The sequence below is a fragment of the Phoxinus phoxinus genome (assembly GCF_949152265.1).
Source record: "Phoxinus phoxinus genome assembly, chromosome: 2".
In the NCBI taxonomy this organism is placed as follows: domain Eukaryota; kingdom Metazoa; phylum Chordata; class Actinopteri; order Cypriniformes; family Leuciscidae; genus Phoxinus; species Phoxinus phoxinus.
The window spans coordinates 17,650,438-17,794,616 of NC_136877.1; the positions used below are offsets into that span (position 1 = coordinate 17,650,438).

At 40.0% G+C, this 144,179-nt stretch overlaps 1 protein-coding gene and 1 long non-coding RNA gene across 12 annotated transcripts; one reads left to right on the forward strand and one right to left on the reverse strand.

Moving 5' to 3' along the window:
* Positions 1-3,004: 3,004 nt before the first annotated feature.
* On the reverse strand, positions 3,005-117,804 carry LOC306994530 (nuclear factor 1 B-type-like). 11 transcript variants are annotated; one of them, XM_079605087.1, is made up of 12 exons: positions 117,628-117,804; positions 90,600-91,131; positions 43,527-43,580; positions 42,256-42,324; positions 37,757-37,877; positions 37,251-37,363; positions 33,378-33,509; positions 26,068-26,252; positions 22,143-22,281; positions 21,497-21,579; positions 14,948-15,027; positions 3,005-7,977 (listed from the first exon to the last, which is right to left on the reverse strand). In XM_079605087.1, the coding sequence occupies exons 1-12, from the start codon at positions 117,721-117,723 to the stop codon at positions 7,848-7,850; spliced, it is 1,734 nt and encodes a 577-aa protein (XP_079461213.1). In that variant the 5' UTR covers positions 117,724-117,804; the 3' UTR covers positions 3,005-7,847. The 11 variants fall into 11 exon arrangements, with proteins under 11 accessions (XP_079461213.1, XP_079461210.1, XP_079461216.1 ...); XM_079605084.1 differs by having other exon boundaries at positions 33,378-33,512; positions 117,628-117,783; XM_079605090.1 differs by lacking the exon at positions 117,628-117,804 and adding an exon at positions 96,586-96,939 and having other exon boundaries at positions 33,378-33,512.
* LOC306994532 lies at positions 108,924-111,600 on the forward strand. Its single transcript, XR_013796696.1, has 3 exons — positions 108,924-109,062; positions 109,968-110,020; positions 111,466-111,600. It is a non-coding gene; the product is annotated as an uncharacterized lncRNA (long non-coding RNA).
* Positions 117,805-144,179: the final 26,375 nt, after the last annotated feature.

Below are 144,179 nucleotides of genomic sequence, written 5' to 3' on the forward strand. Positions count from 1 at the left end.
CTACAAGTCACTTGCTGTGCTACACCTCAAGCAGACACGCACCATACAGAAATCCCCTTCCCAACAAAGCATCCCTGCTTGATCCAAGGCTGTGTGAGAATGATGCTGTGGGAGTGGGTGAGATCTATTGAACAGCCAGTCACGGCTCAATATGAAGTTTGTTTGTTGCCTCCCTTGTCTGTGGCATATGCAAATCAGTCGAGTGGGAGGGGTGTGTGTGTGTGTATGTGTGTTTAGCGGGGTCAGTCTGTGGGAAAGTGAAGGAGCTAATCCTGAGTGTTTCACAGGGGAGGAGAGGACCATTCAGTCGCCCGCCCCTCCCGTGAGCCCACCCCACCACTACAACTCATTGCATGCCACTTCTCAAGACAAGGACGTTGTGTTTTCTCTTTGTATCAAAGTCCCCTCTCACCCCACCCCCGTATACACACAAACACTTTAATGCTGAACACCTGTTTCTGTACACACACATCCCGCTGATGCAGAGACATGATAAAATCCCACGCTCCCATCTACCGGGGATCACAAAAAGACCTTAAGCATACAAACTGGATAATCACAGAATATGATATCAAATGTTATCAATCTATACTGTCAATCTTTTTATGCATTTTTCAAAGTCTAAAATAGATAAATTATTCAGAACCTTAATTAGAACATTTGCAAGTAAATCTGGCACCCATAAGTTATCCCACACTTGCAATCAAGTGTTACAAAATCAAGTCGTACTTCTAAAATGATTTCATAACTGCCTTCAAGTGTGAATGAGAAGATCCTGCTTCTGAGTTATAGCATCACACATTCAAGTCATTACATTTCGTTGTCCCCCCGACTGAGCCTGGTTTCTCCCAAGGTTTTTTGTTTCTTTCTCCATTCTGTCACCTGATGAAGTTTCAGTTCCTTGCCCTTTGACTTGCTGAGTTGGGGACACTTAATATTCAACGATATTATTGACTTGACTGCATTGACACCATTGTATGATCAAAAAAATAGTTTTCTAATGTTTTTGAATAAATCTCTTATGTTCACCAGGGCTTATTTATTTGATAAAAAAATACATTAGCAGGAATATTCATTAAAAAGCTTTGAATGGCAAAATCCGTAGTGTAGGATAGTTTTACCAATACACTATTTCAGAAATGCAGAGCCCACTTGAAGGCCTTCCAATCCCCACTTGCGTCTCCCAGGCCGTCCCATACCTTTAGTGTTTCTCGATGGTGTTCAACTTCACCCAGCCTTCTGCTGCCCCTTTCTCTGAAAACAAAGCCAATCACCCAGAATCCTGCTGTTCCTCTGCCCCACCAAACATTATCGGTCTTCAACGTCATCAAATCACCAACAGCAGTCATTGATAGAAAAAAAAAAGCCTTGGAAAATATGTGGGACACTCCAAGAGCCAAAACCCTATACAGACTTCAGCCGCACTATTGAAGCCAGATGTTTACTTAACTGGCCAATTTTGATAAATGGCGTAATGATAACCATTATGCATTGGGGTAATTTTATATCTGCACAGCACCACATTGTTTTTGTTTCGCAGCCAAACAAACTGTTTGTGCCCACGGCCAGGTGCTGGTTTCGACCTAATTGATAAGCAGACAGCAGGACTGTGGTTTTCATGTTCTTCCAATATGGCATCCACAAAGACCTAATCTGCCTTATTCTCCGCCCTTAGTGAACTATAGCATTAGAGATGCTTTGCTATGACACTGAGTGTAGTCAGTGCTCATGGCTTATCAAGTGGACACAATGGTGGGTTTTTGCTGTTGTTGTGTAATCACCAGTCCACACAGACGTTTGAGCTAAGATATCCATAAAACTCTAGAAAAAGCATTTTTCCACATATACTGTATAGTCTTTGCCCAACACACCAATATTTACCTCCGGTATAACTGATGTTTCGTCAATGTAACATTTTTCCTATTACATTTTCATTGTGATTACATTTCCAACTTGAAGCAATATGCAATTTTATTCACCTACAAACAATACAAAGTTGTCATAGCTGGTCATTGATATATTACTTGTGCAAGAAAAACATACTGAAGATCAGCAATGAAAAAGCAATGAGTCCAAACAACAGTTGCTTTGTAGCATAGCTCATTTTATTGTTTAAACAGTTTTGCATAGGAAATATATCCACTTCCAGTAATTGACTGCAGTAAAAACAGCTGCTAGCAGTATAGGCTGGATATAACAGTAACAATCACAAAAAAGTCAAGCGTTATTTACACTCATTTGTAATCTTGTGGCATTTTTAGCCCCTGCACCAAATTCAACCAACTCGAAGGCAAGGCAATGCCTACTGTTTATAGCTGTGAAAATGAAAAAAAGTCAAAATCAACAGGAAATAAAACAAGGCCTTCACTATACAGCTTCTTTAACTGTGAGTAAAAACACAAAAACTTGATAAAGTGATTCTATAATGTACATTCAGAACATACAGTAATATTTGCATACAACTGCTGTTTCCACAATCACTACTAAAAACTGTTACGACTTTATAACATTTGTTGGTGTTAGTGTTGTTGTTGTCATGTTATAAACCCACTTAACACAATACCACTGAATTTGTAACGGGCATAAAAGTGCCACAAGACCCCCTCCCCCCTTAAAAAAAAGCAAAAGAACAAATAAATCAACTTTGCTGTGGAGCTGGCAATTTTTTTTTTCACCTGACATTTTTTGTCATCTATTGTAGTACTAAGTGTAGCCTAGAGAAACACACTGCCCAACTATTACTTGATCTCTGTGAAATAGAGACTGGGGTATCCCATTTGACTAAATTATCCAAAATTGAAGAAAGCACAAAAACACAAAACACATAACCAGGACAAAAAAAAAACAGAAACGTTTGGGGGATAAAAAACATGGGAAGAGGCATCCCATAGATATTATTTTGATTGAAGATTTTTTTGTATTCCCTAAAGAAAATTCCTTGTTTTTATAGTTACAAGGGAAAGTCCACTGAGACTTCGAGCTGAAACAGGCACTGCTTGAAATATTTTCCTTTTTTTTTTTTGGTAAACGTCTCATAATATGCTGGTTTTTATGTTCCTATTTATGTCAATGATCACTCATGCTGTTGTAAATGCCATAGAAATGGAAATATGAGAGTAGATGTCCTGCCGTTTCCCTGCACTAACACACAGAAGAGCTGAAAATAGACATTGCATGAGTTCCACTGGTCCTCCTTGCATAAGTTATAAACATGTGGCTTCTCTAGGGCCATGGACCATGGCTTTCACAACTTGACCAGGCCATCATCTTACTGCTTTCAATATCTGAATTCTGCAACAAAAACTATTTTCTAAAAGATCAGCCCTTTGAAAAAAGAAACTACTCTATATAGCTACTTCTACCCAGAAATAAGGTTTAATCTGATCGTTGTATAAGCCTCGTGACATTGTATGCTGTGGTGAGGGGAAGTGCTCCGAGCTCCCATGACAACATTCGGTCCGACTAGATACGAACACTATCTAATTGTAGCTCCGAGGCTAATCAGAGCATCATCGCTAGCTAGACGTAATCCAAACAACAAACAAATGTGCCAAAGAAAGGGGTAGTGGGAACTGCAGAAAGTGCAAATGCTCAGCTGTTTTCCTCTGTGATGGCAACATGAAAAAGACATCTGTGGGTGCACACAAAGGCTTCTGGGAGTACCGAGCCTGCCCTGAAAACTATGCAGCATTCATCCCTGCCCATGGCGGACACATGTAAACACTGCAGAATGGAGGTGCCTACGTGCAGCAGAAAAATCTCAGACTTTCAGATGGCAAATTCTGTACGTGGTGGGTCAGCCTCTATTGACGGGGGGGAAATAATGCATGCTTTATTTTTCACAAGACAGCAGAACAATCTGTGATGTCGTGTAGCGACATTACCCTGGTAGTTGTTGTTGGGAGACTCAAATCGGGTGCCTTGCTTCTAAAGTGACTAGGAGTTCCCAAACGGTTCAAAAGAACAAATAATGATCCTATTTAGCACAAATTTCAACATTATTTCTTGTCTCGTTTTCAATATCACATAATCACATCACACACACTCTATGGCCACACTAACAAACCAACACTTCAAACATTTATGAAATGTCTCAAGGATCCAAGTTAATCAACACGAAATACAACAAAAGACCTTCATCATTTTGTTTAAAACATTTACAGTCCCATACGGGTATTCACTCCACTTTATAAGTACAGGAAAATAAAAATAAAGAATTACATATTCAACCTCTTTCTTATGTATCGGACAGCTGTTGAGTCATAACACAAATCTGAACTCAAGACAGGTTTGAATTTTTTGTTAGTTTTTTTGTTTCACTAAAAAATATGGACATCACTAAAATTCACGAATACACGTCAAAAAGTTTTTCTTTTTACAAACGGGGAGAAGAAATACATTTACAGTGTACACACTTTTGTCAACAAGGCAGGCATTTCAATAGAAGACCCTCATGTACTCTCCTCTCGTAGTGTCAGAGTCATCTTGAAACACACACTCTGACGTATTCATCTACACACACACACACACGCACGCGCACACACACACAGTTCACATAGCTGCCAGAGCAGATTTTAACCCATAATGACTACTACCGAAAACTATTGCTATTACGATGGCCATCGAGATGACCCCTACCTACGTCCTCCTTCACGGTTTCGAACACAAGAATGACTCTATGACCCTGACACTCCCACCACTTCAGGAGGAAATGCACAATGCACTTCAGTGGCATCGCAACGGCCAGAAGGCTGCAAAGCACTTTTTTTTTTTGTAAATCAAAAACAACAAAAAGACGGAACAGTGCACATTGAACGGGGTGACTCTAGCTTAATTATATATACTGTATATATATACATCTTGGATGAAGGAGGAGAGATTCAGCTTGACTTGAGGTCTCAGAAAAAGACTGAATAGTGATTAGTGTAAGAGCTACAATTCTTAAACATGGCAATGTGAGGGGGATTTTAATTGTTATTATTAATTGCTGGTAATGCCCTGTGAAGCAAAACGCCTGAGTTTTTGTTGTTCTGTATTTAATTGAAAGACACTATGGGTGGATGATTGCCTATATGCTGTAGGTGCAAACCCGTCCCCCCCCCCCCCCCCCCCCCCCCCCCCCCCCCCCCCCCTTGATCCTCAAGGCCATAAGAGCATTAAATTATTCCCTTTCACCGAAGTCTATAACAACTCGAACATAATTATAAAAACTTGAGATAACTATAAAAAACGATTCTCCCCATGGGGGTTTTTGTTTTACAGACTACAATCTCAATAAGGCTGTAAATTTGAGCACTTCAAAAGGGAAGAATAATAAACACTGATATTTACTGATTGTGACAGATTTAACACGCAGCAACTTGCGTGACCGTGATTGTAGCGCATTTTATAACAAGTCACTTGTTTGTAAAAATTTAAGGCATCTACTTGGGAATTGCATATAGCTATGTTTTTTACTGGACAGGGGGAACGGGGTGGTAAAGATATTTGATAAAAGGATGCCAGCATTTAATACTTTGCCTTAGTGTGCGTAATTCACCTGTGATTGTCACTCCCAAGTCAAGCTGTCTCCTCTATGAAAGTCATCTTCTCAAAAAGTCAAACTAGCACCCCAGGTGGGAAGTTTAGAAGGAGTTTTTTTTAGTCACAGTAGACAAATCAGTGACTTTGCAGCCGTATTAGACCAAATGGTGCCTTCTTTGCAGACATGCTTCAAAGTGTGTAAAAAAAAGTCCTCCCTTTATAGAGAATATACGAAACAAACGTCTCTTGCACACACTTCTCTGCCTTTACTCAAGGGAAATAAGACCTTGGCGCACACTGCATTAGAAAGCAGTTCCCACTTTGGTCAAATACGAAAAAAGAAAAGAAAAAAAAAAGAGGAAAATAACAACAACAATGTCAACAACAACAGCAACAACAACAACATCAACAAAATAAATGTTTACACTATTTGTATTTCTGTACTAGCTTCTAATAATCCACAGAGCTAAAAGCACTACCTACATAGGCAAAACTTGGTATTGCATAATTCGTATAAGTCTGGACCCGCCCTCCCCAATAATGACTGGAAGATGGAGAAAAAACAAACAAATAAACAAGTGATTAAAACAGAATAAAAAAAAAAAATGACAACCACCAAAAATACGGGGAAAAAAATGCTGGTTGATTATAAACTTTAGAACGGCAACTATACACAGCCTTGATACGCACTGTAAATGTGAGATAAAGTAGTAATGAAGCTAAAAATCAACAATGTCACAATTTCATCCAGAGTACAAAATATTTCTTATCATAAAAATGTTACTTTTTCCCAAAAACGATAATAAATGCAGCAAAAACAAGTGTAGTGATGTTTTTCTCTAAGTCGAAGGCAAGGCACGTAACGTGGACTATATATTTTCGTGCAAATTAAGATTATTGGAAAGATTGATTATATAAATATGTTCTGATTGGAGAGGCAATGGGCATTGTGAATGCCGGGAGCAATCGACGATTTCTGGGACTGCGTCTGTTTGGGAACTACCAAAGTGGGTTTGAAATAAGCACCTTGAGACCTCGCCTCAACCTGCAGGTTAGTTGTTGAAATGAGTACAGCTTTTCACACATACACAATTTGTTTACATTAAATTACTCTGCGTTCTCTTGTTTTCTCATGATATCAAAGTGTAAACAGTAGCTTTACAAGCTAACAGCCGACTAAACATGCATACTAGATCGGTGAGTAATATGTCAAAATAGAGCCATTAACACACGCTGTGTGTCGGAGTCTTTTTTCACCTAAGTTTAACTTTAAGTTTTAATTTTAATAATAAAATAAAAAACTACCGCATGTTTGGGTACGGCTCAAAATAAGTGCTGTCTTGTTCGTGTTCAGTTCTGTTCGCTGTAAACGTTCACCTGTTAATCCCACTCTTCTCTTCCACCATTAGTTTTCCCTAGTTTCCCAAATTAAGGATTTTTATTTCATTTTTCTTTTTTATGTTTTAAAGATCACCTAAAAACATTTACTCCCCATTCCTTTAGAGTCTTAGGGCAGACAGACTATGATAGCTTCCTTCAGTAAAATCATTTAAATTGCACTTGCCTCTTATGAGATATTGTCTTATTTTTCTCAAAATCCTTTTCAAAGGAATATATATAAAAAAAAATGAAAATGAAAAAGGGGTTGTATTTCCTTACCTAGTAATATAGGTTTTTTCTTTCATTGAAGAAAAAAAAAGATTTTCAGAGTTCTCAACTCTGGAGAGTAAATTCCAACCTTTACCTTTAAAGGAAATTAGTACAGGACTGACAAGATTACGGATTCAAAAGATTTCCCACCGTAGGTACATTAAATGTTGAGGGTAATATGAAAATAGAAACATTCAGTTCATTGAAAATTGTTCCTATGTTTGTTACGAATATGATAAACCTCTGTTTGATGAAAGTTTGTTCGAATTGCAGCCCGCTTTACAAACCATCCAGCCAGCCAGCCCTTGTGTGGCCAGCCCCCTCTAAATCGTTTCGTAAACCAAGACTAGCAATCGTGACATAAGAACAAGAGAAACACTAACAAGAGAGACTAGCATGTCATGCATATACAGTAAGGCATCTAAAGTTTGTATGGTAAAGATCACAGTATCTCAGTTCAGGGGCCTCCTTACACAATGACTGACTGGTGTGGAGAGGCTCATGTCAGAAGAGAACACTTTGACGGAGAGGCTCATGTCAGAAGAGAACACTTTGACCCGACTCACTCTACTGCTCTAAGCCAATGTCCTTGAGAGGGTGGGACAAAGGTCCGTGTCGATTGTATAAGTGCTGTTAGCTGGTTTGTCCGAGGACCTGTCTCTCCGGGGTCCAGTTCAATTGCTTGATTCTGCCTGGAGGAGGGGCTCACCAATGATGTTTATGCTGTAATTCTGGACATTTGTTGGCAGAATCGGAGTCCCGTTCGACACTTGGAATGGAATTAAGCTCGCCCAGGTACCAGGACTGCAGAAACACAGGGGAAAGATAGATTGTGGGAGATATTATAATCACGTGACATACACAAAAATAAATAATTGATAACACTTCATATTAAGGTATACTTAATGCATTAGATATAACGAAAGAGTCCTGAACAATACTTTTATAGCATTTATTATTCTTGGTTCATGTTAAATTCTACATTTATGAATACAATTTTGAACAATTATCAAGTTGTATAAATGGTTCCTAAAGTATCCACAATATCAAGATTACATCATCAAAAGAAGTGCATATATGTGTTTATATATATATATATATATATATATATATATTAAATTTTAAAATAGTGTATTGATGCATTTAATTTTTAATTAGAGTTAGAACATCTTCAAATTCTTTAAATCTAAATCAGTTAATGAAAGAGACATATCAGGTCTAGACTTTCTCCCACCCTCTTTTGAAAACTACTCCTTTCCTTTCCATTAAATACACACACAGAGAGACACACACACAGAGACACACACACAGAGACACACACACAGAGACACACACACACACACACACACACACACACACACACACACACACACACACACACACACACACACACACACACACACACACACACACACACACACACACACACACACAGAGACACAGACACACACACACACACACACACAATAATGGGTTCGGCATAGTGTCAGGGAACAGGATATCCCAGAGAAACAAAGCACCCTTAGTGCACATGCACGGGGGAAGTTTCCCCAAGAGCACGCATCCATCTCAGCCCCCTGCAGCTGACACCCACTTTTGGATCAATGGGGTTAAGTCAGCGGGACCGTCTACAGACCTTTCCTATCTGCATTCAGCACATGTTAACGGCACTACAACACGAGACTGTTAATTGCGAGCTGTGGTGCGAATCTCAGATGCAAAAGCACCAGGGTGCACAAACAGCATGTTGTTCCCTGGGGGGAGGACAGGGGGGCTGAATGGTGCGTACATGTGTCGAATAATTAGGCAGGCCAGAAACCAGAGCCCTGGTATGCCCCCTCCTCTTCTCCCGCCTCCGTCTGAAATACCTGTCTCACCCAATCGCCGAACACAATCTTTCTGCTCACAGATTACAGGCCGTACTCCTGCTCTGTCAACAGTGCCCGGCGCACACAGCCGCCTCTTTGTTTTTACCCCCTCTCATTTCTTTTTTTGGCCCCGAAAAAGAAAGGGGACATGCTCGAGGAGGGGTGGAGGGTGGTGGGCTGATTGAAGGAGAAGGAAAGAGACTGTTGTGTGCAAAGACATTTCCATGGGTTCACTGCTTTGGATGCAGGTGCAAAGCTTTAGTGGGCTTTTCTTCTGGAGTTTGTTGTTTGTTTTCCGAGGGGGAGGACAAGGGCTAAAGCCAGTGGCTGGTGAAGGACAGGGACCCAGCGGATGTGGAACAGTGACTTTATTCTTCCTGAGGTAGCCCGGGGTGATACGGCTGCTGTCGCCCTGAATGCAGCTAATGATTCAGTCTGAGTTTTATACAAATCACCCATAGCCAAAGCCTGAAATCTTGTTTAAACAAAAAAAAAAGTAGTTTTTTAAGATTCCAGTGCCCACTTGGTCAAACTTTAAGGAGAAAGAGTCAGAAAGAGAGTCCCAAAGTTGTGTGAATAGAAACTAAATCAAATGTGCACTAAACTCTCTTTAAAAAGTGTTTAATATATCACATGAAGAACTAGCTGGGCTCTGTCTCTCCTCCCTCCTGCTGCCCCTTTCATCTCCTTCTCTCTGCCGTTCTAGCCAGCTAGAAATCATCTAACAGGAAATGAGAGATTAAGTGTTTCAGAGATGTGGACTGGAGACTTTGGAGCTCACATCAGACTCAATTCACTGTTTGGAGGATTTATGACTTGACTTGATAAATATTAAAGTACTTGAGACTTGATTTTGACTTTGTTGCAATTACCTGTGAGTTGAGCTGATGACAAGAGAGCTGTCATTTCCCTATGAAAATCCAATGGCATTACAACTGCACTGAATTTATTTTATTTTATTTTTTCAGTTCTACTGGACTGAAAAAGCAAGCAGTAGATATTAATAGTGATATCATCTACAAATATAGACTGGAGTAATGGCTGCTGAAAATCATTTACATTTTAAAATATATTCAAAGGGTTAGATTACATTTGTACCAATTGTCACAGTATTACTGGATTTAATTTATTTTTGATCAAATAAATGCAGCCATGGTGAGACCTCATTTAAAAAAAAATCAAAAAAATATTTAATTTGCTCACATTAGATAACTGCTTTATTTAACATGAAAAATGCTTCAACATATTTATTCATCTTTGTTAATAATTGTTAAATTTGTCTAAGTAACCCTACTAAAAAGACAAATACTTTCATTGCCATGCTTTTCACCTACTTTTTTTTTTTTTTGGATCAACCAGTATGGTCTTTCTTTAAAAGATCAAGAGCACAGAAATCTTGCTGGTTACATTAGTTATGAAGTTCGTTAAGAATCTAGCTAAGATGCTATGTTGGAGACCAGGATCCAAAACAACATAATGTATGCTGGTCTCTTAAACAGGGAAATTGAGCACAAAGGAACTGCTTTGCAGTTCTTCTCTTGCTTTCTGCTTCTTTCCCTGAACACGTACATTGGTCAGCTCCAATAAAGGATTACTAATGGGACAGCAAAAACAGACTACCACCCATCAAGCTCGTAAATTGTCTCATGTTCTGCTGCCCTAAACTTTGCCTTTGCAGAGCATCATTAAACAGTGTCTGATTGATTGCCGTGGGTACTACCTCTTGTTTCCCAAGTTCAAGGTTCAGTGTGGCGTTTTCTACGGCCTGGTTTCCACAGTTACCAGACAAGTGCAGATGTGACGGCCCCCCTTCACAGGGGAGATTGGTGTTATGTGGGATAAAAGGGAGATGAACAAACAACTCTGCTCCCTTATCAAATGCTTGCTTCTTCATGAGACACTTACAGGTCTTTCGTTCGAAACGTCCACCCTCTTGCAGGAGCAAGCACGGGCCTGCTTCATTTTGGAATCAGACACTAAATTAAATTATCTAATGCCATCTTAATGAATTGCTGACCCATTTCCTACAGGATGGTAACAAACAAGCCTGGCTTCATTTCGATTTGTGGTTGAGCAGTGGACTGGTATGCATCACACTGCGGCACTGCAGCTTTGCAAGTGCATGCAAGCAACAAATCACATTTCCATAAGTCAGTGACCTGAAGTCAACTCTTCAGCTGCATCAGCCTTCATCTGCAGCACATTGCCTTGCTTTCAAATCACGTTCTGTCAGGCTGCAAGCTTATTTTTTGCAGTTGACAGAATCATGGTAATTAGTAAACTTTTAATGAATATTTTAAATGTAACACCTGGGCTTGGTTTTTAAATGCTCAATAATGTTCAAGCCTGTGCCCCTATTTTGTGTCGATTATAAAATCTCTGTAAGTAATTGTTGGAGAAACAGTAAAGGATGAGCCACTGCTAGAGAACCTATTTCCCCTCATACTCCGTGTGTTCTATTACGAGGCCAGAAAAGGGACTGAAATGAAAGCAGAGGCCTGTAGCACTTATGCCTACAGAAGGAAGTGAGAGTGTGTTCAGTGCGACTCCACTTTTCCACACAAATACTGCAGTGAGGAAGTGCTGAGCAAGGCCTTTCCCACTGCAGGGAGCTGGAAAGACTAAATAAGTGGATGAGAGAGAGGATATAGCTCAAGGACATTTAGCTCACACTTAGCCCACCTTACACAGGGATTCGGTCAAACATGCCAGCAGTGACTGCTCTAATAATACATACAAGTAGAAGCACAGCTTTCCCTTAAAATGTCATATGACATTTATGTACATTTAAACAATTTGTACATAACATATACTATATAATTTAACTATAACGACAAAGCAAAAAACATATGTGATAACTTTTAATATAAATATTCAGACTTTGCTTGACATTTGAAATTTAGCTTAGATGCATTATAATTTTAAATCATCTTTGAGATGTTTCTAAACATTGACTTGAGTAAATATGTGGCAAATCTAATTGGACATGATTTAGAATCATGCAAGTTCTAAAAGCTGAAAATGCATATCAGAGCAAAAGACAAGCCTTGAGGTAAAATTAACTGCCTGCAGAGCTCAGAAACAGATCTGAGGAAGGCTACAAAAAGGGTCCCAAGAGCACAGTGGCGTCCAATGGAAGACGCTTGGAACAACCAGGACTCTTCTTAGAACTGGCCTCCTGGCCAAACTGAGCCATCGGGGAGAAGTGGTTTGGTGAGAGAGGTGACCAAGAACCTTAAGGTCACTCTGGTTGAGGTCCAGAGATAATGTGTGGACACTGGCAAAGCGTGCAGATCGACAAACAGCACTGCAACACTGAGCTTTATGGCCAGAAGCCTCTCCTGCACTGCATGAAATATGAAAGTCTGCTTAAAATGAGCAAAAAAAGCTCCTAAAGGACTCTCAGACTGTGAGAAACAAGATTTTCTGTCCTAATGAACTGAATGGTCTGGAAAAAAACAGGCACCACCTGTACAATACCATCCCAATAGCATGGTGGTGGTAGCATCATGCTGTGTGGGTGTTTTTCCATCGACATGGACTTGGGAATTGGTCAGGGTAGAGAGCACTCAGGACATCAGAGTGGGCCAAAAAGTTCACTTAGAGAGGCTTAGGGTGGACTCTGTGAATGTCCTGAGTGGGACAAGAGTCGGACCTGAAAATGGCTGTCCACTGACAGTCCCCAGCCAACCTGACAATGCTTGGGAGAATCTGAATATTTATGTGATGTGATGTTTATTTTAATTTGCATAACGTGGCAAATTATCATAAATCTGTGAGAGAGAGAGAGAGAGAGAGAGAGAGAGAGAGAGAGAGAGAGAGAGAGATGAGAGAGAGAGAGAGGAGAGAGAGAGAGATGAGAGAGAGAGAGAGAGAGAGAGAGAGAGAGAGAGAGAGAGAGAGAGAGAGAGAGAGAGAGAGAGAGAGAGAGAGAGAGAGAGAGAGAGAGAGAGAGAGAGAGAGAGAGAGAGAGAGAGAGAGAGAGAGAGAGAGAGAGAGAGGAGAGAGGAGCAAGCATGTTAGCTTTGCTTGATGCATAGTAGCATTACCAAAAAGCATCTGGAGAGAAGATACAAGAATTGTAAATCTTGATTTCACTGTCATATATTTATGAAAATATTTTTTTCAGAGAACAGTGCAAAGTTTCAATGCAGAAGGGAGGGTGAGGGGCTTAAACAGAGCAAACAGTCTTGACTGCCTCAGCTCTAAAACCTTAGCAAGCTTAGCAATGACCTTTGTGAATATGCAGCTCTCAGTGAGCCTCAGACAGATTCTGCTGCACTAATGCTGGAGTTCTTCTCTTTCCCAGCAGTTATCATCTTTCTAACTTCCTTTCGTTCAGGGAGATAAGGATGTTAACCATTAATTGCTCTGATTTTCTTTATAACAGAATAATCATCAGAGGTCATTTTGTGCCGATACTCCTATAGTCTCATTCCAGAGGTCTAACTGACCATGAATATCAAGGGAGGCTGACCAAGTGTGACTTCTCATGTATACTGAAAAAAAGTCTTAGAACAACATTCATGGGGCAATCATAAACATTGTTGTCTCCAAGATGGGCAGAAGCTCGTATGACTATTTTGATCTGGTAACGATAGATCAGGATGATTGTCTAAAATCATTCAACATCCGTTAGTTAATCTTTTTTTCTAAAAAATGTTTAGCAGCATTGATTTTAAGTGAATTAATCAAGAGATTCAACTTCTTGGAGATGGTTCTAGAGGGCTGTGCTAACATTAAAAATAATTGCTGGATGCCCGTATATCAAAACCTCTAAGAAGTTGCATCTCTAATTTCATCCAAATGTAGCACATACAACCAACAAATCCACCACTTTCAATGTTAAAGGGATAGTTCACCCAAAAATGAAAATTAGCCCATGATTTACTCACCCTCAAGTCATCCTAGGTGTATATGACATTCTTCTTTCAGACAAATACAATCAAGAGTTATATCAAAAAATGTCCTGGCTCTTCCAAAGCTGGTTGAGCAGTAATGGCAATGAATGGCTGTTTCTGTTTTGAAGTCCATAAAAGTGCATCTATCCATCATAAAAGTGCTCCACGCGGCTCCAGGGGGTTAATAAAGCCCTTCTGAAGCGAAGCGATGAGTTTGTGTAAGAAAAGTATTCATATTTAACACGTTACAAAGAAAAATTCTAGCTTGCGGCCAAACAAGGTCTACTTACGTCTAATGCGCAACTTGTGACGTCGGAAGTTGTGCAGTGCGTCATGGCGTAGCGTAAATATCAGCAGTACGTCACATTACTTGCATAAGTTACGCTTAGACTTAAGTCGAATCCGTATGTTCGTTTGGCCAGAAGCTAGTTATTTTACTTTATAAAGTTTTAAATGTAGATATTTTTCTTACACAATGCATCGCTTCTAGGATGACTTGAGGGTGAGTAAATCATAGGCTACTTTAAATTTTTGGGTGAACTATCCCTTTAAATTCTCTCAAGCTAATGCACTGTGATGTGTGAAGCTTCTATGAATTTGGCCGCAGATTGCTCATCCAGATGTGCTCAGTGCTTGCGACAGCCTGAAAAAGGTTTGTGAAGTTCCACTTATTACACTTTGAGAAACCAAAGTTTATTGAACATCAAAGCAGATGGACCTAAAACATTTGGAAATATAGTTAGAAGTCAAAATGCAAATTAGAACATATTAAATTTTCAATCTTTATCTTTCATGACATATTTACCCATTACATGAATGAGTGATGCATTCATGGCCTTAAACACGAATACATGAACAAAATTCATCACAAATACACTTTTGCGATGAGTGCAAAAACACAGAAAAGGGGGGCTTGATCTGGACTGGGTTGGACTATTGCAGATATAGGTTGTACATAGTAATATTTAGTGGAGAGGTGGGTTAAAAATAAAAGGAAACGTTTACCTTTGCCAAGAAATCCCCAAAGCCTCCTCTGAGCCATATGACCTGATGTTTTGATTCACGGGCCAGTCACAAATCCTCAGCTGTCAATCAAACACCTCTCAGTCAGACAACTGGGCTAGCACAACGGCACTAACACACATTTAGCATGCAACAAGACCTGGAGCAAGACCTAAGCTTATCTCAACACATATTCTAACATTTATCTGATGTTAATCTTACATTACTAGAATAAGAAAACACCATCACTAATGGTCATATTAGATCTTAAATCTTCTGTTCTAGGCCTAACATTCTAATTTAAATTACAATTCCATTGAAAGAAAGTTGCCATCAAAAATGTACACAAACAAAAGGCAATTGTCACATGTGGCATGCAATACCATTAGGGTTCTAATAACCGTCCTGAAAGCAAAAGAAGAGGTTAGTATACAAAAATGGGAGCTGGGTTACATGGAGGTTATTCATCTATCCCAGAATGCACTCGAATGGGAGGAAGCACATGCATTCCAAGTAGTGCATGCAGTTACGGTGACTTCACTGCTGTTAGATATTGTAAAAGCAGCCTGTTTTCACTGAAGCATAACATGAAACATGCTATGTGAGAGACTAATCTTAGTCAGTAGATTCAAATTGTTCTTGGTCACAATTGACAAAGCACCAGTTTTTGAAAAGGTCAGTGTAAATGAGAGAGAAAAATAAACAACTGGTCACATTTACACACAAACATGCAACAAATTGTATGCATGAAAGTGTGAGAAGCCATCAACAAACAACAGCATTAGAGTAAATCATGACACTTTTGCTAATGAACGCCACTGCCCTGTCAGACACACACGTGCTATATGAGCCTTCATCAGGTATATTCGCTCTCTGAATATTCAATGGTACTCTGTCAATAGTTCCTGCTATATTTGGAAAGGACCAGTAGACTCTCAAATCAAATCCATTTCCATCGCAATAAATCTAGGAGGGTGAATAATTGATTTTCTATATTTACTTCAAAGATGCTTTAGTGCTCACCCCGGAGACTTTTGGGTGGCTGAAACACACATTTCCCAGAGTGAAAGCCACATAAATTAGGTGAGAAGTGCTAACACTGAACAGGAACTTCACCAGGAGCATGGGATTGTCACGGGTGCTGTGGATAAATATCAAATGATATGTACTACATATTCAGCAGGGAAAACATTGTAACTACATGTTATGTGTAAATAAATTTGTATCTAATTAAACTTTAATTCATATTATACACTGCTGCTCAAAAGTTTGGGGTCAGTAAGATTTTTTTTTAAGGTTTATGAAAATGTCTTTAAGCATTCATTTGATCAAAAATACAGTAAAAAGTAATATTGTGACATTTTCAGCAGCCGGTTTTCAGTGTCACATTATCCTTCAAAAAACATTCTAATTGACTGATTTGGTGTTCAAGTAACATTTCTTATTATTGTCGATGTTGAAAATAGTCGTGCTGTTTAATAGTTTTTATTCTACATTTTTGTGGAGAATTTTTTTTTGGATTGGGGGGGGGGGGGGTGTAGATGTCTCTGTCACTTTTGATCATTTAAATTTAATGCATCTTTGCCGAATAAAAGTTGACATTGAAAAAAAAAATATATATAAATAATCTGACACTTTTGAGGCAATAATAAAAAAGTGCCATTAAGCTGAACATGCTCAGAAGAGTGACTAATAGAGAAATATGTGAGGTATTTTCACATTCCCATGTGCGGATATCCACCTCCGTCAGTACTGCCAACACTACTTGAACAAACTCCAGCAGTGTGTGTGTGTGTGTGTGTGAGTGTGTGTGTGTGTGTGTGTGTGTGTGTGTGTGTGTGTGTGTGTGTGTGTGTGTTTTCGAGTGACCTGAAGCCAGAAAACAATGGCACTGGGGCAAAGTCTGAGGTCAGCTATTAGACTGTTTTGGTAGTGCACATTCATTCATCCTGTTTTGGTCGACCCCACACATTGAAAAAACACACACTCATACAATATGCTGATGAGGAGTTGCACTGCGTGTATCTGTAGTGTTTTAGATCTCTGGAATTAAGAGAGGATATTTCAGGTCTTCAGATTTGTTTAATTAAACATAGACCAAAAACACGAACCACACAATACACTAGAAAAATAAATAAATAAATAGTATTGTACTTGTTAAAAAGGTTTCTTAAAAATGTCAGCACTGAGGGTCTCTAGCTCCAAAAATAAAAAAGGAAGAAGGAAAAAAACAAATGAATAAAAGAAAAATAAATAGATTAAAGAAAAGAAAAAAAATCTCCCAAATATACTTTGAATTTTAATCAAAGCACAAGTGTTATTTTAGTGGAGTACCGTTATTAACTAAACGGTCTTATCTACAATGAAACAACTATAGTGCCACAATGAGGTATAAAATGCCACAGTATGTTGGCTTGAAAAACATAATAGCGAGACACAAGCTCTAGGCTTGAGGTCGGCAGTTATCTGATCACGGGTGCCATCTGTCACTGGTACCAGCGGATCACAGAGTTACGCTACAGCAGCGCTAGCACCTTCACAGCTGTGAGTGGTGGTTGCTTTAACATGTTTGCATTAGATAAAGCCAAAGATTGTGATCACTGGTCGAGAGAGAGAACGGAGGGAGAACAGAAATGCTGAAAGAGAAAGGGAAGAACCCCTGGGGAAAGCGGCTAATGAAATCTTCTCATCACTGGTGTTTTCACAAACAAATTACACAGGGGTATCAGTCTAGAGCAGGTGCTGTTGGATTGTGTGCACGAATGCTCATCTGTCATTCTCCCCTGTGTGTTTGTGTTTCGAGTAAGTTGTGAATGAGCTTGATTTAACAAACAGGGCCATTGTGATCATACTTTAAAGCAGGTGGGGAAATCTCTGGCCCTCAAGATCCACTTGGATGGATGGATCTCGAGGGCAAGAATTTCTCACCCCTGCTATAAGGAAATCCGTCAATAACTGGTCATCTGTTTTCTGTCTGATGCATCATATATGCTAAATATATACATATTTAGGTCTACAAATGTAATACTAACAAACTGTTAGACAAAACATTAAACTGCTACATGTATACTTTTATTATAGTATATTCATGGTTGCTAGGTTGGGAGAAAATGCATTTCAGACAATTGAACCATTTACGATACCTCTAATGCTCGACAAGGCTGCGTTTTTTTGGGTCAAAAATAGTCAAAGCATTACTATTGTAATATATATTACAATAGTAATGTTTTGACTATATATATATATATATATATATATATATATATATATATATATATATATATATATATATATATATATATAAATGTAATTTGATGGCATAAATATTTACTGCAACGTTGCTGAATAAAAATAGTAATTCCTGTAAAAAATATTTTTTACTGACCCCAATAGTGTGTACACAAAACTTTTGACAAAAAAAGTTTACAGTAATAATAGTATTTAAAGATTGACTTTAAGTGAGCATCAGACCACGTCAAACGTAATCTAAATGTACTGTAAAGACACTTAAATGAGCATGAATAATAAAATAATAAAAGCCAATGACTGATAAAGTACGGATATGGATTGTGAATATCTAACCCTTATGTTGATCGGTCAGTTGGTCACAGTTAACGTCCGAAGCAGATATTCTCAAAATGGCAAAATAATAGTCTATAACTAACTCAGAGTAATTATTGTGTTCATTTAATTTGGTATCCTCAATTTGTGCTATGCATTTATCAGCATTATTCTGGCTATCGACAGGCCTGCTTTCTAGATAACAGAAAGTCAGCCTTTGAAACACCAATGCAGATGACCACTAAAGCTTTCTTTTACTGTTCCAATAAACACACGTCCACGGCTCTATGCGACACTGTCCGTACCCCAGATGAATTGTCTCTATGGCTTATCACAGGAAACTGTCCATTACTCTAATGACTGCCATCCCAAAGCTGCCACTTCAGAGTCTAAGCACCATATCATACAATGTATGCGTGCTGCGACAACAGACTACAAGCATATTATCTGAAGGACCTGGGGCCACAAATCACAAGCAGCTACGTCTCAACATCTTACATAGGGGTTATAAGCATACAGATGGTTCTTGTAAATGGAATAAGCTCAAACAGTTGCTATGGGACCAATAGGAGGAGTGATTATGTATGTATGGACACACCCGCTTGATTTACTGACTCCAGTAAACGGAGGCTAAAGACACAGCATGAATGCTTATGTAATGGAGTCATTATAGCGAGGGTGTGTTTGAGCCTATACAGAGACCCTCTCGATGCTAGGAGGCATTAAGGAACAGAGAGAGAAAGAAAGCGTCCCGCTGAGCGTCTGGAGCTTTCTCAGTTTCCAGACGGCCTGGCTGAGCTGAAGGCAGCACCCTGCCCCACAGCATGCTGGGAAAGGAGCGCTACGGGTCTGTAAGGTGACGCCACGGCGACGGCTGTAATCCATACGCCCCACGCGTCACACCGCATGCCCTGACAAAAGCTCAGCAGGGGAGCACAGGTGTCAATACATCTCATAATATCCTATGATAAATCACTCAGAATAAAGGCTGGTGTGTACGGAAGACATTATTTACCCAGAGAAAGCGCCAGCTCAATGGCCGCAGGTTAATTCGGGTCAGGACTGGCTATACAATTCTCACTTCTGAAGACAAACAAAAGCCCCGGCTCATATAAACATGATAGATGGTTGATATATCATCCTGTCTACATCTGATCCCTCTCCCTGTTAAGTGAACTACAGCTAAAACAAAAGGCATTAAGCCGTATGAGACACTACAGCAGCTGCGGTGCCTACATGCGATACCTGCTAAAAGATATTATAATCGCTCATTCATCCAGCTCACACACTGAATCGCTGTTATCAATATCGGTCCTTTCATTATATCCAGTTACACAATCTATCCGTTCGTTCAACTTCTGCATCTTAGTAAAATAATTCTCCATGAAGAAATCCGCCCCATGTTTTTAAAATAAGTCCTGCAGCGCTGTTCCTGTTGGTGAGCTGTACATTTCTTGGCCCCGTCCAAGTATGCAAAACCAGAGAGTAATAAAAGCGAGGCTTGCCATTACTGTAACTCGGGAGCAGGGCAAGAGAAAACCACTAATTATGATGTCGCCGCGTGCAGATGAATTCAATTAGAGGGTGGAAAATACTGGCCTCAGACCAGCCCTTTCATGCTGCAGAGGGCCATCGCACACACGCACTCGACTATTACTCTTTATACAATACTGAGTGTTTTGCCAAAAATGATCATTTCACTAAATATATTCTAAGCCGAGCCTGACATAAACCAATATCGCTCACGTTAAGTACTGCATTTAGTCATATATCATTTTGTCCATCTGAAGACAATGCTAGCTTTTGTTGCACAGTAGTTTTAACACTAAGACAAGATAGATTTTATGTTGGAATTGGTCTCAAGGGATGTGATAGCAATAATAAAAAAAAAAGTCCAACAAACATCCCCTGCTGTGTATAATTTTATAAATTACTTTTTAACATGAACAAACCAAATGGTAGAAAAACGTATTTAAATTGGACAGTCTGAAACTACTTGATTTCAAAAAGTATAAGCATTATGTACTTATGTCTGTCTAAATTCTACAGTGGCCCCAACAAGTATTTTGACACTTAAAGCACACTTAAAATGTAGGACTATCACTGTGTTAAGTAATAAAACATCAAACTTAGAGGCTTATATTTTAAAGAAAGATGTTTGGAAAAAAGAGAATGTTTAAACAGCAGAATGTTTAAACCGTTTAAAAAAGTGAATTGTGTTTGAACACTTGCTGGTTGTCAAATGTTAATCGGATGTCCATAGCTAATGTGAGGATATACACCTGGGGTCACTCTGCTAGGACACCTATGTGTAATCACGCTGAAACAATTTGGTTAACTTTAAAAATATGAAAAAAGTCAAGTGAGTTCTGAAAAAATGTCTAGCGTCATTTGTTGGTTTGATATTGTGCAAAGATATTTATACACAATATGGCTTAGCTGTCCACCTAACTTTTGGGGGCCACTGTATTTATTTGCAGGGTACTTAACAGAAAATACCTTGGTTTAGTCTTAGCTTATTTATAAAAATGTGGACTCTATGTATGAATTTATGGAAACCAACGGATTATTCATAAAAGTGACATTCACCCGCACTTGCAAAAACCATAAACCTCTAAACGTGACCGTGGTTATAGAGCAAGTGGAAAGATGTGCTCAATAATTGTGAGTAACCGAGGAAAGCTTGCCAGGAATGTCAATGGCATTAAACGCTTTACAAATATAATATCCTACACAGTGTCTTAGAATACGTCACTTGTGCCCAATAGGTGCATTCAATTAACAAATGCTGACACAAAACAAATATCAAGAGTTCCCTCCTCATTTTGTCTCAACAGCCCTGTATCTTCACGGGACCACAACAGTCCCTACATTTCATGACCAGATTATTTGATGTGCTACCTGACAGCTCTGATACCTGTTGGGAATATAGAACAGCTGGATGGGGATTTGAGAGAGAACAGAAAAAAAAGAGGCTGGGTCATATCTCACCTGTTGCTGGTGAAGAAAGGCTGGGTCTCTGGAGCTCAGTCCCACAAAACGGTTGGCAGTGGGGGTGCCTGGAGCCGAATAACCTAAATATACATTACATATATATTAATACAGCTGGTGTAATACACTATACTGTTCTAAAGTTTGGGCTCAGTAGAGGTTTTTTACTATTAATTAATTAATTAATACTGTTATTCATCAAGGACACACGTTTAGTTGATCAAAAGTGACAGTAAAGACATTTATGATGTTAAAGATTTCTATTTCAAAAGAATGCACAAATGAACAAAAAGTCTATTTTTGAACTTTCTATTTATCAAAGAATTCTGAGAAAAAAGATTTCACCGTTTCCACAAAAATTTCAACTGTTTTCAACTGTGATAATAATAACAAATGTTTCTTAAGGACCATATCAGCATATTAGAATGATTTCTGAAAGATCATTTGACACGGAAGACTGGCGTAAAGGCTGCTGACCCCCAAAAAAATAAAAAATAAAATATATATATATATATTACAATAGAAGACAGATTTTTGTAATAAAATTGTAATATAATTTCACAATATTACTGATTTTACTGTATTTTTTGGACCAAATTAGATGCAGCCTTGTGACAGTGGTAGTGTAGAGATGGGAGTAACTCACCCTCTGAGGATGTGGTGATTGGCTTGGTGTCAGCCATCGAGAGAGAAACTGGTCTGACCGTGCCGTGGTGGGGCGAGGGGGCCAGTACTGGCGTGAAGTGACCGGGCACTTTCCCCAGTACCTGACCACTGCTGTTCGGCTGTGGCATTCAGAGAAAAAAAGTAGTCTGTTAGCATATCAGGCCACATTGTTACATGTTTTTTTTTTTATGAAGCTACAGTAATGATCATGGTCATTTATTTTTGTTGTCTCTGATTATGGGCAGATTAACACATCTTTTGACGTTCTCCCATCTTCTTCTGGCATTGGCGCTAGACAGCTGAGTGTGCACTTTTCATGGCTTAGTTGATACAAAAACCAGAAAAAGAGGGGGTTGAGGGAACACAGGATTCAGACGCAGACACAGAGCGAGCGTCTACCTCCTTCTACTCTGTACTGCAGGAGACAGACTTGACTGAATTCACATAGCGGGGCCCTAAGTTCAAAACTCAAACAGGCCTTTATGAAAGAGAATGGTGTCCATGGGGTTCCCCAATGTGAATAGAATGTTTAATTAGGGTGTAATATAATCTGCGTTAAAGCAAGCATAAAAACATCCTGGCTCCCATCCACCCGATTATATGCCCCATGTTATTTGCAGAGCGATCTCCCCTCACCAAGCTCCAGACCCCGGCAACGGCAAATATTTACGACCTTTATCGTTCCCTGCGGTTTCTCCCAAGTAACAGTTCCAGCGTGCTATGCCTCGTCCAGTCTATGAGCCCTTTGTTTACTGTTTGAGCGGCGGGGATATAAAACTCTGTCATATTGAGACCTCGCTTCAATCACACTGAAAAAGAAGAAATCCCTCAGACAATCAGCGCTGTGTTTCCCAACGTATCAAATCACAGCAGATATTTCTTACACTTTTTTAAAACAAAACTGATTTTCCCCAATCAGGTTAAAAAATGAGAGAGACTGTGTTAATGGTTATAACACAAGCAAATTAGATACTTTTACTGAATTTTAATTTGACCCATTTTAACTTTACCTCTTTTTTTGTTGTTGTTATTGACTTTCCACACTTCCGCATAGTTTAAGCAACACAAGAGAGGTATCAAATATCTTCAAGCAAAAGGGAACTGTAAGTGTTAACCAACCGCAATATAATCCAAAATAAACAGAGTTGAAATTTCCCCTTAAAGGGGTGGTTGATTATGATTTCACTTTTCTAACTTTAGTTAGTGTGTAATGTTGCTGTTTGATCATAAACAACATCTGCAAAGTTACAACGCTCAAAGTTCAAAGCAAAGGAAGATATCTGCTTTTAAAGAAATCCTTTTTTTAAGGACTACAACAAACGGCTGGTAGGGACTACATGACATTCCTCCCGGGTTAGTGACATCACCAACCCTATAATTTAAATAAACCCCGCCCCCTGAACACGATTTATATTGTCATGACAGAATATGCTAATCAATGACTAGAAGATAACTACACATAAGCTACATAAATTCACCAACTAACCATTCAGAAACACCCTGCTGCTTCTACATGTTGTCACTTCTTCTTGAGTCTCTCCAGCTTTGTCTGACTCCGGTTTGAACATAAAAGGCTAAAAGTTTTTTAACTTTTCAAAAAAAGGAAAGGACACAAGCTGTTGAAGCTCCGCCCCCTGTGCCGGGAGCAGCAGCTCATTTGCATTTAAAGGGTCAGACACAAAAACGGTGCGTTTTTGCTCACCCTCAAAAAGTGACAATTTTAACATGCTATATAAAAATATCTGTGGGGTATTTTGAGCTAAAACTCGACATACACACTCTGGGGACATTAAAGATTTATTTTACATCTTGTGAAAAGGGCATTATACCACCCCTTTAACAAAATGTTTAGAGAGCCTTGGCCTTTTTATTTTATTTTGTGGTACTAATTAAGATGAGTGGGACAGTCTGAGCTGCTTGGCAGAGATGCAGAAAGTTCTTTAAAATTCTATTCAACAAGAGCCCCATCCATCACCTGCTAAGGAGGAGGAGTCGAAACATCCAAGTCCTTCAATTAACAGGAATGAGGTAAAGCTTGTGTTTTACATGTTTTATATATATAACAATGAAGACATAATGGCCTATATTCAATTATATGATATAACAATAAATACAATAAATATTATTATAATTATAATAATATTAAAATTATTATTATTATAATATTTTCTCTTAATTCATACTTTAGGGAATCTCAAGTAGTTTTCATGGAGTTGGAGACACATTGGGCCCTATTTTGACGATCTGAAACGCAAGTGTCAAAGTGCAAAGCGCAAGTAACTTTGTGGGTGGATCCCGGCGCTGTTGCTATTTTCCCGGCGGATAAACGACTCTTGCGCCCGACGCAAATCTAAAAGGGGTTGGTCTGAAGTAGCTTCATTATTCATAGGTGTGGTTTGGGCGTAACGTGAAATAAACCAATCAGAGCGTCCTCTCACATTCCCTTTAAGAGCAGACGCGCTTGTTCCACGGCGGATTGCTATTATAACGGCAGATTTGCCTGCGCACGCAGGAGCGATTCACAGCCGAGGAAACCGACGTTCTCGTCAGGGCCGTAAAACACAGAGAAGTGACATTGGGGATGATGGGAGAAACCCACCCAAATTAGGTTAAACAGGCGTATAATTTGGGTAGTAAATGTGTAGCCTAATCTAGATTTTTTTTTTTTTTTTATCTAGATAGATCTTTTTCACATCTTCACGGACACAACAATGATTTCCCTCGTGTGTTAATATTTTTCCTTGTAATAATGTATGATTTGCAAAAATGAAAACTGCTGCATCTGTTTATATTAGAGAATCAAAGTGGATGCGGGTTAACATTATGGCAAGCACGCGCCCTTAAAATACTACATCACTAACGCGCAACGCGCCACTGTCTTTAGACTGTTTTTTCCCTGGTCAGTTGCGCAATTGCTTTCTAAAACTGGAAAATAGCACCATTGAAGTTTTGCGCCGGAACACGCCTCCTCTTTGCGCTGAACCGCCCCCGCGAGCGCAAGTTCATTTCCTAATTTACCGACGTGCGTCTGTGGAGGGAAAAGTCCGCTGTGCGCGGGTGCAGAATAGGAATGATACATGCGTCGGTGTTCAAAGTCAATTGCGCTGGGTGCAAGATAGGGCCCATTGAGTGCATGTGTGTTAGTGCTAATGTGCAGTGGCTGCCATGGTTAGAGTGTTTATTGACTTGCTTTTGTTGTTGCGTTTTTTCCTCTCTCTCTTTTCATTCCCCTTCGCTTCATTTACGCCGCTGCTGGTAAACAGTCGCCACAGCGATGGAGAGGCCGTCGTTTGGCTTCACGCTCGGCTCTGAGCTGATATAGACAAGGCGCCGACAGAGAAAACCACTAATGATTTTGTGTTCGTTAGCTAAACTGGGTCAATTACCGTGCTGAAACAATGTGGCCTGTTAATCAAACTTGAGTCCGATGCACTGGGAACAACCAAAGACACCAAGACAGACAGGCAGCGAGAGGTAGAGGCAGAAAAAGAAGAAAACTGCGCTAAAGCACCTTTGTGTTTACAGCATGTGCTCTTACAATGAGGGTCTCATTAGTTTTAGGGGGTAGAACGCCTTTAGCTCACGGTATGGTTAACATATGTGACAACATGATGATTGTGATTGGAGGATTTACGGTACATGTGATGCATGTTATTTCAAGTATTTTATAAATGTGAATCTGTTCTTGCGCGTCTCAGGAAAGGGAATATTTCAACTGAGACGTTAAACCAACACCCTATTTTAACAGCTGGCATCTATTATGTATTGTGGACAATGCACACACAGTCATGAGATTTAAAGGCTCTGTTCTAGTACAGATAAACTGTACTAATTATGTATGATTGCATTAGGGTCTGGGTTAATGCGCGTGTACGTTAGTCTTTGTGCGTGTACTCCATACATACCTGGCTGCTCTGTGGGCTGGACGGGTCGTAAGACTGCATGTAGTTCTTGAGGGAGTCGGGTGGGTTGAGGTGCGGCGGGTAGCGGATGGCGCCATGAGAGATGTAGGGCGACGGGGCTGGGGGATGGATGGCAGGGGCGGAAAACTGCAGCGGAGAATGCGGAGGTGGACTCCTAGTGGAAATTACTGCACAGACAGAGAAAACAACTACTTTACTAATAGATTTTAATTTGAAAACATGTAATCTCAATGAAAGATTTTCTCATGGGTCATTATCAAGAAGCCATTCTACACATTTACATAAAACCTACATGAACATAGCATTTTAAACATTTTTAAGTGTTCATGTCGGAAATTAATATATTTAAGGGCTGAAAGAGCATGAATATCACCCATAAAGTCATGTCTACCAGTGAGGAATTTGGAATTTTGTTTAAGCCCTGACTTTCCCGGAGTCGTGTCATTTGGTATTTGTAATAATAATGTTTGTAATGTTGATGAAGAACATCAATAAATCTCTGTGGCAATTACAGTGGTACTGATGATAATCGTGATCATCACTCCAACATAGTAGGTGGTGATATCGCACCGTAACACTGGTTCCCTTTCGTAGTCACTTCGAGTTACGTCGAAATGACGACGAATGGGGTTCGCTTAGAAGCCTATCCTCTTCGAATATTAATAAAACGAGCCAATGGCAAGCAAATGCCATGGGTCTGCTGAATTTGCATAGCGTAACTCCGCCCCACAGTGTGGGTATATAAGGAAGTGAGCCGGCAACATGCAGATATGTTTTCGCTTTCGGAGCCAAGTTTATCCTTCACTCCACAAGCCATCCTGAGTATCATCTCTATTCCTCTTCGAGACGAGCTTCCCTCCAGGTGTTGGTGTGACAGCGAGTTCCAGCGAGTGCACATTCCCTGCGATCTGAGCAGTGATCTGCCAGTGTGTGTGTGTTCTCTCCCTGGTCGCTTCAGCATCTGCGGGGATTTCTCCTTCTCTCTAAAAGAGCAAAGCGCGTGGCACGTCTTTTTAAAGATGCATCGCCCGTGCCCTTCTGGTTGTGGTCACTGGCTGTCTGATTTAGATGGGCACAATCGCTGTTTTGCGTGTTTGGGCTTAGAGCACGCCAAAGCAGCGCTTGTGGATGACTCATGTTTTCATTGCGGAAACATGACCATCGCGACACTACGGTCGAGACTCAGTGATCTCGAAAGAGTGAGAGTCCCCTCATCCACACCCCGATCTACCCCCTCTAGTAATAGAGCTGGTACTTCGGCTGGTGGCCAGGGTGACCTGAGGGTGACGGTGTGGCAACAACAACCGACGATTCGTCCTCGGGCCACATCCCCCTCTCAAGTGCCGCAACCCGCGAGCCGACCAGATGATGCGCTCGATCAGTCCCGGCCAACGGTCGGCGGCGGACCGAGTGCGCCGTCTGGCGCTCCTAATGACGATGCTATGTCGATCACAGCATCACAAGGTGGGCAGGAGTCCTCGGGAGATGAGGGATCGGCTGTGCTGCCGCCTCCGGGCGCGTCAGCATTGCCCGATCCTGATCCCGAGCTGACGGCCATGCTTTCCCGGGCAGCCGCGAGCATCGGGTTAGAGTGCAATCCGCCACCCTGCCCCGAGCGCTCGCGTCTGGACGATTGGTTTTTGGGCGCGGCCGCCGATTCACGTCGGCGTCCAACCCCAATGCCTTTCTTCCCGGATGTGCATGAGGAGGTCTCGAGGTCCTGGAAGGCACCCTTGTCTTCCCGTGATCGCTCGGCGACCTCCTCCGCCTTTCCTCCTCTCGATCAGGCGGCTGTTTACGGGTACACTGGGGTGCCTATGGTTGAACGCTCTGTTGCGATGCAACTGTGTCCACAGAGTGCTTCTTCCCGTGGTGATCCTAAGCACCCCTCCAAGGCCTGTAGGTTTTCGTCGACCCTGGTGGCGAAGACCTATAGAGCTGCGGGGCAGGCAGCCGCCTCATTGCATGCCATGGCCACTCTGCAGGTCTACCAGGCCCAGATGCTCAGGGACATGCACGAGGGGAGGACTGACCCAGGGCTCTTCAATGAGCTGCGTGCCGCCACTGACCTCGCTCTCCGGGCGACGAAAGTGACCGCACGCTCCCTGGGCCAGGTGATGTCCACTAGTGTGGTCCAGGAGAGACACCTCTGGCTCAACCTGGCCGATATGAGGGACGCTGAGCGGACTCGTCTGCTTGACGCCCCCATATCCCAGGCTGGCCTCTTCGGCGGAGCGGTTGAAGATTTTGCCCAACAGTTTTCAACCGCCCAGAAGCAGACTGAGGCTATTCGTCATATTCTGCCCCGACGGCCCGCTGCTGCCTCCACCCAGCCGTCGGTTCAGACGCCTCAGCCTGCTCGCCGCCGAGGGCGCCCTCCCGCGGCTCCCGCCCCTCCCGCACGGCCCCAGCAGCAGCCTTCACCCGGGCCGCGTCGTGGAGGACGCCGCAGGCAGGCGCCCCAGCCCTCTCCAGCCCCGCGCCCCGCTAAACGCCAGGCCAAGCGGCGCTCCTGAGACGGGCTGCTCAGAGATGGCCATCAGTTCTTCTCAGGAGATGGTAGCAGGACCACTCCTTCCCCCGGTGGAGGGCCGGGGGAGAATCCTTTGTTCTCCACTCCCCGCTGCTCACCCACGGGTGGGCAGCACCCTAATGTGGTTAAAGAAAGAACTGATATCCCCATCTCTGAGCCCCCAGAAGGGAATGACAGTGCGCGCCGCCCACGGGCCCCGCCGCTCTCATCCCCTTCTGTCGCCAGACCCCTGCCAGAGCACGCCCCCGTGGAACGCTGGTCCTTCCCTGGCTCCCTCTGGCAGGACGCGGCTAATGACCGTGCCCCCACACCGGGCCGCTATGCCACCCACGTCCGGGCCGGTCATTCCGCTTCGCTGCACCCCCGCGGGGACGTCTGTCGTCCGCATGACCCCGCTAGCACAGTCCTTGGGAGCCTGGTTAGAGCTTCCCAACCTGTCCCGCTGGCTCGCGCGGACCATCAGGCTCGGCTATGCGATTCAGTTCGCGCGGTCTCCTCCCCGCTTCAGGGGAGTCCGCTTCACTATGGTCGGTGGCAATGCCCCTGTCATGAGAGCGGAGGTCGCCACCCTGCTGGCGAAGGGTGCGATCGAGACTGTCCCTCCAGCCGCAATGAGGTCCGGCTTCTACAGCCCCTACTTCATTGTCCCCAAGAAAACCGGTGGGTTACGACCAATCCTGGATCTGCGCGTCTTGAACCGTTCCCTTCACAGGCTTCCGTTCAAGATGCTCACGGCCAAGCGCATTTTCGAATGTGTGCAGCCACAGGATTGGTTTGCAGCGATCGACCTGAAGGACGCCTACTTTCATGTCTCCATTCTTCCTCGACACAGGCCGTTTCTACGGTTTGCTTTCGAGGGGCAGGCATACCAGTACGCGGTCCTCCCATTCGGGCTGGCCCTGTCTCCTCGCGTCTTCACGAAGGTCGTCGAGGCAGCCCTTGTGCCGCTACGGCAACACGGGGTTCGCATCCTGAATTATCTCGACGACTGGCTAATCCTAGCTCACTCTCGGGACCAGGTTTGCGAACACAGGGACCTAGTGCTCCGGCACCTAGTCCGTCTGGGCCTTCGGGTCAACTGGGAGAAGAGCAAACTTTGCCCCGTGCAGAGGATCTCTTTTCTCGGTATGGAAATCGACTCGGTCGCCATGTGCGCGCAGCTTACGAGCGAGCGCGCGCAGTCACTGCTGACTTGCCTGAGACAAATCCAGAGCAAGAGTGCGGTTCCACTGAAACTTTTTCAGAGGCTCCTGGGGCATATGGCATCTGCAGCCGCGGTAACGCCGCTCGGATTGCTTCATATGAGACCGCTTCAGCACTGGCTTCACGATCGAGTCCCGAGGTGGGCATGGCACCAGGGCAAGCTCCGAGTTCCAGTTACTCCGACCTGCCGTCAGACCTTCTCCCCGTGGACGAACCTCAGCTTTCTACGGGCCGGAGTGCCCTTAGAACGAGTTTCCAGGCATGTTGTTGTGTCAACGGATGCCTCCTCCACGGGCTGGGGTGCCATGTGCAATGGACATGCTGCCGCGGGCTCCTGGACAGGACCCCACCGCCTATGGCATGTCAATTGCCTCGAGTTGCTGGCAGTACGTCTCGCTCTGCACCGCTTCCGGGCGCTGCTCAAGAACCAGCACGTACTAGTCCGATCAGACAATACCGCGACAGTAGCGTACATCAACCGACAAGGTGGTCTACGCTCCCGCCGTATGTCGCAACTCGCCCGCCACCTCCTCTTATGGAGTCAGAAGCATCTGAGGTCGCTTCGAGCCATTTATATTCCGGGAGACCTGAACTGTGCAGCCTACGAGCTCTCACGGCTTCAGCCTCTTCCTGGAGAATGGAGACTCCATCCCCAGGCGGTCCAGCTGATTTGGGATCAGTTCGGGGACGCACAGGTAGACCTGTTTGCCTCCCACGACTCGTCCCACTGCGCCCAGTTTTACTCCCTGACCGAGGGCACGCTCGGCACGGACGCTCTGGCGCACAGCTGGCCCCGGGGCCTCCGCAAGTATGCGTTTCCCCCAGTGAGCCTTCTTGCACAGACCCTGTGCAAGATCAGGGAGGACGAGGAGCAGGTCATATTGGTTGCGCCGCACTGGCCCACCCGAACCTGGTTCTCCGAACTTGTACTCCTCGCGACAGCACCTCCCTGGCCAATTCCTCTGAGGAAGGACCTCCTTTCTCAGGGACGGGGCACCCTTTGGCACCCTCGTCCCGATCTCTGGAACCTCCACGTGTGGCTCCTGGACGGGACGAGGCAGGTTTGAGTACCCTACCACCAGCGGTGGTGGCTACCATCACTTCCGCTAGAGCGTCGTCCACTAGACATGCCTACGCGTTGAAGTGGAACCTCTTCGTCTCTTGGTGCTCTTCTCACTCAGAAGACCCCAGATCATGCCCGATCAGTGTCGTGCTTTCCTTCCTGCAGGATGGGTTGGAGCGAAGGCTGTCTCCCTCCACCCTGAAAGTATATGTTGCCGCTATCGCCGCACATCACGACGCAGTTGATGGTAAGTCCGTGGGAAAGCACGACCTGGTCATCAGGTTCCTGAGAGGAGCGAGGAGACTACAGCCTCCTCGCCCTCCTCTCGTTCCCTCTTGGGACCTCTCAGTGGTACTAACTGCCCTGCAGAGTGCTCCCTTTGAGCCTCTGCAATCAGTGGAGCTTAAGTTCCTGTCAATTAAGACAGCGCTCCTGGTTGCTCTGGCCTCCATCAAGAGGGTAGGGGACCTGCACGCATTTTCTGTAGACGAAGCGTGCCTGGAATTCGGGCCGGCCTTTTCTCACGTGATCCTGAGACCCCGGCCTGGATATGTGCCCAAGGTTCCCACCACTCCCTTCCGGGACCAGGTGGTGAACCTGCAAGCGCTGCCCCTGGAGGAGGCAGACCCAGCCTTGGCATTGCTCTGTCCAGTACGCGCCCTCCGTGCTTACGTAGACAGAACGCAATGTTTCAGGACCTCAGACCAGCTCTTTGTCTGTTATGGTGGGAAGCTGAAGGGAAGGGCTCTCTCCAAGCAAAGGTTGTCTCACTGGATAGTGGACGCCATTGCTTTGGCTTACCAGCAGCAAGGTCGACCGTGCCCCCTTGGTGTGACGGCCCACTCCACCCGGAGTGTGGCCTCCTCTTGGGCTCTAGCGCATGGCGCCTCGCTAACAGACATCTGCAGAGCTGCAGGCTGGGCGACACCCAACACATTCGCCAGATTCTACAATCTCCGAGTGGAGCCAGTGTCCTCCCGAGTACTCGCTTCAACCAGCCGGTGCTAGGACCCGCTCAGGTGTCTTCGCTTGCTCGCCATTCCACTCCACGGACTGGATACGTGCGATATTCTCCTCAGGTGAGCCTGATAAGCCCTGAGTTCCTCCAGCGCTGTTGACGTCAACGCCAGAGTTATGCCTCCGGCAGCTTTCGCGTTGGCTAGGTGCCACCATGTGCATGGTTCCCCCGCTGGGCGACCCCCACGTGTGTATTTCCACTGTAAGCCTCCTTCGAGCATGTGTCTTTCCCTTGGCAAGCCAGTCTGCCACCCCTGGGGTTGAAATACTCCACCCTACGGGCTGGACACCCCAGTGTTCTCCGTATGCTCCCCCCTCCGGGTCATATGTGTTTTCTTAAGTCCCCCCCCCCTTCGGGCGGGCACTGATTGCATATTCCACTGTGATATGCTTCCCAGTGTACCTTGGTATTCCTGTGTTAAGTAGGAGTCCTTCGTCCGTGCTAGTCTCACGACAGGGAGCTCAGACTTACGCAGGGCACTGGAAGACAGCCGAGGTGGCGTGATTGGACTGGGAACCCCATTCGTCGTCATTTCGACGTAACTCGAAGTGACTACGAAAGGGAACGTCTCGGTTACGGATGTAACCCTCGTTCCCTGAGTAGGGAACGGAGACGTTACGTCTTCCTGCCACTTCCGCTGTACCGCTGGAACAGCCTGAGTTCAGCTTGGCTCCTTCAGCGAAGAAACATATCTGCATGTTGCCGGCTCACTTCCTTATATACCCACACTGTGGGGCGGAGTTACGCTATGCAAATTCAGCAGACCCATGGCATTTGCTTGCCATTGGCTCGTTTTATTAATATTCGAAGAGGATAGGCTTCTAAGCGAACCCCATTCGTCGTCATTTCGACGTAACGTCTCCGTTCCCTACTCAGGGAACGAGGGTTACATCCGTAACCGAGACGTTGTTGTAATACAATTAAAAAAAGAAGATGAAGCAGTGCGTAGCTACTACTGCCGCACAAAATCATATGGAGGAGATGACAGATGTACATACAGACAGCGATACACTCGTGCCTGAAAAAATTTAGCTCGCAAGTGTGGGAGTTTTGTGGATTCCTTAAACACGGGCTGTTAGACAGCCCAGTCTGAAGGAAGTGCATATCATCAGTTAGTTAATTGTAAATATGGTCTCTGTCTCTGCCTTGTATTTTGAGTGTGATTATTTTCTTTTCTTTTTTGACCTAGTAGCAGTACAAAAATAATAAAAACATCAATTACTATACACACCTAATGCACATGCTTGTATTCTACTAGGCCTACAATTATTTTGGGAGGAAATGAAACAGAAAGAAATTGCCCATTTAAGTTTAAGATCAAAATAAAAAAATACAACAATCGAACTCATACAGTAAGTAGAACATTTTGAGGAGTGCTTTAAGACAGCATTATCGTTCAACATGTTCAGTGTTTGTTAGAAGGTTTGCTTGAATAAGGGAAGGATTGTGAGAAGTATTTTTTAGAAAAGTAGTACCACTATGGCCAACGGTGGTCAGTCCTGGGTGGTGGTGCTGGGAGAAGGTACTGAGTCGAGGTGAAGAGTCCTGTGGAGATGTGGGGCTGAATAATGTCTTTTCTGGCTTCTTCATGCTGGGAGAGGACATGTCTGCTGAAGAAAAAAAAAATAGACAGGGGATGTCAGATATAAACTTGCACCAAGATCTTTCTCAAAGTATTAATGTAAGAAATCAAAATCTGGGATGAACAGAACTTAAGCATAAAAAAAAAAAATCAACTTAAAGAAAAAAAAAAAAGTCTTAATTGACTAGGCGACTAAATCTTCGCCAAAATTACGGAACTGAGCATCCCAAAAAATTGTCACCAAACATAAGAACACATTCTTTTGACATTTTCATGTTTTGTAATGCTGTTTTCATTCCACGTCCCCTCTCTTTAATGCAATGCAGTGTATCATCTATCTTGTTTGATTGTTTAAGAAAAAGATTAACTTCATATCTACTTCCAAGAGACAAAAAAAAAAGTCTCTTCATCAGCAGACATGGAGGAGACAGTGCTTGGCCTGCATGTCTATGGCGCTCCTCCCTGACAATCATAGATGAGGTGAGAAAACAGAAAAGAAAGGGAGGCAGACGCAATGAATAATGAAATAAGGAAAAGTGAGGGAGGTGGAAGAAAAGAGAACCGCTAGCTAATGACATATCTGCAAACACTTCTCATGATGTGTGTTCTGTCTTGAGATTGTGTGTTTAGATATGCACAGATGCTTTAGATGAAGGAGTCAATCACGACTACGTCTCTGTATATTTAACTTCATAAATGCTGCACCTCTCTCTCTCTCTCTGGCAGGAAAAAGGTAAATGATCTTGACTCAAATAGCACAAAGGCATTGGAATGTAGGGGGATTCCATGTGTCCGTGTGTCCTATTTAGGGTCCCAGATTGCCACTACTGACAATTGAGAAAATGTTGCTGCCAAAGATTTCCTAACCATACAAAGTTATTTCGCAGTATTTATTTATCTATTTAATTGCATTTTAAAATATTTAAATGATTTTATATATAAAAAAAATAAAAAAAATATATATAATGAACTATATAAATGGGTATTGTAATAGTTTTCTAGACAGAATCTACAGATAAACCTTGCAGTAACAGCACTTTAACAGAGCCAAGCTTTATACAGTTTGGTTTGAAACGTGAATAATTTTTCTTCAAAATATTTTTTACTGCATTTTCCTGTTTCAACATGTCCGAATTTAGCATATGGCTTTCGAATAATATTTTGTCATCACACCTGTTGCAACAGAACATTTTAAAAAAGGAAGAAAAAAAGCTGTTAGAAGGCAGGGTTGTGCTCCCTCAGGAATATCCATATGTGTTTGAGGAAAGAGGGAAGGAAGGAAGAATAGAATGAAGGTGGGTGGGATATAGAGAGAAAGAAGGTGACAGGAGGAGAATTTGCGCAGTTTTTTTTTTTTTTTTTTTTTTTAAGTGCATGTTTTGTTTGTATGCGTGACCAGGGAATGACTACACACATCTGAAGAACACAGATTGGGAAAACTGATATATTCATTTTTTTTTCAAGCATACCAGAGAAAAAGGAATATACAATGACATTGTCTTTTCACAAAGTTGATTTGATATGAAATTAGAAAGGTGTGTGTGTGTGTGTGTGTGTGTGTGTGTGTGTGTGTGTGTGTGTGTGTGTGTGTGTGTGTGTGTGTGTGTGTGTGTGTGTGCACATAGGCTTTGGCTGAGACAGTTTCCTTTTGTGAAGGCCTCATATGGCTTTAATATTCATGCTTCGCTCCTTCTGATATGGCTTTTACAAAACAAACCACTTTCTCATGAGCTCTATTCTACCCCATCCCCTTCTTCACTCCTCCCTCCATCTTTCACAACAGCTCATCAGCAGAAAGGGGGGGGGGAAGTAATAATAAATTAAATCGACCAGAAAATCATCCAAATTAAGATAATTTTTGGTCACCATTTTAGCAGAGTAAATCCTTAAATAGACACAGACTTGAGGCTATAATTTTGTATCACATTATTTGTTTCCAAAATAATCAAACTAATTCACCTATTAAATTGACAGTCCTAACACAGGTAACAAAAACAAGTGCAAGACAAGAAAATAAGACATAACATTTCAATGTAGTAGTGTAATGTGTCCTGCTGTCTGGGAAATTAGTATGGAAGTTGAATTAACTACAATTAAATACTTTTTTGTTGTTGTTGAAATAGCTGAGTGTTGTATTTTTTAGTTCTCAAATTCTCCCTCTTCCTCTTACATTGGCCACCTGTTGGTCGTCAAGGGACAAGTTCAAACAGACGCTGTCACACCTGCCCGTTTCTCTGTCTGTCTCTAACACGCACGCACTGTACAAAAACAATCTCTCTTGACTAGATGCTAAAATCTAAATTTTTCACAGGGAAAGTTTTTTTTTATCTATTAAAACTAAAATCTTTTAGCTAAGATCTAAACTGAATGTTACAGAACTGGGTGACATTCATGTGAGCGAATGAGTAACAAGGGTAACTAATGGTGCAAACTCATTGTTAGAACAGGAGATCTCTCCTTTCATTGCTTGCCACACCCCCCTCCCCCTTCCATCCCATCTGGGTATGGTGTCTGAACTCAAAGGTCACAACCCTGCTCTGACCTTTGACACACCCATTTTAGAGATCAGGTCAAGTTCAATAGTTGGCACACGCCAGACAAATCCCCCTTTCTGAAGGAAGAAACATGCCTAATCAAATATCAATGCAGACAGGAAACCAGGCTAGTCTGATCTACATCTGACAGATTTGTTTTAACACACACAATAGTTTTTTTTTTTTTTTTGTTAAAATTAAGAAAATTATTTTGGGGATTTTGTCAAAACAAAAGTTTGTAAAATGTGTTTAAAGTAGGCTACTATGGGATTTCTTTGATGTTGTTAATAGTGCAGAAATGAATCATTACGGTAATCATTTTATATCGACAATATTATATATTCCATATCATTTAGGCTTAAATTGGGTTAAAACCAGTCCTTTAAATGTAGCCATTAAACTACAAAAGAATGAAACATTTTGCACACACAAAACTCTTTCTTTATAGTTATGTTAAACTGCAGCACACTAGAAAGTAGCGCAAAGCAAATCCTTCACCAAAACCTACAATTTCTGGACACATCAGGCTCAGTTAATGCAAAAAGTTGAGATTACATTCTATTTATTCATTGTGTGCCTGTACAATAAAATACAGGCCCTAATTTGCAATTGCGTTAGGCTTCCATACATAAAAAGAGCAAAATAAATAAATAAATAAACTCCAGTGAGCAGTCCCACTCACTGTAAGTGAAATTTTATACCACTGAAATGTTCAATGGTCATAATTTCAGAAACTCATTATTGTTGCAGAAGTGTTAGAAGGACAGCCGAGGTTATGAGAATGCCACAGGCTGATGCTGACTGATGCGTTTTGTTCAGTTTTGCATGAAGACTGGAGTTCACAAAGTGCTGCAAGAATGAAGACCAGTTTATCAACATCACACTTTACTGAGAACTGAAGAAAGGGGAAAATCACACAGAAAAGATTTTCACACAGAAGAGAGAGAGAGAGAGAGAGAGAGAGAGAGAGAGAGAGAGGAGAGAGAGAGAGAGAGAGAGAGAGAGAGAGAGAGAGAGAGAGAGAGAGAGAGAGAGAGAGAGAGAGAGAGAGAGAGAGAGAGAGAGAGAGAGAGAGAGAGAGAGAGAGAGAGAGAGAGAGAGAGAGAGAGAGAGAGAGAGAGAGAGAGAGAGAGATGAATAGCTCTTAGTAGTGCTTAAATGGAGGAAATGAGCTTAATGCTCACATGATAATGAAATGAGAGCAAGTCTTGGCTATGAACAGTCTCTCTCACCTTGGTCTCTCTCATGCCAGGGTCTGCTGGCCGGTGAACTGGGGGATGGGTAGAAGTCTGGCCCTGTGGGACTAGTCTCCATACTGTCCTCTTGGATCGTCTTAGGCCGCTTACTGCAGAGGACAGAAGAACGTGCATTAATCTGACTTCTGACTACACCAATCTGTGCTGTATCATTGAAAATCATTTTTTTTTTTAAATTGAATAAAGGGCATAAGGGATATTTTAATTAACTTTGACCCAAACTAACTCTAATGTTACATATTGTGGGGTAAAATGTGACTAATACATTTAAACATAGACAAAACAACTGTTTTAATTTAGCTTTAGTTTTTTTCTTCAAATATGGGTTCATTTTTTATAAAACAATTCTATTAAAAAAAAATTTTTTTGTTGTGTTTGTTTAGCTGATCTTTTGCGAAGCTGATCTTACACTGAAGACAACAAACAGGTTTAATAATTTATGTGTTTGTATGCATGGGTGGTGTTTGAACATGCATGCTAACCTGCCAGGAGGAGATGAGAGGGACCGGTGTAAACTCACTCCTGAGTTCAGGTCTTGATAATATGGCTGACTTGGCATGTCAGCCATAGGGAAGTTCACTCCTGAACCCTGTGTGATGGGAGCTGGTGAGATGTGAAAGAGAGAGAAAAGACAGTGGTTAGGGATAGGTAGAAATGTCGAGTAACTAGCATCATTTAGGCATAAAGAGTCAATCAACTAAATCACTTTTAACACACTCTTCCTGGCTCTCAGTTAGAAGCTGTTATTCAGGGCAGAATTTGCATGAAGGCAAACCCAAACATGTAGCTGTAACTCAATCTAAGAGCGAACAGCCGTAGGGGCTGTAACAGTATGAAGTGTGTCAGAGATATCATATCTACAGAGAAACCACAAGAGCCAGAGCACCGTTCAGCGGTCTAACCTCTGTCACTAGCCTCTTTGTTTACATACAATAGCATGACAAAGCTATAGTTTGGTCTTTCATGAACAGATAGCTCTATACCCACTATTCCTAAAAAATACATACCTTTCATAATATGCTGGTGATTTATAAGCTGGCTAATGTAAACTGTAGCACTTAAACACATCTTTCATTGGCAGAATCTGTGTTTATTAAGGTAGTGGTTTTGGTTTCAAGGGAGCACATGTGCTGATAAAATATGTATATCATGTTATAAGCTATAAATTGTTCGGAATACAAATATTTGCCAAATGCAAAAAGTTATTTAAAAATGTAAATGTTACATGTTATATTACATTACATTATTAATTATATTATGTACGTTTAGAAATGCTGTGTACTTGTGATATTATTTTCTATCATTAATCATAGTGTGTGTGTACTGGTTTGACCTATATTACTTAAGGATAAATTAGGATGAATATCCTCATAATGTAGTGTGTATTCAATGTAGGTCTCTACCCTTACATTATGAGGATATTTTTATTAAAAATGTAAAAAAAAATCTGTAAGGATTATGTTTAGGGGTGGTTATGGGGATAGAAAATACCATTAGCTCACCATAAAAACCACTAGTCCTGTATACAGTTCTGATAAGGATTGGTGTACAAACAATGGGGTGTTGTGTAACATATGTATATAAAACAAAAAACACATGGCTAAAAAGTATTCTTACTAAATTAATATGCAAGGCTTGTGTTATAGTGTTAACATTTTTATTTGTATTTTTTTTTAAATCACTCTTTTGCAATAGTTTAAGGAGATTTAGCAGAGTGTGTGTTTTCATGTATGACATGATATGACCTGAGGGTCTGAGGTGAAGGAAACACACGCAAAATTACTGTCAGTCTCTGCTGGCACTGAGCCCAAGACCTGCTGCCGCCACATGAATGCAGGTGAGCAGGTATGACATTTGTTCTGGTACTTAATATGAGCACCCACAACAATATAAACAGTATTCACTATAACCTCATCTGAACTGCATTACAGAACAACACAATGCCTATTCAATTATACATTTAAAACCTTAAGTGTGCAATAAACTGTCAGTTTGTTCAGGAAGTTGACAGACCGCCCATTGTTCTGCTGTTTTTTTGGTACATGCCGTTTCCTGCAGGTAAGTCATATATGGCTGTAGTGCTTTTAATGTTTGAATGCCTTTCCAAAGATCATAGGATCATAGAGGCCACAATGATGGCAGTGTGTGTGTGTGTGTGTGTGTGTGTGTGTGTGTGTGTGTGTGTGTGTGTGTGTGTGTGTGTGTGTGTGTGTGTGTGTGTGTGTGTGTGTGTGTGTGTGTGTGTGTGTGTGTGTGTGTGTGTGTGTGTGTGTGTGTGTGTGTGTTGGGGGGGGGGAACGACGACGACAGATCGCAAGCGTTGTGTTACATTTAGGTGTGACATGGATCAGTTACAGCGTCACCAAGTGCATCATAGACCCTTAGGGTGAATATGAGCGTCTTTGTGTGTGAGTGTGTGTGTGTGTGTGTTTAGGCCCTGATAAACCCTTTGGCAATTAGTACAAATCTTGCCCGAGGGCAAAATTGTCCTCAGCTATCAAAGAGAGATTATTTTTTGGAACATCTGTCATCATCTCTGATGAGAACAGGCATGTCTACACATAAACTGCTGTATGGCTTGTGCACCAAAACTTGTGAACAGACACACAAGACCCACTAGACTGGATTTTCCACAGATGTTCTGGGCAAGTCCCTCCCTTGCTAAATCAGGAATGCCTCAGCATAAAGCACGCTGGTTGTGTTGCTCTGTCTGTTTACTCAGCTATACTTGTGGGTTGAAGCTGTCGCAAGAAGTTAGAAAAAATTCCCTTAGGAGACAACCTCCCTAAATTAATCTGTAGATTATATATAAAATTATATAAATATAATCATAACATTCATATAAACATTCAGTTTTTTTCCCTCTAAATTAATAGTTAGTACTATATTTATACTAGTGTAAAAACAAAAGTCCATTGTGTCCTTATTTAGCTAGATAAATGTGTGTTTAAAAGTTTAGCTATACTTTGAGACCCACATTTCTTAAAATGTCCCAACACATTTAATGAAACTTCTCAAAAAATCTACTTGCCAGGACATATGAAGTGGTTCAAACTATTTGAAGGTCATGTTTACATTAAATCTACTGATTTCAACAGATTTATCTGATGAGTAGGTTCAGGGGCAGATCTACCGAGGTGGCATGGGATGGCAACTGGCATCCTAAGAAAAAGCATTGTCACCCCATCTGGCACCCAGTATAAAATATAAGTGCAAGCAATTTCCTGCACTGCTTTTCAGCAGCACAGCGGCATTTGATGACATAAAAAAAAAAAAAAAAAAGATAGTGTACCACAAAATAATGGGAAGAAAACAAATTTTTCTATAAACTGTCCCTGTGGGTTGCACACACATGCAATATTCCCTGTGTAGTCAGCTTAATTAAAAATTACTCTTATGAATCAGTTTTTAGTGAGTCAAAAACACACATCGCAACCAGTGTAGCCAAGTTTACAAACAAATAGACTGTTTATCCATTTGTTCTTGAATCTGATAATTGATGCTTCTTGGCTAACAGGTTTTCTGAGAAATCTAATCTCGTCCGCATATGATGTGAACGAATTATTTGAATGCCCGTGTCACTTTCATCATGCATATAGACCTTTTTGCCATCTGACAATAAAATAAAATAAAATCAATAAGAAGATGGAATCTGGAATCATGGAAACTGATAGCAGAGTTGGGTAAGAATCTAATCGTAATTAACTAGATTGAAAAGTTTAAAAGACAAATATTATATATTGGCTTGTCTTGTTTTAAAATTAGATAGATGATCTGAGTGTTCAGCAACAAAGTGTTTCCGTTGTTTCATAGCATCCGCATACAGACAATTCTGTTGAAGTCCTCTAATAACAGACACTCAAACAGTATTTGCAAAACTGATCCAGTCTTAGTGTTTTGATATTTGGGCATTTCCTTCTAATGTTAGCAAATTCAAAAGTTACGCTTTTATTTTTATTGAATTTTATTTATTTTTAGACAAAATAGATGATTACGCAGTTTCACATATTCATGAACGTGTATGTCAGGCCATAAATCCTCAATAACTATGCTTTGATATTTGCTTTGGTGTTGCTACCCCTAATAGTGCTCATGTCACCCTATAAATATTTTTTCTAGATCCTTCCAGAGTAGGTTTATGTGTTTGGAGTATCTTTACCTGTATAAAATATAAATCCATGTACTTGTTTAAAGAGTAACTGTCATCAAAATTGAACCTAGCCTCTTTTTGTTAATCTACCCGAGTCAAACATTCGTGTAAAAGCATAATTAGAATGGAATGGAAATGCCACTTTTTAGATTGACCGTATTTTCATTTTTAGCTCAAAATGCCTTTTGAATGGGAGTGCTAGGGGCACTTCTATGATAACATCAAAATCACTGTCTTCAAAACACTAAGACGACTTAACAACGTAACACGAGGAGAGTAAAGATGGAAAGTTCCTAAAGCTTGTTTCCATATAAATTCTAAGTGTCTAAGTTATCAATGCTTTTTATTGGAATTACAAGTTCATGACATTTCCTCATATGGAGTCAGTTCATTACGTTGCATTCGGAGATCGACTACTTTTGACTGACAAAATTCCAGCCACCGGAAACAACTGATAAAGTGAGTCGTACAAAACCTTTCTTTTTAGTAAACAAACAATGTTGTCATGCTCGGGTTCATGTGTAGAGCCCCTGGTGATACTTCAAGCACAGTTTCATGTTGTGTCGAGCCTCCTTAGTGTTTTAAAAATAGGCATTTTGAGCTAAAACGAAAATACGGTCAATCTTAAAAGTGCCGTTTCCATTCGAATGATGCTTTTACACAAATGTTTGACTCTGGAAGATTAACAAAAAAGAGTCTAGGTTCAATTTTGGCGACAGTTACCCTTTAAAATTGTATAAAACCATGCGTCTTCGCCCTCACTAACATTCAGAAACCAGTAAAACCAGTGTGTGTGTGTGTGTGTGTGCGCATGTTTAGAGAGAGACTTACTTCTGGATACTCTCACCAGCTCCGAAACACTAAAGACCCCTGATTTAATAAAGCTCTCTTCCAAGTAAACTGTGGGAGACAAAAGCATTTTCTTCAGACACATGTCCTTACTTAACACATACACATGAGGACATTTCAAATACAGTGTGTTTGGTGAGCAGGCATCAGAAAACATTTTAGTTTCCACATAGATTAAACAAATAATCTTTCGTCCTCGTCACCATTCAATTTTTACTTTCAAGCGTTGTGACGAAACTAACTGTGACTTGTATTATGTACAGACTAGAGATAGATTAGGTTCAGAGAAAGCCAACTAGTAAGTAACACTGCATTTCAGACTTGTGCCAAAAAAAGACCAGCCCCACAGGGTCAGCCTCCTAGAGCATGCCAGGACATTCCAATCTTTCCCACAATGCACCACAAAGCCCAACAGGATGGCTTGTTTTATATAAATGGCCATTTCTGTTTTTTTTTTCTTGTAAAAATCACAGACATGACATGGTCTGCTTTCATATTCTGATCAAATAAGCCTGTTTTGGAATAATTTCTCAAAAAAAGCAAAAGATTTAAACTGGTAGACAAGGTAGGATTTTTGTTGTGGCACTGTGCAATATAAATGAAAGTTTAGCTTTAATCCAGCTGCTAATTAATTCAATTAAATATATTTGTAGTAGAGTTTATTTGAGACCTGGTTTGGTTTGAGTGACCAACTGATCAGTAGTTGTAAGTTGTTTCAGTGGAAAATGACAAGATAAATGTCTATGTTACAAGTAGCTTATATCCAGTTACAAATATATGCACACAAAAACACATACATCTCACAAACTCAGGGGTTCCACACCTTTTGATCATTTCATTTCCATAATGTTTTGTTCTAGTCATGTGAATGATTACTGGATTAGATTTTCATTTGTTATTTGTACATTTTTGAAATAAAATAAAATAAAATGTTTTTATAATTGTATAACTACTCTACATTTCTAGCTGATAAAATATTAAAGAAGTGAGCACAACTCAAAATATTTATAATTACAATTAAAAAAATTCCCAGATATTTTTAGATTGTCCATGACTTTGGGAACCCTGTACAACAATATAATGAAAATGTAATAAACTATAACATTGGTGGCATACAGGATGTATCTGTCTTTATGGGGTGTCATTATTATGGGTACACCTGCACCTGGTAAACCAATAGTTTACTTAAAACCCTTGCCTGCAGATGTAGATTTATGTGTATTTGTGCATTAAAGTATTTTACGTTGACATACCCGGAGGGTTCTTGCCAGGCTCATTGTTGCTTGGACTTCCTGACTGTTGCGAGTCTGAAAACACAAATAAAGTTGGTGGATTAAAACACAAACCCCATAAATAACAAAAGGGCTACAGATGACAGTACTGCACTTCACTGAAATTTATCATCCACTTGGCAGTGTTTTCCCATGTTTGTTTAGCTGTTATGGTTTTGTTGACATTAGGAAATGAGGGAAATTCAAAAAAATCAAAACAACACAAATACACAATATGTAAAACAACAAACAATAGGATCCAAAAGACCACATATTTTACATTTTAAACTGGAAACAAATTGAAATCTTTAGGATTTTACAACATGGAACATCTCTGGTATAAACTGAAAAATAATTATTTCCGTTTCTGCAAATTTGTGACTGATCATGTGTGAAATCTTTTTTAAAATGGCCTGATGCTCTTTGGATCATCACTAAGCATGCTGAAGAACGTGATCATCAGGTTTTACACATCATGTAGCTCGATTAAAGCAAATAGGCAACAAAACCAACACAAAGAAAGAACTTGGTACGGTAAACAGCCTGAAAAGGAAACTACGGTTTCTGGGTCCTGACAGGACAGGCCAGACGTGTGCAGTTACATGCTTGTTTCTTTCAGTGAGGGGGAACGGGAGAAGAAAGGGGGAAGGAAAAAAGAAAGATGTAGGAACAGGTAAAGGCAAAGCTGAAACGTGCCTAAAAAAAATGGAGATACAATACACACCCCACCTTGAAGAGCATGAGCAAAGTAGAGGAGTAGGGGAGGAAAAGATGGAAAAATGAGAAGAATCCTGCCTGCCATTGATGTGTGCTTTAAATGTTATAACATGTATACATGATTAATGATGTTACCTTGCAAAACCTTTAGGAAGACCCTTCCTTGATCCTATAGTGCTAATGATAGTGGCATGCATTATCCCAGTCTTTTCAGGAGCTCGTTTAATAATCTGCTTACTTCAAGATCACAACAAGCTACATATTTGGGATTCACTGATATAAAAATTCTGGACGATAGCAATAAACCAATAAAAATTCTATGTTATGGCCGATGTTAAAATACTATGACATTATTTAATTAATAAAACACAATCAATAGCTTTAAAGTGAATTTAGGTATCACAACAATCTATTGTATAGTATGAAAATGCTTATTTTTTTTACATAGATTACATTTAATAATGTTATTACATTATATTAAATTAATATAATATTTACTTATTAGCGTTTTTAAATATTACATTTAGATTGCTTTTGCTGTCATCTAACATTTATTTGAATGTAAAAAAATAGGATAAATGAGGATGTGCAAATAAATATCTACCAGATGATATTTTCAATATGGATTGATATAATAATAATAAAGCAAGCATATAGGTCGATATAACCAATAGAATACTAAAACATCCCACTTGCTTAAACAATAAGGCATTGCTGTTTTGCCTAAAGGAACACTAAAACTCCTTTTAGTTAACCGACCAACTCAACACTGATATCGGACAATGCAATTATGGTGCCTAAATATTGGCTTTTAGTAAATAAAAAAATGGGGGGGAAAAGAGAAAATGAGCTGGAACATTACTCTTGTTCCATCCTAAGCTCCATTTCAGAAGAGAAAGTTAAAGGGGGAGAGTAAGAGATAGAGAGATGGGAATAAATCCCACCCCCTCAAAAATGACCAATAAACAGAGCTGCAAAAATGGAATGTTCTTGGCTTCAGCTCAACAATGACAAAGAAAGGGAGGGAACACCATATATTAAGAAGAAAAAAGTCTGGAGAAAATTGAGATAGAGCGAGAGGAGGATCAAAATCCCCACTCATGGTTTGTCCTGTGCATTTGTTCGAAATTTTAAGAGTTATTTATGCATTAAGCTTCGACTATTTTTTTTCCCACATAATAAATAACATCTTAAGTAGTGTTTGAATCATGAAAGCGTATTGGACCATTGGCCAACAGCTGAGTCTTTGATTGGACAGAAGCAGGTTGGCATTGTGACAGTGCCCGTTCCTATGCCAACTACCCTCCCCCAACAATTTACAAGCAAGTTATACACCATCCATCAGTCTGCTTAAAGACATCTCCTACTATGCCGATGCTCCAAGAGAGAAAACAGAAACGGAGAGAGGTAAAGGAATAGTTTGCATCTCTAAGTACAATCTTGCATGGATGTTGAGTGATTAAACACAGGGCACATCAATAGAGCAGATGGCACACACTTTTAAACAGCTCTGATCCAGACACACAGCTACGGCACACAATGGAATAAAGAAACCATGGCTAATTTCAGCAGGATATTCAATATTTGTGTAATAACTATAAAATAAAAGTTTAAGTTTTTCCATAATAAGTAATACCACATTTTCAAGCGCCAGCTCTTTTGTAAAGTTTAATATGGCATATATTATACACTCACTGGCCACTTTATTAGGTACACCGGTTCAACTGCTCGTTAATGCAAACATCTAATCATCCAATCATGGCAGCAACTCAATTAATTTAGGCATGTAGAAAAGATGATAGGTCAAGACAATCTGCTGAAGTTTAAACTGAGCCTCAGAATGGGGAAGAAAGGTGATTTAAGTGACTTTGAACGTGACATGGTTGTTGGTGCAAGACAAAAATGCCCTCTTGATGCCAGAGGAGAATGTCCAGACTGGTATAAGCTGATAGAAAGACAATTTTAACTAAAATAACCACTCGTTACAACCGAAGTATGCAGAAGAGCATATCTAAACACACAACATGTCGAAACCTTGAAGTAGATGTGCTACAGAAGCAGAAGACCACTCCAGGGGGGGGAACAGGAAAGTGAGGCTACAATTAACACGGGTTCTACAAAACTGGATAATAGAAGATTGTAAAAACATTGACTGGTCTGATGAGTTCGAGATCTGCTGCGACATTCAGATGGTATCAGAATTCAACAACATAAAAGCATGGATCCAACCTGCCTTGCATCAACGGTTCAGGCTGCTGCTGGTGGTGGTGTAATGGTGTGGATCATATTTTATTGGCACACTTTGGGCACCTTAGTACTAATTGAGCATCAGCTTACCACAGATTACTTGAATATTGTTGCTGACCATGTCTATTCTCTTTATGACCACAGTGTACCCACCATCTGATGGCTATTCCAGCAGAATAACGTGCCATGTCACAAGCTCAAATTATCTCAAACTGGTTTCTTGAAGATGACAATGAGTTCACTATACTCAAATGGCCTCCACAGACACCAGATCTCAATCCAGTAGAGCACCTTTGTGATGTGGTGGAAAGGAAGACTTGCATAAACCGTTGGGACAAACGGTTCTAAAAACCGTAAGGAACGGCTCCAGTTATGTTTCTACTTGAACCTGGCACGGCATGATTACAAACCATTCTCGGCCTGGAATTCTCAGCATGGTTAGCTAACCATGCTGGTAGAATGCGTGTAGTGATGTCGCCACTCAGGATTGATCACATGTCTGTTTTTTGTCTAGCAGTTTCTCTGTAGCTGACTGATCGTGTTATTTGAGTGACGTAAACACAAATGAATAATACAATTAAAATAATTATCTGTTCATCTTCCATAACATGGTAGTTATCTTATATCATCAGTAAACTGTTGCATTACCAAGGCAACGACTGACACATTTGTATTACATTCCAAAGAGCTCCATTATCAGCCCCACAGTGGAAAATTAAACCATATACTGGTCTGGGCCGGATCGGCAAAGCAAAGAGAATGGTTTTGCCCGACAGTAGAAAAGTGTTCTGAAGGCAAAAGAGGGACCAACCCGGAACTAGCAAGATGCTAATAATGTGTGTGTGTGTGTGTGTGTGTGTGTGTGTGTGTGGGGCGTTTGAATAAGCAACCGATGGTTCGCTCTGAAAATAAATATCTACAAGCCACGCATTTAAACAGTTTGGCCAGGGCAGTGCTGTGTATGTGTGCGCAGGCTTGTGTATAAGAGAGAGACAGCTCCCAGAAACACTCTGAGCTTCTCCAAACACAACAACCCTTGGCACCCAACAGCCCTGCCACTTGTTTAAACAAACAAACTGTCTGAGGAGAGAACATGGAAGAGAGAGGGCAGACTGAGGAGGGGAAAATGAATCTTTCCATTCTTTGTGCAGTAACCCATGAGGAAAAAAGTATGGTAAACTACTTTTTTTCTGGAGAAAATGTGGACTGTTGCCCATACTAAACTCTTCGCCATAATGATAGGGTGCTCTTGAGTAGATGCTAGGGCATTGCAATGCAGTGTCTAAGGTCTACAGAGTGGTCTGTTGCTAAGGTATTCCTAATGATTCCTAGCGCATTTCTAACTGGCCCCCTAAGAGTCCAATCCCAAGTCCAATGATATTCTGCACTCTAAAACTCTGGGATTTTTAAACCGATTTTATCATTCGCGAGGTGAGAATTGAAAGTCTGATGGGTAAGTAAAGCAGTAGCAGAGTTCTCCTTAAAGGCTGTGACACACAGAGCCAACATCAACAAACTGTGGCAACAAAAGCCATCTGTGTTGTCGCTTTGTGTCGTCTGTGTTTGGGCCAAAAAAATCATTTTTGAATACACTAAAAAGACTACAGACAGAGGCCAACTAACACGTATGTTCTGCACCTGCGTTAAAATAAATAACTCTCCATAACAGTAGGTGGCAGTAGTCTATATAGGTTATTCAAAAAGGGAAACCAGGACTACGGATTTTGGATATAAAACATGTTGTTCAGTTGGTCTTCACTTTCTTTATTCTGGCACCGATTCAACATGCTCAATTGGCCGAAAAGTTGCCGACGGTGAACTGACTAGTGCCAATGCTGCGGGACACGCTGCAAAAACTGGGCCGACAGACCCTCAATAATAGCATTGGCTGGTGGCCGACTGTCAGCTTGGTGTGTCACGACCATAACAGTCCACACAATCTGAGCAATCTCATGTAACTTTAGAGGGACAGTTCACCCCAATTTTTTTTTTATTCTGTCAATATTCACTTACCCTCATGTCATTCCAAACATGCATCGTTCTATCAGTTGTAGAATATAAGATGACATAAAAAAAAATGGCTCTCTTTTTTTTCTATACAATAGAAGTCAAAGGGCACCAAGACATTCTTCAAAAATATCTTATTTTGTGTTCTGCAGAAGAAATAAAATGTTTGGAACGACATGAGGGTGAGTAAATGATGACGTAATTTTCATTTTATGGGTGAAGTACCACTTTAAAGTTATGGGTTTGTTCCCTAACAGTATAAGCAACAGTAAAAGTGATGCTTTTCTTGGTGACTAAAAATCTAAGATGAAGACATTCGATCTAGGATCATATCCACATGAATAAAAGCAAGATGAGCTCATCGCGGATCGCTTGAGCTTCATAAATACGATGCCCTAATGTATCCATGTGCCACCTTATCTACTGGATAGCATCCATACATCTGTCACAATTATACCTTCAGCACTTCTTCCACCAGCAATGTAACATAATGATATTCTGCGGGAAGAATACCTCCAGTACCTGAATCTTGGATCTATGAACCCAAACACACACGCACACACACACTTACACTTGGCTCCATCCCCATGTAACCCAAGCAGCCTCTTGTCTTTGTTTTGAGCGTGGTTGAGAGCTATCACATACTTCAGCAACTTTAATTCACTGTATCACACCCCCAGCCGGCGCACGCAAACGCACACGCAAGCAGACCTGCCGCGTGCACACCGTCGACATTTCAGGAGGAGGCGTCTGGCAGCCATTTTAGAAAGCTGCACACATATACTGTTATGCTTGCCAAAGAAACCAGGCCCGAGCCAAGAACGCTCTCTCTCTTTCACTCTATCCTGAATCCTGAGCCAAGCAGAGGGAGGGAGAGCAAGAGAAAGAGAGAGAGCGAGAGAGATAGGCAGCAGAGAGAACCAGAGATGTAAAAATATCTTCTAATTATGGGCAGTCCTGGCCCAAATGTTTTGAACTGTACAGCTGCAATTGTGTAAATATTGTGTGTGACTGAGTGACACCCAGCGATTGAGAGTGTGTTTGTGTGTGCTAGTCACTGACCCGCTCTTATGACCTCACGCTATGGCTGACATCAGCATACATACCCAAAAAGTGGACAGAGAAGGATCTTTGTTTATACTTCTACTTATACTTCTACGCCTATCAACATTTATCATCTGTTTTTTTCTTAATGTTTACATCTTTAAATCAATCTTTCAGATGCACATCTCTCACTACTTGTTTCACTTTTCCCTCCATTCATTATGGCAAATGTTTATAAATCACAGCTCTATATCAAAGTTTGTTGTAACCCAAACATAGATATAGTGAGCAGCGTGCCAGCTCTTAGAGATAGAGAGTGAATGTCAGATGAGGCTTGTGTACGTGAGCATCTCTTCTCTGAAAGGACATCAGTATATGGGCTGATTGTCATTTCATAGTGCAGTTAATATCACCTCACTTCTGTAAATTTAACCATTTAACTAATAAATATCAACTCAATGAAAATATTGAAATTTCATAAAAATATGCAAATGATGCATGCTAAACAATGTGTTTATGCCAAAGTATTTTGTTGATCTATGCTGCATATATTAGATGCTACAATGCACAAATCTTAAAAGCAAATAAATAAATAATAAATAAACAAATAAATAAATTGCTCAAATATTAACTTTGACCCACTAATTTCCCACATTTTTCTTAAAATATTTTAACATGTAATTTATTTCTGTGATGGCATAGATGCATTTTCAGCAGTCATTGTTTCAGTCTTCAGAGTCCTCCTTAAGAAAGCAGTTGAATATGCTGATCTGGTGTGCAAGAAACATGTATTATTATTACCATAGTGAAAACGGTTGTGCTTTTTGTGGAAACTTTGGATTCTTTGATAAGTAAAAGCACTTATTTTAAAGTGAAATGTTTTGTAATACTGTAAATGTCATTACTACCACTTTAACTGAGCCCAAACTTTTGGTAGTGTATATTATACAAATTAATATTAATTGAAATATTTGTTTAAATATTCAAAATTCAGGTTACGTAAATATAATATACTCACTGCTTGAATGGTTAAACATGGTTTGATGATGTTGGTTTTCTATATTGGACAATATTTAGATCTTTAAATTGGCCAAGACTGTTTTTAGTAAGGACTCTGATTCGATTGCAACTTCAGTTTTCTTCTATTGAGTATCCTAAGGGGCTGCATGTCACAAATCAGACTACACACAGACTGAGACAAACACTGACCCTCTCTGAGACACAATATATCCACACATACACAGACAGACAGGGTGTGAAAATGGGACTAATGCCCGAGTGACAGACACTTACCACCCCTCCCCCCCCAAAAAAAGTTTCTCCCCAGCCACACATCCTCACATTAAACACCGGCCTCAGTTTCCAGCCTGATCTCAAGCACTTGATTGCAGACATGAAGAGGGGAGGCTAAAGTCAGAATCTCCAGGGATGAATGAGAGATTGAGCAAAAAGAGAGAAAGAAAGGGGGTGGGAAAGAGAGAGGGAGTTGAAAAGAGGAACCGAACAATGGTAGAGACAGGACGGGGCTATTAAAAAGGAGTGGGGTGGATCAAGACTGAAACAAAAGAGAAATTGTGTGTTTCAGACTGCCTTCTGTGGCTAAAAAAGTGCAAATAAAAGAAGTGTCTGGGAAAACAAGTCACTCAGGGCATCTTACACACACACACACACACACAGACACATGTGCAACTTCAGGCACACGTCTTCACGATATCACACTGTGTTAATAAAGACATACAAGCATATAGCGCACACAATGGCTGAGACGCACACTGCATCACGCAGCGAGCACCGATGTACACATGTTCCCATGTCAGCACAACACTGAACCCAGGGTGGCTCATCCGTCACATTAAAAATGACTGGACCACTATGTGTGTGTGTGTCTGTTTTCCACCTCAGTAACAAAGGAAGCCTATAGAGGGCACATCAAAAAACTCGCTCACAACTGCTCCGTCTGGCCTTACAAACTTTAGTCACACGTTCGTTCCAAAGGGGCCTCAGATCCTAGTCGTCATAACACACATCAATAAGTTGACAAGTGTCGACCAAACCTCTCCAAAATCTCCCCCTGACAGCGTATCGCTTCTGCTCGTATTGTTGTTTGATTGGCCAAGTGAACGGTCCATTTGCATGAGTGTGTGTGGAGTCGTGGGATGCCACCGTCGGCCTGATCCATCCATAGCTGTGGCAAATGTCCAAGCCTTTTTGTAGCCGTCAGACGTGAGGAAAAGAGGAATGAAGAGAAAGAGGGAGGGAGGGATGAAGAGACTGAGACTATAGATTCAATTATGCATGCACATTTCCCCATTCATGGAGGCTTCTACGGATCAGGACGGGGGAGGCGGAAGAGGGGAACCAATGACATTCTGCCGTATGTAGCTCCTGTCGAGAGGAACACTAATGAGGTGACACTCAGTGGCTGGAGCCAAGCCAAAACAGTCCATTAACTCCGCACAAGTAGTTAAGAGGAGGAGAGATGGGGAAGGGAATGGATTGAGAGAAATGGAGGAGAGAGAGAGAGAGAGAGAGAGAGAGAGAGAGAGAGAGAGAGAGAGAGAGAGAGAGAGAGAGAGAGAGAAAGAGAGAGAGATGAATAGCTCTTAGTAGTGCTGTAGATGTGTAGATGCTTAGTAGATGTGAATGACACGCCAGGAGGCCAAAGTATGTTGATCAGTAGCAATAGTATATGTGCAAAACTACATATTTTCAAAATCGACAAAGTTTATGTGTGCAATGGAAGGTGTCTCGAGATTCAGGCTAAGAACAAACTATTCTCTTTCAGAAAGTGTTGTCTTACTCAGCGCAAGGAGTAATCTTTTATATGCTATACAGATAACAATTCTCAATGTTTTATCTTCAGACTACAACAAAACACCTAAATCAATATGTTATGCTTATTCTTTTAGTTGCATGCTCACCAGAGTACTGCTGCTATCACAAGTTAAAGACTTGTAAAGTAGCATTGCTCACACATCTAAGCATGCATACTTGCACACTCACAGTGTGAGAAGAAATCCTGTTCAACCACTTTTTTATGCTTCCACTGTCAGGACATGTCATAATAAGTGTATCTTTCCTGTACACAATGTACATTTCCTCTCCTTTAAGCTATATTTACATAAATAAAATAATTACAGTTCATGTCAAGTTATGGAGCAGGAATGTAAGGAATGATCTCCAATTATTCTATAGCTGAACTGACTTCAGCTGAACAACAGCCAAAATGCATTTTTCTGTTATCACTGTAAACTTGCTTTGAAACAACCGGTGTCATATAAAGTGCTATATAAATAAAGGTTCAGTTTAAGATAGCAGTCTAGGTGACGTGGTGACATTTGCATGTTGTAGCACTAGAGTAGGTTAGTCAGAATCTACATCAGCATGCCTACGGGATTTCTGTGGTTTTATTGATCAAATATTCTTAAATTCCTTAAAGAACAGAATGGAGTTGAACTCCACATTGCAGATTGTATGCTGTAGTTTGTTAGCAATCGAAAAAAAAATCAAATAATATTGTTTCTTTATGATTGACAATGATACCAATTATTTATAAGCATGTATTTTTAAGTTACTTTACCAAGGTTAGCAAGTTGCATCATGTATCAAACCCAATTTTCAAAAACCGACTGCCAATGAAAAAAATAAGTGTGAATATTCGTAAAGAAAAATGGTAAAGAAAATCAGCAAAGATGGTGTCTTGCTAACACAAACCCAATTCTTATGTACTGATTGTGTTGGCATGTAGCTAAATTGATTACCTTAAAAATCAGTCACAATCGCTTAATCACTGACATTCAAGTTCCACAAACTCATCATCTTACATTGCATAAGGGGTTGCAGAAAATATCAGCATATAGTAATTCACTTTTAAAATCAATGGAAAAGCATATCATCCAAGTATTTTTAGCTAATGATTTTCAAAATACTAAGATCCAGATTGCGCTTATTCTAATCTCACATACTATTTAGGATGGACAATACGTAAATTGTGATGCAGAATGGAAAAGCCTACAGATCAGAATCCCTTATGCAACTGTATTTCCTTCAGCTGCAAGACATCACAGTGCCAACCTCAGTTGATAGCCAAGCTTCCATTTGTGGTGAGGGCCAATGGTGTGTCAGCTCAAGCATGAGGAGGCGGGGCAATGTGCCAGCACAGTAGAGTAGTAGTACCCAAGTATGGCCTCACTCCAGCTGGGCCAGAGGCGACAGACAGCCACTGTTTAGCACCCATATACACACACAGACCCCCCCCCCCCCCCCCCCCCCCACACACACACACACACACACACACACACACACACAAACACAAACACACACACACACACAACCTAATTAGGATGTTGAGGGAATTATTGGATCATATAATGCCACATCTAAGACGAGATCTTGGCCTGAAACAGACAAAGGAACAAAGCACACACTCATTTAGACAGCTCCACTGGCACACACTTCTGGAACAAGATGGGGGAGAACACTGAGTTTAATGTGTCATTACAAACATAAAAACTGACTCCCAACATAGCCAACAGATGTCTGAGCACTTTTATAGTGCTATGACACCACTAATTTCAGTGCACACAGAAAACAAACTCAGCCAGGGCTAAAATAGATGCTGCAGGTGTCTCTCAGTGCAACAGCATTCTATTACCTGTAAAATGCTCTTGACATTCTGTGCCTTGTCTCACCTTCATAAATTGTTGAATTATGAGTCCTTGCTAGTCTAGTCAGATAGTATCTTAATTAATGGGTAACATGATTCTGGTGTTCGAAGCCAAATAAGTTGACGGATAGAATTCAAAAAAGAAAATGTATCAAGAATTAGTCGGCTGTGCCTATAAAAGGTGAGTCCTTGACAATAAGTAATCCCACCAAGTTCATCATGTCATCTATTGTTTGAAGATTTTAATTTCTTTTCATTAATATGCCTCATCATGATATCCCAGTTTTCTCTGTAATAGTCTTTAGATAGTGACGCCTCAATCTATCAGAAGTGGATCAGAGAGAGAGCAGATCTCCTTGCAGCAGATGTTGATTTCCACTTCTACCTTAGGAGACAGTCCTTCTCCTGGAGCCTCTCCATTCCAAACACTCTCCTTCCTTCAATCAGGTATCAATCGCTATTACCTCTACATCATGCAGTATTGATATGTATCTGAACCCTCTATGGCAGGGGTCTCCAATCCTGTTCTTGGAGGGCAAACGTCCTGCAGAGTTTAGCTCCAATCTGCCCCAACTCACCTGCCAGGGAGTTTTTAGTAATCGTGAAGACCTCAATTAGACTTGTCTGAACAATCACTGAATCAAAGCTCTAGAGCCTCTTTTGACATAAGGTCCAAGAAGAGCCTGAGCTAAAACTCTTAAGCTTTTTTAAAGATGTTTACCTTATTCTCAAGCTGCATGTATGTATAGGGAACCAAAGAGATCACTGTGATTAGCATGTAGACACGATTTTGGCCAACTGTCTGTTTCTCCTGAAAATTGGCCCCCACAGCAATGAGTTTTTGTTTTCTGGGATAATTATGTCATTCAGTTTCTTGAGAAAGCTGTCATATTTACAACAAAAAGCTACAGTTTCCTTTTTTTTGGCAAATGTAGCAAGTGTGTGAAACAGCTTGCAGAGGCAGGATGGTGTTCCCCTGACAAAGAATTTCCTTTGAAGTGTGTCAAAAAGCCAGCGGTTGATGATTAATACAAGCGGCAGTCCTTTCACTCTGAAGAGTGCACACGACCGCTGCAAGGTCAACAAACAGGCCAATTGACATGCCTTGCCGCAGCAACTGTCCAACTGCCTCAAAGAACTCCAGCTAGCCCACCAGAATGGAGTGATGCAACCCATAATTCACGTGGCAGGATCCCTCGTCCCTGGCAGATGCTCAGGCAGGCAAATCCTCCATGTGCTTCTTTGGCTTGCCGGGGTGGCCTTGGGCTTCAACAGTAACATGTGGTTTGGCTCCAGTGCTCAGTTTATATGGCCGATTGTAAGAGGAGGAACCGCTAAATGAATTTCAGATTATGTTGTTCTAAAACCATAAACAATTTTACACAAAGCCTGGCATTAAGAAACGGGGTCCTGGCGCAAAATGAGAAATGCTTCCAATAACAAACAGCTTTGTCTTCATTCTTCCGTAACCTGTAAATCTCTCCTAAAAAAAAATAACTAATCTACTTGTAGTGAAATGTCTTAATAAACGTTAACTGAAAGTGTGTTCAGTAGATTATTTGACAGCGCCATTTGAGAAATGTCAGAAAGAAAAGATTGTGCATTATTATCATGTGCCGTCAATTTTAATACCTTAAAAATGTCGTCTTTCAGGATATTGCAATTCTAGGGAAACATATACTAGGTTAAAAGTAGGCCTTGTGACGAAGATACAAGACCATCAAGAAGTGCAAAGTGTCACTTTTTTATAAACCATATGTGGTCTAGAATAAGATTTACGGCAGGCATTCCTGCACAGTGTGGCAACAACCACCCTCCCTCGCTTTAGGGGCTAGAATGCAAAAGGTCTTTGTGTGCAGTTCCGTTTTTTGGGGGCAGGCTGCCAAAACACTAAAATTATATGAAGAACAATACCAAGCTGTCATGCAGCTGAATTCAGAGGAGACCTGTTAATTCGCCTTCACCTAGAAAGGTGGCATTTCTTAACAAACCTCCTAGTAGACACACTCTTAGGAAGGCTTAGGAGAAAGGAAGGAGGGTGCAAGCCAGCGTTGGGAGGCCTGAGATGTTAGTTCACTGTTTTTGTTCTCTTGACCTCAAAAGGCAAGTTCACATGTTAATCACATAAGAGCTCTTTTGTGCAAATGATGTAGCCTCTCCTTCATAAGAATGAAGTGGCGGATGGAACTCTTAGTCCCAACAGTCAGCTTTTCCAAGAGCCAACTCAGGAATTTCCCGTCCGGCATTATTTCTTCTCCTGTTTTTTTTTTCTTTCTGCCACTTCCTCTGTTCTTTGCAACTGTCTATTTGACCTAACCTCAGGGGCCTTTTTTCTCCTTAACTGCCAAACCTGTCACCTTCCATCGTCCAAGTTTCTGATTATTAACAACGCTGATCAATGGGTCAAAGGTGAGTGTGTCGTCACATATGGGAAGTGACGTACGCTTCTCAAAAAGACAAACAACGTGAAGGAGAGTGGGGCCTTCTTGTTTGTGTTTTGTGGGACAAGTTTCTCAGAGGCAGGGCTTAAGGAAATAAGTGAAGGAAGGGAAGGAGAATGAAGAAGAGGAAAACAACCCTTTTCTCTCACTGTACGTGATGTGATCTGATCTATTTTTTCAACACAAAGCAACCACCCCTCCAGCGCACCCCTGAAGACCTTCAGTGCACAAACACATTGCCACTGTTCTAGACAACACACACATTGTTTCCATTCAGTCAGTGCTGCATGTTGGGAGATCAGGGCTAAGAGGCACACCCTGTCTCTTTACCTCAAGAAGAATTCTAAGGACCAGAACACTTTTAAGCTCTTTTTACAGCCCAGGTATGCTACCATCGTGAGCATTAATTATTATTGCCTGCAGCAATTTTCCATCGTCTGAGGAAAAACCCAGCAACATTTTTACTGCCCTTTTTTCTGCCCTGTATGGCGCGGCCATAAACATGTAAACGTTTGATCATCTACCTTTTCATTTCATTATAGAGTAAAACTGCATACTGCACAGACATATTGACATGGTCAGGATACATAATTTTAACGTTAATATACGGTAATTATACAATGCTATAAGGTATAGATGCTTCCCAATCAAAATATAAAATATAATGCCTTTCTCAAAGTATCAATTATAATCCAGAAATTAAATGCATGTTCATAGATGTGAGTTTAAAATTATTTAATCACATTTTTAATTTATTTTTTATTAAATTATTAGATTCAGACAAAAAAAAGAAATAGGCTAGATCATGTTTTACTAAATGTTTATAACTATCTTTAGTTTGTGGTGACATCAATAAATCTGGGACCAAATCAAGAACAAACAGTTTTACAAAGACAGCGGCAAGTTCTCTAACGCATGATGCTTTCCAAACTTATAATGTGTGGGAATACACTGTCCATATGCTTCTAACCAATTAGCAAGGCTTTTGCTAACGGAAATAGACGGTAACCAATCTAAGCATCAACAGTCCAGAAATGTATTTCCCTCAAAATAAATATTGTTGCTTTACAACATTAGAAGCCTATGCTAAAGTGATACTCCCCTAGCACTTGGATAGGCTTCCCTGCCAATGATTCAAAATGTTATCTGCACCAGGCCTGGATATGCCATTGCATCATGGGAACTGGAAAGGATATCAAAGAGCCACCATTAGATCGGACACACTAATCCACACTCTTGGCAACTGTTTGCATGTACGTATGCCCGCAACCTTCAATACTGGACTACTTTTCTCAGAGAGGGACTTTTTCCAAATGCTCTCTTGAAGTAAGGTCAATCTCATTGCTGACACCAGTGGCAGGCGTAAGGCAGCAGGGCTTCGGCCGCAGTCCCAGGCGGTTGGCAGAGGTGCTGCAACATTTCCCATCCGTGGCCTGGGGCCCCAATCCAAGCCACGAGTTTGGCATGCCTCACCTGGAACACCCCAAGCTTTCATTTGTAAACATTCACTATGGCAAACCAAGGCGGCCATATTTTCACACCGCTAAAAGTACAGTAAAACAGATCCTCCGCAATGCAAAAGCAGATATAGAAGAAAATGCTGTGGGAAGGGCCTTTATATAAGCTTTTCATACTGAGCGCATCAAAAGCAGGGCATGCAAGGTGGGTTTTTTTATCATTTGAAGGAATTATACAGATCGTATGTCATCATATGGAATTCCTTTTACACATAATGCATTTCTTTCATGGAGACAGTCTGTGAGAGGCCATATAGCATGTCTACAGGGAGAACTTTTTAGGGCAGAGAAAAAAACTCCAGTGACTTTCAGTGCACGTGGGGTGGGGGTGGGGGCCTCCAGCAGGGGCGGTCTCTACTTACTGAAGAGAAATATGCCATATGCACTCGTTGAACTGGGGCCTGTGCAGGCTCCTCTCAAGGTTATTAGAAAATCCTGCACACAAAGTAGCCAGTGCAAAAACAAACAGAGCAGAAGCGAACTTCAAGAAAGTTATGCCACGGTCTGTGACTTGCTGGGAACTTTCAAGTAGTCCTATACAGTCAAACAAACATTTCTATGATTATTTGCATAGAATTAATTATTTACTTAGTTTGTTGTATCGGACACCTCGTAATGGCAGTGATTTGTCTCTGCCCCAGATAGCAGAGCTGCTGCCTTTGACACTGAGCTTCCTTCCCCTTCAAAGCGGCGAGCGCCGGGGCTGTGCATCCGCTGCCGCACCCCTGGGCCCTCGTCCACACAAAGGTAGGAAACGACGGCCACAGCGGTTCGCATTGTGACCAGGTCTCTAAATCACATCTTGTTTCATGCACCGCTCTTCATGCATGTTTCAAAAGAGGAAATTATAAATACAACAGTGGCTTGTAAAAGTTTCTGCCCACAGTTATTAGAGCACTCTAAAAAACTAGGCAACTAATTGAGTAACGCCATGGCTTATTGCGGTGGCATTGAGTTACAGTGTGCTGTAAACAAAGACGGCAGATCTACAGAAAAAAAGTCTCTAAAAAAAGTAAATGGATACTATCAGGGATAAGACAGTGCTACACATACAGGGTGTGCACCAGCTGAACGTTTATTAAGGATTAATCATTGGTTAAAACAGAAATGTTTAAAATAAAAGAATGTAGCACAGTAGAAATAGTTTGATAATATTCCCAGCTTACATGTATTGGTAAGCAGGAAAGTATATTAACTGCTGGGGGATTTCTGTCAGCCTGCTCTCATTAGGGGGTGGTTAACCTGTCAACATTCCTCTCGTGGTCTGAATAGAGGCCTACCTCGATAGGCAGTAAATAAACAAGCAGGTAGATGAATTGGTTCCTTTGCATTAACAGACCATTAGCACCTCGTAAAGAACCTATTTTCTGTTTTACTACAGATTAACCCCCGTCTTCATAAAAAAAGGCCCAGGAACTCATCTGCCGCAGGTATCTAGACCTCGCAGTGGGAGAAGGACTTGATGACATCAGCTTAAGGAATCTCTGGTCTCTCCAGAACTACAGACACTAAAAGAGTTGGACGGGACATGAAGGGTCATTTGTCTTTACTCATTCATGGATCATACAGAACGAAAGAGAACCCTGGTACAGGACTATGGCTCACATGGTTTTGAAGTAAGAGCACACAACTGAAAGAAGCTGCAGCCTTTCAGGTGCCTTTATCGGAGACTGTTAAGTAGAAGATACACTAGGTCATAAATGATGATGTAACATAAAGGCGTTCCAATACAGTAAAGGAACCTCAGTCTGCAACACAGAAGCAAATATGGATCAGATGTCATGGGTTGGATGTTTACACAAACTGGTCAATTTCACAAGAGAGCCTTCTTTTGAAGACAATGTGGGTGACTGCTAACTCCTTGGATTAACTCTAGTTTTATTAAGTGTCATCCCTTGCTGCTCTTTGACAAATTTGCCGTTGTTATTAAAAGTTCTTGAGTGCTTTCGCTGAAAGGGGAGGGTTGAAACAAAGGCAATAACTAAATTGTTAAACTAAAGTTGTAATCACTCCATTCGCTGGCCTGACTGATAATATGCCACTAACAGAACTTGCTCAACCCTCCCAACTATCTGAAATGGGCAGGCTTAATGACAAACGAGCCAAACTTGATGGAACATTTCAGCAAGTAAACGATTTGCTATCACCTTATTTAACCTTGGCAGCTGCAACTAAAGCTCAGTGGAAGACGTCTGGAGTGTTAACCCTTAGTGCACATGAGGTAAAATCCCTGAGCTGCTGTATACTTGAATCAGCACATCATAAAACCCTGGCCTGGGTTATGGGAATGAGCACTGAGTGCTTTAAAAGACCAAAATAGTTTCATTTAAAAAACATGACTACAGGATTTTTGTAAATAACAGAATAATGACTTTAGCAGATACGTTTTAACAGGTATTGAGCAGCCTCCAACACTATACACATGCAAGTAAAGTTTTTTTTGGCCTGTGACATATGTTTCCTGTCATGTTGAAAAGTGACAGTGGTATAGCAAGGACCTTTTATGCTCAGCTGCATATTTTTGACCTCCCTGTGTCCTGTCTGCTGGGTCTCTAACCATACACCTGCACAACATAGATAACTTTGTTTTCTTTTTAACTAGGGCTGCTGCTATCAATTATTCTAAATATTGATTATTTAATAAATTAGATAAAGAAAAACACTTCACTGCTGTGTATATCTTTGTCTGAGTTGACTGAATAATTTGAAGTGACATTATTTGGTTTGGGGATGGGCAAAATATCGATAGACACGATAAACCATAAGAAATTCTCCTTATATTCAGGGTTGTGTACCTGAACAATATGGTAATATCGCCCATCTCTAAAAAGGCACAAACTAAATAGGGCTCAAACACTTCTAAAGGTTTTACATTGTTCTGTCTCCTTTCCTGTAACTCAGCCACACATCACAATAAATTAAAACAAACAATGTTTCCTTATAGTATGACAATGTCAAAGTTATTTGGCAAAACAAGCAGTTTCACTTTTTACTGGTGCAAGAGTGTAATAGGAGCAGTCCAGACTAACACTAACCTAACTCTCAAAAGCTGTCGATCATGTTTAAAAAAGGACAAATTCTAATGGAGGACATGAAAGTCACTGCGCTAGGCTTGGTTTACATTCTGTCTTAGTGGTTTCTACTGTGTGGAAAGAGGATAAGCATCGCCCTTGCTTTATCTCTTCAGCAACACTCTATAGAAGACATAAACATTTGTGTAATCTGGCCTTAGAGGCCTCTGCTGGAAAAGGGGTGAAGGCATGCCATCAAGAAAAGTCAGTACAGTAGGCTCCACTCCAAGTTAATTAAAAAGGTCCACTTTTATAGCTATTTCTTTAAAAAATGTTAAATATTATAACCTCTGCTTATTCCACATCCTCTCCGCAAAAAAAAACACAGTTTTAAAATGATGACCAATTCAGACTCAGTAAGCATCATAGAGCACAAACAATGCAGTGCCTCTTTCAGGGGATGGGGGGAATGAAAGAGCTCTCTGTTATACCTGGCAGATGACAGAGGTATGCATGTGAGATAGGTCTACTCATTCAAGTGCAACACCCAGCACAGCTCCCAATGTAATGCGTATTACAGTGCAACTGTACAAGTAACTTTCAAAAGCAATCAAATGTAATAAGCATCGTGACCGAAACAAAAAAAGGGACAAAAATACTATACAGAAACACAGCTGGTAATGCTTTACAACTAGTTTAATTGTTAATATTAGATTGATGCATTAAGTATCATTAACAATGAAAAGCAATATACTATTGTTCATTGTTGAACAATAGAATTTTGCTTTCCATAATATATTGGTTGAAATATTCTTAATGATATCAATCCACAATCTGACTTGCAGCGTGGAATCATAATCAAAACACATTAATTAATTTACCCCAACTGAAGTACATTACATTTCTGTATTTTCTACATTTCTGTCACCTGATTTGCCTGAATTGGGACATGAACTGGAATTAGGTGGACGATGACAACACGTTTTTGTGTGACTCAACTTAGTCAATATTCCAAAATTTGTCAATTATGAAACTGTTATTGAGCTGAACTGAATCAACATTGAACTGTCCCAGAGTGAATAACAACACTATTGTCTACTGTAGAGCTGTGTATAGCTCAACTGAACTCAGTTCACAACATTTATTTCAATTCATGAACTTTACACAATTATTGAACTGAATTGTATCAACACTATTGATAATCAATAATGACACTATTGTCTTTTTTAGAGTTGCTTTACAGAAGTATTGTCTCTGTATTGTAAAAAGGTGTGTATATATATATATATATATATATATATATATATATATATATATATATATATATATATATATATATATATATATACACAGTATATATAAGGTGTGTGTATATATAAATAAAGGTGACTTGACTTTATCGTACATGTTTAATAATAAATTAATGTGTTTATAAAATAAATTATAAAACTTGCTAACAATTTATGATAAAATAATACAAAATAATGAAAATAATGTATTTGTAGTAAATAAGAAATAAGAAATTGTTTATTGTTAGTTCATAATACTTAATGCATTTACTAACTTTAACAAATTAAACCAAATTATGTTTGTTACAGAAGAAACTTTTATTCAACAATGCTATGATTACATGCAGCACTTGGCCTACATAAACACATCTGACTCCTAACCAAATTTCTGAGTGTGTGTATGCTGACTAACATAAGACAGCAACAGTGCCTCAAATGGGGCTAAACAAGTCACCATGTTCTCAATCATCTCATTACCAACAGAGTGAACGCAGCCAAGAATCACATCATGCACACTGTAGTCTATGTAATGCAATAACTTGAACTAATAGGTTCAGTACATGCTCTTCTACATGCTGGGTCTTATTGGGTACAGACAATAAGAGACCACTAAAAAAAGCAAAAAAAAAAAAAAGCCAGATTAATCAGATTTTGTATACAGTAGAAGCTAATCCTACATTCCTCCCCTTATGTAACAAAAATATATCGGGATATACTACAACATATAATGCAATATATTACATAAAACATTTACATGTATAGGAAACTACTGCTTATATTTTTCAACATACTGTAATATATGCATTGACCATGTATGGCTATATTTTGATATAAAAATATTTAGAAATGAAGACAAAAATAACATTAAATGTAATATTCATAAAGTTGTATCCTTTATGATGCACATGTATTGCACATACAGTACATGTCCCCATATAAATGTAAAAGTATGTACACGCATATATACACATTCACGGAATGAGTTACAGCAGTTTTCTAGTTTACAGTATGTGCTTACTTTGCTTCTGACTGTTAAAAGAGAGTTTCTGGTATGTCTGAGTTGTTGGGGTTAGCACTGTGCTGAAGAGTAGAGCCTGTGGTTAGGTTGACGATTGGCCAAACACCATTAAGACTAGCCTATATGTTACTTTATTTAAAAAGTAATGGCTGTGCATTCTTCAGCACAGTGATAAGTCTATTTGCTAAATACTTTAGTGCATGCAGGTGTGCTTGCCAGTGCCATGTCTTATAAACATGATTAAGTGGACGTTTGTTGGAGTATTTAGTTCATTGTCCCACATGGTACCAATAATAAAAAGAGAGGACAGAAAGAGTTAAACACTGGGAGTCTCTGAAGCTTGACAGTCATGTATACAGTGCAGCTTACAGCTATTCAGCAGGTGACTCTCAACCCTAGAGCCTGGTATGCAGCTCATTTCCTGATTACAAGTACATGCAAGTGAAGCTGTAGGAGAAAGAAAGGTGGAGTGAAATGGCGGGAGAGTAGTGTTTGGTTAGTGGCGGTATACATTAGCTTAGTTTTCAGTGTTTTAAAGAAACACGAGTACCAACCCCTCTGGACACACATCCCAGCGGAGCTAGTGGGATTTAACGGCTTCTAAGAATAAACACAAGTTTTACAATAGACTCTTTAGGAGTCAAATATAGGTGTGGTCACCGTTTTACAGATCACGGAAACGGAACTTAAACCGAACTGGAAGACTTGCATAATTGGGCTAGTATTAGGTTAATCTGGCCCTGATCTGCATTGCAAGGGTATGAAACCGAATGCAAGAGGCATTTCATTTTATATTTTTAAAAATGCAACTGTTGTGGTGAGATGTTAACAGTGTTACAGTTCATCCATGTACCATACAGGACCATATTCTGTACTATGTATTTCCATGTCCTCCTCTCTGCTTTTAACTTAAAGTCTGGAAAGCCATTTTTGCGGTTGGCTGAAGCATATGGTGTGTGGTAGCGTGTGGGTTCCACGCTCGGTTGAGAGGAGAAGATTGTGAGATTTATTTCTGAAAAGTTACAACAATAGCACTGGTTTATATTAGTGCCTGATTTGAGTAGAACAGCTTCAGCCACCAGAACATGAGACATGTATCCCCTGCGGAAGGGTCACACATCACTGGGCCACATGTTAAACATCATGTAGTGGAAATAATGATCTAGTAAAAATATATATAATAATAATTGCAATTTTGACTGAGGTAAAAATACAACAGACTTTTCACACTATTGCTAGTTCCTTGTCTGGGCTTAGAGATACACAAAATATCAGGTTATCCTATAACTACTGGCCAATATTTTTGTGTTCTTTTTAACTCTGATTTGTTAGTTCTTCTTATTCTGATCAGTCCAAAACTGGAAGTAGATAATATCAAGTCTTATTGTTTCCAATTTAAATAGTGTACTTTTTTTCTGGAGCAGTACATATTCATTATTTAAAGTTGTGATAAAACCGAAGTAGTGACAGATTTTCTTCTGTATTGTGATGCACATCCAAATGAAACGGATTATCAAAAAATAAAAAAAGCAATCACGGTTTAAATTATTGATATGTCTGAGCCCTATCAATGGTACAAGTAATATTCCTGATCCTGATCATTACTTCTTCTCCCACACTTTCTGTTCCTGTTCCGATTACTCTAACTACTCAGATTAGACTGAATACAAGCACTGCTCTTTCCCAATTTTCACTCAAATAAGGAGTGTAATTATTATCCTTTATATCTGAAACATGTTCATCACATGCCTTTTCACCTGTGTTCAGACTGTGCTTGACTGCTTGTAGAGCTTATAGGTTGCTTTTGCTTGGCTTCTCCCTTATCAATCCCCCTTGTGAGTTAATCTCTCCTCGGAAAGCTCTCCATTTTGTGTTCCTTTCTAGAGATACTGTTACATGCAGCCCAGATACAACTTGCAGGGCCAGGGTGGGGTGGAGAAACAGCGCGGGGCTGATTAGCGCACTTCCGCCCTCCTCAGCATGTGATACATGTGCACTCTGTTTACTCCCTCAGTGCGCGTTTTCTGCCATACCACCGGAAGTGTGGAATGAGCGAACGGCCGTTGGAGGAGATGATGTCATTTGGCGGGAATGCAGATGGCCGGATTAGTAGAACATAGAGTCGCACAGGGTGGACACAAGCTCTTGTGGACTCAAAAAATATATTTTTTCTCTTTTTTTGCTAAATGGGTGTTTATAGTATACCTGGCAAAGCAGGATCAATATGCAAAAGCAATGCTTGTAGTATAAATTACCATTGTAGATAGATCTTGCTCGTTTTTTATATTAGCAAAAGCATCAAAGGCTTGCACAATAAATCGGATTTTTTACTGTAAACACAAAAATCCACACGAGATCCAATTTTGTCACATCCGATCTGAACCACTTCCATATGTGATTTTAAATCAGATACATCTCCGATATCTGTACATTCGACCTATATTATTGAAAATGGAATATTACTGTTATTTTCCGGGCCATTCGGTCAGCGCTGCCAAACATCCATGCCAGCTGTCGTATTGTCCATGCTGGCAAATAAGCATGGCTACCCGACATGAATTATATAAATAATTTTAATAGCACGGCCATTCAAAACCAGAGGGTCTACCATGTGCATAGTAATTAATATAAACACAGATATCGAATATACCAGTCATACCAGTCTAAAATAAATGTAACCAGGCGGGCCAAAAAAATCGGATATGGTCAAAAGATTGGATCTTTGCATTAAGACTTGCAGTGTAAACGCAGCCAAAGTGAATCGGAAGTATCTGCAAGCATTCAATTCATTTCCCACATACGCAGCCCTCTGTATATGTACAGTTCCAGTAGATGGTTATCAACTCTACTGAGGGGACTTATCTCAAACGCAATTGTGCTATGATCTTATCTGGCCAGTGTGTGTTGTTTATCACTGTTGACACGGAGGCCGGGAGTGGAGTGTGAGGGTTTGGAGTTCCCCTGCACTAAAAATCTATTGAAGTAAAACGGCCAAGTGTGTAAGTGTGTGTGTGTGTGTGTGTGTGTGGGTTGTGTCGAGGAGCTTGATTTGACACAACATTTAGTCACACACGCACACACTTCCAAGAGAACATGTGCGCACACGTATGCTCCTTCTAGACAACCTCTCAGGTGACCACTCGCCTCAGGGTCATTCTGCGTATCTTCATGCTTCTTCCTTAGAAAAAGACAAGGGGGATGAAAGGGGAAATTTTCTCATTTGCAAGGAAGGGAGAGACGAGAGAGACCCCCACACAGCGAGCTAGTATGGAAGACAGCACAAAAGAGTGAGTGAGAAAGGGAGAGCTGACAGAATCTTTTCCTCAGAGGAGAGAAGTGATAGGCCCTGTGTTTACACAGGTGTTTTACGATTCTGGCAGGTTGAGCCGCGCGTTCCGTAGCATCTTACTATAAATACTGCAATGCACAGACTTGTACTGCAGATCCAAACCACAAAACACACACAATAAATGTTCAGAAACTGAATCTGTTTGACTTTAAAATGGAAAAATAATGACCTCTGAAAACAAAATGGCTATTGTTATTGGGCTTATGACACCTCTTACAATCGTTTTATTGTTGTTGAGAGTGTGCATTGTACAAGCACCTAAAAGAAAGAAGGGGCACTTTTATATTCTTTGACTAAGACTGACAAAAGTGAATGAGGATGTCTGAATGCACTGTTACTATTATTAACTCTTTATATGACAAAACCAACACAACCAAAGCTTTCTCATCTCATAACACACACCGTCATGCCCTCTGAATCTCTTAATATATGGCATCTTTTATGCTACCAGGACCTGTTTACACAATATACTCTATGTACTGCTTATAAAGCGTGCTAGCGGTCGGTCAATGAATGGGTCTAATCAGAGGTGTTTGAGACAGATAAAGGGAAAAAAACTCTGTGCTAATATATGCGAGGTGTGTGTGGGGCTTGAGGCCGGACTGAAGGAGCGTTATCTTGGCAGTCAGGGTTTGTGATCAGGGTTGATGGGGAGGGAATGAGTGGAAATCAGCTGCCTTCACTGCTCAGTTAAAGCAGATTTCTCCAACTATGATTCGCAGTTATACTTGATACTAGGACTGTAACGGTACATGTACATATGCCAAATACAGTCAGTCACAGGCAATCCACACTCCAAACCAGAAGGGGGCACGTGCAGTGCAACACTGTTTTCTACCAGTAAATAGCGCAGGAGCAAAAAAAAAGACGATCAATCTATATTATGTTTACATCTTTCATCCAGTGTTTCAACTGCAGAAAGTTATCAAAAAAACAGCTTGAGAATAACTTCTCATGTAGCATTACATTTACCTCAGGCATTCAGTGTGGACAGCAGGTTAGTTCACGAGAGAAATTAACTCTAGAGAGGAGCATTTCGCAAATGCACTATATTAGCCTATTCATTATATTTACATAACCTGTTAGTCTGAGTAAGTTAGTCTTGATTATTTAGATTATTAGAAGTTAAAGCAAAACCTGCATGTGCAATTTACAATATACTGTATATATAATTATATATATATATATAATATTTGTTTTATAACTGATAATAAATAGCAACTGAATTTAATAATTTTGGCTCTGTTGTTAATTGTAACCTTTAATATTATAATAATGTGTAAGTAAGTGTTCCCTATAGTTTACAGCATTAGCCAAAATAGATTTATATATATATATATATATATATATATATATATATATATATATATATATATATATATATATATATATATATATATATATATATATATATTTAATTATAATATAATTTATTTAAACACAGAAACACATTTGTTTAAAATAAAAACACACAGTTTAAGAAAAAAAGAAGCAATCTTATGTTTAGTTTTATCCCCTCTGCTGTACCGAACCGTGACTTTAAAACAGAGGTAGGTACTTATTCTTCTTGGTGAGTCTATGGTCCATCTCTCACCACAAGCAAGAGACTGTCCTTGAATCCAGCTCACCAGGTCTTTCCACAAAAACCTCCCCATTACATGGCTTGGGACACACACACACAGACAATTTTTAGTGTCTCCAATTCATACAGCATGTTGAATTGTGGGTAAAACCCTATTTTTTTACAGTCTATGGTAAAACCTGAGCACCCGGAGGAAACCCACACAAACACAGGGAGAACATGCAAACGTCAGACCTAAGGCCACCAGGCTTAGCACACACACACAATATAATTACAGTTACATATTGATAGTAACAATTTAATGTATTATATTAATATTTACATTTTTAATTATATAATAATTATAGAAAATGTGAATTTAGGTCATAGAGGTTAACCAGCCTGGTCAACAAAAGTTGTGCTGCACTGGTTAACAGCAAAGCTCCTTTTTTAGCACTGAATTTCAGAGGAATTTCAAAGACTTCCCGCCATTTTGCAGGCATGGCGTTCAGCGTCAGCAGCTCACCTCACAGCCAGAGGAATGCAGTTGTGGCTTCACCCACCGTATGATTCTGCTGCGTCTGCGAGACGAACTGAAGGCAGATAGTGGCAGTGTTCACCTCAACAACAAGCCAAAACTACAACTGTGAGTAAACTCACTGAGGTAATGGTTCCAACCAGCACAACACATCCTTTAGACTTGAGCTGGAGTTTGTGTGTAAAAAGTGAAAGTATTTGGAACGAAACAAATTATAAATGTCAACTAATGAGAAGGTTTTATAAATAAACTGGTCACTGTTCTCTTATGTACAAGAAAGAAATTGTAAAAAAAAACTGTGTGTGTGTGTGTGTGTGTGTGTGTGTGTGTGTGTGTGTGTGTGTGTGTGTGTGTGTGTGTGTGTGTGTGTGTGTGTGTGTGTGTGTGTGTGTGTGTGTGTGTGTGTGTGTGTGTGTGTGTGTGTGTGTGTGTGTGTCAATGGAAGTTTGTTGGTAGAGTCTTCTAAGGTAAATGAAAAGATTTTTTTTTTTACAGCTAAGATGTTTGAGTGGCTCAACTCCTCGGCGGAAAGTGCCTCGGAGGCCCTAAGCAGGGTGTATGTGTCCTGTACAACCTAAACAAGCCTAGGCTCACACACGCACAGTCATAACACACAACACCCCACACTCCATAAATATACATAGAACAACCATTATTGTCTGTATCTTACTGCATAGAGCTTTACCTTACTCAAACATACTGCAAATACAATTATAACACTCCCACAGGCAGTGGGAGACCAGTAGAAGATGACTGAAGACTGAAACCAATATAGACACTAAAAACAGAGCTAAGTTTCCAAGTTTCCTTTGGTCATATACACACTGCAAAGAGTTGGCACTGGTAGTGACAGCCACAATTAAATAATACTAGGGCTGGGTATCGATGCAGATTCCCTGAATTGATTAGGGTCTAATTCACAACTGATTTAATTATGATTCAGCTGGGAGTAACAGTATATTTTAGTTATGTCTTTATTTGGCTTACATACTAGAGGTCGACCGATTCATCGGTTAATCGGCACCGATTGTTGACTGGTGGAACTATCGTTATCGGCAAAAATATATACCGATAGTTTTTCCTGGTTGCGTCCATTGCTGGAGCGGCTGAGAAGCGCACACTGTCATTCATTACACAGTGTAAGAGCTGAGAAGGGTCTGCTGGCATGATGCAGTACAAGAGCGGCCTCTAGAGGTGTAATAAAAACTCGTGCCTCGTGTTGTTTATTTCGACACGTGATGCTGCGTGCTGCACTGAGAGCACATGCTGCGTGGAGAGCGCTGACATCAGATGCGCGTTTAAAGCACCGACAGCTCAAATGTATGTATACAGTACATTTTGTCATATCATTATAAAGTGATTAATTTGTTGACTAAATGCTGCATTAGTAGAGAAAGAACAGCACAACAGTATGTTTGTTTGCCTTCGAGGCTGAGAGGACGCTAACATTAGTAGTACCTCAAGCGGTTAAAACACTGACAAACATAAACGTAAGTCCGACCCGAATGTTTAATGTCACAATTGTTACCTCTATTTGCATTAGTTCATATCCAGCTGGTCACTTTTATGCATTAAATATGCAGAGAAGTTGCATATTTAAAGCTAGAGACGTAAGCAAACTGATATGTTCATACAGCCGACAGAAACAAACGAATCAGAAAAGCATTCGATTTCGGTTATTTATTTTTTTCATCTTCACTTTAATACAAATTTTGTTACTTTTTTATTAATTAAGTTGGCTTGAAAAGAACAGTTAAATAGTTACATTTTGAATGTAACTAGTTTTATTTGTTATTTAGAGTATTACTTTTTGTTTCAGTTTGAATGAATGTCTTTTATTGACTTAAATATTTATTCACATTTATATATTTATTTCATTTAGCATGTTTTCATGGTTCAATACAGTTTTTTTTATTATTATTATTATATAGTTCAGCACTGTTTTACTTGGAGTGTTATGTTTGTTTTTATCCAGTATCAATTTTAAAAACTATCGGTTCATTAATCGGTTATCGGCAAGTATGGCCCAACCTAGCTATCGTTATCGGTAAAATCCACTATCGGTCGATCTCTATTACATACAGTATGAAAGCAATTCTTTCTCTCCTCATTCTGTAAAAAAAAAAAAAAAAAAAAAACACAGGGCAATGATTCAGACTGATTCAAACCAGAAATTCCTCTACCAAGCTACACTGGTTATGCTCGATCTTTCCGATTTACTAAACGAACCGCTCAAGACATTTCTCTGTTTGTATCCCTGTGTTGTTTGGAATCACAGTTGGATCACAGATCTACAAATTTGAAATGTATTTTCTGTCCCTCTCTTTCAATCTCAAACCTCTCTTTAGTCGCTCTGCACACCTATAAGTACCGGCAGGCCGACAGACAAGTGCCTGGCACTCGAGCTGTTTCACATACACACACACTCACACACAGACAGACTGTAAACAGTCTTTAAGGGGACATGAGGCCCTATACAAACACAGCGAGCTTCTATTGAGCTCTCTATTGAGATGACTGCTGAACAATAGCAGGCCAGAACGTCCATCCGCAGATGTGTGTGTGTGTGTGTGTTTCTTGCAGACGGTGTGAGTAAAATCCAATTATCAAGGCCACGGCATTAACATTCCTGCAGTCTGGCAGGTGACGGCAGAGCCTTTTCAGGCAGTAGGGCCGCCACACCCTGACAAAGGCCGGCGATGAAGATGTATAGATGCAGAGCGGAGGTCCCGCAGGGGTGCGCTCACAAACACAAGGCCATTCTGAAGGAATTCATAGCTTTTGTTGGTGGAGTAAAACAAGACTGTCTGTGTCATTTGACTACATGGCAGCTTAGGGTGAGAGCTGGAGTTTCCCTGTGAAGACACAGTGGACCAGACAGGGGAGGACTTTTAGTACTGGGAAGTCAAATTCCATAACAAAAATAAACTACTGCCAACCCGTAGGGGAATCACAAATGAGATCTTTAAACTTAAAGTCCCCCTGTAGTCAATAATTGTATCCCTTAAAACTCATTCTTTGAGCACCAAATTACATATTTAAAGTTGTATCTTGTGATTTTTTTTTATTAAAATAGCTTGAATGCAACTCTACACCCATTTAATAAACACGGAACCATGAATATGCAAATTAGCCCCGCCTCCACACTCACATCAGCTCAGAATTCCTGATCCACTCGGTAAACTTTACTGTAGTAAATGTTGCACAATGACAAGTGGAATTTTTTTTTTTAATTCAGCCATATACCAGTATATTTGAACCAGAAACTGATTCAGAAGAAGTGGAAGAGTTAATTATACATTCTCATATACAAGTGGATGTATCAGAATGTTAATGTGTTTTATGTATCACCCAAACCATGTTCCCATTCGTCATCTCAGATTCAGACTTCTAAAAATCAGCATCCTTACAAACGCTTTGAAAAATGTAGAACGTCAGTGGAGAAAGGCATAGTTCATCATAACATCGTAATATACATTATATACATAATTCACCCGCTATATTACTATATATGCCCTATTTGTTATATCATGAAATATAACGGGATAACCTGGCATCTTTTGAGACTCCCCTACTTATAGTAATGATCGTATGCTAAAGCCCGCCGGCACGTTGCCGTGATTGGTAGTTTGTGAAGTAAGAAACACCAGCAATTTCAAACCACGTTTTTGAGTGTCTTTTGTTCACTGCAGTTTTAAGGAGAAAATACTCAGCATGGTGTTGACTTGTGAAATTGCTCATGATTTGTCTTAAAGCATATTAAAAACACCACATAGACAAACAACATTAAAAACTTGATTTTCACCACAGGGGGTCTTTAACTGTTCCTCCTAGACAGTAACAAGATAAAATGGAGCAAATTAGCAAAAGTGTTCTTCTTCTCAGATTGTCTCTAGAGAACAAAACCCTCAAAATCAGATGAGATCACATCTAGAGTTGTTAAAAAAAATAATTAAAAAAAATAAAATAAACTGTTCTCAGATTTACCTAGCTAATGTCTGTAATTAAAAGTCAGTTTTCACTATATAATCAAAGATTTTAACAACAAAACCAAAATATCGGAACATGCTACTCAAATTTATATAAAAAAAAATGGTTAGAGATGCATAATATCAGTTATAGACTGTTTATTTACTGATATTAGTCAATTTCGGATATTTAATTGGTCATGCTCTTTTCCAATTTTTTTTACACCTATATTACCTTTGCCATTTTCTAATGCACACTTAAAGGTAATCATAATAAACAAATAGTGCATTATAAAGTTGTAATGTGTTAATTCACTTGTAGTATTTAAAAGACTCTAAATTCTAAATTAATTTATATTAATAGTACAGAACTGTAATATTCATTTATCAGTTATCGGCTTAACAGTATATGGTTCATTAATAATAATTGTCTCAGTTGATTTTACTTTGATTTCTATATCACAGAACACACAAAAATATATACTTTAGGACAAACATCTAAGACAGCTGATACTTAAATTAAAAATAAGCATAATATTTCCTGAGCTTCGAAAAAATGTTCGCCCAGGGAAACATTTTAGATTTTATTAAATAATTTAATCTGATGACTTGCTATTTAAAGTTTCATAAAATGTAATTTTCCATATATTGTGGCCATTAGTTTAGTGGGCTGTGTAATCATAACTATACACACTGTGAATTATACTGAGGTTGTCATAGTGCGTGACTAAGGGGTGTCACATGCAACATGCCAGTCTGTGTCCTGCCCTGAACTCAAGTATATAATAGTATTATATATAATATATAATATATAAACAGAAACACACTCTCTCTCTCTCTCAGCATGCTTGAGATTTTAAAGAGATTTTGTGTCACACATGCAAGCAATGCCGTAACTGTAAAATCCTGTGATTTATTATATAGCATTGATGTAGCTGCTGACACAGCCTCACACATGCACGCACACACGCACACACACACACACTTTCAGGGTGATCTGATCTCCTTGGGAGATGCCAGACAAGCACAGTAGCAGAATGATTGGCGGTGGCCCTTTGTACTTTGTGAATCCGCAGGTGCAGCGGATCCCTTACTGAGAAGACCGAGTGTGTGTGTCGTCACAAAGCCCTGTGCTGTTCTGCTTTCTGCACTCACACATCAGCTCATATAAGATCAGATCCTCCTTTAAGAGCACCAGCCTTACCAGCTTCCAGCCAAACCGCAGCATTAAGCAGAGCTGACTGTCCAAATCCCACAAGATAACACGAGTGAAAGAGAGAAACAACAAGTGCAAGAGCTTTCCTCACAATACTGAGGACTATAGAAGTTGGCGCTTGAATGAAGCCAACACACTCTGAATCAGCACTGCTCTCTTGAAAAGGTGAATAAAATAAAAAACGGATGCAAGGATATCCTTGTGTAAATGTTATTCAAAGCCTTTAACTTGTCCAATTCACTTCAATTCAATGGGATCACTTTTCAAAACAGAAGCCAAAATAGATTCTTATGCTTTCTAGAGAAAATGTGAGTGTTTAGAGAGAATGTAAGTGGTGTTTCCTTGTGTAACATTCGCCACCACAGGTTGTTCAGGTGGTTTCCAGGGGGCCATTTATAACCGCTGCGTACGCACAAAACAGGACCTGAAAGAGGCGTATTTTACACTATTTTATTTATTTATTCAAAAACAAGGCAAGGATAATGATTTCTGTTAATGTAATTTGACTGCACATCCGTATTTCATATTTTTCGAATGTCTTGTACAGTTAAACATGTTATCACATGGATGAATAATAATATGCAAATCATATGCAGATGAGGATATGCATAGTAAAACTAGGCGTTGTAAGCTCCATATATGGTTATTTCGGGGAGGAGACGCATGTGCGCACAATCTTCTGCTGAGTGGGATTTATAAAGTGAATTCTGCGCAGGTTCTGGCGTACGAACGGTTTTAAAAGTCTGAATATTTTTTTGCGTGCGGCATTTTTGGCTTTCGGGCGCACGTACACTTTTAGTAAGGATCCTATGTAAAGTTTAATAAATGAGGCCCCAGGGCGGTGCTATGTGGTTGCTAAGGTGTGTAAGGAGTGTCCTTTAATCCATTGCTAAGGAGTTGCTAGGTGATTGCTTACTAGTCAATCCCAAAGAAAAGTAGCAAACCTCTCCTTAATCAATCACACGTTTTGAAGAGTCATTCATAATTTGCATAACCGCATAATGAAAAAGTTTATTACTTAGTTGTTCAAATCCTCTATAAATAAAATCCTGTTCAAATACTCTAAGTATAAGTAACAGCAACAGTGATTCTAGCCTTATCAAGTACTACTATACAGCTTGTCTAATCTCTGTACAGCCTCTACATCTGATTGCAGTCTACAACTGATGTGTGTATGCGTATTGTGTGCATCATGAGGGCTTTTCACTAGTAATGCACCGATCATGATTTTTTTATTGGCGATTCAGATTCTTGTAAAAGCAAATTGGCCGATTCTGATACTGGTTTTTCTTTGTTTAACCAAATTTATTTGTTGTTTATTTGCACTATATCAAGCTAAAATTACCCTAAAATTATACATACATACATACATACATACATACATACATACATACATACATACATACATACATACATACATACATACATACATACATACATACATACATACATACATACATACATACATACATACATACATGCTATTAGAGACAACCACTGAATTTAATCATGATACAAAAAAAGATGCTATACAGATGCAGCATGAGCAATTGATTTCGATTTAAATTAGATTGTATAATTTCAAGATCTAAAGCAAAATCATGAATGGTACGACTTTAGAATTATGCTAGATAAGACACACCTGCACAAAACAAAAACAGCAGATAGACTGAATGAAAATGAAAATTCACACTCCAACAGTATGTGGCGCTTATGGAACAGCAGTGATATAGTTTTCACACTCGATTTAATGGTTAACCCAGGGTCATTTTAAACCCTGGGTAAATGGAATCCTCAGTTATCTGGCTTCATGTTTCACACTGCTCATAATTTACCCAGGGTTAACAATTTATTCTGTGTATTCATAAACTGACATTTTACACTGTACATTCCTAAAGCCTCGGTTAATGTTACATTAAGGTAAGAGTGAAGGTAAGAATGAAACTGTCTCTTCTTCACTTTAATTGATGAAAAAAAGTATGAAACATTACCCAGAGTTAAAAGCAGGGTTTAGAACAACGATGACCCGGGGTTAAGCGCAGTGTGAAAAGCCCTATGTACAGTAGGCTAGTAAACAAATGTTTTGTTGAGGTACTGTGTATTAACCATACAGAAAGAAAAATAAACGTATCACTATTCTCTTATTTTCTATTATTATTAGTCAAATATTATGCATGCAAGTTCTATATGACGGGAGGAAAGAATTTTCGGGTCATGAAACTCCAAAACACTTTTTTCAGATGTGAACAGATATGTATATGCTGTATAAAAGCTGGTTAATGTTTGCAGTTTTCAGAGCAATTTTGTTCTTCCGGGTTGAAAAGCAAAGTCAAAGTAACGTCACAGAATCTGAGATAGAAGTGTGCATGTGTGAAGTATGTGATTGGCTGCCGGGGCTGGAGAGCACGATTCTACGTCATCCGGTTCTGAGCGCTTCTCTGCATTTTTTTACAAGAAAGAGCTTGATCAATCCAATCATTGTGCCGTAGTATGTATGAGATCGCATTACAGTGGAGAATTCAAACATCACGAAAGACCATTTCAGGGCTGTTTCTTTACCTCTGCCTGTTCAGCGTTGCGTTGCAAATAAGGACACTGATACAGCGGTACTGTACGTCTGATCATGAACGCGATGACACGATGGATTATTCTGATACACAGAAGATGTAGGCCGAAAATTCGAAGAACAATGGACAAAAAAGTAACTATTCTGTGTTAAACTGAAGCGTGTCATTTGTTGAGAGACTGTAGTGCTCTTAAATGTAATGAAAATATTATAAGACCTTGTAAATGTTCTTCCGTGTTTCTCCCTTGTTTTGGGGAGTTTGTTGTCTTGTTGTATTTTTTAAATGTATCAAGATGCACTCAGCAGAAAATGATCTCAATGAATAAATTCTGTACTGTGTGTGTGTGTGTGTGTGTGTGTGTGTGTGTGTGTGTGTGTGTGTGTGTGTGTGTGTGTGTGTGTGTGTGTGTGTGTGTGTGTGTGTGTGTGTGTGTGTGTGTGTGTGTGTGTGTGTGTGTGTGTGTGTGTGTGTGTAGCATGGGGCTGGTCACTACTCTTGCCAGTTCTGGCTACATCTTCCCCACACTCTTACAAACCATCTCTCTCACTTCAATAACTCTGTGGCTTTGTCCACAGCCAGAGGGACTGAGCTTAATTATTCTTGGATTCAGCATTGGAAAAAAAAGTCAACCCTTTTTCTCATTCAGTTTTTCATTCATGCGTTCTGATACTACTATCCTGGTATAGTGGAACATCTTTTCCTTATATTGGTCTGTCGTTCATTTTCTATTCTATATTTAATGCCACAATATACTTCTGACCAACTTTCCATACATGATTGTCCAAACTAAAGGGTCACAGCAAAACTGCAACCCTCTCATTTTACAGTTTCCAAATGGCTCAATTCCAAAACATAACTCTTACTTAGTTAGGATCCATTTCCGTTGTGGTGTTCCCTTAGAAGTAAGCAAGGCAGCTGAGCTCGCTAACTGAAATGGATCCTAACTAAGTGAGAGTTTTCAATGCTCACAAACAAGGGGACCCCCAATCTAGACTTTCAGTCAACCCTACAGTAGGGAGCCTAGAAAACATGTTATAAGAACTTTCATTAATAACTTAAACAAATATGCTTTCTATAATGCTTTTCAGATAATTAATGTACCACAATTAAAATATATATAAAGAATATATTTTAAATAAAATCTCATGTTCAATGTATCTGCCCACAAACCCCTTCAGGACCTTCATGGATCCCTAATTGAACTCCGTTACACCACAACAATGCAACACAGCAAATTCCAATCGAGTTTGCTAACAATCGAAGCTAACAGTAGCCACGTTTCCATTACAGATTTCCGTGAAACTTTTGCGATAAATTCAAAATGTTGATAAAAAAAACTATTGCGAAATGCGAAATTTCCATTCCGTTTCCATTTACCGATGTTATGCAACTGAAACTTTTTTTGTTTTGTTTTTCGCGATAAGTCTTTCCAAAAATCATGGCAACGAATGTTGGTAGATTTAAGTATATCGCAGCCACCGCACTAGCCATTATTTTTAATCTAAGGAGATGTAGGTATGTTATCCAAGCATTAATGGCATGGAAAGCCCCTTTACTAAAGAACTGTCTCGTCTTTGTCCAAACATCCCACGCCTTCTTTAAAGCATGATCGTCTGTTACGTACACCAGATGACCTGTAAATGCGGAAAAAAACTTTTCCATTGCAGTTTTGTGAAATATTCATTTTTCGAATTGCCTGAAAAACCACCTCGTGTGAGCGTAAAAACTTGTTTGCAATATATGGGGGGTTTTGCTAAATTTACGTGTTTCCATTGAGCGTATTTTCAATTTGCAATTTCAGTTTGCACAATTTGAAGGGTACTGCAAACTTCTAACAACTCAATATTATAATAAAGAGCTGTATTGAATATAATACAGTACTGTACATTCAAATATTGACAAAAATAGTAAATTTTTATTAGATACAACTATTTTATCACTAATTTTTGGCATTTAATTAAACGTGTTTTTTTAAAATAAAATCTCATATGTTATTTTGAATTCATTTTTGCTTATCGCGATGATTGTTGATCCTGATTATGGAATGGTAGGACACTGGTCTCTTGAAGGGTTTGTTGAGTTGAGCCGACAGTGACCACTGCAACATACACTTCATCATTACAAACCCAGTGGGAATGTAGTCCCTGACAAGCCACTTCCCGCCACACGTACACACAAGCAAGCTCCAGCAGCTGTGTAAGTGTGCGTGCATGCACAAGCGTCTTTTGGCTACATATAGTGACCTAAATACCTTAACTATTTCTATTCATAAACACTGTACATGTGCGAATGCTATATGCACAAAAGCACACTCATATTGACCTACACAAACCCACATTTGATTGACCTGGTCACGCCAAGCTAACGTCAGCTCAATAAAAACACATCAAGCACTTTAAGACATTTCTCCACACATACACATGCGGAGGTTTGCTAGGCCAGCGGGAGTAGGGGCAGGTTGGCGAGCTGTGGATTACAGTCTGACAGTGGCCCATTGTTAATTGAATGCCATGTGTGAAAGCTACAGAGAGATTAGTTTGTACAGCTGCTGCCATTTGTCATAACTGCCCTTAACAAGACACACATGGTGGGTTTTGGTTCAAGTCATAAGAGTCCTGGCTTCTCTCTTGTTCACTGCCCAATATCTTCGGCATTAGCTCATGATGTACCAAATACCAAAACACATTATTGTCCTTAAAAGACGATTGTTGTTTTACTCCTCATTGCTGGGTTTTAATAATCAACTTACTTGAATAATTCATCTTAGGGACACCCTAATATAGGCTGGTTGGGGTTCACCTGACACTGAAAGAACAGATATGAGATGTGCTTGTGTTATTATTCCCATGAATAACCTCCCTTCATTGCACACAAAAATGCATTATTAAGAAATTAAAGTTTAGCAATCCTGCATTTGTCAATGTAAGGGAAAGGCTAAATATGATACATCCTCTCTGGAGAACAATGGTCAACTTTCCTCTAATCCTTCTTAACGCAGAATTAAAAGTTCAAGTCTGTGTCTGAGCAAAGGTGGCATTGTTCTGGTGCTCGGAAAAGACACTACAAAACATTGTAATGCAGCTCCACTGATGGCAAATGAATGAGCTGGAGGAAATTCCAGCTGGCAGTTATGGATTGGGATGTTTTCAGGTTTAGGGGTAAATGTGGTCAAGTGGGTATCACAAAACAATGGCCACAGTGAAGCCAGGACTAGTTTCCAACCCAGTAATCAAAAAGAAAAGCCTACTTTGACCTATAAAGTGTGCCTTTCCTTGCCTTTTTGTCACACGTCACCAGAATCTGTTCATTTTTAATCGTTCGTACGTTGCCACACTAAACATGGGTGAAAAGTAAAAATGCAATGTGTACACTTTTGACCAAGCACAGCTGTAGTAATATGCTTTCTCTGTCATAGCAAACTTTATTGGACCGCATTTTTACTTCATTATTTTGGGAAAAAAGCAAAAATGTAGTGTGGGTTCAGGGCCTATGCACATGTAACATCCTTAATTACAAACTTCCACGGCTGAACTCGGGACCCAAATCTGAAGTACTTGCGTACAAAAATATACTGGCAGTACTGACAAATGCCATGGCAGAGCTGCGGTTATCAAAGCTGTATGTCTGATTTTGTCTAAGTGCAGGCTTTAGGAACTGAAGTGTGGGCGAGCGTGTGTTTCTGCATGTGTGTGTGAGAGAGTATGTGTGTGGGTGGGTGCATGTTCTACAAAAGTCAGAGAGGCACATCAGGGGAGAAGGAGAGAGAGGGAAAAAAACAGCAGCTAGATTCCTGGGCCAGCAGAAAGGCAGGCCAATTTGAGAAAAATTCCAGTAATCCGGAGCCAATGCGTATATCCTTTCAGTGCAGGCTCTCATAATGAGGCACATACGTAGCCGTTAAAGCCCTGTATTCATTAGCGGCCCCGTTACCGGCAGAGTGCGTTTAATCACCGCAGCCCAACTGCTAGTTCCGCAGCGCTCTGAGTTTAACACACCAACTTCCCAGAACCCTCGGCCCTGAACTGTCACCGGATAGGGCAAATTACAGGAACAGACTTCTTCAGAAACGAAGAGCTGAAAGCAGCAACAAGTTCACTATCAGTGACAGGTGGATCCACACTGGGGATGTAAAAAATAGCAGTATTTCATTGACGAGTCAAAGAGTTTTTATACCAAGATAAATTATGTAACGATAAAAGTCTTTCTACAATCAAAATATGAAAACTGTAGTTAAGTTTTAAAACATATAGCCTAGCATTAAAACTCACTCATTGCTCTTAAAGGGATAGTTCACTTTGAACAGTATTTAAATCGTTTTTACCTCTTGTAACACAGCCATGTCCAGGCGATCTGAGGGCGCGGGCGCTTCCTTCTGTAGACGTGTGCGCAGACTGGTGCATAGATGTATACACTAGATGTCGCCTTGGCTATGGCAGTTCATTGGAACGAATGTCTTTAATGCGACATCTAGTGTATATATACACTATGTGCATCTATGCACCAGTCTGCGCACACGTCTACAGAAGGAAGCACCCGCGCCCTCAGATCGCCTGGACATGGCTGTGTTACAAGAGGTAAAAACGATATAAATACTGTTCGTTTTCTCACACAAACCGCTCGTTTTGTGTCTTAGGCCATCAATGTGTACTTACATTTACGAGTCATTAAATCATGTTTAATTTGGACTTATCTGTGCATGCTCTTTGAGGTGGACCCCATAGACCTGCATGATATGACTGTCAGACAAGAACGGTTTGACCTAAAAATATCAAAATTGAAAATACTGTGGAAACAAAGACACCTACATCTTGGATGCCCTTGAGGTAAGCTAAAACATATAAAAAATTAATTTCAAAGTGAACTATCCCTTTAATTTAATTGAATAATGTATGTTTCAGCTATATGTTTTGTATTGGAATCAAACTGGTATTGAGAATAGTGAAATCACACTGGTATTAGTTTTGACAGTTGAAATAGTATCATGCAAACACTAATACACAAACTACTAGTGTCTGTTTAATTTTACTTAAATTACATTTATCACAAACCAAGTAATAAAGTTACTCAGAATCACTAACCTAATATGACTCTTTAGAATATATCTCTGCTCATCTTTTTAGATTAACAAAGTGTGGTGAATATTTGCTCAGTGGGTGGATTACTAAATTAAATAAACTTGTAAACTCCCAAACCTGCGTAAACATGCCTCAAAAATAGCCCTGGTGGTACCTGAAGTCCCTAGCTATTTTTTTAACTGATTACATGATTAGACAACTTCATTGTCTGTACTATCAGGTCTATCAACTATAATTAAACTAATTCAACTCTTCTTGTTCTCTCCTGCTCTTTCTTTCTTTTTTACCGAAATCTGCCCTTATACAATGAAGCCGTGTGAAAACAGGATGCTATTATCACTGGGGGAAAGCGACTGGAGAAGTATGTTTTGACATCTGTCGTTCCCATGATTGCCGCGGGTTAGTTTTTATGTTGACCCACCTCACAGGATGTCTATACAGGATTCACTGGTCACTCAGCTACAGAGAAATAGCACTTGTGTTGCTATACTTGAGGGACTAGAACTAAATGCAGATCTGGACAAAAGTGTACTTATTTCAATAAGTACAAACATTTTTTTTCATTATTCAAGTGGTTATTGCCATTCCAAACAGTGGTTGGAAAGGTTGGTAAGGTGTTGCTCTAGACTCTAGATATAGCTTGTGTCTCTTCTTCAAAGAGTAAGTATATACATTATTTTATATATAAGTATTTGACCTGTTTATCACCATTCTGATTACAATTGTCTGCTTCATTGAATAGTAAAGTCATTCTTAAGGTAGGCGTGACTGATGGGATTTGATAAAGAAGCAGTTTCCTCTAAGCAACCAATCAGTGCTAAGACTAGACAAAATGTCTTAAAGGAAAAGTTAGGGCAGATAAAGAGCGTGTGACATGTTGCACTATAGATGATGCTTCTGCGGAAACTTTTAACCCCATACAAAGTCATTCATAATGTGTTCTACGTCTTGGGGGTCATCTTTTTGACAGACTTGACCCCATTGTTGCTTCCCAACCCTTCCACACTGTTACCTCTGGGTTGTCTGTCTCAGCAACGGGAGGTACTGTACCAGACAACACAAAAGAAGAGACGGCCATCACTCTGAATCCTGTCTGCCATGAAAAGACTTTAACTGTGGGCCGAGGGGGGAGAAGTCACTGTCTCCCATGGCAACCTCCTCGATTGTCTCTGGCCTTCTCTGGCAGCTATTCATCGGGCCTGTCCCCCTAATGAAGGACGCCCATCAGCATAGAGATGTGAAAGACACTGACTGTCCCACCACGGAGGAATCCAGACTCTCTCTCATCACGTCTGTCTTGTGCCCTCTTCAGCTCCCCAGGTCTCAATATGGGTTTCTCAGCTACCTTAACCCTAAGCCCCCTCTGTCTTTCCCTTTTGTCTGCTTCTTTCTGGATGATCTCCATTGGCGTAGATGCATGATTAGCACGTTTGGTTGATGGCTGAGAGGAGAAGAGGCCATTATGGGGTGGTGCTGGTCCAGTCTGGGGGGGAAGAGCCAGACACCCCATACAGTGAGATACTGTAAGGGAGGATGAGGCCATCCTTCTTAATTTTGAGGGAAGGAGAGGTTGGTGCTGGCCCTCAGGGACCACCAATACATTATATGTTCTCACAAAGCCTCCGTCTACACCAATGATGTGAGGTTGTGTGGAAGCAGCTTTGAATAACACAAGATAAGTCATTAGAAAAAAAACAAAAAGCCAAGAGGCAAAGCAGGAAAGTCTGTGACCCCTGAAAAGAGAGTTCATTTTCCAACATACTTTCCCATTTTTTCATGATAGTAGACTCTGGCATTTAAGTCAACATTCGTGATAGGCTGAGTTTCCACCACTTTTGATAAAACATTCCAAAGGGAATATCCCTTCTCCCGACCACACACTCAGACACCCACTCAAACACGGGGTGAAGCAGCACCCACACTGCAGCAAAGACCCTTCCACACTCCTCATAACTACAAACATGTATGTACACATTACAGTGTGTGAAAGAAGGCGAGGGAGGTTGTAGTGTGCTTGAGCCTGAGGGTATTCAGTCAGCAAAGAGTCCCGGAGATAGCGTACACAAACACACTCTCCAACACATACATAAACTTATTTACACAGATATAAACTCATGAGGCCTGTTTATAAAATCTAGAATGTGGCACATTAGAGGGAAACTGTGTGGTGTAAAAGCAATGAACAGCAAAATAAATAAATAAAAAGCAAGAAAAGAGAGAATGCAAAGAACTTAACAAGTAAAAACTAAAAGAAAACAATAAAAAAAAAAAAATCTGAGAACTTTTTTCCTGAAAATATATTCTTTCTTGAAGATATTCTTAGGAAAGAAAGAAAGAAAGAAAGAAGGAAAGAAAGAAAGAAAGAAAGAAAGAAAGAAAGAAAGAAAGAAAGAAAGAAAGAAAGAAAGAAAGAAAGAAAGAAAGAAAGAAAGAAAGAAAGAAAGAAAGAAAGAAAGAAAGAAAGAAAGAAAGAAAGAAAGAAAGAAAGAAAGAAAGAAAGAAGCAACAGGCAACAAGGTAGAAGAGAAACAAAGTGCAGAATGTAAGACAGCACGACAGAAAGTAGAGAGGGAGAGAGAACAAATGAAAGGGTGGGGGAGATTTCCTTTGCGGCAGCATGTGGAGTAACAGTACACCACTGAATTGAACCAACAGCGGGCTAAGAGGAGAGACTGAGGACAGGGGTGGGGGGGGGGGGGGGGGGGGGGGGGGGATCAATAAGGGAGGCCAGAGAGCTGGAGGGAGCTCTAAATGGATTAGACTAAGGGAATGTGTTCGATAGGTTATGGCTTTTGCATGAGCTAGTCACCGCGGGCCATGCAGAATACTAATCAGTACTGCAGCCTCTGCTTCAGAGACCTCACTGCATGCTCAGCACAAATGCACTGCGACCTCATCCCACTCTCCGCTCCAGCTCAGAGATCACAGATGCATCTGTAGATTTGTACGGCTGATTTGTCCGCAGTATTGCTGTGGATCCGAATGTTTTCCAGTGACATTCCTGTTATGCTTACATCATAAACTGATCCAGTGGGATGCGATCAGATGGCCTTGTACCATTGGGCTGCTTGGAGTAGAAGGGGATCATGTTCCTCCACAGAAAACCAAATGGATGGCGGAGGTTAAATAAGGCCAGCGTATGCCTGTCTTTAGCTCTGCTCTGGTATTCAACAGACTGCACAAACTGCTCTAGGCCTACATATATGCCATGCCACCTTTAAATTGCAGCTTAAATACTTGCACTAGTAGCTAAAGCAAAGGGTGTTTCTGAAATAATATGCCCTTTTAGTACCGATTTATTTCAGTCCTAAAGAAAAGGAGTGTTTTCGAGCAAAAATAAACAGAGATGCAAAGAAATGTTTGAATGTTTGTTATAGTCAATCAGACTCATTAATCGGGGGAAACTCAGCAGAAAAGCACTCACAACACCCACAGGCCACTAAGATTATCGTCTAGATTGAAGTCGTAGTGGCAAGTCCTTTCAATGCTGCTCCGCCGCCGCCCCTCCTCCTTCCTTTTCTTTCCCTCTTTATGTTTAATGTGGCGGTACACCAGTGTACTAAAACATCAAACAGAAGCTATTGCCTTTCATTTCCACAAGTGAAACCAAGTCGTGCGTTGTAGTTCTTTTTTGAAAGTAAAGCACCAACAAATGCGTGGTTCAGAGAAGAAACCGAGAGCAAGGGAGAGAAAAAGAGGGAGCGGAAAAATGAACCATCTGTACTGATTTTTGGGAGCGAGTCAGTAGCTGCGGGCCATCAAGTGGATGTGCTGAACACTTTATGTCTCTCTCCGAAGGACAAACTCATGACTGCCTCCACCACAAGGGCTCACTGGAAACAATTACCAAATAAATAAATAAATGACTAAACAAAAACAAATGCTGTGGCCCTGTTGCATTCCATACACTTGTAATTCTGTATTGGTTTTCCTTCAAGTTTCTGTTATGGTCCCAAATTGTCAATGGGTTTGTGCGTGTTTCGTCCCAGCCAGCTGTCCTTTTAATTCTCATGAATACAGCACACTGGAGTTTATATTGCATCAGTAAACGCTGCCAATGAGGACGATGTGTCCGTCCCATAAAGGAAAATCGCAAGGGTTTAGAAATGCAGAGCTTCGTATAGAAAACTAAAGTTGAAAATAGGGATGGCAATCGTAAAGAATTTAATAGTCTCAGTTAATTATATTAATGATTACTGTAATTTCCACGGACAAATTGTGAGATAATTAAAAAGAAATGTAATTCATTTTAATAAAAGGTGCGTTTATATAGACGATTCACAGTCTCTTTAGATGTGGCATAAATACAAGCCAATTACAGGCCTTAACTATATACTAAACAACAATACAAAAACAAAAATGTGGTAAAATATTTGTTTAACTTATTCTTAATAAAATATTTCTCATGATGTCCACCTTTAACAACCCATTGTCATAATTTATGATAAACCAGTCAGTCAGTATGGATTTAAGGGTGTACTCCCACTAGGCGATCTGAACCGTGCCCGATCGCGTTTGACCCCCAAAGTTTGGTTCGTTTGACTAATGTGATCGCTCCATACGCTTAGCCGACCCTGGCCCGCTTGGAAGAGGTGGGCCAGAGCACAGTTCGATTGGGCTCGGGCACGGAGTGTGCACTACTGCCGTAAATATGACAGCAAACACACAAATCCAATCTGCTATATTTTGGCTTCATTTCAAATCTTTCCGTAACCCTAAAATACCTCTTACGCTTATACAATAAAATGACACAATCCGTCCATCGCTCCATCATAGTTTTCTCTAGTGCCCATAATCAGGAAGAGCAATCACACGGTGGTTTCACGAATACTTATTTTCTAACTTCCCATGTATGTGGACATCAGGGACAATGTGTGAATTAGATAGGAGGAGACAGACAGGAAGAAAAAAGTGAAAGTGGAGAAACAACAAGCTGTACTTAGTCACTGACAGGGGTGATGACCTCTAGGTCACGCTGGCTAGTCCTGACCCTGTCGTATACTCAGTCAGCTGGAAAACTAGCTCCTCTACAGAGCACACACACACTGCTAATAAAGGCCCAATAGGGAACTGTGTGTGTGTGTGTGGGGGGGGGGGGGGTTTGGCAAGTTGAGAGAGGGAGTTTGATGAACGACCAGCTCTTCTGAAGGAGCTGGCAACCGCTCCGCTGACCCAGACATCCAGAGGTCATGAGTCAGCTGGGGGTCCAGGTGCCCCCCGAAACGACACCCTGGCCTGCCCCCATGCGCCACAGGTCGCCACCTTGTTTTCAAAGATCTGTTGTGCTCAATTAAACTTCACATGACACCTTCCACATCTTTAGTGAGGTCTTGACACGGGGGCAAAAGCTAAGTCCTGCAGTCGTAAAACAGACCTCTTTAACATGCTAGAACAAATGAGAAATAATCCATCCAACACCAGAAAAGCCGCCAATAAAACACTGTCTACATCACAGGGAACCAAAATAAACTAGGGAGTTTGGGCAGGAAATCACGACACCTTCACACTGTAACTGATATGTTGAGCTCTTGCGATTGTGTAACACCTTCTAGTTGTTGAGTAACGCTGGCTGTTCCTGCACAAAACATGACAGTTTATTATTGGTGTTTGATGACTTAGGTAAAATTGTCTTATTAATTGTTAATTCATTGTATTTAGCTTTACAAAGGGACAGCTAGATATTTGAAACAAACCAACTGCCAGATAAATGTAAATATTTATGAAAGGCTTGAACCGGCACTTAATTTACACTAGCATTTTTGAGGTTTTGTGTTTATTTGAAAAAATATGTCATGTGTTTAGGATAATGTAAACCCTGAGATAAAGGTTGTGAACATATTCCAGAATGTGCTGGAAAATAAATATCTTGGGTTAAAATGAAAAATACCTTTTTGATATAAACCGGCTGGTCCCTTTTCAAATCTATTTCTGCTTAGTCACTGTTCTAGTATAAAGCCTATACCAACATTTTCCTTCACAGTATAAAATGCAGCAGACACGCAAAAAAAACAAAAGGTACATTAATGAAACATGTCATCAAGCATACAATACAAATTATTTGCATACTTCCCTTGACTGAAAGGGGGCCTGGCAAGTGAGTCGTGATTTATGAGTTCTGAAGTGAAATGAGCATCACTTCACATGTACAGACTTGACTTACATCTACAAAGGCCAATGTGGAATCAGAAAGAGTCCAAGCAACTTTAGCTTTTTTTTGGAAAAAGTTTCAAAGCATGAATAATTACAGCTAAAACAAAAATATTTATTTGAAAAAAAGTATGAAGTACTTTTAAAAAAGACTACAAAACAGAAATGAGCCAATCACACAAACCAGAATCTAAGTATCTGTTTTCTCATTTGCTGGAAATGTGATTGTTGTGATTGTTCTGAATTCTATTTTCATATAAAATAACTGCACTGTAAAAAAAAATATTTTCATGATTTGTTATCACAACTTTTTATCTTTTGTCAAATCAACTTCGGTAACTAATGTGTGAAGATAACATACTATTTTGAGTTTCTGTTTATTAAACCATTCTTCTTCATTGTATTAACTAAAATTTTTAATTACAACAAACTCAAAATTAAGGCAAAAAGGTAACTTGCTTTAAGTTAAACCAAAAATTGTTTTACAGTGTGTGATCTAGATGATGTTATAATCGTTTTACGAGAGAATGAAGCAGAACAGCGCACGCACAGACACAGGCACAAATGGCATGGCCAGACTTGGTGAAGTGCAGAGGCAGGGCATGGCACGATGCCCACCAACAAGCTTGCTGCCCCTCGTTCCTGTCCTCTTCACCGTCTTTTCAATGGGGATTCAGCTGGGCATTTACTAAGGTGCTATCGCACACACTGGCGAGTCCGCTAAGCCTTCTAGCAGAAACCAGAGGCAAACTGTTTGATGCCCCTATGGATCCCAGGTGCTGCGGATAGCGATTAAAACACCTTTAAATTTAAACCAGACCATGAGATGAAATACAAAGAGTGCACATACAAAACTAGTTGTGTTGGAGTGTGAAATACGTACAATTATACTGTGAAAAAAAGTAAAATGTTCTATTAAATAAATAGAACAAAAGCAGTAATGGCTTCCAGTCACCTTACAAAGGACCCTTTTCTGGCATATGGACGTCAAAATCCGCTGAGCACTGAACACGATTTACCTTTTCAATTCACAGCCACAGACCCCAACCACAATTTCCTTATGATGCGAGTAAAGATTCCCTTTTGCTTTACATTTGGTTTTATTTAGCTGGAAGTGAATAACTGCCATTCCACCGCTTTCAGGAAACTTTCCTCCATGCCTACTGCATTGCGGATGCCAATTAACGAATCAAAGGCATGCAGTAAGCAGACAAAGAGGGTTTGATATCAACGGCCATCCTCAGTCACTGGCACTCTTCCTACCACTCTCCTGGCACAACGCTAACAAAATGGCCGCCCTGGGTGCACTGGCACAATGTGAGGGCATTGTCTAGAGATGGGCACTGGATACTAAAGGCAAAACACTCCGCACTGCCACGTTAAACCCTTAACAGAGAACCCAATTTTCATTTGGTGACATTAGTTTCTTCCATACTCGTCTTTTTTTCAGATTTTATAAAGGTCAGAAATGTCTTTAGTGAATAACACTTATAACATGAATCAGCCACTATGATTATGCTACACTGACATTAAAATATTTGGAAAATACACACAATTCCTGTTAGAATTTATATACAAATTACTTCATGTTATTTGTAAATAAGAGTGGAGACTAAGGTCAATTCAGAGAGGTATACGAGAGATTTAGGCTGCCGTGTGAGTGCCAATAGGCGAATGCACGCCATCTTACAAAGACACAAAAGAGAGTCTGATGCCAACCATGGTGCCAGTGGCAACCATTATTGTCCCTCCGCTCTGCCTTCTGCTTACCCTGGCACTTCAGTATCACAAAATGGAGGTGCCATGCCTGACGTTAATGAAAACATTTACATACTCACAAAAGCAACACTTCTATGATGTTAAAATTTATGTTAATGTTCCAAATTAATACTTTTCAAACAGAAAACTTAAAATGGAAATAAAAGGAATAGTTTATGTTGTAGCCTTCCTTGTTTTTAAGTCATTTTGGATAAATGTTAAATTAATACATGTGAAGGTAGATGTAAGTGTGCAGAGGAGTTTAGACCTTTTCCCTTAACTTTGCTAAAAAAAACTTGCACAAATAACTAAAAATAACTGAAAATTACCAGAACCAATCTAGACATTGAAAACAAATAAGGGGAGAAATTTTAAAAATACAAAATAGAATTCTAATAGAATAGTACTGCGTAATTGTGCCATTTGCACAAATTCTAATTATGTAATACATATTTTGCATGTATTTATATAATGAGGAGTATTTGTATGTCTCTATACTTTTTCTGATTTTCTGATGTACATTTTGAATTGTATTCTGATACTGACCTCATCATAAAAAAGTGCTGCTTGAGAATTCTGCTGAAATATCTGTATCTAGCTCATTTGTGCAAATGCATGTGATTACAGCGCAAGCAACACACTTTTGTCACTCGTTCTCTTTTTAAATGCCAACTAATCTGTAAAATGTAAATATATATATATATAATACAAATAATTGTAATACTACTTAAATGTACCAAAGTAGATCAGTTTGAAACTTGTGCGTGTAAAACAAAAAATGTATGCCATTACTCTTATATCCATAACAATTGGAAATTCCATTCATTTTATTTTGCCTACATCCTTGAACCTGCGAGTTAAAGTAGCACACTTAAATGAAGTCAAGAAATGTTATCTCCCAACCTCCCATTGAACTTACCTTGGTCCTGGACATAGTATGCCAGAAACAAGTCCAGCTCTTTCACAGAGACAGTGATGTGGTGGGGCTGGACGCAAAGTCCTGGGTTGGTGCAGTGCGGGGACTTGACCAGACGCTCCCCATCTGTGCTCTCCAGCGGAATACCTTTGAACAGGATGACCATCACCAGGTCCAACCGCCACACTTTATCAGCCTGCCTCAGGCAGTCGATTCGGCGGATCTTGCCCTTCTGGTCGGGGTTGGAGAGAACACAGCACGGGTGCTTCTTGCCCGTTACACTGAGCACAAAGTCCTCCCGGTACTCCTGCCGGATGTCCTTGCGCAGCTTGGCCAGGAGACGAGATGCCCACTTCTGCTTGATTTCAGGCTTCTCGCTGAGAAGCTCGTCTTTCACGGCCCGTTCTTCATCCTTGGACATCCTCTTTTCGTGTTTCTTAAAGTACTTGCGCTTCCGTGCCTGCAGGTTGAACCAGGTGTAGGCTATGGCACGGACATGAGGGAGCAGAGCCTCGATGAAGGGATGAAACTCATCCTGAAAGAAGAGAGAGAGGGGAAAAGGAGAAAAATTGAGCAGGAGCAGAAGTGACCTTTTGGCATGGGTTCTTGTCTGAATTAGCCAAGAGCCCGTGCAGCCAAAAAAAAAAGGCGGTTTAGAAAACATTGCAGATAAAGACCATTTATAAGACGCAAAAGTAGATAAAAGTTATACAAATGACTATTTAATGGTCCAGAAAAGCATTACATCACAAAGCATTACAGAGTTACAGTTACAAATATCAGTTGCAAATATAGTTTTCAACAACTCTAGTCTTCGGCTTCCTGCTTTTAGAGAACTTTTAAGGACTAAAAATATTTAAAATGAGATTTTAAAGAGTCAGCATGAAACATTCATCTACCATTTCCACTGCGACTGCAGGCAGCGTTGGCCTGCCTGCAGGTGTCGGAGGCACGCAGAAAAAGGATGCCACTGTTTACCGCGTCTGCCCGCGCCGTGCCAGTGAAGAGCCGACAGTTCCAGAATCACCAATCTCTCACTCCCCTTCTCTCTCTCTCTCTCTCTACCCCCCTTCTCTCGCTCGCTCGCTCTCCGTCTCCAGCCACGCTCAAAGCACCAGTCCGTGTGTTGGCACAAGAGAGCAAGCACCCCCCATACTTCCAGATCTCTTATCAAAGCGCCCTGCATTCCTGAAACAGCCCTTACCACAGAGACCCACAGAACCTCACGGAATCCTGGAAAACTCAAAAGATAGTCTCTAAATGCCTTGGACAAGGACGGCTGAGGGCATGATTATCAACCACTGGCAAAGAAAGCAAGGCAAATGGGGACATGTCTTTTGTCAAAAATGACAGTGCAAACCTTCCCAAGGCCAGAAGTACTAGGTAAGGCTTTTAACTAAACATGGAAGAGTGCAAGAAAAGCGAGGGGGTGGGTGGGAAATCAATTTTACAACTTGAGCTTTTACTCTTGAGGAGGTGTTTGCGGTCCTTGGGAATCACTTAATTTGTAAGCATTATTGTACCACAATTATTCCAAGGCCCTCAAAAAATCAAATCTAGATGGACAATGAAAATGACATCTTGGCACAAAAGCCACATTCTTTGGGCCTCAGAGCTGTTTGGTAAGAGTGGCATTAAAATGCCAAACCAAAACTAAAGCGCCCTGACTCCTCAAATAAGCGGCACGGCTAATTCACACTTGTTTTATTGAGCGCAAGGTGCTTTTTGTTTTTGTCTTCATATGCCTCAACTTGCTATATAGCTTTACACTACAAATTAAAACTGAATAAACTTGGTTACCAATTTTACAGACATTTTTTCTGTAAAAAAAATTTGACAGTGAAATTTTTTTCCCACACATAATCTCCTCATCACCTCAGCAAGTGAAATTGATTCAATATTGTCAAGCAAATTCAATCATGTATTAAAACATAAAATAGAAGAGCAGGAGAATTTGTCACACTATACACTAAAATACACTATCTGAATCTTCCCTTTATAATTTTTCAGTTCAACAAAAAATAATTATGGTTCTTTTTTAGTCAAAAGATCAATAAGCACTGTAAATTCTTAACAATGGATGAAGTTTAAGAAAAAAAGCATTGAAAGCAAGAGTGCGAGAATCTTAACACAATGAAAAAGACCATCTTATACACACATACAATGACTCTGCAAACTTCTATGCATTTTTTTTCACCACCACATTGAAAAATTAACAAGGACTGCAGTGAATGGATCGAAGAAGAGTTAAACCACATATTGTTCTGTGTGCAGGCGTGCGGCAGCTCTTTGGGAAACCACAACCAGCGCACCACTTCTGCCTATATTTCTGTGACAGCCCCCCACACACAGCCCACACTCCAGCACTGTATAAATACCATACAAACTACACAACGTAGGAATGCATGTGCAATCCTTCATGTGACAATGTTGCACAAGAAATATATAACTCGCAAAAGAGTGTGAGTTTTCGCACTATGCGGTGTGTAGTCCTGGAATGTATAAAAACTCAAGTACATTCAAAGTGCTGATTATCATTTTTTTTAAAAATCACATTAGATTATTTAATTATTTTTAAATTATAGCTAGCTTCATATATATTTTATTTTGTCACAACTACATGCAACCTATGTATAATGTCCACAACTCCACTCCATTAATATCAAAATCACTATACTGATAGTAGCCATATACAAAAAGGATCTCTATCAAATCAAAAAAAAATCTGCTATAAATGTAATCAACCTATTGACCACAAAGAAGGTGATTCTTGCAATAATGAATTTAAATACATACATGTCTAAGGCCTTGCAAGATCACACATTGTTGTATCTCTACAACATAAAATTAAGATAAATGTAAATGTAATGTGAAAAAAAACATCTTATTGATCTGTTGTCATATCAGCTGTTATGCAAATGTTTTTCATATCACAATGTTAAGGAATGTCCTTGAACCAAAAATCAAACGAATTTCTATTTTTAATAGTTCAAAGTGTAGCACGAGGTTGTTGGCTGCGCAGGCTCGAGGTCCTCTTGTACTCACCATATCTCAGTCAATCACTCTCTGATGCCAAGGAAAATATAAACAGTAAAATTGTGTCAGCCAAAGCCGGCGGACTCTGTCCAACCGCTGAATCAACCTTATCATTGTTTTCATCTTAATTCACTCTGTGAGAGAAGCTCCAAGTACAAACTAAAGCAAGTTTCCCCAAAGAAAGGTGCGGATAAAACGGTGAGCTCTCAAAAAGGGAATTCAAAGGCACTGCCTTAACCTCGCGCTTGAAATAGCAAAGAGATGGAGATGAACTTCTCCCTGTTGTCAACCTCATAAATGTTGCCTTGTTTAATCAGGTTTTAAAGCAAAACACTTTTTCAGACGCCATAAAATTAGATTTAAGTAAACACTCATCTGTTCATTGATTAGGAATAAACATCTTCGCCCATGGGATGAGCGCAGTGAGTTGAGATAGGCTACATTCTATCACATATAGCCTACATCGAGTTAGATGTCCGTCGGATTTTTAGAAGTCCTAACTACTTAAAAAATGCTTTAAAATTAAAATCGACTGCAGTTTTTAAAAAATAATAAAAAGAAGGTTCTTCGATGTGTCTTCAAAGAAACAACTTATTAAGAACCACTCTACACAGTCCTTGAGTTGGTCATATGGTTCTCTGAAGATAAAAAAAAAAAGTTACTTGTTTGTCAGATTAAGGTATTTGGTTTTGGGTACTTTAAAGTACCAGAAGCCTAGATTATTTTCTAAAGAACTAGAGAATAAAAGGTTCTTTGATTAATTTAAAATCGACTTTTCCCTTCTAATTTGAATATTTATTTTCATCAGTTAAGTTTAAATTAATCGATTTTCTCACGTGCCTGTTGTAAGACACGACGTCGAAAAAGTTGTTCAAATACTATATTGAACTTTAAAAAGACTATAGGGAAGTGTAGGCTACAATAAATGCGTAATATAGCCTATATTGCAGCAATTTTTAAATGAACCAAAAGCACATGCAGTGAATAATGTACATAAACAAGTATAAAGAATGACCTACTCAGTGATAATTCAAAGTATATATAAAATAGGCTATACCTGTGTGAGACAAATCGGCGAATACATCGTAGATCGCGCGGTTATCAAAGTCCTGAAGGGTATCAGATGATTGATATTATCGCTTCATTCTTCAGAGCCCGTGCTGCTCCGTGCACGTTTGAGTAAGACCTGATATCCTCATTCAAAAAAACACGCTCTTATCCGGCAACAGAGAACAACTGGAGATCCCACACTTTGCATTTAACCGATCCCGACGTCTAGTTAAGAGCACAAAAGATTGTAAACGGAGTGAATCTAGACTCATCCACAGCGCGTGAGGTGAACCCGCCGCGGAGTAAAAAGCTACCGGAATCTGAGAGTCGAGTTTCAAATAGGAATCTTGAATAATAGCCTATCTTAGCACGTGCAATAAGAAAACTTGAAGGCGCCTAATTTCTGATCATGTGTTTGCTTTTCAAACTTGATATAATTTGGGCCGGTAACACCCTCTAGTCTGCTGGAGCCTAACAAATCAGTCTGAAGATTTTTTTTTTCGCCTTTAATTACACAGTCATACTCCTCCTCTTCCAGCAAGCGCATATCCCATATCTCCAGCCCACCTCGATTGCACCTCCGTGACATTGACAAAGATTTAAGCAATTTCCTACTTTTTATCCAAATGTCATTTTTATGTGGTGAGGACTTTGGGCAGGCATGTAAAACTATGAAACAGGATGAAGCGAGCCCAATATAGCCTATAAGCTATGGACAGATTTTTACAGGCTTCTTAAATTGCAAATGAACACAATTCATGAATTGATTTTGCCTTTGACTTTGATTATATTTTATACAGGCGTCGTCTTAATAAAAACTAAATATGATGCTTATGATCAAATCATATAACGACATTTTTACTACTTTGTCTAGACTTTCGTTGGTTAGGTTTACTTTCACTATCAGCTATTACAAACCAAAACTGATATATGGCATTACTTATAAAACATAAAGGCTTTAGTATACTATTATATCATACGCTTGGAAAAGCACCTGGCGCAAATGGAAGTGTGGGCCTGCAGCGTTTGTTATGCAAAATAACTCCAAACTGAATAAATGAATTAGTTTATCAATGTTCAATGTTATTTCTGTGCTTTTTAAAAACCAACATGACAACGGTTTCAATTGTGCGAGAAAACAGAGAAATCAACAGAAGTAGGTTCTATCACCTATCCCAGTGAGAGAAGAGCACAGGGCCAGTCTGTTTGTTGGACAGATAGTCTAATGATTCCCTTCGCGTTACATCGGCATGACGGCATCTTGTGTCGAAGTCAAAGCCCACCCCCTCCGTCCAACTCATAAGTCCACAAGGCTCAACAAAGACTTTATGAAGGACATCGAGTCCATTACTAAAATGTAACTACAATGGACCGCAACAAAAGCGCAACGCAACAAAGTCCAATGTTCATGGTAAAACAATGAATCGGTTTATGGACGTGCAAACAAACATCCACGTGTGCATAACGTAATGTTTTAAAGTATCAAAGAACAAAGTTACAGAGTGAAAGAGTGTCAATGCAAGTGTCGCTACGTAAAACAGCCCCAGACAAGCATTTAAATGACAGTGCGAGTAAATATCAACACGGCTTGTCCAGGTATTCACGCCGCTGCTCCGTGCCAGCGCACGGCTATTCAATAGGGGAGAGTTTGAGCTAGCAGGATGCATGCCAAGAGGCACAAACTCGACTTCTGACACAATATGACCCATATAGGACGTCTGCCAATGCATGACATAAACAATCCAACATTACGATAATTTTTTCTGCAGTTTTAAAGTGTCTTGTACAGTTCGATATTGAAACGTAAAGCTATTGCTCTGTTGATGTTACATACGCGCAACACAGCAACTCGAGACAAATATTCACAAATGTTAGTAAGACAGTGTTTTCCATCATAACGTACCATTGCACTGTATTGCATGGAATTGAAGGGGGTTCCTGGAGGCCGGATGAAATTGAAGCCGGTACGCTCACATGTCTCAAGTTCAAAAGTTTGTGTTTTTTTATTTTTTTCTCTTTTCGTTTCACGTTGTAGTGCTTACAAAAATGAACACCGGAAGCGAATTCTTGGCAGACAGGCGGCAAAATCAAGTCAGCGAGCACCTCAGATATTTTTTTTATCTTCCTTCCTCTGCAAGTCAGTCTTTTGGATAGCTTTTGGTGGTTGAGTTGAACGCGGTCCAGAATAGGCTGAGTTTTTTGGAAGTGGGTAGGTCTGCGCCTTCACTTTCTCTGTCTGTCGTCGCTGTTGCTCGCTGGCAGCAGCCAAACGTAGCTGCGCATTTGGAATTACATCCTCGTTTCTGATTGGCTGGCGCACCGGTGGAGCTCCGCTCGCCGTTCCATGCCCTAGGCCCCTCACTTCCGCTCGGCAGACAGTGTCACTATTTGCATATTAACATTGACCAAGTCCCATCAAAGCGAGACCGAGCGCAATTTAGACTAGTGGCTGAAGATAGGTCAAATTCCTCTGTGCATTTTCGCCTTGGGGATTAAGAATATTTCCTTATGTACAGGCATGAAAGCAAATAAATCCCTACTAAATTAGTAGTACTACAATTAGTGGCTATTATTTAAAGAAATTATATTTTAAATAAATGAATAATAACGATTTTCATATTTATTCCCCTTCATACAGTGTGTGCTCGATTTTGACATAATAATCCACATTGTTTAGCATTGTTAAACTTTGATGGCTTTTTAATAATAGCTAACCAATCTGTAAATCGGTAGAAATATATATGCTGTATTACTAAACCATTGTTAAGATTTTGAATGATATAGCAGAGAAAGTCACCACTGTTAGAAAGCACAATGATGGCATTGATCCAGACCAGAACACCAGAGCGCCCCGCGCTTGCGCGCACACACACACACACACGACTCCAACAACATGGAACACGCTTTAATTTGAGCGTGTTTGCCGGTACCATTAAATGAGACACTATCAAAATATAGTAGGCTAGTAATAAAACGGTTTATGATTATTCACGTCACCTGTAAATAAAGAAGTGTAGTTAGCTAACCATACAGACAGAATCCGAATGATTAGCAATTCTGACTAATTAAATGTTTTATATAAAAAAATGTGGCATAACAAGACATGCTATTCAGTGGTGATCTCAACTAAACAATTCATTGGGTCTTTCATTTAGGTCGTTACAAATTTGTAGCCTTAAGTCAGTCGAGCTAAGCAGAAATACGCCTCACTTACATTACGCGCTCCGTATAATATGACAAATAAATTGTTTAATCGTTCGTAATTTTGTTAATAACATTTTACCTGTTGTTTCTATAATTTCTACAGAATGAATTTCAGTAGGCTATATACATTCTGTTTTTATCTTTTCGATAGACAACCCTTTATAACAGTTTTCGTTTATAGCCTGGATTGTCATCTTTGCTCTGCACGACACAAGTTGTCACGTCGAAAAGTTCGCTTTGGTTGTGACTCGTGGCTAACCAAATGTATCTGTCAAGATAAACGAAACGACTTATATGAATCGTTTATTCTATACGCTGTCACACTTGTAAAGACAAACAAACAAGCCCTGTGTTTGAAACAACAAACACAAGGGCTTGTTGGAGCATTATAGCGAGTAGGTGGAGTGTGTTACGAAATGAAGCGAAAGGGCTCCAAATTCTTAGACGTAAACTTTGGCAATTTCAGTGGCGAGCGGAGGACATGGAATCATTATTAACATATAGAAATATCGATGTTCTGAAGATTTTAGAGATCTGTTCACTTGTGCCTGACAAGTTTCACATGAGTTTGGATAGCCTATGTGCCGTGTGCGCGCAGCGAGCCTCGATACTGCCTCCGTAAGTTCACTACATTTAATGTACATATAGGCTATTATATTCTCTCGACTCTAGACGCTCAAAGCCAAACTTTTTTAGTCATTAATTATAGTTTTTACTTAGGCTACGTTGTGTATAGCTGGTGGTGCCGTGCATCAGTGGGTTGCTGTATCAAGACGATATGTCGTTTCTAATGTCTCTAGAAATTTTCTAAAATATTCCGTTCCTTTCGATTAAAATGTGTTTTCATGTTTTCACGGGTTAGGAATGTATATTGCTTTTCAGGAGCCTAAGCATTCTAGTCCTACGAGTGGATATTATTAGATTATTACTAAGTTATGCTACATCGATTATATTTATTGTTTTAAAAAATATCGTTGCTTTAACGTGCAAATAGATTTTTAAAACTGGTAAACGGTTAAGTGGCGAAATGTATGCATTTAATGCAAAACAATGACCTGCTGCTTTTGAATAAACGGCACCACCCTTTTTTAAGTCGACCATCGCCTAAGTCTACCGGGTAGCTAAGAGACACACGACTGTCTAATAACGGCTTGAAGATGACCCATGTGATTCCATGATCCCATATGCCCGCTTTTTACATCATAGTTGCAAGATATGTTGCAAAGGTAATTTTTGAAATGTAAGGTAACTAGCTTAATAGCCCATATGATTTCAATTTTAGCATTTCACTCCGAGACAACGCCTTTAAGTGCTTATTTCCCATGAATTAGCAGGTTTTCTAGATGTATTATAATATCAATAAATGACACATTTATTATGGTGCTTTGTTTTGAGCCAGAATTAAAAATATCTATGTTAACCAATAATTAATAAAAAATAAAAAAAATTGTTTATATCAATAAGATTAGATATGTTCAGTCAAGGCATAGTCAGGACTAGTGTTTCTCTTTTTATAAGAATGAAAAACACAATGGACATTTATTGTGCTTTAAAAAAAAGTATTCTAACCAAGGATAAAGTGCAGTCACGATGGGTTTGGATGTTAGTCTTGTGTTAAAGAATTACACCTGGGTTTCACTGTGCAATTAAAAACTGCACTAATTTGTATTTATAAAACTATATTATGTTTTCCATTATTTATTATTTCCATGTATCATGTTTGTGAACTTCTCAAGTTATATTCACAGGAGTAGGCCTATAGGCCTATGAACATGAAATAAGGGTAAATCATTTTCATATTGCGCAGGCTCTCAAGGTGAATAATGTATTTTTTTTTTTTTTTGAACAAGATTATTGTGTGGAATGAGAAATATGTGAAAGATAAAAAATTAACTTATTTTGAGAACAATTGATGACCATTCAAATTCAGGATGTACTTTCATTTAATATTTTATAGGCTATGTATCGACCAGCTCTCTGCAGTGCTAAATTCATCATGTTTTGCTCGGTGCAAAATTGCAAACCAGGAAGGCTAAAGCGTTTGTCGAATATTCTGATAGACAGCCTATTGGTAGCCTATTTACTGAGTCTTCTTTTAGTGTCTTTGCTTTTAAGTGGACAGATAGCCTAAAAATATGATTATTAGCCTAATTGTCGGAACGCTTTTTCATATTGCACCACAATGCCATATTTGTATCAGCGGGCCTATTCCAAGCGGGGTGATGTGAAACAAATCATAGTGTAGGTATATAGGCTATTAGATGAACACTTTTTCCAGACGCATTTTCATAGCCTAATTTACTAAATAACGTCAGTACGTCAGTAGACTGAATCCTCCTCGAACGTGAGAATGCAGGAGCTGTGAAACTCACATGAGCACACGCCAGTGACCTCGCTCATGCACTGTTCAAGTTCCATTCATTCACTCGTTCCAAAAAACAATTTGTCTCCTTATAATGGCGTAGAAACCTGTAACTCTTGCCTTGTAACAGCTGTTTTGACAATTTATTCGCTTTAATTTTGCGGTTTAATAGTCCTACTTTAAAAACAATATCACGGAGTGCCATCATAGCCGCCTGAAGCCAGACGTGAAACATTAAATAAAGTCCGCAGATTTTGACATAGGCTAATGTAGGCCTAATGACGTCTCATAATGACATATTTGTTCGGAGGTATTATGTTCTAACATTGATACTATTAATAACAATATCCTTGCTCTGTTTTTATAGGGTTACACCATAAAACCTAGTCTAGTGTGACTGCTGATTGACGAATTTCAACTGCTGTCATAGCTCGCCGTGATCGTATAGTGGTTAGTACTCTGCGTTGTGGCCGCAGCAACCCCGGTTCGAATCCGGGTCACGGCAGGATATTAAGGAAAGCAGTGACTTTTACACTTGTACGTGATTTATAGTGATAGTAATAGCCACAACGTGTCAGGGTACATCTGGCTTGCAACATATTGTTTGAGAACATTGCGGTTGTCGGTCTATCTAGCCTACACTCAAACTGACATGATTATAATAACCTGCACAACCTTCACTGAAAAAAAATCGTAGGAACTTTTAAACAGCACGAAAAATGCTGGTTATTAGCCTACTTTTGGTTATAAAAACGTAAGCAGAATCAAATATTTGCTCTTTGTCGATTTTACAATTTTCAAATAACCTCGTTTGTCGAAGGCAGAAGAGAGCGATAACGATTTAGGTAAACCTAGTCATAGAAGTTATATTGGGAAGTGTATATACAACGCAGTTTCCATTCAGGCCACAAGGATGCGGTGGAGATCTGTCGGCTGTGTGGCGTACCAGCAATGTGCCGTGATCGTATAGTGGTTAGTACTCTGCGTTGTGGCCGCAGCAACCCCGGTTCGAATCCGGGTCACGGCAAACATTTACTCTGTCAGGCTGTTCTTTTGAGAGACACAATTATGTGCTCATGAAAACGCTAAATGAAATTCAGTGTAAATCACATAAAATGTGACATTATAGCCTAGCAGCCTATTTATGCCTGTCTACTTGGTAGCATTATACACCTCTATTTATTTAAAATAATTCGTGTCCATTCCTACTTTTACTTTTTAATATAGCCTACTTTTTTTTCATTTCAAAGTGATGGCAAAGTGGACCATAATTTTAACCATAACCAACATCTGCCTGATATGTTTTAACTATGTTTCTGTAAGTGCAGTTTTAATCTGTACGCACCCGATGATTTAGGCACCAGAGGGCAGCAAATGACTATGTATATAAAACCACTGCCTACAAATGGATCAAGGAAAACTTGGCAGAGATGAAGACTGATTAATTACCTTACTGTGTTCGTTTGAGACTACTGCACCTGTAGTAATTCTAGACACCGCTATTTCTGACTGTTACTGAGATGGCAGAGACTAAAGGGGCAAGATAATGTTATTCAGTAGAAATGCTGTGAAAATTAATCAATAATTACCCAAACCAATCGAAGTATTGTTAGTTAATTATTATTATTATTTTAATTAATTTTTTCTTTTACACATTCACTTAAAGAAACATGCACATGTCCTTTGTTACAATGTGATTTTTATTTAATGTTAGTTTTCTTGTTTTCTTTCTCTTTGGCTTGTGATCCAGTCTTGAAAGAAATATCACACACTTACATATAAAAACAAACAAACCAAAACAAAAAAAACACACACTCAAAATCATGCAGAGGGAGCTCTTATGCACCTGTAACCATGAAAGATTGTCCTTATTCCTCGCCACCACAAGCCAGCAACCAAGAACAAGAGCAACAACGAGACGCACACTCAAATAAACAAGGAGAAAGCTTATAGTAAACATGGAATTCTGCCAAAACCATTGCGTTCCATTCACACACACACACACACACACACACACACACACACACACACACACACACACACACACACACACACACACACACACACACACACACACACACACACACACACACACACACACACACACACACACACACACACACACACACACACACACACACACACACCCATGCATGCATTGCAAATCCTTCAGCTTTGAGAAAGAAGCAGCAGGCCTCCACAGAAGAGTCAGGCAAAACTGCTGTGTACTTGCTTTCTCTCTCTATGTGCATCTGTCTCACTCCTCACTTCAATGGGTCTTGACTGACAGGACAAGCATGCACCTATGTCGCATGAAATGTGCATCCCTGCAGGCCTTTGTCTGGTCTCTGAACACATGTTCCTGTAATAATGTGCATCTTCATTAGCCACAACTATAGAAGCTTCGCGGTCTGATTTTTGATCTTTCATTTTCACTAAACAGGGTTTCATCCACAAACACAAGTTGTTTTCTTGTGATCACACCACATTAAAAGTCTGTGAAAGGGTATGAATGATAGGATTACCAATAATGTCGACATGTGCAATATCGAGTTCAGTATTTAGAGTAAATTACTATAAATTAGAGCAGAGAAATTAGAAATTACAATAAAAATTTAAGAGTACAGAAGTTAGATTCTCTGTAGAGGTGATGAAAATCCGATCATACCATAACAATTATGGTGTTTAAACGTCCACTGTGAACATACTACACTGGACTATTGTTGTATCATGTTGGCATCAGTAAGACAGTCAATTTACATTAAAATGTTTAACTTGTATGTCTGTAGATAAGATGACTTTGTGTATTTTTCAATATTTTATTATCACTTGGCACTGAAGCATAAATGAAGTTAAGCAACTACAGCCAGATTAATAAACATGAAATACTTAAAGCCTCATTCTTTGTGAGAAAAATAAATAAATATATATTTTAACAGTAGCCCTGTCTAGAGTTTTAATACTTGTAGATTATGTTGTTGACTCTTCTCAGGTAACGGTTTAGGGAAAATGCTGCAGGTATAAACAATAAATAATATAATCACTATATATCCACAGGTCTTTTAGGCATTTAGGTTTGTAAGCAACGCGTGAATTGAATGAATTAGTGACTTTTTCTAAAATAATTTTGTTGATATTAATGAGCTTTTTAAAAAATAAAATAAAAACACTTTCTGATCTAGACTGAACAATGTAGATGACTCCAACTCCTGCGAGGTCTTAACTGTAAATCAACATGCACCAATACAAAATTTCTATAATAAAACAACTTGTAATTTATTACTTCAATGAGCTCATTGTTTCTGCCTTAAATTTAATACATTGTTAGCTGACTGCATGATTTGTATATGTACCTTGCTGAAATAAATTTTTTAATGGCAATATATTTATATAGCACAATTAAATACAAGCCACGTTGTCCAATGTGCTTTACAATAACTAAAAATACAGAAACAAACAACAATACAACACAGTACGAATAAAAATGTAAGTAAAAAATACCATAAAATAAGTGCTTCAACATTTTAAAATAACATACATAACAGTCAGCTCTGATAATAGATCACTCTAAATTGTAATGTTGACATGCATTTTCTGTAAAGCTGCTTTGAAATGATATGCAGCTATTGTGAAAAGCGCTATGCAAATACATGTAGATTGAATTGAATTGATCTGACGGAAATCAAGCGCAGGGTCAGTTCTGGCAGGTCACATTAGTCAAGCTCGCATCAGTTGACTCTCATCGAATTATGTTTTACTTTAAAATCTTGAATTAATGATATCTGCATACATTCATGTTGGTTCTGTTCTGTTTACCCTAAGGCGGGTTATTGCTCTCCCGGCTCTTATCCATGCTAGGGCTGCATGGATGCGCAGGGAGTTCTTTCCCAGAACAGAACCATAGCAGTCCAAACTGTATGCTAATTGTCAATCGTATTTGACGATAGTGGTCCTTCAGAATTAACATTAAACTCTTAAAAGCCTTTACTAAACACACTATTGATGACCTTAATTCATGATCTTCATTTATGCTCTGAGATCAGTTAATATAAGTGGTCAAGTACATCTATACACCATTCCTCCATGCAGCAGTTCTGGCCCATACCTTGACGCTTCTCTTTTTCCTCTCTCAAGCCTTCTTTCTTTCTTTCTTACCGTCCCCTCATCGACCCCCCCAACCCCGTTTAGAACAAAGAGGCCTTTTGTTTCCTAATTGCCCTAAGCAGATATTTGTCAGGCATGGCTACACATCGCTGTAGCAGTTAAAGAACCCCTGGTCGATCATTCTCTTCAAAATGCTCCACATCTGATCTCTAAAAGATAAGATAACTGATGCATACCCATATACCGGTAAGCCTTTTCAAATCTTTTTAAAGATAGTCCCCACGTGCACATGCTCTACATGTGAGAGTACCACATTCACTTGCCCAGTGTTCCCAAAGGACTGAAAGCATGATCTCCTTTCCTTAACAGTCTTAAAGGTATCATCAGGTTGCATTCTGAATATGCTTACTTGGTATATAGTGGGAAAAAAAACAGTATGTAAACAGAGAAGGATGTCCAAATTCACAGAATTCATAAAACAGTAAGTGAATAATACCTAGATGACTTTCTACTTCTGCCGAGATTCTAAAGTGCACATCCAATAGACACTTTACCATCCAGGATGGCAATTGTCAATGGCAACAGTCGAGTTTCGGAAGTTTCGGTAAATAGTTAATAGTTGTAGGTAGTGTTAAATAGTAATAATAGTTTCGGTAAAAATCCCATTAATTTTCTCCATAAGGGAATTGATTTACTAAAAGATAACTTACAAACCATTAAAGACAGACCTACTGTGAGCTATGAGTTAATCAAATCGTTACGCCCAAACCACACCTATACTATGAGTAATAGCTACTTCAGACCAACCTATTTGTTAATCAATGAAATATGCTTTAGCCAAACCCGTCAGTAATCGCATTTAACAGCACAAGTCCTGGTGGGAAACTATTAACCAGGATGCTGCAAAGAAATCTCCACCAATAAGACAAACAAAAAGCAAATTGTGCCAAAATAACGTTTAGCACCTGCCCACTCCCATGAAGCACTGCGAATGATGTAATTGAGTCAGTGTCCCTACACTTTTAAACAACTTAAATATTAGTGTATATATAGATGATACAGTTGTGGGCGCCATCTTCTTTGCAAGACGCAGGAATTTAATCGGCACAACCCTCACAGTGCTTTAAAGGTATTCTCTAGCCATTGAGCGTACATCGGTTGTACACTCATTATTGCGGTGCATTGTGGGATTGAATGAGTACCCTCAATAACGTCCACTATGGTTTCGGACACCACAACAAATGACTGTACCCTTAAATAGTGCCCTATTGTGTGCCTGTTTGTTACCATAGTAACCTATTGTGTTCACCTGTCCCTTGTTATACACTCATTTAGGGTATGTTTACACGACAACGATATGCCTGAGTTCTGCGCGTACAGACCATTGTCAAACTATTGTCAAAACGATCCTCATTCATGGATCTGCAAAAATGACTAAGGCTATGTTTACACGGAAACGATCTGAAGAGAAAACGCAAAAGTGGCGTTGCGTTATCACTTTTTATTCTGCGATTAGACGAGCGTTATGGGGGGAAATCTGCGTGCATATGGTGATGCAAAAGTGTGTGAAATTCTATGTAGTGTGCACTCCAGGCGGCTAGGTGACAATGTGAAGCACTGAAAGTGAAAGAGACGCTGACAGTTTTTCATGTTTAATACGGTAAAGCTGCTGCTTTAACCCTCGGTGCTCTTTGTGTGTCGCTCAAAAATTACAGAATTTTTTTTTTTGTCAATTAAATTAATGCTATATTAGTTTGATAATGTTTTGTTATTTTCCTGTACTGGCGCATGCCTGTGACGTAAACACGTACACGACGCCTTCACTGTTTAGCAGACTTTTGCTTTTTTACCGTTTTTACCCTTTAGACGGGAACGCAATGGTGGAGCGTTTTTAAGATTTCCACTTTTTGGGGTTTTTAAGCCCCAAAAACGCCGTCGCCGTGTAAACGAAAGGCATATCCGATAAAACATTTTTACATTTTCACCCGCGAGCGTTCTCGTGTAAACAAGGCCTAAAAAGTCTGTATTCTGCTGCCAGGACATTAGATGGCGATGAAACCCTATAGATTAAACATGTAATACGCTTATGTAATACGTCATCATTTTCAGAGATTCGTGTTTTTGTTGTTTACACGGAGACCGTTTTCAAAAACTTGCACTTTGAAAACCGTTTACAAAAGTTTTAGTTTTCAGGCACTCAAAACGCTGTTGTCGTATAAATGAACACCCAAAACAATTACAAATTTTAAAAAAAATTGTTTCAAATGTGAATTCTGTATTTATACTAAAGCTAATTAAAGGCAAACCTGCAAGGTTAGCAGAAAAAGCGCATAAAGCCTGCTATTACGATGTGTTACGCAGGAAAGGAGACCAGAGGCCGTTTTTTTTTTATGTATGTCATGGAGGAGAGGTTTTTCTACGCTGAATAAACTGCTTTTGTGGGAAAACGGCTTATCTTAATCTTCAACAGCTCTTAAACATTTTAGATTTATCTATTTTTAGAGTTTAGCCCGAAAAAAGAAATGCTGTTTTATAAGGGAAGTCACGGACAATTGCACAACAGGTATCATTAATTTCTATGGGATCAACTATCGCACAACTCTGAATGAAATTCAAATACGTCAAGGCTGTAATGTGTCTGGTTATCAAGGCACACATTATCCAAGTTAGCTGTTATGCTTTCTCTAATGGTAGAGCTACAAATCCTTGTATCTCCCAATAATGAGACCATCTCTATTTATACCTCCTGTTGAGTTCAGTTACTTGTCGGTTATCATCTATTTTACGGTGCTCTATATTAGTGTTCTTCAGTCAGATCTTTGCCTTATATTAATGTAGAAGTATAGTTATGTAAATAAATTAAGATTTCTGTCTTGGACCCAAGCCTCTGCTCTCTCTGTGCTTGCATACGGTAAAGTGATGGGAGAAACAAATCTTTTCAAAGCTTCTAATGAATTGAACCAATTGCTTTGCAAGATGATTCACTGTTTCAAAGCATTATAAACATCTAAACAAGCATTCTGATACCTGCTGATCAAAACAGTTTAAATGCAACAAAAACTCAGGCCAAACATAAAAAACAGTTTTTATAAATCCATTGCAAATGTTTTATTAAAAGTATAATCTATCAAATGCAATTAACTAATCATCTAATATAATTACATATATGTGTTCTTTTAGCAATTTCCATCCCAGGTGAAAAAGACGTAGTATTAAATGTATTAAAAATATATTTGAAATTCAAATAGTATGTTTATAATACATTTGTATTTCCAACATGCTTATTTAAAGTGCATTTAAAATACATTGAATTGCATTTTAATATATTTATAAAAAATATACTAGTAGTACATTGGTAATAAATATATATTTAAGTATACTTTTAATAAATATGCTAATTAAAAGCATACTTTAAATATATTTATAAACAGTATACTAATAGTACATTGGTAATAAATATATATTTAAGTATACTTTTAATAAATATGCTAATTAAAAACATACTTTAAATATATTTATAAACAGTATACTAATAGTACATTGGTAATAAATATATATTTAAGTATACTTTTAATAAATATGCTAATTACAAGCATACTTTAAATATATTTATAAACATTATACTAGTAGTACATTGGTAATAAATATATATTTAAGTATACTTTTAATAAATATGCTAATACAAGCATACTTTAAATATATTTATAAACAGTATACTAGTAGTACATTGGTAATAAATATATATTTAATTATACTTTTAATAAATATGCTAATTACAAGCATACTTTAAATATATTTCTTAAAAGTGTACTAGAAGTATTTGGTAATAAATATATGCTTAGTTACACTTTTAAGAAATATGCTAAGTGCAACCATACTTTTAGTGAAGTTTTAGTGTATTTAAAGAAAACATGCATATGTTGCTCTTACTGAAAGTAGCCTACATTTTATGTGTACTTTGTGTAAGAACAGCAAAATGATTAAGCTTTTAGTGTGTTTAAAATGTATGTACTTTATAAACACTTAGGCCTACTGCAATATAGTTTAATTATTTATGTTTTTATCATTTTAATATAATTTTTTTTTTTTTTTTACAATATATACCAACTTATAATGTATTAGAAACATTTGTCAACTATTATTAGCATTGCAAAGCTTAAAATTATTATTTTTTCACTTTTACTTGTTTGTTGTAAAAGGCTACTTAAGGCTGTTGTCTATTACATGATATTTTGTACTACTGAAATTCCCACAATAATTTCTGCATCATATTTTTTGAAATGCATCATAGATACATTTTCCAAAGAAATGTTAATTTCCAAAAAGGTGTTGTTCTTGTTTAAATTTGAACAATGCGCATAACACACGTGACTAGTCCTGATTGGTTCCAGAGGCGTTGAATGGCTGTGATTGGTTCTTATGATAATGCGCTCGCATGCATCTCACTCAGATCTTCAGTTGCTGCATGCGGTCCTTGAATGTGATTAAATTTAGACGTTTAAATTTAAACTGTTAAAATATTTATAGCGATCGTGTTTCTTTAGAGGACTTGGAGGAAACCACGCGATTAATATGGATTGGGTGATGTTTTTTGCGATTCACTTTTTGAAACGTGAACAGATCTGGTGAATCGTTCATCGGAGGGATATGAAAGTCAGTTTTTCTTTCGAAGATTAACGAAAGTCTTAAATGGTTTGGAACTACTTAAGGGTGAGTGATCAAGACACCATTTCGTATTTTTGGCACAAAGTGTAACATCATGTCTTTTTCAGTTTAGCTACATTCAATTTGCCCAATCAGAGCCAAGATTTTCAAGTCAAAGTTGAAGCAGACTCGAAGTTACTGGTAACGTTAAGTTTTAGTTGCTGTTTGCATAAATAACTATCTCACTGTTTAGTTGTTTTCCTAGGTGGAAAGGTCTGCTATGCATTTGCTAATATGACTTGCACGTGGGATACTGACTTTAACCGCTGTAACATGATGCTGACACTGAATTCTAGCAACTTATGCACTGTCAAAGTCTAAAGTCTTTGATGAATCTGTTTAAAATCTATGTGGAGACATTTATCTGTCTTAAAACAACTATAAAACATTGTCCAATGCATCTTCAAAAAAATGAATTAGTTATTATAATATGTACATCATTATATTAATATAATTTTTATTTGCTGAAGCTGTGTATTTATTTCTGATTTCCTGAAGAATTTGGCTTCATTGTTATGATGTAAATTATAAAAAGTTTGAAAAAACATGTTATGAATATAGTTACCTTTGTCTTGAGCTGACCAGCCAATTATGGTAGTGTGTGTTGATTGGTGTTTATATTTGTTCAAGCTTGACAACCTTATTGCCTTTTTGATTACTTTCTAATATATATTTCTAATTACAAATAAGTACAAAGATTAAATTGTTAAAAGGGATGCTTATAAGAGAGCGTATCTAAACTGCCGAGTCTGTGAAGGGTTTTGATTATATTACCCACCAAGTACATTGTACTCAGCATACTGTCATTCTTAAAAACAAAACAAATCATTCTTCATAATTTGCCTGCCTTATATGTGTGTATGTTTATATATATTTATAAATCTCTCTTTTTTTTATTTGTTGTTTTTCAGACTAGCTGCTATAGAAGAAAAACTGAGTGCAGAGACAAGCGAAGAAGAGAGTAGTAAGTAGTGATGCACCGATTGATCGGCTGGTGACCGGAATTGGCAGATTTTCACGTGATCGGCCATGACCTCGGGCGCCATATGATTAACATCGCACAACATCAGCAATCAGACATGCACACGGACCGCACATGTAGGAAACCTCGTGAATTACGGCCGTTTCACACCGCAAGCGTGAGCAGCGGGTTTTATTTTTTGTGTGTGAATGCTCTCATTGATTGACATTCACGCCCGAAAAAATACGCGGAGCAGGAGTGCGTTAAAGTGAAAACACACTTTTGATGGACAAAATAAATATGATTTCACACAAAAAATGCCCAAAATGCACAGAATGTGCATGTCTAGTGTGTTTAACAAGAACTGGAGTAGGCTAGAAAATGAACACAAAAATATTTGTAGAAAATGTACCCATTTAAACTTGTTTTAATTATTCAGTTTGGGTAAAAGTATATGGTGTTTTATTTAATAAAAAAAATAATAATAATAAATGAAGAGTTCAGATGCAACTTAAGCCTCTAAGTGCCATCTGAAATTTTCTTCTAGAATGATCATTTTTATCAAGCTTGAATATTTAAGTTCAGTAATTTATTTTAAATGGCAATGAAAATTACCTATTTGTCATTTAAGTGAAATTACTGAACTTAAATATATGAACTTGATAAAAACGATCATTTTAGAAGAAAATTTAATCGGAATCGGCTAAAATCGGTATCGGCAGGTCAAACTCAGTGAAAAATCGGAATCGGCCTATACAATTGTAATCGGTGAATCTCTAGTAGTAAGTATGGTTTAATCTCATATCACCTCTGTTATAGAGATTTTTGAATCCGGACTATTGAATGGTGATTCGGTCATGACGTATGTGTTTCTGTACATCACTTTTTTTTGCTCTCGAAGTCAAAGGGGGCTGACTAAAACAAATAATAATGCTAAAAATAAAGATTAGCATTTGTTATACATTATAATTATTATACTTGTCTGTTTTTTTTTTGCTGTGATACAGTGTCATAACATGTAGACCTCACTGTTGTTCAGCAAGACTTAATGTTTGTTCTATTTGATGTAGATATTTTATTAACTCCTTTTTTGCATTATATTAACATTTTATATTGAATGTCTTCTGTTAAAATATGAACTAAGCATTACATGCCATATTAAAAAATTGTGGTTACGACTGTTCCCTGAGAGCAGGGAATGAGACAGTGCATCGATGACGCTTTGGGGAATGCCCTCCATGTGAACCGGTGTCTAAAAAGCTATAAAATCACGGCAAACGAATTTGGCGACAACCTATGACACTATTAGTGCGACCCAGAAGTATAAAAGGGGCGCCTAGATACGCAGTGCAAGTTCCCTTTCGAAAGGGAACAGTGACTTTTTTAACAGATGTTAATTTTGCTTTAATATTTAAAAAAAATATATATATATTTTTCCCTTTTCATAGATACTGTGATCAAACAGTTTCCGACCACGACAGTGTCTGAGGTGCGAGCACTGATCAGAAGAAAATGCAACAATGAGGCAAACTCCAAGACCAATCACTTCAATTCGCTTGAAGGATGAAGGACTGTTTGCAGCTATTGTATTTCACTTTGTTTGACTTTGTTGAACTTATTCCTTTAAGTTCATTTTTTTTTTGTTCTGTTTAATACTTCTGCAGATCAATGCATTTTATGTTAATGTATTTTGTTTAATTTTCATATGTTGCTGTACTAATGTAGTGCATTAAAGTTTACTATCTTTCAAAGAGTGTTTGTGTGTGTTTTATACAAATATTGTTTTTACTGTGTTTAACTGAATTATAATTTTTAACTGTATTTTTAATACATTAAAATATATTTTTTTCATACTGAATGGTTTTGTTCAAAAATATATTTTTAAATATACTAATAGTGGGTCTTATAGTGTTCTACTAATACATTATTAATAACCTGATATTATATTTAAAATATACTGGGAACACATTAATATTATGTTAAAAATATATTTAAGTTGTATTTCGAAAGTACATTTAAAATGTATTAAAAATACAATTTAAAGAAGTGCTATTAAATTACACTAAATGTACTTAAAATAGTTCCATTTTAACACAATTAAGTATATTAAAATATATTACTATTACATTAAAATTGAACTTAAATACATATAAAAGTACATTTAGTATACTTGAAGTTGTTCCAAAATAACACATTTAATACACAATTAATACAATACACTTAAAATACATTAAGTATATCAAAATAAGCACACTTTAAATATATTTCCTTTTCACCTGGGATGGCTTGTTTAATTCATTTATTTTTTCTATGGCTGGCTCAGCTGAATAAGAGACCATTAACTAGGCTACTATTATTATTTTTAATTATACAAACATCTCATTAAAATGTCTACAAATGTCTACAACTTGATCAGAAATCAGGTAAAAACCATAGACACTTTTAATGGCTCGCCACTTGGGGGCTGATCTCAGTAGGTCCGTATCATTCATGGTTCACAGAGTTCAACCGCAGCAATGAACTTGTAACGTTGTGGTTGAAAAGGAGGAAGCACGATCCAAGTTTAGCACAATTTATTTAAACAAACTCAAAACTTGACACAGACAGACTAGGGAACAGGACTCAGGACCAGAACAATCAACATATAGAACTCACAAAGACTGAAACAAGACACAGGGCTTAAATACACAGGCAAACAAGCTAAACAAGATAACAAGGGGGCGTGGTTAATAGGAAACACCTGTTGAGACTAATAAACAAGAAAAACTACAAAGGACTACAAAACATGGCACAGGACAGGAAATGACAAAAAGTCCACACAAGACAAGGGGAACACAAGACAGGAATTATGACAGAACCATTGAAATTTTGAAACATTTTGAAAGAGTTGTGATGTAATATCTCGTTAATGCCTCGTTTACTAAAATCATGTGACTTTAGTAGTTTGATACGTGCACCGAACCACTGATTCGAAACAAAATATTTGTAAAGATTTCGAAGCTTCATGAGGCAGTGTTTCGAAATTTCCCATCACTAACATACTGTAACAGAATAACTGACCTAGAGAAGATTTAATGGATTCATCAGCAGTTCCCCTCTACCCCAAAGACCTACTGCTCTCCCTCTCATGATCTCATCTTAAGATGGCTGTCCCCTGGAAGACTATGTGATTTGTTTTTTGTACTTGAAGAAAACAGCGTGAGGGTCTTCTTGCGCTTCAATGGTTTAAAATCACATTAAAGAGAGAAGTAAGAATTGAATTGAATTAGAGAGCTCTCTAATTGTAATTGTTACTAGTAAGAATTCAATTGTAGAGCTCCGTAATAAAAAAATGAATGGAAGTCAATGGAGACATATGACTAGTAAAAATTCATTTGTAGAGCTCTCTAATTAATTGTCACTAGTAAGAATTGAATTAGAGAGCTCTTTATTTGTAATCCTTACTAGTAATAATTTAATTGTAGAGCTCTCTAATTGAATTCTTACTAGTAAAAATTACGCAATTACGACGGGTAACTCTGGGAACAATTTACGGTAAGCTAAAACGGCATACTACTAATACTCTAATGAGAGTTAGTTGATATGTATTTGCAAATTGATGAGAGTTAAATTACATGTAGTTGTTAGTACTTATAGTTAGTAGAATGTCTAAAATGGACTATCGAAATAAAATGTAACCTTTTTCTTCTCTGTAATAATATGAATATCCTTAAGCTTGGGGAAGGCAGGCACTGTATGAATATTGCTAATAATAATTAACTGTCATTAAGGGCCCTATCTTGCACCCAGCAATTGACTTTGTACACGACGCATGTATCATTCCTATTTTGCACCAGCGCACAGCGGACTTTTCCATCCACAGACGCACGTCGGTAAATTAGGGAATGAACTTGCGCTCGCGGGGGGCGGTTCAGCAAAAAGAGAAGACGTGTTCTGGCGCAAACGTTCCCTGCTGCTATTTTGCAGTTTCAGAAAACAATTCCGCCACAGACCAGGAAAAACCTAGTCTAAAGTGGCGTGTTATTCAGATGCTATTTTAAGGGAGCATGCTTGGCCATAATGTAGCGTGTGCACAACATGCATACACTTTCCTTCTCTCATCTACACAGACAGTTCCCATTTTTGCAAACCATACATAATTACTAGGAAAAATATTACTACACAAGGGAAATCATTGTGGTGTCCATGAAGATGTGAAAAATTTGGCATAAATCTAACTTACACATTTACCCAAATTATTCAGGCTAATTGCTTCTATTGTTTCTTATTTGTAAGTCGCTTTGGATAAAAGCGCCTGCTAAAAGAATAAATGCAAAATGTAAATGTAGTAATGACGGATCAAACCTGTTTGACACCTGACAAAGTGGGTTATCCGTCAAGAACCAGGAAACAAAATTCTGAAGACTGCGAAATCACCTTTACCATCATGTACGTTGCGTGTGCCTGGGAAATCCGCCATTATAAAAGCAATCCGCCATGGAACAAGCACGCCTGCTTTTAAAGGGAATATGAGATAACGTTCTGATTGGTTTATTGCACGTTACGCCCAAACCACACCTATGAGTAATAGCTACTTCAGACCAACCCATTTTAGATTTGTGATCCGCCCACAAAGTTACTTGCGTTTCGCCTTTGATACTTGCGTTTCAGATGTTTTATATCTTACTAATATAGAATATAGTATAGATGCCTAAATGTTTTTTAGTACTAGAGGTAAATGGTGAGATGATGGTGGCAGAAACTCTAAACATGCTACTCTAATAATACACAGTGTCTGCAGAAAGCATTTAGAAGTAGTCGAGATTGGTCCCTATGATCAAACAAACCTGAGGTGTGCCCAACATCCGGAATAATTAACACTGTGATAATGGAGAGAGTTTAGCTTCCAGACAAATAATACCATTTACTAGATAGATCAGTGCGGGGATTTGAGTCTAAATCAAAAGTACCAAGGTGACCCATCTAAAAGTGCAACATCACTACTAGTACTGTCATATGTCAGCTGACACTAATCACGTGTTGTGATCAGTTTACATGCTGGTCATTGAAGAGTTAAACGCTAAGCATCTCAAAGTTCTTTACCAAAAACTTGTTTATGTACTGTACATACATTTAATTAGTACATATTAAAACATTCACAGAATACAGTCACCACACCTGGCATAAAACAAACAATCATTAATTAAACAAGTTCTAAAATAAGCAGCGCTACTTTCTCTGCCCATTATAAGCGCTCAACGTGTTCTCATCATCTGACCAACAGTCCTCAGCATCAGATCCCAGTGGTCATCCAATCAATATCAAAAACACAGTTGTCATAGAATTTCCTCATTTATTTCTTCCCCTAGTGCTAATCCTTTTAATTACTGCCTTACTCAATGCTAATGTTATTCACGATTAGTTGGTATTATGCTAATCTTCGACCCACATTCGGCAGGAGAGCAGGAGTATCGTCTGAAGGCCAGATTGCTGGGAGGCTGCATGCAGACTGACATCAGTCTCCCAGCTGCACAAAGCAAGCCAGACAGAGAGACTCTTGCAGGAAAAAAAAGACCCTCAATAAACAAAAAAGGGGGGGCCGTAGTGTATACCTTAATGAACAACTGTTGGCCACAGGGATTAGTGATAAATGCTGCTTTCCTCTCTGCGTAGCTCACCCCAGCATCTGTGACAGTGCTGACATTTTGCACCAGTTTCTTAGTGGTTAGCATTTCAAACTGAACCATGTCTGGGCCTTGTCCTTGTTTAGATGCTTATGTCCATCTGCAGGTGAGTCCATGCCAGATCTAAGGTGTTTTATATGAATTTGTTGTGCCACGTTTTTCTATTTCTTTTTTTACCATTATGAAAAATATTTTGAAATCTGCTATGTTCCAAATTCTTGATAAAACTCAGATATTCCATTGGATATTGTGAAGGATGAAAACATCCCATCTGTCAAAATGAAACTAAAGCTAAGGAGAATGTGTGTCTGGTTTAATTATTTTCCATACATAGAGAGAATATTCAGTGGTAAACACATGACATATTTTCATTTCTTAGTAATGTACACATATCTACTGTATAACATTCATGTACTGTAACATTTGTCCTGAAAATGATTAAACATAAAGGTAGTCCCTTACTTGTGTCTGTTACTAAATTAATTGCTGCCTTCTTTATTCATTTTGAATCATTTTGAGTAAAAAGTATTTAAAAAAACTGCATTATATAAAAATAATGAAGTCTTAAAAAAAAATCACATAATATAACAGTACAATAATGTGTAACCCTAACCCTAGCATATCTACAACCAGAACAGACAAATGTTAACTTTTGTGAAAAGCACAGAACGATGGTTATTGCAGTTGTCCTTCAACAAATAGCCTACATAAAAAGAATGTAACTTTAAATTACATATAATAATTATACAATTTATTCTTTATTTGTTTTATTTGTTATTTAATTTTTTCTGAGTACCCGGGTTGACTTTTAATGGCTCAGACAAGATCCTCAGGTTTACACAAAAATGAATGACCTCATAACTGAAAATACAAAAGTGTATGTGTGAAAGTGTATTACTGACACAATTGTGTCCAAATGAGTAAAGTACGTTACCACTAAATTTCTGACTTTGTCTGGAGCAAAAAAGATTATTCATTTCTAAACATTTTTGTAGTTATGAAACATCTAAAACAGTGGCTAGAGGCATCCCTTTACACCCTAATTATTGCCACTGTCCTATGAAATAACACAATGATAAATTGTTAACTCACAAGACAGCTGACAGAAGGAAAAAAAGTATGACTTTTGATGCAAAATTAACAGTCATAGCGGAATGAGAACCAGCTTTAGCTTCATTGAAAGTGACGCTCAAACAAGAGGCTTTTGTCTGCCAGGAGAAAATATAGACAAACAGAGAGAAAAATGTCAACAAGTGCAGAGCAAAACCACATTTTGAGCGACAGTGTTCATTAACGGCATGACCAAAACCAGGGAAGAAAGTCACTATCCGAAATATCAACGGAGCAGCGACTATAAAAAACATCATCCAATAACTGATTTCTTATAACACTTTAAAACTTAATTTTCATCAGGGGTCCCTGATCATCGCGGACAAACTCTCAAAATCCTCTAAACAGAGAGAATTTGGACAGACACTTTAAATGTAATTAAAAGTAAGCTATGACCTAGCATATAGATCGGAGTATACAAACAGAAGGAAAAAAAACCTTGACCTCCTGACAGTCAAGGGCTCCTGACCTCACGTGACACCAGTGACATCCCCATACAACACACGCTTTAGTCAATATCAACACATTAGAAGACTGGGCATAAAGCAGGATTACAAACAGCAACATGCTCTAATAAATGTTAAAGAAATAGAAGTACAGCACTAAAAAATGAAGTAAATGCAAAAAAAAACATGTATTTACTCTAGTATACCCTACTTCTGTAAATATCTCAGTAAACTTTTTCAAATGATAAAATAATTCAAATTCAAACAACTGCTTGCGCAAAACCTTTTCTAAGACACGCTATGATTCGCACTGAAGGAGGAGTTACGTCACTCAAAAATTGGTGGGAAAAAAAGTGAAGGAAAAAAAAGCTCCAAAAAGCACCAAACTTACCATCCACCACGTCCTGGCTGTCATGTCATAACATAGCTGCCATTTGATGGAGCTGTCTGCCGTTTTCCCAGCCATTCTCCCGTCAGTAGCTTTCATCAGGAGCAGCTCAGGAGTAGATAACACACTAATCAAGCCTTCATCAGACGCCACTCTCTCAGCCCCATGTAGGCCAATCCTTATCACACTGCATTATGGGAGAAAAAAAGTGCACACACACACACACACACACACACATGCACGCACACAGCCCTGTGCTCTAGCGATGACTCCAGTCTGCAGTGCTGCCTATAATGACAGGATCAGGATCTGAATCCCTCTCTCACACACACACACACACACACACACACACACACACACACACACACACACACACACACACACACACACACACACACACACACAGAGCCCCCCACCTCGGCCAGGGCTTTAATTTTTTAAGCTGTGCAGAACAGGAGCATGGATCTCTTTTTTTTTTTTTGGCATCTTGAGCTGTACAACAAGTGGGCAACCAATGAGCTGCCTGTGTGCGCGGATGCTTTTCAAAGTTTATTTGCATTTTCATCAGTTCTATATTGTTGATTTGTGGTTTTTGGAATCCCCCCACCCACCCTAAAGCCATAAATACACACACACACACACATTTTACCCCCCTCCCCCGAACGCTCCTCATTCTGTGTCGATGAGGGGAGGCCCAAATGGGAATTATATTCCCCAAACAAAGACTGGGGAGTTTCATAGACATGAGAGCCGGGCACGGTTCAGATATCACAGACTTATACAGCAAATGAGGGACGGAGGGAGGGAGAGAGAGAGAGAGAGAGAGAGAGAGAGAGAGAGAGAGAGAGAGAGAGAGAGAGAGAGAGAGAGAGAGAGAGAGGCGCAAACACTGACAGGTATTCCAAGTCCATTCACTTACTAGCCTGCTGTACTTACTTCACCGAGCTTTGATGACACTTTCTAAGCAGCAAAGGACAAACTCATTTGATTCAGAACCAGCAAGATAATTTAAGCATCATTTAAACATTGAATATTTACAGATAAAGGAAATAAACTGCAAGATTTCATTAACTGTGGTGCAGTTAAGAAAATAAAGGTGTTTTGCTGTCAATAATAAATTCATAAAAATGTTGTTACTCTGTCACATTCTCTCGAAGCAACTTGAATCATGAAGTTGGTGTTGATAAAAAAAAAAGAAAAAGATAAATGACACTGATGTTGACTTGGAAGTGCATTAGAGGTGTTAATCATTCTGACATGTTCTCAAGTATCACTGAGTCAAAAAATAATTAGGAAACTAAGTCAGTTAACAGAGTTCAGTTTTGTTATGAAACCACAAACGTGTTTTTTTTAGTGGAGGTAAAATAAACACTGAAATCAAGTTCTAATTTATAATAGAAAACACTACAAGGCACTAATCTTATTTATATTTTTTGTTAAATTTTTTACAGTTGATGAGAGCTTTAAGAATTAGCAGTCTGAAGCAACATGGAGGGATGAATCTTGAGATGCTTCCTTTAATATATGTATATGTAGGCTATGTATATTAATATATGTATGTATTTGTTAGACACTTTATTAGAAAATACCACAAATACTGTATTATTATTAGTATTATTATGTATTACATTTGTTTATTTAGTCCACTCTGGATGCTTTTTAATTCATAAATAAAATGTCTTCAAATGAACATGATGAAACAGAACAGAAAGAACACATTCAATTTTAAACCTGATCTTTGAGCAACAAGTGACACAAAGTTAATTTATTTACAGATTCAAATTGTGCTAGCAATGATAATGATAATGGATAACTCTGTAAACATCTAACATGCAGTATATAGATGCCATGTAAAACCAACAGCAGCTTCTGGACACACAGAGGCACACAGCTGTGAGAATGATGAAATTCTAGAAGGTTTTAAAACATTAAAGCAATCAGAATTTCCTAGAAGCAAGTGCAAAGACATCAGCTAGCACGTAATAACGGGCTTGCATTAATAGCATTAGCACAGCTTTGGCTGTTTAAAGCAATGCAAAGCAGGCTTTGATGACATTAACCAATTATAAGGATTCTCTTGCATTGGAAGGCAGAAAGATGCAAGTGTCATCCAATGGATGTGCTAGAGCCACTGGTTAACAGTTAACAGTCCCCAAGCACAACAACCTCATGTTTGAGGCTTGTAAAGCATGCTCACATCCCACTCCTTCAGAATTATGTTTAATACACATACATGCAAACAAATCGTGCTTTTGACATTTGCAGAATTACGCATCAACCTGACACTCGGCTGTGAGTAGTGGGGTTTAACGCTGAATGCCAGCTTTGTTCCATGTTTGGGACTCTCTTTGTAACCTATCCAGACCTTTTTCCCTCGGCAGTGCATTCCCAACCTCCACCTCCTCACAGAATGTTCCCGCCTGCAGCTGCTTCCCTCCACGTGAATTGTGGGATTGTGTGAGAACGTCCCGCGAGTCAGGGCACAGCGCGTCTGGCATTCAGGGGCCGAGGTGGCATTTCAGAAGCACCATGGCCAGAAGAATACCTAGAGTGTTGTTTATCCTCCTCGCCTTTTGCGTTGTGTCTTTCCATTCATTTCCGAAACCTTTCCCACATTTCCTCACAGGGTCCCAAAGAGATTATTCTGTTTTCTTACACTTTGGATTTCAGGGGTCATCTAAAATACATTCTGTTCCATATAATCATCCAATGTAAGCATTAGTCGAATAATTAAAATAATTTGCTAAATAATAATAAACCAGAGTACAAGGTTATTAATCCATAAATACTAACTGAAAGAAAACCAAGAACAATTCCATTACTTTATCAAATATTGTGAGATGCTTTCACTGTTTTCTGAATATGCTAAAACATTCTCTTGACATTTCACTTGAATTTACCTCACGCCTGCCGTATTGATTTTGACTCTGCAGATCAATACATTTTCTAGCCTTGATTGGATTAGGATTACCTTTTCAGACTAGTTTTAATTGGATTTCTACTTTCTTTCAGTCAAGTGTTTGTAAGATTTACATGAAAAAATCAATAGGCAAATCAATCATTTGAGAGGCCGGAAAGTGAAGACTGTTGAATTGATCCAAGTAATGTGAACATCTGCTACTGACTCTCTGTGTATGTGCTATCTACTTACTACAAATAATAACAGTTGGAAGACATACATAATTAAGTCTTTTTGTCAATTGATTTATTTATTTCAACATATTTATATATCAAAGATATATGTATTTTTATAAATATTATTATGAATTCAGGATGTAATTTTAAACATTTCAAACATTCAAATTGAACATGGAGCAAATACAGCAGTCACAGCTGAGGGTCATTTAAATTGTATTTATGTACAGACTAGTTAATATTGACCCATATGGGTTGGGCTGTCAGGCAATTAGGAAAAAAGAGCACTTGTCTGTTACTAATTGATGATTACAAATGTCCAGAGATGCTTCTTAATCCTTGTCCAAGACACATTGAAATTATAATACCTTCAATCATATAGATGTGTAAAAGAGATATCATCCCAAATATCACTCCTCTAGACACCCTATTAGGTTTTAAGTTTTATTCTCATAATTCCCTCTTTTGTTTAACCAGATGTCCACTCCTAGAACAATAACAGGTGGCCATTTGTTTAATTAGGCCAGTTTACTTAGCAGGCCAGACACATGGGCAAGCAGAAAATTATAATTCAGCATACACACAATATACATTCAATACACCGTTCAAATACATTAATTTAGATTGGTTTTATTTTTTTTAAGCAATGAACAGTGATTGACTGTAATTGGCGCCATTTTTCAGAAAAAAACAGGACTTTAATAAACAGTAATTAATGCCAGAAAAGACAATGATTGACAGTAATGGAGTAATCTTGGCTAAAAAAAAAAAAGTAATTACAAAACCCAGTCTAATTTGTTCATAAATGACCACCTGTTGCTCCACAGAAGAAATTATGCCTGCTTCAGGACAATGGAGAGATTTAAACCTAAGTGTAATTTAAGAGTTAGTTCTTAAATAATATAATCATTTAAATTCCGTTATCGCCTATTCATGCAGAGTTTGGCTTGATTTCTTAAAATATTTCCCTGTGTTAAAAAGGAAGAAGATATATGTAAAAAATATGCAAATATAATTTATAGTAAATTTCAGTAGACCAAGAAACCAAAGAGAATATTTCTGTTGCTCTCAAATAGTTGAGCATGGCACTAGCAACAGCAAGGGAATGGGTTTAATTCACAGGGATTGCATGATCGGATAATACGTATCAAAGTGGCTTTGGATAATAAAAGGAGAAAACAAACAGCTTCCTATAAAAGACCCTAATGAAAAGCGATTCGATTCCAGTGGAGTTATAAATGCAATATGTCCAATGATTAATTTTGGCTGAGAGGAGCTACACAGGCGAACACTTGCTCAGAGGTCATGACTCAGTTTCTCAGTGAGAGAGCGACATTAAAGAGTCCCAGCCAAGATGTTTTTTCCCTCTGGGATGAGGTGGTCCTGCCATCACACAGGCAATCTTTTAGGATAATTCAAGGGAGGTACTATCTGCTGTCACTCAAGTGAAGAATGCCGAACGCCGGGGAGCCAGTCACAGCTGACAGGGGCCGTCATTCACACCACCACACAGTGCAGGACACACGCCGGGCCAATCAACAGAGGCCCCTACTGGGAATGGACAGCATCAGGGCAGGAGGCATCCAACCGTGGCAGGGAGAGAGAGAGGGTGGGAGCGAGTGGGCGTGGGACCTTCTGGGGCAATGCCAAAGTTCAACATGAGTTAATGGAAGCAACTAAACAACCACTAGGATAAGGGGTTAAGATACAGATTAGTTAAATTAAAGGCTTTGACATTGAATCATTGAGCTCAATGACTAAATTATTATCCTATTATATGAGGAGTCCTGGAAAAAAATCATCAAACTATTGTGAAAAATAAAACAAAAGCATTGCATTCAACTAATTATGCTTATTTTGACCTAAATAAACCAGAAACAGATCAAATTGCACAGGAAGTGAAAACGACTGCTTCAGGCAGAGGTTCAAACAAGGTGGGCAAAGGACGGGGGTAAAGCTAGTTTTTACTGGCCCAGACGCCACCTTTCATCAGGGCATAACACACACACATTTCGCTGATTCAATGAATTGTTCTTTATCCGACACACCATCCAAAGCCTCTCTAAAAGACGTCTCCTCGCAACCGTCCCCTGTGCCGCAGTATTAGACCTGCCAGCCTAGAGGAAGTACATAAGGAGCCCTTTGTTAGGTTACACTGGAGGGACATTGTGTAAAATACAGTGCCTGCCCAAGATAAAAGGCTTGCCTTTCCTCTCATCTGAACTAAGTTTATCCTCCCTGAAGTCTCTCCTTTCTGCCCAGCAGACAAAGGGATGACTTTAGTCTTAGGACCAGCAACCTATCAATACGTTTATCATTCTAAGAGAAGAAAATCATTGGGGAACTTGCCAGAAACGGTTGAATGTGGGAGTGTCGTAAGCATGTTTATATGCAAAAAAGGGGCAAATGGCCCCTTAGTAAACTAAGCAAAGTACCTAGAGTAAGTAAGACCTAACTTCTCTAACTGAACATTGTTTTGCTCTTTGTTTAGGCCACAAAACCCTTTTCAAAACATCTCATTAGACGTTAGGTAAATTCTTCACAGGATTAAACTGCAAATTGAGTCTTAGCTATCAGGTGATCTGTGGAGAGCAGTTGGAAGCAGAAGTCTCCCATTCGTGACTCAGGTAACTGACTTTTTGGTGTAACACTGACCCCTGAAAGGAAAGGACAATGAGAAACAGGAAACACTGCATTTCCATGGCAACAAATTTCCATGGTAGCCAGAGACCCTGCATTGCTGAAGATCCTGACCAACAGTTGGCAACAAAATTACCAGGCTTTTAGTCCATTAAGGATTAATTATAATACTGATAAATATAAGATGTTTTATCTTAAAATTTGAGAATTTAAAATATAGCTACAACAGCATGTTTTGGTCTTTAAATCTGATTGGTTGAGTGGTGTTCCAAATGGCTTGAGATTTAATCCAACACAGAGCCATTGAAAAACAGTTGAAACACTCCCATAGTGCGTGTCATGAGGAAAATAATAGTTTCAAATGCTACATAATTTCAGCATTAAATCCAATTAATTTGGGTGTTCCTTAAGGCGGGCATACAGCAAGGTTCCTTAAGGTGCGATTCCAGTAAGTTTACCAACTCTACGAGTAGATCTCATGCGATGCAGTCAAAGTTCACGATTTATGTGCTCACACTATACGGTCCGATCGGCGCGCTGCAACTTGTCTGCTCACACTATACGTGTGAAATATGTGTGATAAACCCCGTCGCCAATATATCATGATATTGTGTATCCAGAGATATTAAAAAGTATCAGTGTCGATATCAAGAGGATTTATTTCCAATTTAATATTAAATATTTATCCCATTAAATAATAATAATTATTGTTATTATTAGGGTAGGCCTACTTTTATTGTTAAATTGAAATTACAATACATTTGCCCTTCAATCATTTCATAGCGCATCACTGTATAACCAACATGCTGCGATGGTTATAAAAGAATAGATAGATTAGCTAACTCATTGTAAAAAAAACGTTTTGTCAATTAAACAATGAATTATAGGCCTATAATTAAAATGATTAACAGTCTATAATATGTCCGAGCAAACATCAATGAAAATGATCCTTTTCACGCATAGAGGTCACTACAGTTTTTTTTTAATGGCATAGTTAGGGTTTTACCCTAGTGCATCATCCTATACATTGCCACCAAGTGGCAAGCCGTTGTAAGCTGATATTTGTCGATGGCCAGTCAGAAATGCCAAGTTGTTCCAGAGTATCTGTTAAAACCTTCTATCCTAAGAGACTCTTGCAGGTAAAATGTTGTTGCATCAAGCAATATCTAATAAGTCATATCACAGTAAAATTTAGATTGGGAGGAAATGCTGAATATTCATCTGTCCACAACATTGGACATCATGCATCAACAGCTACTGGACACGGAAACTGGCTTGCCCGCTTCGGGTTGGTTGAGAGTTCCTGCCTCAAGTGGGGTTCACGATTGTTCACGAGTGAGGGAAGGATGGAACGGGAGATTGACAGACGGATCGGTGCAGCTTCTGCAGTAACGCGGTCGATGTACCGGTCTGTCGCGGTGAAGAAGAGCTGAGCTGCAAAGCGAAGCTCTCGATTTACCGGTCGATCTACGTTCCTACTCTCACCTATGACCCACAGCTCATGACCGAAAGGACACAATCCTTGGTAAACATTGCTAGGTAGTTTGTGGAAATTTCCTCATTCATTTATGTTGGCAAGTCAGATCCGTAACTTCGGGATACGGATTGGCTCTAAGGGCTGGGCTGGGCTGGTCTGGCTGAGGTGTGAAGCGGGGCTTTGCCCGAGCCGCGGCTGGGGGAGTGGCCGACCCGCGGCGCCACTTCCCGTTCCGGTCCGATGTCTCGGTGTGGCTGGGTGTGCTCGTTTGCTCTCCCCCGGGTCGGAGGGGGGCCCGGAAGACTTCAGACGGAGACAACGACAAAGACTTCAGTATGCATGTTTAGCACCTTTATCGCCTTAGGAAGAAAGATGCTGCTTGAACCATCTTGGAGGGTCACTAGAGAGATGCATTTATGGACTCGGATAAGCGAGTAGAGGGGCTTGAGGACCATTGGATCAGCACGTTTGCCACCACTGGTAATTCTGGTGTCGAACCTTACAACAGTCACCTGGCACCAGGAATCCATTGCTAGTTTGTATAACCTCTTTCTTGCTTTAGAAGCAATGCCATCAACACTATCAGCAGGCAGAGTGACCTTCATACCCAAAGTTGGGACACCTCAAGGGGCCAGCGACTTCCGTCCTATCTCTATAACATCAGTTATTTCTCGTGCACTGCACAAGATATTGGCGAGAAAGATAAGTTTAGAGAGATGGTTGTTTGGAGGCTACTACCCTGCTCCACTCTATCTTAAGGAAAGCACATGACGACACATCTCAGATGGCAATGCTATTTCTTGACATATCTAAGGCTTCTCCCATGGAGCTATTTTGGAGGCGGCTAGAGGAGCTGCCACTACGCAACCTCTAACTATTTGCACCATATATATGTAGAGTCCATCCTGCATATTGGTTAAAAAACTATGCACTGTAGAAGGGGAGTGAAGCAGGAGGATCCTTTGTCCCCCTTGCTGTTTATATAAGCAATGGACAAAGGAGTGCAGAAGGCCCACCCAGAGTTGGGAGTTAAAATCCAGGGCAAAACCATCGATGCGATCGCATATGCCGATGATCTAGTGCTGCTGGCGGAAGACAGCTTTGATCTCCAATTGAAACTGGAAGGTTTATGTACATCCTGAGTATCTATGGGAATGTCCCTAAATATGAGGAAGTCGAAGGGAATCATGATCACCCGGGATGGAAGAAAGAAATGTGTGATCCTGATCCCCCATCACTATAAAATAAAAGAGGAGTGGGTTACTCCCTTGGGTGTTCAGAACACTCAAACATACATGGGGCTTAACTTCAATTGGAAAGGGAGAGTAGTCCCTAAACAAACTGGGGACTTGGCAGGGATGCTGCAAGAACTAACAGCGGCCCCTTTGAAACCCTTCCAATGGTTAGAGCTCTTGAGAATCTCCCTGGTACAGAAACTGCTCCATTCTCTTGTTCTGGGGGGAGCTCATCGCAACACCTTAAAGACCCTAGACAGGATGATACGGGCAGCTGTTCGAGCTTGGCTTCGTCTTCCAAAGGACACTCCGCTGGCCTTCCTGTACGCCCCAATCAACACGGGTGGTTTAAATATACCATGCTTAGCAACATCGATCCCTCTCTTACTAAGATCAAGAATGACAAAGCTATTGAATAGCACCAACGCACTGGATAAAGCTCTACAAAACCTACTATTGTTTAAGAAAATCTTGAGCTCAGCTAATAGAACATGCAAAGTGGGGGCTGACCTGGTGACATCGGCGTCAGAAGCTAAACTAGCATGGGTGAACTTGTTGTCACAATCGTTGGATGGGAGGGATCTGACTCTACTGGATGTCGACACTGATAGCAATCTGTGGTTAAAGCATACAGAAAGAGTTTCCAAGATTGCACATTCGTGGTATCCAGCTACGTGGTGGAGTCCTCTCGACGAAAGCAAGGAAATCAAGAGGAAGGAACCCTCCACCGGATGACATCAAATGTAGAGGAGGAAGCCGTGCTAGGGAGACCCCGAATCATGTTCTACAGATTTGCGAGATAACACACCATGGAAGATGTGCTTTTCACAATAGAGTCGTCAAGAGGCTGGAAGTATCCCTTAAAAGAGAAGCCCTGAAGATTTGGGTTGAGCCAATCATCCCCACTGTGCATTCATTCATTGAACCGGATCTGGTCATGTAAAAAGGAAAGTCAGCCTACTGCATATTATTGATATATCGATTGTGGCAGGCCACAGGATGGAAGAATCGTGACGAATTAAAACAACAAAGTATAGTTCTCCTGAAAATACTACATCAATTCTGAACTGGAGGGAAAAATCGACCACCCTGAAACATCTCCCAGTTATTATCTTGTATAAAGGCCTGATGTATGGGCCGTCTGGGAGGGGACTTAGGTCGACTGGAATCAATTAAAGAGACATTTCAGACCCGTGTCTCTATCATTGGATCGCTTAAATGCTATGATGCAAGCCGGGGAGGTCCTCTCCGGAGGTCTCCATGGCGACCCGTCCCGGGGAAAGTGGCAGGTGGTGGGGAGTTTGACTGGGGCGGTACACCTGTCAAACGGTAACGCAGGTGTCCTGAGGCGAGCTCAGGGAGGACAGAAACCTCCCGAGGAGCAGAAGGGCAAAGGCTAGCTTGATCTTGATCTTGATTTTCAGTATGAATACAGACCGTGAAAACGGGGCCTCACGATCCTTCTGGCTTTTTGGGTTTTAAGTAGGAGGTGTCAGAAAAGTTACCACAGGGATAACTGGCTTGTGGCGGCCATGCGTTCATAGCGACAACGCTTTTTGATCCTTCAATGTCGGCTCTTCCTATCATTGTGAAGCAGAATTCACCAAGCGTTGGATTGTTCACCCACTAATAGGGAACTGTCGTGAGACAGGTTAGTTTTACCCTACTGATGACCGTATCATTGCGTATAGTAATCCTGCAATAGTAAGCAATAGCAATAGTAAAAGCAATAGTAATCCTGCTCAGTAGGAGAGGAACCGCAGGTTGAGACATTTGGTGCGTGTGCTTGGCTGAGGAGCCATTGGTGCGAAGCTGCCATCTGCGGGATAATGACTGAACACCTCTAAGTCAGAATCCTGCCTAGAATGAACGATACCGGGCCGGCGAGGAAGGCCGTCCATGACCGGAAAGAGCGAAAGAGCCGAAAAACTTTTTTGGCTGAAAAACGGCCGAAAGAGCGTCGCCCCTCTCCCCCTTATCGCATCTCAAGTTTGTGGAGAACCCGGTGCTAAATGACTCTTAGACAACCTTTACTCGTTACATCAAAAAAGTAATCTGATTACATAAAACTTGCATTATGTAATGCATTACTTTACTTGTAACATCAAAAAGTAGTCTGATTGCATAATGCACATTCATTTTAATGCATTGTTTTTGAAAATACTTTATCTGCAGTTACTTTTTTTACTTTAAAAGTATTTGTTATCAGAATGTTATTTGCATTAACATAAAAAGTAATGTGATTACGCAATGTACGTTGCTTGTAATGAATTACTCATAACATCAAAAAGTAGTCTGATTAGTCAGACTGATTAGTAGTAAAAAAGTAGAATGCACATAACTTTTAATGCATTACTCTACTCGTTAGATCAAAAAGTAATCTGATTATGTATTGCATATTACTTGTAACGCATTACTCGTTACATAAAAAAGTGATCTGATTACGTAATGCACGTTACTTGTACTGTGTTACCCCAACACTGCTCATTTCAGATGAGATTGAAAGCATCTGTTTGCTAGGTTTTCTCAGAGGAGAGCTATGGTAGAAATGTGTCAATCTTGAACATAATCAGAATTATCAGCTAATAAGGGTAAATCGACATACATCGTACACTGGAGGGAGCATCTGAGTTGGGTTTCCACAATTGTAGCTTGAAATGTTGTAGAGATCTTTAATGGAATCATGTCCCCATGTTCTGTTATCAAAAATATGCGACGTTCAACTTGTATGAAGTTTGCGTTTGCAATATATCTTGTTTATGTTCATATATATATATATATATATATATATATATATATATATATATATATATATATATATATATATATATATATATATATAATAGCTTTCACATGATTTTATTTAATTTTATTCATTGGTTTGTTAAATACACTCAATATTTCTGTGTTGTTACTATATTATGTTTAATAGTCTCTCTTCAGTTAAAACCATAAACACATACTGTCCAATCAAGTGGACATCTGAATATCTCATCTGAAAAAATTAATGTCCTAAGAGCAATAAAAACACAAGAAAAAAGATCCTGACTGATGTTGTAATAATTCATAATTCATGCATGAAAGGGTTGAGAGCGGCAAAAACAACTTGTTTAACAAGAAATACTAAAATTTTTCCACTATATGGGCCAAACGAGAAATGTTAAGGAAATAAATGAAGACAGTTATATAGGCCTACCATTATCAGCATATGTTGAAATTGGATTTATCTCTCGTTGTCTGAGATAATATGCGGCGAAAGTGTCACCGGTGCAGGCCGGGGCGGGCTCGGATGACCAGCCGCCCCCGACTCCAGACACCACCGTGAGGAGCCGACACCACAGGTACACAACGGAATGGACCAGACAGAGGCAAAAGTAAGTTTCAAGGAATAACAATCTTTATTAAGCACTTTATTTATGAGAGCAAGGGCAAGGCTGGTATCGGTCATTGGGCACTCTTCCTCCAGCGATAGCTGCACACTTCTAGACTCAGAAGGTAGGTAGACAAGTAAGCACTCTTCTTCCAGCGATAGCTGCACACTTCCAGACTCGGAAGGTCAGTAGACTGGAAGCACTCTTCCTCCAGCGATAGCTGCACACTTCTAGACTCAGAAGGTAGGTAGACAGGTAAGCACTCTTCTTCCAGCGATAGCTGCACACTTTCAGAGTCGGAAGGTCAGTAGACGGGTAAGCACTCTTCTTCCAGCGATAGCTGCACACTTCCAGACTCGGAAGGTAAGTAGACAGGTAAGCACTCTTCTTCCAGCGATAGCTGCACACTTCTAGACTCAGAAGGTACAGGTAAGCACTCTTCTTCCAGCGATAGCTGCACACTTCCAGACTCGGAAGGTCAGTCGACGGGTAAGCACTCTTCCTCCAGCGATAGCTGCACACTTCTAGTCTCAGAAGGTAGGTAGACAGGTAAGCACTCTTCTTCCAGCGATAGCTACACACTTCCAGACTCGGAAGGTCAGTAGATGAGTAAGCACTCTTCCTCCAGCGATAGCTGCACACCTCCAGACTCGGAAGGTAAGTAGACAGGTAAGCACTCTTCTTGCAGCGATAGCTGCATACTTCCAGACTCGGAAGGTCAGTCGACGGGTAAGCACTCTTCCTCCAGCGATAGCTGCACACTTCTAGACTCAGAAGGTGAGTGACCGGTAAAACTCCTCTTCCAGCGATAGCTGCACACTCCAAGGTTCAGAGGCAATTAAACAGATAAAACTCTTCGCTTCAGTGAAACACTTGCGTCAAAGTACTTTGATAAAATTATGGATTAAAACTTGTTTTACCAGTGATGTTGCTTACTTCGGTCCTCAGTAGTTACACATTCGTCAATCACTATTTCCACAGTCTCCCAGGACTCTCAAACGGAGAGAGGCACTTTGAGTGAGAATTCAATCAGACAGGTAATCTTCACTGTTCAGACAGTCCATGCATGATGATGCAAAGCAATACGTCACCAGATCCATTGTAACACTCTGGGTTTTGATGGAGAGGTGTTTGATGGTTTTGTTTCCCAAAGGTGTAATAAGACTGAAGCTTCTTCTCAGCAACGCACACCACACTCGTGTCCACTTCAAATCCACCACAATGAATCAATGTATATAATTAGTGTAAAGGCACTGCAATTCGCTCACACAAATGGGGCTGATCGGCGGCTTCACTCCATTAAACACACTCCAGGGTTGAATATTCAATCCTCTGTCTCTCTTCAGTACTCCCAACTAGTTTCCCCGTGACAAGCCAATGTCCGACTCTCTCCACACACGCTGCGGTCCTGAGAACAATAACTGTGTCCTGTACCGGTCCTGACTGCAACACAAGCTCAAACTCCTTCTTCTTCTTCTTTGACCGAACCCCGACCCCTGAACCCCGAACACTGAACACTCAACACTGAACACTGAACACTGAACACCCTCTCTTCTCTCTGAATGTCCTTTTTATCCTCAGTTTAACAAGCAGAAAGCCCACGGGGGCGCTGCCTTTCGCTCTCCCGCACCTGCAGTGCATTAGCGCTAATCAGGTCTGACAGTCTTTTCGGTAACACCCGGAACCAGAGTGGGAGGTGTCGCACACAAATGCTTCCCTCCAGGAACTCGGCACTCGTGAGAAGGTTCCGCTCACCGAGCGTTTTTGTCACCCGTGACATCCCCCCTTGCCAATCGGTTCTAGTCCCTAGAACCGGGATCTCTATCTCCACTTGCCATACCTCGCTGGTGGTTGTCCTCGGTTGTCCCGCTGCGATCGTCGGGGTGGCGAGGGTGGTGCGATTACGGCCTCCACTTCGGGGTCTCTCGGGACCAGAGCCCACCCTATCATAGGTATCTCTCGGACTGGCGGCACACTTCAGACAGGTAATCTTCACTGTTCAGACAATCCATGCATGATGATGCAAAGCAATACTTCACCAGATCCGTTGTAACACTCACAAACAAAGGTGTTTGATGGTTTTGTTTCCCAAAGGTCTAATAAGACTGAAGCTTCTTCTCAGCAATGCACACCACACTCGTGTCTACTTCAAATCCACCACAATGAATCAATGTATATAATTAGTGTAAAGGCACTGCAATTCGCTCACACAAATGGGGCTGATCGGCGGCTTCACTCCATTAAACACACTCCAGGGCTGAATATTCAACCCTCTGTCTCTCTTCAGTATACTCTGAAACATATGACTTCTTCAACGGTCAATTTCACATTCACATTCTCTTCTTCACGCTTTTCAATTGATTGCAGGTAGGAAATATTCACTTATCTTTCTCATGTCCTGTTCACAGCGTCGAATCAGCCGATAGCTTAATCCAGCAAGCCTCCATAGATCACTCCCAACTAGTTTCCCCGTGACAAGCCAATGTCCAACTCTCTCCACACACGCTGCGGTCCTGAGAACAATAACTGTGTCCTGTACCGGTCCTGACTGCAACACGAGCTCAAACTCCTTCTTCTTCTTCTTTGACCAAACCCCGACCCCTTAACCCCGAACACTGAACACTGAACACCCTCTCTTCTCTCTGAATGTCCTTACAGTTTAACAAGCAGAAAGCCCACGGGGGCGCTGCCTTTCGCTCTCCGGCACCTGCAGTGCATTAGCGCTAATCAGGTCTGACAGTCTTTTCGGTAACACCCGGAACCAGAGAAGGAGGTGTCGCACACAAATGCTTCCCTCCAGGAACTCGGCACTCGTGAGAAGGTTCCGCTCACCGAGCGTTTTTGTCACCCATGACAAAAGCTCATCAGTTCCCTTTCGAGGGAACTCGCGCTGCGTTAAGAATCGACACTTCGGGGAACGCCTTCAGCGTGACGCGTCTGAAGCCTGTATGGAACTAGTCCAATCTTGATTGGTGTTGCGTCATGACGTCACTTGTGACGTCGCATGTGACGGCAATGCGAAAGCTATAAAAGGACGCCGGATCATAACAGCGTAAGCTTTTTGCTCTTCAGCAAGCGCTCTGTGTAAAACTGTCTGTCCTATTTGGTGTTGTTTGTCCCATAAGAATTGTCTCATATAAAGGTCTGCATTGCAATATGGAATCTAGTGGCTCGGATCTCATGTTTGCCGAGGCAGCGCGTAGATTACGAGTCTTACTCTGCAATAAAGATTCTGTGGCTGAGATCTCGCATTGCCGAGGCAGCGCATAGATAAGGTCTGCATTGCAATTTCGAAATCTATAGTGGCTCGGATCCTGCTCGGGTCCATTTTTGGAGACCCGCGCCCGCCCGTGCCCGCAAAGTTCAGCACCAGATCCGACCCGTCACCCGTGATAATATCAAAATTAAATCCGCACCCGCCCAGACCCGTTAATATTTGGCCCGTTACACGACCCGTGCCCGCTATAAATCACACACGCTAAAATCATTCCAATTAAAAAGTGCTTTATTTTTTATCTCGCACCTCTCTCAACATCACAATATGAATGGGCTAATGAAACAGGCTAAAGTGCGCTTTGTTTTGCACCATTCAAGTAGCCTACATCACATCGTTCAGCAGCTAAATAGGCTATGGAACCTGATAACGCGCAAATAGACCTATGAATAAAAAAAAGAACAAGAAAAAAATACAACCTATCTGAGCCTGTCGCTCACAAACAATAGCTTACTTTTACATCATCCATAGCTACTCCTGTCTCCTGTAACGCTCCAACTAGGCAATGAGTAGCATCAACAAAAGTTGCACTGTCGCAGTGGTGACGTGATGGGTCCAAAGGTCATATCGTTGTTGCGTATGTGCAATGGTAATTTAGAAACAAATATTGCACATATTTTTCATCCGCTACTACCCGCCCGCAAGGAGTTAATTATCCGCCCGCATCCCCGCCCGTGAATTTTAGGAATGTCACACAATCCACCCGTTTTAGACACTTTTACGCGGATACACTTTTGCCCGACCAGTTGCAGGACTCTGGCTCGGATCTCGCGTTTGCCGAGGCAGCGCGTAGATTACGAGTCTACTCTGCAATAAATATTCTGTGGCTGGCGATCTCGTGTTGCCGAGGCAGCGCGTAGATTTAAGGTCTGTATTGCAATACAGAATCTATAGTGGCGTTTGCCGAGGCAGCGCATAGATTACGGGTCTACTCTGCAATAAAGATTCTGTGTGGGTGCGAGGCATCAACATCTCACTCCCTCGCGGAGCCCTCAGGAAATCGATGTTTGCTTCCTGCCGCCACCGGCATTTCTGGACGCATTGGTCCACAAGCGAACGCAAATTGCAGTGTCCGCCCGGAAACGTTTCAGCCCTGTCGAGTTTGCTTCCTCTCAGGAGGTCTGTATAAAATATAAATCGGTTAATTCATGCCAGTCAACTGCTTCAGGTCACCGAAATCGCTCAAAGTGCAACAGCCGAGGCCAATCCCGAGAGACTGGTCCCCCTAGTAGTATATTTAGACACCTGGAAGGGTCTTCAAAATATATCTCCTGCGCACAGTGGAAAAAGGGTACAGAATTTAGTTCAAGTATCGTCCACCAAAATTCAGCGGGGTGGTTCACACGCTTGTCACCGAGCAGGATCGGTTCATGGAACAAGAAGTTCAGTCCCTCTTAGCAAAGGAATACTTACAGCAGGTTCCTCTTTAAGAAAGGTAATCTGGGTTCTTTCCTGGGGGTAGTGTGGGATTCAGTTACGATGCGGGCACAGTTGTCTCCTACTCGTATAAACACCTTCTTGACCACAGTCATGAATATCAAGCTAGGCCAGGCCATCATTGTCAAACATTATCAAAGAGTTTTGGGTCTTCTGGCAGCAAGGTCCAACATAATACCTTTTGGCTGCTGTACATGAGGGCCCTGCAGTGGTGGCTCAGGACCAGGGAGTTTTCCCCAAGGGGGAACCCATTTCGCACGATGAGAGTAACGCGCAGCTGCCCTCGTTCTCTTGTCATGTGAAAGAAACCATGGTTCCTGTCCCTAGGCCCTGTGTTGGGAGCACCGTGTCAGAGAAAAATATTGACCATGGATATGTCCCTCACAGGCTGGGCAGTGGCCATGGAGGGCCGCTACACCAGAGGTCCATGGAAGGACCACCATCTTTCGTGGCACATCAATTGCCTGGAGATGTTGGCAGATTTCTGGCTCTCAGACATCTCCTTCTAGACCTCAGAGGCCATCATGTTCTATTATGAACAGACAATACCTCGGTGGTCTCATATATAAATCGTCAGGGGGCCTGAGATCGCGCCCTCTATGTAGACTGGCGCACCAGGTCCTTCTGTGCTCCCAGGACAAACTACTCCAAATCATAGCAATGTTTATTCCTGGGGACAAAAATATGGGGGCAGACATCCTGTCGAGGCAGGGGCTGAGGCCTGGGGAAGGGAAAATCCACCCCAAGTCGGTGGAGTTGATATGGAGGAAGTTCGGTCAGACAGAAGTGGATCTGTTTTCCTCTCACGTGAACACCCACTGTCCGCTCCGCTTTTCCCTCACACATCCAGCTCCTCTGGGCGTGGCCGAGGCTACGTCTCTATGCATTTCCCCCGATCGCTCTGCTCCCAAGGGTTCTAGAGAGGGTCCGGCGGTACGGGATCAGCTTGCTCCTAGTAGTCCTGTACTGGCCGGCCCGAGTATGGTTTTCGGACATCATGGCTCCTCTAGCAGGCCCTCCATGGCAAATCCCGATCAGGAAGGACCTTCTTTCTCAGGCCGAGGGCGCAATATTTCACCCTCTGCGGGAGCTGTGGGTCTGGCCCCTGAGCGGGACCAGCTCGTAAAAGCTGGTCTCTCAACTGAGGTTGTTGAGACCATCTTAAACTCTAGAGCCCCCTCCACGAGGAAACTGTATGCATTAAAATGGAATGTATTCAACTTATGGTACAGAGAACATCAGTTGGACCCAGTTAACTGCCCAGTGGCTTCAGTACTGGAGTTTCTCCAGAGTCGTTTCTCTGACGGGCTCTCCCTGTCCACGCTTAAGGTCTATGTGGTGGCCATAGCTGCCTTCCACATGCTTTTAAGGGTGTGCACCTTGGGGACACACCCACTTATAGTACGTTTACTTCGTGGAGCTAGGAGGATGAGGCCTGTCATCCAGTCCAGGGTCCCCACGCGGGACCTGGCAGTGGTTCTTGAGGGGTTATCCCTGGCACCCTTTGAACCCTTGGATGAGGTTCCCCTGCCTCTAAAAAAACTATTAGCAGATGGATAGTAGAGGCCATTTCTTCAGCGTACGAGGCGTGCAATTTGCCTTCGCCTCTCCTGATAAGAGCCCACTCAACTAGAGGAGCGGCATCCTCTAAAGCCCTGCTAACAGGGGTTTCCCTTCAATAGGTCTGTGTTGCCGCCGGCTGGGCCTCCCCACACACCTTCAAAATACATTACAGTCTGGATCTGCCCTCCACACCGGGTTCACAAGTTCTCTCGTCTTGAGTGTGCCAGATTGCTTCACACCAGGGCGTATATCTCTCAGTGTGGCGCACTGGACATTTCGTTTCCCAAAGTGTCGATTCTCGATGCAGCACAAGTTCCCTCGAAAGGGAACGTCTCGGGTTACTACGGGAACGAGATGCTGCGTCCCTCGGTCACACTTCTCGCGCTCCTGAGAACGACTTGCTTCGACCAATCAGAAGCTGACACTGTTATGATCCGGCGTCCTTTTATAGCTTCTGCATCACCAATCAAGATTGGACTAGTTCCATACGGGCTTCAGACGCATCACACTGAAGGCGTTCCCCTGAAGTGTCGATTCTCGATGCAGCGTCTCGTTCCATCCCTAGAGGTCAATGCCCAGCTTACACAGAGCAGGACCTGAGCTTGTAGCGCAGGGACATCCAGGTTATAGAATCTGGCGAATGTGGACGGCGAGGACCAGCCACCCGCTGCACAAATGTTGCCTCCACTGGACCATGCCCAGGATGGGGCCATGCCTCTGGTGGAGTGTGCTTTAACTCCAATGGAGCATTGTAGGCCCATCGAAGCGTAGGCCAACGCAATTGCGTCCACTATCCAGTGGGACAGTCTTTGCTTCGTGACCGGATGCCCTTTGGTGTGGCCGCCGAAGCACACGAAGAGCTGCTCTGACTGCCTGAACGGGGCAGAGCACTCAATATATACTCTTAAGACCCAAAGAGGGCTGAGTAGATGGGACTCCTACTCGCCCTCAGATGGGGGAAAAGCAGAGAGAGTAATAACCTATGCTCTGAACGGGGTCGAGAGCACCTTTGGCATATAGCCGTGTCTTAGTTTGAGGACGACCTTACTGTCGTTAAGCCCAAACTCAAGGCAAGAAGCACTAACAGAGACCACTTGTAAGTCACCCATTTGCTAGACCGATGCTAAGGACATTAGTGGACACATTTAATATTCAACAATATTATTGATCTGCCTTACTTAAGGTGGACGATGACGCAATTTTCTTCTAGAAACAGCTTTGCTGTATTATTTTCATGTTATCACTGTGAAGCTGCTTTGATACAATCTGTATTGTAAAAAGCGCTAAATAAATAAGGGTGACTTGATTTGACTAAGGCTAGCAGGAGAGTGGTCTTTAGCGAAAGGGACCGTAGTTTGGCCAGCTGGAGTGGCTCGAAGGGAGGGCTGTTTGTGCATTTGTTTGTGCTCGAAGGGAGGGCTGTCTGTGCATTTGTTTCATAATTAATTAATTTATAATTAAATCTATAATTTCATGCATTCATCTATAAGAGGTACAATATAAAAAAAATTTATTTGATGTAATGTGAATGTTCGTCGGCCAAGTTCCCTTTCTTAGTCAGGCGAAAATCATTCCCTTTCTGCCAGACTTCAGGTACTTTTGCATCCACCTAACAGGCATTGACCAGATTGGTAAGTGCTAGCATTAGCTCCTGTCCTCTGTTTTTATCTCGTCCATGCCCATTTTTAAGCGTACACACCACTACCATGACTTCGGACCCGTAAGAGACTGGCACATATTCTATTAGTGCAAATTCGTCTAATTCAGTGATCTTCACTATTTATGTAATTTTTTTCATGAGAGACACACTGATAGGACAAAGGCAGGAGAGCCACTTTTACCGCAAAGTATCAAGAGTTACATCCAGTCATAAATACCATGTCTGCTTATCAATCTGTCATCCTTGAACATATAATATGCAATGTAATAAAAATAGGGTGGAAAAAACCTCCTATATGATTTACCAGTCAAATTTGTAACTGAGACAAGATTATTTCTCTATCATTCACCTATGGTTCTTTATTTGTTTTAAACAGTAGACTTAATATATATATATATATATATATATATATATATAAATTTCTGGTCATAATTTGGAGACAATGAATATATGAACCATTGTGCCGTGCTGCTTATATTTATCACGCAGTAAAAAATGCCCCTCCCCGCGCCCCAAACCAGTCGTCTGTGGATGAGAATCCGAAACAAGGACCGGTGGGAAGTTGTCCTGCTCCACTTCACAGACGCTGAGTGAAAGGAGAATTTTAGAATGATGGGACACTCATTTATATGACACTTTATTCGACAGGAACAACAGCTCATTCCACGCGTCATATGTCGTCCTTTCAGTTTCGGTTTTCAATCTTTTCGGATTTCGGATTAGAAAAGGACTAAACCACCCCTGTCAATCCAATCGAAATGATTTGTAATAGAGCTTATGAGTTTTTAATGGGTTATGTTATAGCCCTACTTGTTTTTAATGTTTTGATGAAATATCTGTATTGTCTGCATGATCATATCACCGTATTATTTACCGCCATGTGAGCCACAAATTAAAGCTTGGCGAGCCGCGCAATGAGTAACACTGGTCTAGTTGGAGGATCCTTAAAAGTGTTCAACCCACCATCTATTTTGCGCTTCTTTGGTCAAGAGTGGCTTCCCACACTTATCCTTAATAGGCGCCCCGTGGTCAAGTCAAGTCAAGTCACCTTCATTTATATAGCACTTTTAACAATATGGACTGTTTCAAAGCTTTGCGCAAGCTTTGCTAAAAACGCGAACCTATGAAAACGCTGATGGCTTGCACATGCGTATTACGTGTTTAGTCAATAGGTATGCACGTTTGTGCACAGGCACAGTCTAGGTGTAGTCTTTCTTTACAAATTGACCTCAACAAATGACTTGTCTGGCCTTAAAAATGTATAATACAGAATTATTTAGCGCTTTCGAGTAGCCATGTGAACCGAAACTGTTTTGACAACGTTTTATCTGTATAGAGGTAAAGGGAAGGAGAAGGGGGCCTTCTCAGGGGAGAGACTAGTTGACACTTCAGGACTGCGTTGTCGTTGGCGCAGGTCCTTCATCAGATCTGGATACGGCCTGGATCCAGCGGACTGCGGTAAAACTCGGGATAAACAGAGAGACTAATATTAGCGTGGACGCCCTTCTTCTTATGATGTAATGAGTACATCAGGATTTATTGTATTCCCGGTTCTGGCTGACCTAATCTATGCAGCCTAACATTGAACTATAGAAGTTCATGATAATGTGTTATGTGTATGCTACTGTAGGTCAAAGAGATGTGTTTTTAGTCTATAGATTTAAACTGACAGAGTGTGTCTGCTTCCCAGACAATGTTAGGAAGACTGATCCGAAGTTTTGGTGCTAAATAGGAAAAGGATCTACCGCCAGCAGTCGATTTTGATATTCTAGGTATTATTAACTGGCCGGGATTTTGAGATCGCAATAGACGTGAAGGGCTATAATGCATTAAGACAGAGCTCGCTCAAGTACTGAGGAGCTAAACCATTTAGTGCTTTGTAAGTAATCAGCAATATTTTTAAATGTATACTATGTTTAATAGGGAGCCAATGCAGTTCGTTTATGTATTAAGCGTGCAGGGCGCTTTTCCACTGCATGGTACGGTACGGTTCGGTACGGCACGGCACGCTTTGGCGCTTTTCCACTGCATGGTACGGTACGGTACGGCTCGGTTCGGTCCGGCTCACTCATGGCGCATTTCCACTGCATGGTACAGTACGGCATGGCTCGCTTCGGCTCGCTTTAAATGGTACCACCTCTGTTGAGGTTCCAAGCGTACCGTACCAATACTAAATGTGACGTGAAAACACTGCAGATCACTGATTGGTCAGACAGAATCGTCACTTCAGCGTCATTGTATTTGCGACACGAGACACTAAACCCGCTAGATTTAAATAGCCAGACAACAGCCAACGCGGTAGCACCTGTTTTTAGAATATATACTTGACAAAAGAAGTAAAAAAAAAATCAAACAAGAAATGGCTGAATTGTGGTCAGTGGACGAGGTGCAGATGTTCCTCTCGTTGGTTGCCGAGGAGCGGATCCAGCAAGAGCTAGATGGGGCAACACGGAATGAAAAAGTGTTCCAAGAAGTAGCACAGCTCTTAGCCGCACACGGCTACCACCGGACCTACAAACAGTGTAGGGACAAATTAAAAAAACTAAAAAGTGACTACCGAGCCAGTAGAGGCGGCAACTATTAACGATCAGTCCCACCCACTTTGAAGCGGTACTAACTGCAGTGTAAAAGCACCGAACTCGTACCGAACAGTGATGTCTGAACCGAGGTATGAACCAAACCGTGACTTCTGTGTACCGTTCCACCCCTAAGTGATAGGTCTAACATATTTGTAACACAGAGTCGGCTTTGCAACCTTGGCTAGATGGAGTATACACGAGACTAGATAATGATCTGAGATGTCATCTCTCTGCTGTAGAATTTTAACGTCATCAACATTGATTCCATGTGATAATTTTAGATCTAGAGTATGATTACGACAATGAGTAGGTCCTCCTGACACATGTTGTCTAACTCAAATAGAGTTCAGAATGTCTTTAAATGCCAATCCCAATGCATCTTTTTGTTATCTACATGTATATTAAAATCACAAACAATTAGGACTTTATCTAAAGTCAGTACTAACTCTGATTGAAAATCTGCAAATTCTGATAAAGTCTGTTTGGTGCCCTAGTGGCCTGTAAACAGTAGCCAGCACAGATCTCAAACGTGATTTATCATTTACACTAGATAGTGTTACATTAAGCACCAACACTTCAAAATAATTATATTTAAAACAAAACTTCTCAGTAATTCTGAAGATATTACTATAAATTACAGCAACACCTCCCCCTTTTCCCTTTAAACAAGCCTTGTGTTTATAGCAAACATCTTGTGGGGTAGAGTCATTTAAAGTAATGTAATCGTCTGGTTTTAGCCAGGTTTCTGTCAAACACAGCACATCTGGTTATTATAATCTGTAATCATATCATTAACAATAAGTGCTTTTGAAGTAAGGGATCGATATTAAATGGGTTTGGTAGTTTTTTGTATTTCCTAATTCGGGGAACAGACACAGTCTCTATATGATTATATCTAGGTGAAAGAGTCTCTATGTGATGGGATTTATCTGACCTCAGTGACGTGAGACAGCTAGCAGACGGTCGGTTTAGCCAGTCTGTCTCCTTCTATGCCCCATCATGTTTGAGCTCTATGACTATGTGCAATATTACTAGAGAGAAGAGCAGCACCATCCCAGGAGGGATGAATACCATCTCTTTTCAACAGGTCAGGTCTGACCCAAAAACTTGTCAAATTGTCTATGAATTCTATATTATTTTGCGGACACCACATAGACAGCTAGCCATTGAGTGAGGACAGTCTACTAAGTATCTCATCACTCTGGCGAACAGGAAGGGGGCCAGAGGAAATTACAGTGCCTGACATCGTACTTGCGAGTTCACACACCTCTTTAACGTTAATTTTAGTGATCTCCGACTGGCAAAGTCGAACATCATTAGTGCAGACATGAATAATAATCTTAGAGAATTTACTATTAGCATTAGCCAGCACTTTTAAATTAGCTTTGATGTCAGGCGCTCTGGCTCCCGTTAACCTGTGACTATGGTGGCTGGTGTCTCTATTTTCACATTCCGTGTAATAGAATCGCCAATAAACCAAATGGTCCGAATGGTCCAAAAAGCCGTGGTCCCCTTTTTAACTTGACATATCACGCATTATGCGGGATAGAGTCTTCGAATCAATCGTATCTGCAGTTTTCTGGGCTTCCTCACCCAGGTATTCAATCCAGGCCCACTTGTCTCGACGGCAGCTTCTTTTGACTCGCCGGTCCAAGTCGCAGTAAATTCTTTCAGCATGTGCACGCTGATCATCATTTGCTGTTTGCCGCTGCTTCGTGTGCCATCTCTCGTCGATCAACCCTCATGTCTTGTCCCTTATCCACCGCTCTTTGTAGGTCCCTCTTCGAAGACCAATCGTGACTTCTGAGCCTTCCACCACCACCTCTATGAAAAGCTTCAACAATTCTCCAAATCAACGGACTCAAGAAGGGTACAATGTCTGAAATGGATACTGAAGTTCAATCTTGAATCGCTCATTCACGATCCGACCTTTGAACTTTGTCACATTGAATGGACATTATCGCTGAGGCGGGGAAGGTCGTCTGTTTATGTTTATTTGTAGTCACAGGACATATGTTTACATCACATATAGAAAGAATGAAAATTTCTACAAATATGACACCAAAAATACGACCAGAGGAGCTTTAACACTCTCTCCTAATACAGTTATATTTATGTCAGAGAAACAGAGGAAGCTCCCGAAAAACCGGAGTTGCTTTATTTTATGACATATGCTGAGCTAAATATGGATATAAGACAGTCTGGTATAACGAGAGATCTGTTATAATAACAGATAAAATAAAAACATGATTGTGATTGCCTGTATGATTTGTCTGATTTCTTTAAGCGGTCATATTTACCATGTTTACTATGGTAATGGTTAGCGTGCATAGTCTTTTGCACCACGTATAAATATTTCGCTCGCTTCAACAGCACAATGCCAGTGTCATGCATATGGTCAGAGTTGCGGCCGAAATTGATGATAGTTTGATGATTTTACCGCTGCCCCGTTCATCTAACTTCGCTAATGCAGAGGACGTCCATTTGGTATTTGTTGAATTCGTGGAGAAGTTGCGCACGCTTTCTGGTTTGGTGCAAGGTTCGCACATTCCATGTTCCAATTTTCGTAATATTTTACGAAACATCACGTGCGCATCAAGAAATCTATCTATGCATCTATTAATGTGTTACTATATGTATACTCTGTCTCTAGCCTATCAGTCAATGTGTAAATTTAAATGTAAGCCTAAATATAACTAAACAAATCGCACTATAAATGTCACTATATCACCAAAAATCCGCTATCTCAAAATCAAACTCCTCTCACAAAAACCCACGAGGTCAAGATGCGTTGACTTCACTTTTATACAGATGTGCGATTGTGTGGTCTGTTCCCGACCCTGTCAATCAAATGCTGATTCGGTGGACCATGCCACCTGTCGAAACACTCCGAAGCTTCATTTAGCCGTAGTCACGTGACATGGGTGTTTTGCAGAGCCGGACAGTAACGGAGTACATTTACTTGAGTACAGTACTTAAGTACAATTTTGAGGGATCTGTACTTTACTCGAGTATCATTTTTGGGGAGTACTCATGACTTTACTCAAGTACATTTGAGAGGCAAATATTGTACTCTTTACTCCACTACATTTCTATCCATAACCGTGAGTACTGAGTACCCGTTACTTCTTCAAAAAACAAAAAGGAAACCCTCAATTTGTTGTTTCCCTCTCAAACGTGACTGTATTGTGCAGGCGCCACTGATTGGGACAGCCTATCAGCAATCACCTTTCAGGTTCAGAGGTGTGTGAGAACATTGCTATATCGCCTTCTTTGCTGGTTTAGGTTTATTGATTTGATTGATGAAAAAACAGAGAAACTCACATGTACACATGTTAGCTGAATTTTCTTTTATGATATTACACATTAATGTAAGCTGAGCATTTGATTTGATTTTCTTGAGTATGCGGTGTGTTTAACACAGTCAGGTTCAAATGTGGTTGCAAAAAATCCATTAAAACTCTAGCAGACGTTTGTCAGAGCGTTGCCATTGTGCTATTGCCTTGTATTGCTTTTATTTAATGTTAAATAAAGCAACATAAAAAGATGAAAATGACTTCATTTTACTTTCAATTCCTTTTACATTCTCCATTAACATTTTTCATAACTTTAAGACGTTTCTGTACATAAATGTAAGCACTGTGGCAGTAGTAATGCAATATTTCGAAAATGTACTCTTGTACTCTTGATACTCAAGTACTTTTAAAAACAAGTACTTCAGTACTTTTACTTAAGTAGACATCTGACTGTAGTACTTTTACTTGTACTTGAGTAAAATTTTGCAAGGGGTATCTGTACTTTTACTCAAGTAATGAAGCTGTGTACTCTGTCCGCCTCTGGTGTTTTGAATCACGCTTCGGATCAGTGTTTCGAAACATCTGCGCTTCGGGATTTCGAAAAGCTCCGGAACGGCAGTTCCGCGTCAGCCATCCCTTTACAGAATACTTGACCGTCGGATTTTAATGATGTGGCTTTAAAATACATTTTTAGGATTGGACTTGACGAACCGTTGCGCTATGAACTGCCTGGGGGGAAAATTCATCTTTCCTTAGAGGAATACATTGACTATGCCTTGTTGTTAAGTGGCTCCTCATTTACTGTGGGTTTTGCAGACAAGGAGACCCGGAACCCCACAGTATCCTCTCAGCCTGGGTCTGTTCACGTCATGCCTACCAATTCTGAGT

Bases quoted from the DNA above. Each gene is read 5' to 3' on its own strand.
- LOC306994530 (XM_079605084.1), bottom strand. From the start codon at position 117,723: ATGAAAGCTACTGACGGGAGAATGGCTGGGAAAACGGCAGACAGCTCC. The intron at 33,513-37,250 runs GTGAGAGAGACT...TTTTTTCTTCAG, and splicing joins CTGGCATGAGAGAGACCAAG to CAGACATGTCCTCTCCCAGC. The intron at 21,580-22,142 runs GTGAGTTACTCC...ATGTATATTTAG, and splicing joins AATCACCACATCCTCAGAGG to GTTATTCGGCTCCAGGCACC.